Source organism: Bos indicus x Bos taurus, chromosome 18 (assembly GCF_003369695.1).
Source record: "Bos indicus x Bos taurus breed Angus x Brahman F1 hybrid chromosome 18, Bos_hybrid_MaternalHap_v2.0, whole genome shotgun sequence".
NCBI classification, from domain to species: domain Eukaryota; kingdom Metazoa; phylum Chordata; class Mammalia; order Artiodactyla; family Bovidae; genus Bos; species Bos indicus x Bos taurus.
In genome coordinates, this window is record NC_040093.1 from 18,238,733 (window position 1) to 18,354,636 (window position 115,904).

Sequence of the window (115,904 nt, forward strand, 5' to 3'; positions counted from 1 at the left end):
AAAGAGAGAGAATAAAGTGAGTATATTTAGTTGAGAAAGACAAAAAGTATTAACATGTAAGAATGAAAGAAAATGAAAATGACAACAAATTAGAACTGTTGGAGAACTCTGGTTTCCAAGGGCCTACAGAGTGAGACGTCTATTTGCATAAGACCTCCAGACACTCAGGTATGAAATTTGATGACCCTGGTGAGATACAGAACTGGAAACAGGAGACTGGTTGAAAATTCGTGCACAATTAATTGCTCTCTCCTTTTACTTTTTTCTCTAACCAAATATAATACACTAGTGGGAGGTTTGATCTCTGGATAAATTGACCTGGAGAGGATGTATACCTGCACAGAGAAAGATAAGACTGAGGCACAGACAGATGGAGTGAAAAACCATTCCCAGGACTTTGGGCCTCTCAGGATCTTCCCCATCCTGGCCCCAGACACCAGTAATGCAGGAGACTGGAGCTGTCCTCTGCTCTAAACTAAAAAGCAGAGAACAGAGCTCTGGCAGTCTCCTGGTGAAAAGGTTGGCTCTAAAGTCTACCAGTTGAGAAGTTTTACCTCACAACTGGAGGCCAGAATCGCTACACATTTCAGGAAAGTATTCAACGCAAAAGGGAGAGAACAATTCAAAAAATTTTTTTTAAAGTTTGATTTGGACATAGACAAAAATGGACAAGAAAACTTCAAACAAATCTGCTTTCTGAGAGATCAGAGATTATGTTGTATCTATAAGTAGGAATAGAAAGCAGTGAAGACAAGAAGTTAGACACAACTTATGAAAAAGATTTCTATCAAATACAAATTCCAGGAAGAGAACAAAAAAATCTAGAGAAGACTATCAAATAACAAACATATAAGAGACATCTGCAGAACTAGATCCTACAAACTGAAAGTGCTCACCTCTACTTAGCATAAAAGTGTTTAAAAAATCCACAACATAAATCATGAAAATTTAATACATCGGAAATATAAAAAGCAGTAAGTATTAGGAGATGAGCAGGAAGGAGGCATAAGATAATATACAAAGGAACAGAAAATAATTGGCATTAGACTTGACAACAGGAGTGACCAGGAAACTTTGAAGTGATGTTTCCAAATTCTGAATAATTGGCAAAGTGTGTAGAATAAAGCCATTTCAAACATGAAAGACTCAAATATTCATCTCTAAAACATGCATATTTTTTCTTTTTTCTCCTTTTGGCTGCATGGCAACCAGGGGTTGAAACCTGAATCCTCAGAAGCACAGTCTTAACCAGTGCAGCATTAGGGAATTCCTTCTAACACATGTACCTTAAGGAAGCTGTTGGAAAAGGAACTTGAGCAAAAATGAAAAGTTAGCAAAAATTAACTTAATTCTAGGAAATAGGAATCCAAATCAGGAAGACAATGACAGTAAGTTTCACAGTAAGTGTACAGTCTAGTTAGAGCCACAGAATGGAAACCTGAGAGATACCAACTGGATATTTGAACAACTTAAAAAAAGAAACCAATGGACACTTAACACATGCATTGGAACATCTCTAAAAACTAGCAACAGATACATAAAAAGCTAATTAAGTCCTTAAAAAAAAAAAATTATTTGGCCACACCGGGTCTTAGTTTAAACATGTGGGATGTAGTTCTTTGAGCAGGGATCAAACGCAGGACCCCTGCATTAAGAGCATGGAGTCTTTAGCCATGGGCCAGCAGGGAAGTCCCTAATTAAGTCCTTAATAGACAAAAATGTATCTAAAACTACACTGGTTTTGAATTTTTAAAAATTTACATAATTATATTGACATAACCAATAACTGAGATTTAACCATATTTGAAGATGGTCAAAAAGAAACAAGAAGTTTTTTCTCTTTAAATGAAGTATTCTTACATTGCACATTTTTATTGCTAATGTGAACAGGAAATATTGCTTGCCATTTCAGTAAATAACAAATACTGCCCATCATCAAACCATCTGCCATTGCAGTCATCCCTGACAGTGAGCCCTTAGGAGAATTCAGGATGGAGAAAAATAGAATACTGGCCCTAGCAGTTAAAATGCATATCAAGGGAATAATTTCAATGCACCCAGACTCTTGCATCTTTCTATACATAGAAAAGCGCTAAAATCAATAACTTGAGAAGTCTGGTTTTTGTGATTTGCAGAAATATTTTGATGTTTGACTATAGGGTTTTTTGGTTTTTTTTTTTTTTTTTCCCAGCAAAAACTCTTATACATCCTGGCTCCTCCCTTACCTCTTTGGGACAATTCCTCAGAGCTCTCTGAGAGGCAGTATCCTAGGCTATCAGTGTTATTTAATCGCTCAGTCATGTCTGACTCTTTGTGACCCCATGGACTATAGCCCGCTAGGCTCCTCTTTCCATGGGATTGCCCAGATAAGAATACTGGAGTGGGTTGCCATTTCCTTCTCTAGGGGATCTTCCTGACCCAGGGATTGAACCCAGGTCTCTAGTGTCTCCTGTATTGACAGGTGGATTCTTTACCACTGAGCCATCAGAGAATTCCCATTCTAGGCTATATTCCTCAATAATAAAATTCTCAACATTTTGGTTGTACATTTTTTTGGGGGGAGGGGCTTCCCTGATAGTTCTGTTGGTAAAGAATATGCCTGCAATGCAGGAGACCCTGGTTCAATTCCTGGGTCAGGAAGATCCACTGGAGAAGGGATAGGCTACCCACTCCAGTATTCTTGGGCTTCCCTTGTGGCTCAGCTGGTAAAGAATCTGCCTGCAATGCAGGAGACCTGGGTTCAATACTTGGGTTAGGAAGATCCCCAGGAGAAGGGAAAGACTACCCACTCCAGTATTCTGGCCTGGAGAATTCCATGGACTGTATCGTCCATGGAGTCGCAAAGAGGCGCACACGACTGAGCAACTTTCACTTCACTTCATTTTTTTTAGTTGAAACTAAAAGATATTTTTAACTACTAAAATGAGACTGATCTTTCTGAAATATTCAAAGAAATGTTTATTATCCAATGAAGACATTGAGTTTATCCAAGATTTCATCTAGGAGCAGGGGAAAAGACCCTCATCCATAGAGGAATACTATAAGTGCAATTATGGGAGAAAATAAAGTTCCTCTCTCTTTTGTTTTACAAAGTCCTATTAATTTCAACTTTCTGATTACACTGCCCACAAAAATAATGAATAAACAATCTATAATAGAAATTGAAAAGAATTTTGTTTGAGCCACACTGAAAACAATATCTTGGAAGACAGCTTCACAGATACCTTGGAGGAACTGCTCTAGAGAAGCATGGTTTTCAGCACAGTCTTGTATCTTGTCAACACAAAGAATACCAAACAAGTCAGGGATACATTCCTTCAAGGTTCAACAAAACAAAACAGATGAGCATGTTCACAGCGAGTGAGTAAGGCCTTGGCACCAAGGAAGGGAGTCTTATCGAAGGAGCTGATACATTGGCATCTCAAGAAGAGAGGCATTTAATCTTTATCTTTAAAATGGACATTCTTTACTTCTGGTCTTTGAACCTTTTCCCTTAATAACTGAAGCAGATGTGCAGTGTACATTTGATAGGCCACAGACAGCCTGTTTTAGTTAGCATAGAATTTGAGTTAAATCATGTACAAGCCAGAATGACTTCCCCATACCTCAATATGTGAAAATTTCTTTCAATATACTCCTACAATTCTGTCTCAGAAATAACGATAACCTTGCCTCTCCCTTTCCCGTGTTGCTTGTGCCTGTAATTATTCATCCAACTAGCATAGCTCCACATTCCTGAAGGCACACACTTTAGACACTGATCATCAAAAACTTAACATCTAGTAACACAAAGACCCACAACACACTGCTCCTAGAAAGCAAGAGCCAGAAGTATGGGCTTATCGAAACCATCCCCCAAATATAATAGGGCTACAAGAGGAGAAAAATCTTACCTCTAGCCATCTTAGGTTTGCACACAGGTCTCTTTCACAAAAAAGACTAACAGGACAAAAACAGTTTATTAACTTGTGTGTACCTGTCATATGGGAAAACCTTAACAAAAGCAATTCAAAGTGTGGCTTAAAACTCCATATTATGTGGTATCTTCAACAAAGAACATAAATTTATTGAGAAATGACAGGATAAAGAAAAGCAGTCTTGAGCTTCCAAGGGTGGCAAACTGTGGGAGGAAACTAATGGAGTAAAATTTATTTGCACATCCCTCTGGTGCTGTCTATGGGCTAAGAGTCTAGAGTTGTCTCCTGTAAAGGAGAATTTATATCCTGCCTTTAGGCAGAAATGGGTGAGGGTGGAGAGAGTTTTTCCTGCATTTGATGGTTCTAAATTGCCCTCAACTCAAAACTGTTTTTATGTCAAAAAGGCATACGTTGGAGTGACATACTATGGTTTACCTTCAAGGCACAGTCTTCACAGATACACACAGTCTCGGGCACTTCACAAGGAAGTAGCTGTATGGGAGCAAATTTTGCCACCCAAAAGATGTCTCTTTGGCATGAGGGTTAATTTAGATTGATTATATTTAAGAAAAAGAAGACTCAGGAAGTTTTTCTTTTTACATCTCCCTGCAGGAGGTGCAGAAGATGCCGGTTTGATTCCTGGGTCAGGAACATGCCCTGGAGTAGGAAATGGCAACCCACTCCAGTATTCTTGCCTGAAAAATTCCATGAACAGAGGAGCCTGGCAGGCTACAGTTTATGGAGTCTCAAAGAGTCGGATGCCACTGAGTATGCACACACGAGTTTAGATAAAGGGCTGTTTTCAGAATAGAGCAATCCAGAGATCTGCAAAGAACATGAGTTAAGTGAGGTGGGAAAACTCTTGGCAGGGCCTGGAGATGAGTCCACTACCTGTTCCATTGTCTCTGAGTAGCTCAGCAAACATTTGCTTACCAAACGTTTGCTTTTCCATCTCTGGCTGAATTGCCTTCCTCCTCTTTGAATTCCCAAACCACAACTACCAACATTCTCTTTTGTCTTTAGCTATTTTGGCAAGTAACTCAGTTTTCCTGGATCTCTCCCAAGTATACACGTTATTAAAGTTTTGTCTGATTTTATTCTGCTAACCTGTCTCATGTCAACTTAATTCTTAGATTGTAAGCAGATAGGGTAGTGGGTCACTGGGGAAAGAGAACCAGGAATGCTTTTCCTGACATATATGCGTATTTGTACTAAATTGCTTCAGTTGTGTCCAACTCTTTTTGACCCTATATAGACTGTAGCCCACCAGCCCCCTCTGTCCTTGGGATTCTCCAGGAAAGAATTCAGAGGAGCCATTTTGGCCCAGCCTTTTTTTTTTACTGTGTCGGGGCTTAGTCGTGACACATGGAGTTTTTGTTGGGGCATGCTTCTCTCTAGTTGTGGTATGGGGGCTCCAGAGTGTGCGGGCTCAGTAGTTGCTGCACATGGGTTTAGATGTTCTGTGGCATATGGGACATAAGTTCCCTGACCAGGGATGGAATTTATGTCCCCTGCTTTGGAAGGTGGATTCTCAACCACTGGACCACCAGGAAAGTCCCGGCCTAAGCCATTTTGTGATCTCCTTGCCGTTAAACAGACTCAGTAACAAATGATCTTAAGGGAACAAAGGAACGTAGGACCAGAGAAAAGGCAGGCAAACAATAGTGCAGTTGATAAAACAAAGCCCTATTTCCTCTTCAAGGGATATACAGAGTAACGTATCTCTGAGTTCTACAGAAACTAAGGCCCCACCACCTGAGGTGGAGGACAGAAAGATGATGTTGACTTTTTCAGACTTTAGTCAACTAAAGCTAGGATTCTAGAATTATCCCAGTTCAATGTTGAATTTTTCTCTGCTCAAGCCCCTTCATGAATATGCATGTACCCTTAACTTAAAACTTCCCCAATTTCTCTATTTGGGGAGACACCGCTTTGGGAAAGATCCCAGTGTTCTCCTTAAATGCTCCTTCTCCCAATCTTTGGCCTAGTTGTGTCTTTTGGTTCAACACCAAAAGAAGCAAACCCAGTTTTCAAGTAACAAGACCAGACAGAAGAACTTGGAAGCTTAAGAGGAAAATTCCCTCCTCTTCAACACTACCAGACACTCCTAAACCTGGTTTCACAGTGCAGCATAATAGCATGCGACCTGTTGTCAAATGCAAGTTCGTGCCCAACCCATAGTGAAGCCAAACAAATCAAGAGATTGGAACAGAGAATGGCTTACTGCAGGGTCAAGCAAGTAGCGGTCTCCCTGGTAGCTCAGCTGGTAAAGAATCTGCCTGCAATGCAGGAGACTCTGGTTCAATCCCTGGGTCAGGAAGATCCCTTGGAGAAGGGAAAGACTACCCACTCCAGTATTCTGGCCTAGAGAATTCCATAGTCTGTATAGTCTCCATGGGGTTGCAGAGTTGGATATGACTGAGTGACTTTCACTTTTCAAGCAAGTAGAACAGGCCGCTCGTCCTCCAAAGCCCCAAACTCCCTAATGGTTTTCCAGAAGTTTTTAAAGGCAAAATTTGAGGTGAAGGCTGTGGACTGTGTGACCTTCTTCTGATTGGTTAGTGGTGAGATTACAGGGTAGGGCTCCCGGACTTTTGTGCTCAGCCTCAAGTTGCCATCCTCCACCGGGTTGTGGGCCTTAGTTCCAGCAGAACTCAGATATATTGCTATGTATATTCCTCGAGGAAAAACTTTCACTGCTGCTCTGTTTGTACTGATCACTGTTGCTTGATCCCTTCTCTTCTGTTTCTACATTTCCCCACTTTTTTGATTAGCACCTGTTTGAATCTGCCCTTTGGAACTCTGAGAAGATGCTGGAGGCTAAAACCAGACAGCTTTTGTATCAAGGAGGGCCGCAGGGGGTCCTGCTTGGATTCCTTTCTCCCTGAGTCCATTTCACTCCAGCATCCACGGAGTGGCACACATCACATGAAACAATGCATGAAAACACAACTCCATCCACGATCACAAGGCAGCACAGAGGGCACCACACCAGTGTCAGTCCTTTGGCAAATGTCACAGAGACCACGCTTGGGGCACTGGATATAGCAATCAGGGTCACCCTTAAAAATTTAAGATCTGGACACTCTAGACCAACGGGGAATCCTGGCTCCAATCTCTTCGTACCCCTCCTCCCCAGCCCTCAACGTGCGTGGCCTCAAGAGCCTCCTCAGCTGCATTAAGAATCCCCGGTTGGAACACCTCCACCTCCACGAGGGACAGAGACAGAAACTTCCAGGAGCTTGGGCGCTGGGCTCTCGCGCCAGGGGCGGAGCTCCGGATCTGAGTTCTTTGCGGAGCCGAGAACCGAGTAAGAAAAGCTGGAATATACAGTTTCCCTGATTTGGGGACTACAATTCCAACAGGGGAGCAGCGGTGGATTCTGCTCGAGGGCACGAGTCACTCACAAGGTCACCTTTACAGGTGAGGAGTTGGCCTACGAGGGAACCCCGCTCTTCTTCCAGACCCCGCGGGCATCGTGCCCCAGCAGTCTTTCCGAGCGCTTCATGAGGAGCCGGGGCACGGCCCCCCAACACCCACCCAACCCCCTTCGCGCCTGCGCACTCGGGACCGAGAAGGCACTCTCCGGTATTCCGGCGCCACGGTCCTGAGCGCTGGGCGGTCCCGAGCGCTGGGCGGTCCCCCGAGTCTGGCGCAGCCCTAGGGCGGTAAGGCAGGCTCGGTGGTAGCCGCTGCTCTTCTGAAGAAAACAAGCGCGAGACGGGCCAGGTTCTGCGGACCAGATCGAGGTTGGATTCGGGGGCCTCAGGCCGGAGTGAGGGCTTTGCACTTGTGAGACTGGGCGGCGCGGGGTTAAGCTTGTGCGGCGGTAACTGGGCGCCGCCCCGGCCTGTTCCCGGCGGTCCTGCCCGTCGCCTTCCTCGCCTCGACCACCGAGGCCTGGCCGTAGAGGAAAGGCCTGAGAGGGAAACGGGTGGTGGAACCTCTGAATGAAAGTCCCCTGCAAGGCGCGGTGGCCGCCCGAGCGTGGGTGGCTGTGGTGTCTGAATTACAGCCGACCCAGAGCCGCGGACCTTCTCTCGTCTTTATCTTTCCATTGTGTTTGCAGATGGTGGGTAGCGACGGTCAAGGGGGCGTGGACGGTGGGTGTTGACCGCGTCCAGAAACGCCTGCGATGTAATCATCCGGGTTTGCTTCCCGAGCCCTGTCAGTCTCCAGAGGCCTGTGAAGTGAAGCGAATCGCTGCTGCGTCTCTAAAAGCCGCGTTCTTTGTGAGTTTCTGCTGCTTCTTTGTTTGCGTGAAATGCACTTGATTTTTGTGACACGAGATTGTTAAAATTTCCTTCTCTTGAAATGTCCTGCGTAAGAATAATCTACTTACTGATTTGGACTTTAGGATTTACCTACGTCCTGGCAGGGGACCCAGTTTATACATTTCCCTTTCTGTTGCTCACTTAATGCAGTTCTTCAGTTAGTTGTTCTCAGTCTCTGCAGGACCTCATGGACTGCAGCCTGCCAGGCTCCTCTGTCCTTGGAATTTTCCAGGCAAGAATAGTGAAGTGGGTTGCCATTTCCTACGCCAGGGGATCTTCCCGACCCAGGGATCGAACTCGTGTCTCTTGTCTTAGCAGGCAGATTATTTACCACTGAGCCACCTTAGTTAACCATGTTCTATAAATCCAGTTGCTCTGTGAGCACAGTTTATAATGATGGAAGTAGCCCTTTGGAAGTTACCGTTTATGTTTTCTTTTCAACTATGATTTGTTAAGTAGTGTTGGGTTTCAGTTCAGTTCAGTCGCTCAGTCCTTTCCGACTCTTTGCGACCCCATGGACTGCAGGCCAGGCCTCCCTGTCCATCACCAACTTCCGGAGTTTACTCAAACTCATGTCCATTGAATCAGTGATGCCACCAACCATCTCAGCCTCTGTCATCCCCTTCTCCTCCTGCCTTCAATCTTTCCCAACATCAGGGTCTTTTCAAATGAGTCAGCTCTTCGCATCAGGTGGCCAAAGTATTGGAGTTTCAGCTTCAACATCAGTCCTTCCAATGAATATTCAGGACTGATCTCCTTTAGGATGGACTGGTTGGATCTCTTTGCAGTCCAAGGGACTCTCAAGAGTCTTCTCCAACACCACAGTTCAAAAGCATCAATTCTTCGGCGCTCAGCTTTCTTTATCGTCCAACTCTCACATCCATACATGACCACTGGAAAAACCATAGCCTTGACTAGACGGACCTTTGTTGGCAAAGTAATGTCTCTGCTTTTTAATATGCTGTCTAGGTTGGTCATAACTTCTCTTCCAAGGAGTGTCTTTTAATTTCATGGCTATTAGATTGTGTTGGGTTTAGACAGCTCTAATTATTCCACAGTAGGAGTGGGGATTTTTTTTCCCATAGGGAATCCACGAGTGGAACTTTTTGGTACCAGCCTGATGTGGTTAGAGTTAGTTAGCATGAGTTTTATTTATTTTGGACAAATGAAAAATTGTTTAATGTATACAGCATAATGTTTTGATATATGTAAACATTATAGAACAGAATACCACACCGACTAATTAACCATTACCTCTCAAGGTTAACTATTTTGTGTATGTGACAAGAGTACTTAAGATACACTCTTGGCAAACTTCCAGTATGTAATACACTATTATTAGCTATAGTAACCATGTTGTGCATTAGGTCTTCAGAGCTTATTATCTTATAACTGAAATTTTGTAGCATGAGTTTGTTTTAGGTATGTCTTGGGGAGATCCCCTGGGGAAGGGAATGGCTACCCACTGCAGTATTCTTGCCTGGAGAATTCCATGGACAGAGGAACCTGGCAGAATACAGTCCGTGGGTGGAAAAAAATCAGGACTGAGCGACTAACACTTTCACTTTTTTGGGATAGAGGAGGAGAGATGTATGTAGTGGTTAAGAATTTTGAACCTAGATTGAGAGGTTTTTAATCCTGACCATCACTTAAATCTAAGTGAGTTTGGGCAGTTGAAAGAAAACTCTGTTGCAGTTTCTTCATATGTAAAATTGGAATTATAATAGTATATGCTTCACAGGGTTGTTTTGAAGGTTACCTGAATTAATATTGAAGGAGATCAGCCCTGGGATTTCTTTGGAAGGAATGATGCTAAAGCTGAAACTCCAGTACTTTGGCCACCTCATGCAAAGAGTTGACTCATTGGAAAAGACTCTGATGTTGGAAGGGATTGGGGGCAAGAGGAGAAGGGGACGAGAGAGGATGAGATGGCTGGATGGCATCACTGACTCGATGGACGTGAGTCTCAGTGAACTCTGAGAGTTGGTGATGGACAGGGAGGCCTGGCGTGCTGCGATTCATGGGGTCGCAAAGAGTTGGACACGACTGAGCGACTGATCTGATCTGAATTAATATCTGTTGAAGATCTTAAAACATTACCTAGCATAGTAGAATACTGCTTAATTATATTAGCGGTTACTGTTAGTGATGATTCTTAATCATTCCGTATCAACTTTCTTTATTCCCAAGCATAATGAAAATGTGAAGTTACTTATGATGAATGCAAGCAGAAAAATCAACAGCAAATGGACCAGAATAGGGATTCTTAACATGAAGTCTTTGGGTTCTGTTTATGGGTTTTCAGGACAAGGAAAAAATCAAAGATATATATAGATATAGATATATAGATATAGATATATTGTAAATATTTTTCAGTGGTTAATTTGGGAGGGGAATCTACTTACTTATAATTTCATGATATCAGAGTTGTATAAGACCCAACAAGATTGATTTTCACTGGTCTAGAATTAAAGTCTGGAATAAATAGGAATAATTTTGAGGATAATCTTAAAAAACTTGTGTCTAACAATGTGGAAATGTTAAGTAATTCCACTTCATCCATATGATGGAATGTTATGGGATAATAAACATTATAAAGTCATAAGAAAAAACCATATAATGTAATATTGGGAAGTATGTGTTGTTCTGAATAAAAATTTTTAAGAAATTGTTGTTACCTATGTATCTTGAACACTAAGGTAAGGAATAATAAGACGTTTTGCAAAATTTAGTAATTGGTTATTCAGGAGGAGTCAACTCAAATGACTGAGCGTTTGCTATGAAATAAGCATTTTTTTCTGCCTGCTGTGCATACTATCTCTTGATTTTTGGAAATGTTGTGAATCAGCATTGTGATCCTTCACAGAAGGGTTTCTGGGTGTTAATGAAATACAGTATTCAAGAACTGGTAAGAATTATTTTTTCAGTGACATTGATTTCCCTGTTGTTACCACTTATGCAGTTCTATGTAATCACAGTTTTCTTAATGACTACCTGTCTACCCAAATCATTAAAAAATTATTTTTAATGGGAATAGCTTTTTAAACATTTCAGATAATGTACTTAATGCAAGCTTGTGAAATATTTAGTAACTAAGGAAACTTAAAGAAGAAAATAAAAATTACAGTCCTCAGCAGGGCTTCCCAGTGGTAAAGAATCCACTTGCAATTCAGGAGACTTGCAGGAGACGCAGGTTCCATCCCTGGGTTGGGAAGATCCCCTGGAAGAGGAAATGGCAACCCACACCTGTATTTTTGCCTGGAAAAAATCCCATGGACAGAGGAGCCTGGTACACTATAGTCAATAGGATCACAAAGAGCTGGACTTGACTAAGCATACACACACATATTCGCAACATCCAGAAATAATCACTATTCATATTTAGAGCATATGTTCCCAAAAATATTTTTACAAGCATTTGTGGTTTTGTATATTTGTATATATGTATTTGTATATGCTTATTTAGTTTTATTTCTGAATAGGATAACATTAATTGAAAATTTAAAGGAAAACAAGACCTCTAATTCTTCGTTTAAGATAGGAATTCAGGGGTCTTCCCTGGGGGCTCAGTGGTAAGGAGTCTGCCTGCCAGTGCAGGAGACATTGGTTCGATCCCTGATCCAGGAAGATCTCACATGCTGTGGGGCAACTTATCCCATATACAACTATTAAGCCTGTGCTCTAGAGCCACGGAGCCCATGTACAGCTATTAAGCCTGTGCTGTAGAGCTGGGGAGCCACAACTACTGAGCCCACATGCCACAACTACTGAAGCCCGGGTACCCTAGAGCCTGTGCTCTGTAACGAGAGTAGCCCCCGCTCATAGCAATGATGACCCAGCACAGCCAAAAATAAATAAATAAAATTATAAAAAAAGAAACTCATTTTTTTTAAAAGGAAAAAAATTAATAAAAAAGAGGAATTCAGTATTGTTATGGATTTTGTAACATTTTTATGGATTTTATATATATTTTTTTTAAACTGTTTTTTTTTTTTTCTTTCAGTGTGTCTTGGATATTTTCCATTCTTTAAGTTTTTGAAAACTCAGCATTTAATGATTACTTTATTATTCTGTTTGTGGATGTTTTCTCAAGTATTTAAGAAATAAGTTTTTGGGGAGTGATGTTCAAAACTGCCTGAACAATTCCTTCAGCAGGCTTTCTAGGTCCTATTACTTAACCAACTTTTCACTTCAAGGTCATGTGGGATTTCAGAGGTAGGAACGTTGAGGAATATAGCATTGACTTCTGCCAACTAGGGATACAAGTGATAACTCTGAAGTATTTGGCTTTATTTCTGAAGGATTGTTAAAGTATGAAGTGGACAGTTCTGTTATTATATGCCAGATGCTTCATCCTCCTGATCCTTCATTTGAGTGAGAGTTTGAGAAATAAATTAATGATAATTACCTAGAAAATGAATCTTACAAAAAACAAAATCATTTTAAACTCAGAGAAGAAAGGCAAAATAATCTGATTATACTATATAGTTCAGTTGGTAATGGTATTTAAATGGTCATAGTCATAGAAACTGAATGTCTGTGTACCCTTTAATAGAACAAAATCACACTGGGGGAAAAAAAGCATATTGGAAGGATAGGGAGATGCAATTATGCACACATGAAGTGGGAGATGGGTGAGTAAAAGATAGCTAAAGTAGTAAATTAGCATGTGATTTGAATATATGGTATTTATATAACAAAAGAAATAGCTAAAAGAGGTGAAAATTGTTGCCTCTAGATTTGGAAGATAGGGGAAAGGGTAGCAGGGATGGAATCTTTGGGGCTTTTTGTGATATCCCTTGTAGAGCTGTTTTAAATTTATGTCCAGGTACAAGTGATACAAATTAAAGTTTTCTTTTCTTTTTTTTTTTAAAGATTAAAAATTTATTGATTAAAAAATTGAGACTCCTGGGAAGAACAAAATAAAGATCACGTGGGATACCATCCAGCAGAGGTAACACAATACAATCTTATTCCAAGTCCATTTTGACTTTTTTGGTCTCATTATAATCATTTTCCATGTATCATTTCATTCTTTTTACACCATACCACAAGTGTCCATTTCTCCAGTCTTAGTGATAAGTATCGGAGAAGGCCCTGGCACCCCACTCCAGTACTCTTGCCTGGAAAATCCCATGGACGGAGGAACCTGGTGGGCTACAGTCCATGGTGTCACTAGAAGTCGGACACGACTGAGCGACTTCACTTTCACTTTTCACTTTCATGCATTGGAGAAGGATATGGCAACCCACTCCAGTGTTCTTGCCTGGAGAATCCCAGAAATGGCGGAGCCTAGTGGGCTGCCGTCTATGGGGTCGCACAGAGTCAGACACGACTGAAGTGACTTAGCAGCAGCAGCAGTGATAAGTATTAGCAGTTTTTAAAATCTGCTAATCCAGTTCCTTTAAATGCAACTCCTTAGTTACTATTGAATTTTAACTAGTGGGTTATTTCATTATCCATACTCAGGTTTTACAAATTCACTTTTCCCCAGCCTGGGTACCAAGAGAATAGGATCGGTAAATGAGATCATGTAGACAGTATTGATGATTCCTAATAGGAAGGTGGTGAACAGTGAGCTCTGAGGATTCTGGGAAAGATAGTTCAGCCTTGAGGAAGAGATCCCAGTGTGCAAGTACAGTTTTGCCGTTATAAAGACTGCCAGGCATGGTCTGTGCAAGTGGTTCTCAAATTGTGGCATTTGGACCAGCAGCATCAGTATCAACGTGGAAATGTTTTCAAAATGCAATTTCTCAAGCCCAACCCTAGCTCCAGTAAATGCCAAACTTGAGGATCGAGGCCCTGCAAACTGTATTTTAATAAGCCTTTCAGATGATTCTGAGGCATACAAAGTTTGATTACTAAACCCGCCCATTATGATCACCTGGGGAAAGTTTAAAAATTTTGATTCCTGAGTCACAGCTCTCTTCTGCTAATTGAATCAGAATGTTTGGGGCATGGGAATCAGGCATCAGTATATTTTAAAGGTCTGCTAATGGACTTCCATGGTGATCCAGTGGCTAAGACTGTGTTCCCAATATAGGGGGCCTGGGTTCAATCCCTGATCAGGGAACTATAATAGAAGATCCCACATGCTGCAACTAAGAGTTTGCATACTGTAACTAAAGAATCCTGCATGCTTGCAATGAAGATCAAAGATCCCAGGTGCTACAGCTAAGACCTGGTGCAGTCAAATAAATAAAATGTTAAAAAAAGAAAAAATACACACAGTTCTCTTAAAAAAAAAAAAAAAAAAGATTTGCTGGATTCCAATGTGTGGCATAGTTTGGAAAATTCTTCTCTATAATATTTTCTGTCTTCAGGGTTGGGTAGGCAAGCCAGATTCCTGAGTCTGAGAAGGATATTCTGGTTTCGATGGTGTAGCCACTTCTTAGCTGGGAAAACTGGGAATGAGGGGAGATGGATCTCTGCTCAGGACAGGTCTGGGTAGCCTATTCTTGAGTCCAGATCAGCCTCACTGAGTTGGAGGACTGCCCAGAATCTCTCCTGCCAAAACAGCTGGAAATGTCCTTCTCTTCTGGAGAGTCTTCTCCATGTCTATCCTTGTGCAGTGATTTTCCTGTTTCGGGGAGGGCATGTATTTGTCTAAATTAGCTCTTACCTTTCATAACTTGGCTGTGTGTTGGGAGGGGTGATGGAGGGGTGTTGCATGTAAGAATGGAGAAGTCATGTGAGTTTTTAAAATTTGGGGTCTCTGGGATTTTGTTCTTATGGCTTCATATTCTTCCTCCAGTTTTTGGCTTCTGTCTGTGGACTCTGCTTCTTCAGTAAATGACCCTTGAGAAAAACTAAACATTTTCTTGCAACTCTGAAATCATGGCTCATGTAAGTTGGTATTTTTCTCTATTTGGAATGTTGTAATTTTTTTCAGGTTACGTGAACATTCTAATTAGTTGTCCTGAAACTTCCAAACAGATCCCCATCCAACAGCTTCTTCCTAGATGTTCCCATTCTAGTGAGGGATGGAGCCAGACAGCCTGGCCCTTCCTGTGTGCCCGTCTGTTATCCATCCATGTCCATGTGTGAATTGACCAAATTATTCAGTCTCCTGCGTGTTCAGTCTTTGTCTAGAGCAGCGATAAAGCAGAAATGAAGTCCCTTGAGGGAGACAACTGATACGAGAAACTCACAACTGGAGAACACTTTAGAGCTGCAGTATCCAATATTAAAAATAGAAAATTAGTGCCTTCTTAGCACAGTAGGTCTCATGTCAGTCTCATAAAAAGTGTAGAATAATATGCAAGGCACATAATCTTAAACATTTTAGTGTCACATTTTAAAAAGTAAAAATGAAATGCACAAGTAATTTTAGTGTTTTATTTAACCCAATATAGCAAAATATTATCATTTCAAAGTGTAACCAAAATAAGAATTATTGAGATATATTGCAATCTTTTTTTTTTGTAAAGTCTTCACTATCTGGTGTGTATTTTATAGCACATCTAAATTTGTATCAGCTACAGTTCAAATGCTCAGTAACCACATGTGTCTAAGATAGCATGTTAGACATTGCAGCTTTAGAAATTTTGTATAACTTAAATTGTAAATATAACTTAGCATATTTAAAAGTATAGAAATATCTAAATGTAATTATTAAGGCCAACATATCTATAAAATGGACTTTTTTGTAGTAAGTTTAAAATATTCAATAAAGGGTTTGTTATAATAAGGGAAAATGCTAATGATACATATAGTGATGAAACTGGATCTCTGTTTTAAAAAGTAGAGTTTGCATAAAATTAAAGAATTTTTTCCAGACTCAATTTTATTTCTTTTATTTTTTTAATTTTTTTAAAAATTTTATTTTTAAACTTTACAATATTGTATTAGTTTTGCCAAATATCGAAATGAATCCGCCACAGGTATACCCGCATTCCCCATCCTGAACCCTCCTCCCTCCTCCCTCCCCGTACCCTCCCTCTGGGTCGTCCCAGTGCACCAGCCCCACACATCCAGTACCGTGCACGAACCTGGACTGGCGACTCGTTTCATACATGATATTATACATGTTTCAATGCTATTCTCCCAAATCTCCCCACCCTCTCCCTCTCCCACAGAGTCCATAAGACTGATCTATACATCGGTGTCTCTTTTGCTGTCTCATACACAGGGTTATTGTTACCATCTTTCTAAATTCCATATATATGCGTTAGTATACTGTATTTATGTTTTTCCTTCTGGCTTACTTCACTCTGTATAATAGGCTCCAGTTTCATCCACCTCATTAGAACTGATTCAAATGTATTCTTTTTAATGGCTGAGTAATACTCCATTGTGTATATGTACCACAGCTTTCTTATCCATTCATCTGCTGATGGGCATCTAGGTTGCTTCCATGTCCTGGCTATTATAAACAGTGCTGCGATGAACATTGGGGTACATGTGTCTCTTTCCCTTCTGGTTTCCTCAGTGTGTATGCCCAGCAGTGGGATTGCTGGATCATAAGGCAGTTCTATTTCCAGTTTTTTAAGGAATCTCCACACTGTTCTCCATAGTGGCTGTACTAGTTTGCATTCCCACCAACAGTGTAAGAGGGTTCCCTTTTCTCCACACCCTCTCCAGCATTTATTGCTTGTAGACTTTTGGATCGCAGCCATTCTGACTGGCGTGAAATGGTACCTCATAGTGGTTTTGATTTGCATTTCTCTGATAATGAGTGATGTTGAGCATCTTTTCATGTGTTTGTTAGCCATCTGTATGTCTTCTTTGGAGAAATGTCTATTTAGTTCTTTGGCCCATTTTTTGATTGGGTCATTTATTTTTCTGGAGTTGAGCTGTAGGAGTTGCTTGTATATTTTTGAGATTAGTTGTTTGTCCGTTGCTTCATTTGCTATTATTTTCTCCCATTCTGAAGGCTGCCTTTTCACCTTGCTTTCTTGATACATACCCAGAAGTGGGATTACTGGATCATATGGTAGCTCTATTTTTAGTTTTTTAAGGAACTTCTTTACTGTTCTCCATAGTGGCTGCACCAATTTACATTTACACCAACAGTGTAGGAAGATTCCCTTTTCTCCACACCCTCTCCACATTTATTACTTGTAGACTTTGAGTGATAACCATTGTCCCTGGTGTGAAGCAATACCTTGTGATTTTGATTTGCATTTCTCTGATAATCAGTGATGTTGAGCATCTTTTCATGTGTCTCCTGGCCATGTGAATGTCTTCTTTGGAAAAATGTCTTTTTAGGTCTTCTGCCCATTTTTTTTTTTTGGTATTGAGTTGTATGAGTTCTTGGTATTTTTAGCGTATTGACCTCTTGTTGGTCACATCATTTGCAAATATTTTCTCCCATTCAGTAGGCTGTCTTTTCATTTTGTTTTCTTTTGTGCCCATCAATAGAAGATTGATGGTTTCCTTTACTGTGCAAAAGCTTTCAAGTTTGATTAGGTCCCATTTGTTTATTTTTGCTTTTATTTCTTTTGCTGTGGGAGACTGATCTAAGAAAATATTGCTACGATTTAGTGAAACTCTGATTAACTACCTGTGCATATCTGGAAGTAAAACTAGGTATACCACAGTATATAGGAAGCTTTGTCTATAGCAGTAGTAGGCAAAGTGCAGCTTGTGAGCCAGAGTCAACCCATGTCCTGTTTTTGCACAAGCTATGAGTTAATTATTTTCTGAAAGAATTACTTTAAAAAAGAAGGGAAAGGGAAGGATACGCAAATAGAGATAATATGTGGCTTATGGCCCTATACAGAAATAAGTAATTTTACAAATAAAGCATGGGTTTGTCATTTCAGGATTTGGTGATGTTCAGAGATGTGACTGTGGACTTTTCTCAGGAAGAGTGGGAATGCCTGAACTCAAATCAGAGGAATTTATACAGAGATGTGATATTAGAGAATTATAGCAACTTGGTGTCACTGGGTAAGTTTCAGTTCAGTTCAGTAGCTCAGTCGTGTCCGACTCTTTGCGACCCCATGAATCGCAGCACGCCAGGCCTCCCTGTCCATCACCAACTCCCGGAGTTCACTCAAACTCACGTCCATCGAGTCGGTGATGCCATCCAGCCATCTGTGTCAAATAATGTAGAACTTCACATGACTGAATTTCAGGGCTGGCTGTCTAAAAACTAGTCAACTATCTGCTTTGTAGTTTGAGAATAGGTGTCTTCAGCTGTTAAACTATTAAATAGCACTGTTAGCTTCCCCCATAAATCATTGACCTTTACATTTTCCTTTGCCTTTTCTATTATATAATTGCTTCTCTTTAATGACAGTTGGATATAAATTCTTAGACACTCAGAGCAAAACCATTTTCAAAGAAGTCTGTTTTCATATTGTTGTAGATGGTCTATTATCTATTAACTTACCTGCAGTGTGAGTAGGAAGACAGAGGTGTCTGGCTGTACATACCTATTGAAAAAGTTGACACAGTGTATATGATACTGGGTTAAATCAATAGTGTGTTGAAATTCAAGTGGACACATTCAATTTACTACAACAAACATACTATCTTTTTAATTTATTTAAACATTAACTTTTATGATTAATAGTTTAAAATATATGAACTTTGCATTTGACATTGGATGAATATATTGGCAAGAAACAAATTGTTTTCCTCCTAGCAAAATATTTAAATAAAAGCAAAAATAGTACCTAATGAACATGTATAGTGCTTAGTATGTACTAGGCACTCATCTAGGCACTTAAGTGACACCTCACAAAAATCTTATGGGTATACATTGCTGCCACTGCTAAGTCACTTCAGTTGTGTGTGTGTGTGTGACCCCATAGACAACAGCCCACCAGGCTCCTCTGTCCCTGGGATTCTCCAGGCAAGAATACTGGAGTGGGTTGCCATTTCCTTCTCCAATGCATGCATGCATGCTAAGTTGCTTCAGTCGTGTCTGACTGTGTGCGACCCTATGGACAGCAGCCCACTAGGCTCCTCTGTCCACAGGATTCTCTAGGCAATACTGGAATGGGTTGCCATTTCCTTCTCCAGGGTATACGTTATTATTTTATATATTTTAATATATTATTATTTACTTATGAGTATATATTATTACTTTTCCAACTGAAAAAACTGAGCCTGTAAGTGACTCAGGTGAGAGAGGCAGGATTTGAAGCCAGTGCTCTCAATGATTACTTTTAGAGACAAAGCCTGTATCAATTGGCAATTATAATAAGACAACATTCCTACCTCTCTGTTCTTGTGATCCTCAAGTAACTCTAATATGAATGTTTTTCAGTCCAATTACTCTTCTTTGTTCTGAAGCCTTGGTGAATTTTATACTTTCTTTATAATGTTCTATTGTTTTTTTTCAAGGAGGATGTTCCATTTCTAAGCCAGATGTAATTACTCTGTTAGAGCAAGGGAAAGAACCCTGGATGGTTGTGAGGGATGAGAAAAGAAGATGGAGACTAGGTGAGTAAGTGCTTATCAGGGGAGGGTAAGCTGCTGTGGCACAGCATATCCCTGCAGGTTGGGAAGAAACACACTCCTTAGTTGTTGATTATGAAGGAGAGACCTGACACCTGAGAAGAAAAGTTAGATCTCAGCATGGACAACCAAAGAAATTTCATCTCTACTTCCACTTATCTCTTCTTTTTACACTGTCCTGTTTCCTTCTCATTTCAATGGGGGAAAGCTTTCTTCCCCAGTGACCACCATTTTACTTGTATTTTGCATCTAATTTCTACTTAGATCATCTTTTGTATTTTGCCTCTTAGGTACATATTTCTTCATTGCCTTCTTTTCATGGTGTTTACATGAAGTGATTAAATATTGTTAAGAAGGGTGAGGAAGTAAGAATATGGGGAATTATGATGGGTTAATTGGGTAATTTAGATAGGGTAATTAAGGAAGAGGAACCAGTTGGCAGAGGCTCTTTAACCTGTAAAAGATGGAATCATTTAAGCATCTGTATACATAACTGAAATGTATTACAACCACATAAAATATACTTAATTCTGAAAATTCTTTTTCCCCCAAGATATAGTTATTTATTTATTTATTGGCTGTGCTGGGTCTTCATTGCTGCATGTGGATTTTCTTTAGTTGCAGTAAGTGGGAACTACTCTTCATTGCAGTGCATGGGCTTCTCATTGACCTGGCTTCTCATGTTGCAGAGCACGGACTCTAAGTAAGCGGGCTTTAGTAGTTGTGGCTTATGGGCTCTAGAGCACAGGCTCAGTGATTGTGGCACACAGGCTTAGTTGCTCCGTGGAGTGTGGGATTTTCTGAAACCAGGGATCAAACTCATGTCTCCTGGATTGGCAGGCAGATTCTTTACCCAGCTGAGCCACGAGGGAAGCCCATGTTTTTCTTAAAGTATTCAGTAAATAAATGAAGGATTGTAGACTTAGAATATTACCAGTTTGGAACCTCTAATAAGCTATTGGATCTAGACACTGAACATCACTGCTGATAACATCACAGAAATAGAGACAGTCAGATTGTATTTCTTCAAATGAAAGAATACAGTATCACCTATGAAGTGGGCCTAAGTCTGATGGAGCTTCTGAATTAGCCAGCCACTAATTTATTAGAGGAAGATAGAGGAACATGTTCTACTACATCTTGGGAATACAGTCAGAATATGAAAAATGCTACAGGGTCAAAGTGAAGAGGAACTAAAGAGCCTCTTGATGAAGGTGAAAGACGAGAGTGAAAAAACTGGCTTAAAACTCAATGTTCAAGAAAACTAAGATCAAATCCCATCACGTCACGGCAAATAGATGGGGAAACAATGGAAACAATGACAGACTTTTATTTTCTTGAGCTCCAAAATCACTGCTGATTGTAACTGCAGCCATGAAATTAAAAGATGCTTGCTCCTTGGAAGGAAAGCTATGACCAACCTAGACAGCATATAGAAAATAGAGACATTACTTTGCCAACAAAGGTCTGTCTAGTCAAAGCTGTTGTTTTTCCAGTAGTCATGGATGGATGTGAGAGTTGGACTATAAAGAAAGCTGAGGGCTGAAGAATTGATGCTTTTGAACTGTGGTGCTGGGGAAGACTCTTGAGAGTCCCTTGGACAGCAGGGAGATCCAACCAGTCAATCCTAAAGGAAATCAACCCTGAATATTCATTGGAAGGGCTGATGCTGAAGCTCCAGTACTTTGACCACCTGAGGCAAAGACCCAACTCATTGGAAAAGACCCTGATGCTGGGAAAGACTGAACGCAAGAGGAGAAGGAGGCAGAAGAGCATGAGATGGTTGACATGAGTTTCAGCAAACTCCGGGAGATGGTGAAGGACAGGGAAGCCTGGTGTGCTATAGTTCATGGGTTCGCAAAGAGTTGGACAGTTTAGCAACTGAACAACAACAATGACAAAGAGTTACTGTTCATTTTTTCAGGTTTGGGTAATGGTATTACAATTATTTTTTAAATCCTTTTAGAGATAAATCCTGAAGTGATTACAAAATATATTATGGGACTTGCTTCAGACAATGTGAGGAGACCAGTGGATAAGGGTCTGCATAGGTCAGTATTGGGCTTGGTTGATGTTGTTGAGGCTGGTCCATAGATAACTTGTACATTTAATATTACTCTTCTACTTTTGTGTATGTTAGAAATACTCTGTAATAAAATTTTGGTTTCTTTTAAAGTTAGTGGGAGATAAAAGGAAAAGAAAGTGAGACAGTGGTGAAAATAAACGTATGTAACACTAAAGAGGAATTTTGCCATAAAAGCAGACACATGGGGTACAGGGAAAGTATCTTAAGATGTGAGGTATTAGGACCTGTGTAAAGGCTGAAGAGAATGATTTCAAAGAGGAAAACTGATGGCATCAAGAGAGAGGGTGATTTCTGTAAGCAGTGACTTTCAGCAAATGAGTAGAAGTAGGAGCCAATTTATGAAGGAAAACCAATACATATGATAAGAATATGAACTTAAGTGGTTGGATAACGTGGTAAAGGGGAGAATATCATTTTTCTTTCCATTGCTTCTGATTCTTTGATGAAATTAGCAGAATGTGAAAATTATTTGGAATTCAGTATGGATTACTTAGTATTTAATCAGTTTTGACTTTCAGAAGTACAGTTCTGTGGTTATAAGGTTTTAACATTTACAGATCTCTGGATACATTACCCCTGGTGTTAATGTGACTAAAAGTGCTTCTGTCATAAATATTATACATTCATATCATCTTGTATCAGCAAAGTTATTGAAGACATCATCTCAGGAAACAAATTAACTTTATGACCAGGTAATTAGCTCCTTATTTTCTTTTTAATTAAAGTTGTTATCCTGCCAATGGAAATAACATTTCTCCTTTTACATTGCTCTAAGATGGGCTAATATTTTGCTTTTGCATCAGCATCATTTACTAGAATAAAGCCCTTTGATTCAATAGACTACAAACTAGTATTTGGTTTATTTTGAGTAGCTAAATATTTTGTATATGTCTTTTGATGTTTAGTTTGTCCTTTGTTTCAGTGCTGGGCCAATTTTTTCTTGATTTAATCACATGTATAGTGCATAGGCTATAATTTCCAGTTTCAATTTATTTAAAGTAGAACAAGAATCTAAAGATACTTGTAAAGCAATCTGTGTGCAGAGTCCTTCATGAATTTTTATGTTTCCCATCAATCTACTATTTTCTCACTGTCTACTCTGAAACAATGCAGTGTGCATCTATAGTCAGAACTAGCAAAGCACTGAACCTAGTTTTGATTGACTGAAATGGCTGTCTTTTAGTTTCTTGAAGGGGAAAGAACTGGCATAAATGAATTTGGGAAAAATAATGGCTGACTTTTTACAGAAGTTGTAAGATTACAGTTCAGTTGTTTATACGGTTGACCCTTGAACAACATGAGTTTAAACCGCATGGGTCCATTTATACATGGGTTAAAAAATAATAAATGTGTACTACAGTACTGTGGGCTTCCCGGGTGGTGCTAATGAAGAACCCACCTGCCAGTGTAGGTGGAAGAGATGTGGGTTTGATCCCTGGGTCAGAAAGATCCCCTGGAGGAGGGCATGGCAAACTATTCTAGTATTCTTGCCTGGAGAATCCAATAGACAGAAAAGCCTGGCAGGCTACAATCCATAGGGACACAAAGAGTTGGACATGACTGAAGTGACTTAGCATACACGCACAGTACTATATGATCTGAGGTTGGTCGAATCTGTGGATGGGGAACTGCGGGTATGGAGGGCCAACTGTAAAGTTATACACAGGTTTGCAATAGAGGGGTGGTATTGGCCCCTATTACCCCAATGTTCAAGGGTCAACTGTATTATAGTCTCCTAGATGTGAATATTCAGCATGCCGAAGTCTTAATGTGTCATGTCAGGCAGGGAAGCCATATAAATGTCTCAGTTATGACCTAGCAATCCCACTCTTAGACATATACCCTGAGGAAACTCACACTGAAAAAGACGCATGCACCCCAATGTTCATTGCAGCACTGTTTACAATAGCTAGAACATGGAAGCAACCTAAATGTCCACTGACAGATGATTGGATAAAGAAGTCGTGGTACGTATACACAATGGAATATTACACTCAGCCATAAAAAGGAACATATTTGAGTCAGTTCTAATGAGGTGGATGAACCTAGAGCCTATTATACAGAGTGAAGTAAGTCAGAAAGAGAAAGATAAATATCATGTACTAACACATATATATAGAATCTAGAAAGATGGTACTGATGAATTTATTTGCAAGACAGCAATAGAGAAACAGACATAGAGAACAGACTTATGGACACAGGGAGAGGGGAGGAGAGGGTGAGATGTATGGAGAGAGTAACATGGAAACTTATGTTACCATATGTAAAATAGATAGCCAATGGGAATTTGCTGTGTGTCTCAGGGAACTCAAATAGGGGCTCTGTATCAACCTAGAGGGGTGGGTGGGGTGGGGAGGGAGGTGGGAGGGAAGTTCAAGAGGGAGGGGAGGTATGTACACCTATGGGTAATTCATGTTGATGTTTGGTATAAAAGAAGAAAATTCTGTAAAGCAATTATTCTTCAATTTAAAAATAAATTAAGAAAAAGTCTCAGGTTCACTATATCCACACGGGGAATGTTTTGTTTGTTCTTTAAAACTTTCAAATTCTATAGGGTAAATATTGTAACTTCTGCTTTTTTTTCTTGTAAATGAGTAAATATGGACATTTTGCCCTCAGTGTGTTTATATTTTCATTTTGTGCATTGTCTGCTCACTTCCTTTATTCTCTTACTTTTTCCATTGTTCAATGTTTCTTATACCAGTTTGTATGGGCTTTTGTGCTGTATATACACTTTCTCATTTTTCTTACCAATGTTTGGGCCTTCAGTTTTTATTTTGACTCTTATTTTCCTTTAAATCATTGATTTTTAATTTGCAAGTAAATTCTATGAGATCACCATCTGTCATGCCTTTGTAGTTACCTAGTTATTTACTACTGTTATGACTAGCTAATTACTGTTAATTTTTTATATCATTTATAACTTATTTGCCTTAATGAGGTGTTAAATTTTTTTCCCAGTAATTTTTACAAAATTACATTAGTTTTACATTGCTTTCTTGAATAGGGAAGATAGACAGGGAGGGAAAGAGAGAAGGAAAAGGAAAGAGTAAGGGAAGGAAGGGAAGATGGTGGGGAGAGAGAGAGAAAGGAAAGAGAAAGAGGAAGGGAAGGAGGAAGGGACAGAGGGATGAGAGACAGAAAGAGGCAGAAAGATACTTAGATTTCATCAGAGTATCTTTTGTGACATTCACTTATTTGTCTCTGCTCACAAATTATCTACAGTATTTAAATCATTGTTGCCTTTTAACATCTTTTTATTATATCCTTTTAAAGTAAACTTTCTGAAATACATCCAAAAAACAGAAATCATAATACGCTGCTCACTGAATTTTTGCAAAGTAATTATACCCAGATAATCAGTATACTGATTCAGAAATAGTTTTAGTAGGATATCAGAAACTCCTCTTTAGGAGAAGGCAATGGCAACCCACTCTAGTACTCTCGCCTGGAAGATCCCATGGACGGAGGAGCCTGGTAGGCTGCACTCCGTGGGGTCGCAAAGAGTCGGACACGACTGAGCAACTTCCCTTTCAGTTTTCACTTTCATGCATTGGAGAAGGAAATGGCAACCCACTCCAGTGTTCTTGCCTGGAGAATCCCAGGGACGGGGGAGCCTGGTGGGCTGCCGTCTATGGGGTCGCACAGAGTCGGACTCGACTGAAGCGGCGGCAGCAGCAGCGGAAGCTCCTCTCTAGTTTTCTCCAGTCATTCCTCCCTATCAAAATTAACTACTAGCCTGACTTTTAATAAGTCCATAGATTAGTTTTAGTGTTTATGAGCTTTATAAAAATGGGATAATATAGTATATATTATTTTATGCCTGGCTTTGTTTGGTCACCCTTATGTTAGTGAGAATGATCCATATTGTTGTGTGTACTTGTAGATTATTCATTCTTATTGCTGTTACAGTTTGTTCTTATTATGTTGTATCTATATCTATATATATATATAACTTTTCTCAGTCATTCTTCTGTTAATGAATACTTGGATTCTTTCTAGTTCATGCATATGAAAAATAATGTTGATTTTTTTTTTAAAAATACATTTTTTGCTCAGAATTTTACCAGCATGTTACTATTTTATAAACCTGTTGCTATGACTGAAAAATCACTAATATACTTTCTAGACAGTAACTAAATGGCACTGGCTATGATGCCTTTAGGGAGAATATAGGAAAGGGTATGAAGAAACAAAATGGGCTGCATATTTGTAATATACTTGTGTATAGTTAATAAACTTGAAGATAAATAAGTAGAACCTTGCATTACCTTGGTTGGAAAAGTGAGGTTCATTTACAGCTATATAGACAGTGAGCTGAAGTGGAGATATCTGCACGTGAAAGTAAAGAGGCCACTGGAGTGATGAGCAGATGTAAAGGAATTTTTCCATTTCTGTATTTGATTGAGATAGCATTGGTGTGCTTTTGTCTCCCATCTCTGTGCTGCTGCTGCTGCTAAGTCACTTCAGTTGTGTCCAACTCTGTGCGACCCCAGAGACAGCAGCCCACCAGGTTCCCCCGTCCCTGGGACTCTCCAGGCAAGAACACTGGAGTGGGTTGCCATTTCCTTCTCCAGTGCATGAAAGTGAAAAGTGAAAGTGAAGTTGCTAAGTTGTGTCCGACTCTTCACGACCCAATGGAGTGCAGCCTACCAGGCTCCTCCGTCCATGGGGTTTTCCAGGCGAGAGTACTGGAGTGGGGTGCCATCGCCTTCTCCGTCCCATCTCTATATAAAGTGCTAAAAAAAGGTGTAAGATTGGAGGCAAGGCAACATATATATTTTTACTATTAACTAATTATGAAAACTTAATAATAAATAGTTTCTCTGTGCTATGGATTTGTTATTCAGTGATAAGTGAAAGAGTTTTTCTTCTCTTGGGAAATTGTTAAGGTAAGAGCACAGAATAAAAACTTGGAAAATTAATGAATATATCACAACAGAATTGAAAAAAGTGCTAAGAAGCAGGGGACAAATTATTGGGATAGAAAATGAAGGATATAAATTAGATGAAGTCAGAACAGATAGCTTTTCTGACTTTTATCATGATATCTGAAGGATGAAAAGAACCCAACCATGTGGAGAACCCATCAGCATTCCTGGGAGATTTAATAGCCAGTAAAAAGCTCTAAAAAATGGAAAGATTGTGACATATTTTAGTAGCTGAAAGGAGGCAAGTGTGACAGACATAGGGAGTAAAGGGGTCTACAGCTTGAAATGACATCTTTTGGTAAACAAAGGCTGTGTTATTCATAATAAAGTGTTTTTACTTTATTCTTACTAAAAAATAAATCATGAAAAAGTTTAGGTAGAGATCTCAGACTTTAATTTGCTTCTGAATTATCTGGTCTTAACTCATCATTTTCTTTATTCTTCTTAGCTTTTCTCAAGTTATATTATTTTTTTAAAGTACTTTTAAGCACATTTATTTCAACTGGACTTTATTTTCTTTTTTCCTATTATAAAGTTTTTATTTGCTTCTTTGTTTACTTTTTCTAGAAGAAAATAACATGTGTTTTATCTTCTTTTCTTTCAGATTTGGAATCCAGATATGACACTAAAAAGTTATTTCAAGTAAAGGATATTTGTGAAATGAGTTTCTCTCAGTGGGAGATAATGGAAAGAATTAGAAGTTGTGGCCTTGAAGACTCTTTTTTCAGGAAAGATTGTGAATATAAAAAGTTTGAGAGACAAGAGGGTCCTCACGAAGCATATTTCAGGCAAGTGAAAAAAACCACCTCTGAAAAAATGCCCAAGAACAGAAAACGCACATCTCTTACTCTGTATCCAAGAATTCACAGTAGAGAGAAGCCCTATGAATGTGGGGACTGCGGGAAGGCTTTTAGAGTACGCCAACAACTTACTTTCCATCAGAGAATTCATACGGGTGAGAAACCGTATGAATGTAAAGAATGTGGAAAAGCTTTTAGGCAGTGTGCTCACCTTAGTCGACATCAGAGAATTCATGCTTCTGACAAACTCCTTGAATGTAAAAGATGTGGAAAGATCTTTACATGTGGTGCAGATCTTCGTGTACACCAGAGAATTCATGTTGGTGAGAAGCCATATGACTGTAAGGAATGTGGGAAGGCCTTTAGGGTGCGAGGACAACTTAATCTCCATCAAAGGATTCATACTGGTGAGAAACCCTATGAATGTAAGGAATGTGGGAAGACCTTTAGACAATATGCACACCTTACTCGACATCAAAGACTTAATATTGCTGAGAAATGCTATGAATGCAAGGAATGTGGGCAAGCTTTTCTGTGTAGTACAGGCCTTCGAGTACATCACAAACTTCATACTGGTGAGAAACCTTATGACTGTAAGGAATGTGGGAAGGCCTTTAGAGTGCGGCAACAACTTACTCTTCATCAGAGAATTCATACTGGCGAGAAACCCTATGATTGTAAGGAATGTGGGAAGACCTTTAGTCGTGCCTATCATCTAACTCTCCATCAGAGAATTCATACTGGTGAGAAACCTTATGAATGTAAGGAATGTCAGAAGTTCTTTCGTCGTTACTCAGAACTTATTTCACATCAGGGTATTCATATTGGAGAGAAACCTTATGATTGTAAGGAATGTGGGAAGGCCTTTAGACTGTTCTCACAACTTACTCAACATCAGAGTATTCATTTTGGTGAAAAACCTTACAAGTGTAAGGAATGTGAGAAGAATTTTAGATTGCTCTCCCAACTTACTCAACATCAGAGCATTCATACTGGTGAGAAACCCTATGACTGTAAGGAATGTGGAAAGGCCTTTAGACTTCATTCGTCTCTTATCCAACATCAGAGAATTCATTCTGGTGAGAAACCATACAAATGTAAGGAATGTAAGAAGGCATTTAGGCAGCATTCACATCTTACTTACCATCAGCGAGTTCATAATGTCACTAAATAGTTATAAGAAAGCCACCCATTGTGAATTTTGCGTTAAGGAGCATTAGAAAATAAATTCTGGAGGAGAGGTGTTTGAATGTAGGAATCCCTTTTGCTTCATGCTCAAAGTTAAAACAAGAGGTTTTAAAAGAGTAGGTTAATTTAATGAATACATAGCAGTGTTTTATCACCACTCAAACCATGTTAAACTTTAGGAAATTCATAGAAAAAAACTCTTAAAGGAGTGAATGTGAAAAAGCTTTTGATCTTACTTATTACCACCTCTGTTCTTTCATCTGTACATAACAACCTTTGGAGGTTGCCAGGGCACCAACTCATTCTGGACATTGATAAACAGAAGGAAGGAGTAGTGATTTAGCCTGCATTTCCTGTATAAACTATAGCTCAAGGCAACTAAAGGTTGATGAGGTAAAATTCTTTATTAGAGAATTTTCAGGACATAATGAAATAATGGATCTAAGCACAGTTCTCAGTAGAAGTTTTAAGCCCTTTAGGTGAATGGTCTATATGAACTTCCCAGTGAATAGATCAGGTTGACAACATCTGACCCACTGATCAACTTTAATCTAATCAAAAATAGGACAAAACATTTTATGCCTCCTTGTATGATACAATCGGAGAAGGCAATGGCATCCCACTCCAGTACTTTTGCCTGGAAAATCCCATGGACGGAGGAGCCTGGTAGGCTGCAGTCCATGGGGTCGTGAAGAGTCGGACACGACTGAGCGACTTCACTTTCACTTTTCACTTTCATGCATTGGAGAAGGAAATGGCAACCCACTCCAGTGTTCTTGCCTGGAGAATCCCAGGGACGGGGGAGCCTGGTGGGCTGCCATCTATGGGGTCGTACAGAGTCGGACACGATTGAAGCGACTTAGCAGCAGTAGCAGCATGATACAATAAGACATACCATTGCCAAAAATATTGAACCTGAATCTAATTAAGCATCAAGACCTAACTCCCAGTTTAAAGAAAATTCAGGGAACAGAAGAACAAATTACATGATATAACAGGAAGCAGACCAATAAAATGTGGCTAATTCTATGAGAGTAATGACTCAAGCTTCTCACCCAATGAAATGGATTGAAAAAAGGGAGGTGAAACTCTGAGATGTTAATGAAGTCTTAAGAGATGTATCAATCAAATGCAATGAATGAGTGTTTTTCATTTAGATCACAGGTTGAACAAACAAAAGACATTTTTATGATAGTTGGGGAAATGGAACTATTGACAGTATTAGATAATATTAAGAAATTATGTTCTTGTTAGATGTGCTAATAGCATTGTGTTTATGTAAAAGTGTCTTAGAGATAAATTAGCAAGTTTATACACATAAAACCGTATGTGTAGAATTACTGTTAAAATGCTCATGCAAAAGAAAAGTAAGGATAGATAACTTGTTTAAGTCATGGTAAGATAAATCAGGTGCATGGTTTTTGCTTATTTTGTTTTTGCTATTTTCTCTATTTTTATGTATTTGAAATTTTCCATCATTTAAAAATCATAAAACATCTATGAAATTATAGCCAGCTTTAAGTGAATAGTATTTGTAAATGGCTACTTATCAGAACTTATGGATGTAGCTAAAGTTCTACACATAGGGATATTAAATGTACTATAAGGTATTTGGGAAATTAAGACTGAGGATCCAGATTTTCTCTGGTTCACCTAATGCTACATCTCTTGTAGTACCTATTCCCATAGTACTTCATATATTTCAGGAGTGAGTAAAAAGAGCAGTTGCAGCTATTTGTGTAATCAGTGGAATGGAACTGTATTATCTAATAAAGTAGATGCTAGCAGCATGTTGAGCACTTAAAACTGAGCTACTGAGAACTGGAATGGTGGTTAGTACAAATTAAAATGGTCTTAAGTGTAAAATACACATGAGGTTTTGAATACTTCATTCAAAAAAGAATTAACGTCGCAATTTCTCAGAGCATTTCTCTGCTGTAGTTGGGAAGCTGTGAAATTCAGTGGATTGAATTACTACATAATACAGAACCCAAATTTAAGTGTGTCTCTGCTGTCAAATACCATGTTAGTATACTGAGGTCTTCTTGGTTCTACCCTGAGTCATGCTGGACTTTTTTTTTTCCTCTTCATAAAATGTAGCCTGTATTTACAGCTGAGGCATTTTCTCAGACTGCTTTTGGCCTGTAGATGTTTTGGCATCCGAAGGCCTTTTTAAATTTTTATACTGTTTCCCATTAAGCTCAAGCTTGCAGCGCATCAAGTACAATTCTCTTTAAGATTGTTTAGGGTTCATTCAGTTAGACAAAAGATCAACAGGTTCTTCTCTGTATTGGGTTTCCTGTGAGGCTTTTGTGGGAAAATGACTTTAAAATTCTTAGAAGCCCTGCTCTTTCACAGAAAGGATGAAAGTTGGCTTTATCTTTACCCTGGAGTCATATTTTTATGACAGCACCACATACTTGATCATTCCTCCCCTCTCAAGCCCATTGTAATTTTGGGAACCCTTTGCTACCTGTAAACACTGTCATGAATCCTCTATACTTCCTTGAAATTCTACTTGAAATATGCACCAATTGATATAATGAATATAATGGTTTTTTTTTACTGTTAATATGATAGATTTTCAAATATTGATTAAACCTTGTATCACTGTAGTAAACTTCATTTGTCTGTAGTGTATACTTTAAATATATATATATGCACACACACACACATATATAGCTGGATTTGCTATGATTGCTATGATTTACTAATATTTTCTTGAGGATTTTTGTGTCTACATGAAGGATACTGGTCTATAATTTTGTTCTATTTTTCGTTTCATTTGGTATCAGGTTGATGGTGGCCTCACATAAGGAGTTTGGAAGTATTGCTTCCTTTTAATTTCTGGAAGAGAGAGTGTAGAGTTGGTGTTAATTAATCTTTGAATGGTATAATTTTCCAGTGAAACCATTTGGGCCTTGCAATGGACTGAATGTGTCTCCTCAAAATGTGTTGATATCTTAAGCCCCACTGGGATGGTATTGAGATGGGGCCTCTCAAGATAATTAGGTCATGAGGATAGAGGTGGCCTGCCGTCTATGGGGTCGCACAGAGTTGGTCATGACTGAAGCGACTTAGCAGCAGCAGCAAATGAGATTTGTGCTCTTAAAAAAGGGGCTCCAGTGAGTTCTCTCACCCTGTCTTGTCATGTGAGAATGACAGGACAAGAAGATGACAGTTTTCAATCTGGAAATGTTCACTAAAACAAAGTCACGAGAAGACAGACACCAAAACTATGCTAGCACGAAACTCAGACTTCGGCCTCCATGCTTGTGAGAAATAAATATGTTTATAAGCTACCTAGTCTGTGATTCTGTGTTATAGGAGCCCAAGCTAAATAGGACAAATTTGTACCAAAAATGGATGCTAATCTAACAAATATCTAAAAACATGGAAGCTGCTTTGGAACTGAACAGTGAGTGGATAAAAGCTGAAGAGCTGAAAATCATACATTTTGATATGTATGCAAAGAATAATGAATGAATGATAAGGGTAATTCTGGTGAAACCTGAGAAAAGAGGAGAGCTGAAATGAAAACCTGTCTTCTTGGAAAATAAATTATGAACAAAATGTTGGTGGAGATATGAATAGTAAAGACCACTCTGGTTCATTCTGAGGTGGAAATGAACATATTATTGGAAATGGGAGGAAGGATCATTCTTTTTATGGTGGCAAAAAACTTGGCTAAATTGTGTTTGTGTTCTAATGTTTTGCGGAAAGTAGAACTTCGAAGCAATGAAGTTGAAGATGTGGCTTTGCTCCTTCTGGCTGATGATAATGAAGTGCCAGAAAAGAGAAATGACTTAAAAGATGGAATTTCTGAAGCAGAACCTAAAGATTTGGAAAATTCTCAGCTGAATAAATAGTGTTAAAATACTGTGAAAATGAGGGCATAGATTGGGAAAGAATAGCATCTTGTAAGTTGGTTTGGAGACATTGGGAAGACCCTGATGATGCTAGGGGCATTGAACTCCTAAGTTTAGAGTCTGCTTTACCAGTGGAAGTGGCATCCCCACCCAGAGGCAACATTTCCACCTCCATTTGATGGGCTAGGCATTGCATTGCCTGAAAAGCATAATGACCTCCCCTGAGGCAGAGGCCACACGACTCTTCAGAAACTGTCCCTGCCACCCCTTTTTATTTCTGGGCCCATCACTAATAGACTCAAGTCCCAGCAGACTCCTAAAGGTGAAGTTCAAACTGTGACATGAGAGGAGGTATGCTACACTCAAAAAGAACTACTTGAGTTTTCTCATTTGTACAGACAGAAATCCAGGAAACAAGTATGGAATGGATATTAAGATGTGGAATAATGGTGGAAGGAAGATGATTGGAAATCTGGTGACAGTGAAATGTGGGAAAGAGAAGTGTGGATAGGCTTCTCTGGACAAAATATTTGAAGTTATTTGTGTCCTGTGTAATTGCTCACTAAAGGGTGACCTCAGCAGAGGATTTAATAATCAAGTGGATAGGATGGTCTGTTCTGTGGATAACAGTTCCTTTTCCCCATCACCCCCCTCATTATCATCCAATGGGCTTATGATGGCAGGGGATGGACATTATGCATGGGCTCAGCAACATGGACTTCCATTCAGCAGGGTCACCTGACTGGCCACTGCTGGGTGCTCATTCTGCCTGCAGAGAAAAACACCAAGTCCCTAACATAGCAGCATTCCCTATTGTTCAGTCACTAAACTGTGTCCGACTCTTTGTGACCCCATGAAATGCAGCACACTAGGCTTCCCAGTCCTTCACTGTCTCCTGGGGTTTGCTCAAACTCATGTCCATTGTCCATTGAGTCAGTGATGCCATCCAACTATCTCATCCTCTGTCACCGCCTTCTCCCCTTGCCCTCAATCTTTGCCAGCATCAGGTGGCCAAAGTATTAGAGCTTCAGCATCAGTCATTCCAATGATTATTGGAACTGGTCTGATCTCCTTGCTGTCTAAGGGACTCTCAAGAGTCTTCTCCCACACCACAGTTCAAAAGCATCAATTCTTTGGCACTCAGCCACCTTTATGGTCCATCTCATCACATCTCATACATGACTACTGTAAAAACCATAGCTTTGACTATATGGAACTTTGCTGGCAAAGTGATTCCTCTGCTTTTTAATATGCTGTCTAGGTTGTTCATAGCTTTCCTTCCAAGGAGTGAGCGTCTTTTAATTTCATGGCTGCAGTCACCGTCTGCAGTAATTTTGGAGCTCAAGGAAATAAAGTCTGTCACTGTTTCCACTTTTTCCCCATCTATTTGCCATGAACTGATGAGACTGGATGCATGAGCTTAGTTTTTTGAATGTTGAGTTTTAAGCCAGCTTTTTCACTCTCTTCTTTCACCCTCATCAAGAGGTTCTTTAGTTCCTCTTGAAACTATGAAAACCCATAAACAAAGGTAAATGTCATCGAGTTAAATAACATTCTACATGACTTTAGCATTTGCTTCACTTACCTACAAGTATTTAAGTTTACAGTGTCATTGTTTCTGATCTACATAAAGCTGAGTAGGAATGACCCAGAATTACCACATAACCGGCAATGTTTTCTGAGCTTTTATTATGTGCCAGGGGCTATTCTAAGGACTTTACACTATTAACTCATTAACCCTCATAACAATGCTACGAACTAGGTATTTTCCAGTTAAGAAACTGGCACAGCCACCTTGGAAGACAGGTTGGTGGTGGTTTTACAAAAGAAAACAGACTTTTTTTTTTTGGACTATGCTGTGTAGCATGCAGGATCTTAGTTCCCTGACCAGGGACCAAACCCAGGCCCCTGCAGTGGAAGCATGGAGTCGTAACCACTGGATGGCCAGGGAAGTCCAACATACTCTTTCTTATCATACAACCCAGCAATTAAGATCCTTAAGTAGATGAAAACTTATGTTTACACAAAAACCTGTACACAGATACAGAAGCTTTATTCAAAACTGTCAAAACTTGGAAGCAACCAAGATGGCTTTCAGTAGGTGAATGGATAAAGTGTGATACCTCCAGACAACAGACTATTCAGTTCAGTCGCTCAGTCATGTCCGACTTTTTGTGACCCCATGGACTGCAGCATGCCAGGCCTCCCTGTCCATCACCAACTCCTGGAGTTTACCCAAACTCATATCCATTGAGTCGGTGATGCCATCTAACCATCTCATGCTCTTTCGTCCCCTTCTCATGCCCTCAATCTTTCCCAGCATCAGGGTCTTTTCAAATGAGTCAGCTCTCTGCATCAGGTGGCCAAAGTATTGGAGTTTCAGCTTCAACATCAGTCCTTCCAATGAACACTCAGGACTGATCTCCTTCAGGATGGACTGGTTGGATCTCCTTGTAGTCCGAGGGACTCTCAAGAGTCTTCTCCAACGCCACAGTTCAAAAGCATCAATTCTTCGGCGCTCAGCCTTCTTCACAGTCCAACTCTCACATCCATACATGACCACAGGAAAAACCATAGCCTTGACTAGACAGACCTTTGTTGGCAAAGTAATGTCTCTGCTTTTGAATATGCTATCTAGGTTGGACATAACTTTCCTTCCAAGGAGTAAGCGTCTTTTAATTTCATGGCTGCAGTCACCATCTGCAGTGATTTTGGAGCCCCCCAAAATAAAGTCTGACACTGTTTCCACTGTTTCCCCATCTATTTCCCATGAAGTGATGGGACTGGATGCCATGATCTTCGTTTTCTAAATGTTGAGCTTTAAGCCCACTTTTTCACTCTCCACTTTCACTTTCATAAGAGGCTTTTGAGTTCCTCTTCACTTTCTGCCATAAGGGTGGTGTCATCTGCATATCTGAGGTTATTGATATTTCTCCCAGCAATCTTGATTCCAGCTTGTGTTTCTTACAGTACAGTGTTTCTTATGATGTACTCTGCATAGAAGTTAAATAAGCAGGGTGACAATATACAGCCTTGACATACTCCTTTTCCTATTTGGAACCAGTCTGTTGTTCCATGTCCAGTTCTAACTGTTGCTTCCTGACCTGCATATTCAGTGTTAAAAAGAAATAAGCTATCAAGCCATGATATCACATGCTGCTGCTGCTGCTGCTAAGTCGCTTCAGTCATGTCCGACTCTGTGCGACCCCATGGACTGCAGCCTACCAGGCTCCTCCGTCCATGGGATTTGCCAGGCAAGAGTACTGGAGTGGGTTCCCATTGCCTTCTCCGATAATACATGAAGGAGACTTAAATGCATAATACCAAGTGGAAGAAGTCAATCTGTGAAGATTACATAGTGTCTGATTACAACTATAGGACATTCTGCAGAAAAGCAAAGCTATAGACAGCAGAAAGATCAGTGGTTGTTAGGGGTGTGTGGAGATGAATAAGCAGAGCATAGAGAATTCTTCAGGTAATGAAAGTACTCTATGGGGACTTCCCTGGCAGTCCAGTGGTTGGGACTCCACACTGCCACTCCTTGGTTGGGGAATGAAGATCCTGCATGCAGTATGGTGTGGCCAAAAAATAATTTAAAAAAAAAAAAAAAAAAACTCTATGAGGTTGGAATGATGGATATATGTCACTATACATTTGTCCCAAACCACAGAATGTACAACAAGGTAAATTATGGCCTTTGGGTGAATCCTTGGTTTAAAAAACAATGTAGCACTCTGGGGGAGGTTTTTAATAATGAGGGAAGCTGTGTATGTACTGGGTGGGCAGTATGTGGGAAATCTCAGTATCTTCTTCTCAGTTTTATTGTAAACCTAAAACTTCTCTTAAAGCAGCTCACACACCTAGCAAGTGTTAGTGCTAGAATTTTTTTTTTTTTTTTTTTTTTTTTTTTTTAGTGCTAGAATTTTAACCCAGGTATTAGATCTATACTCTTACCCCTTATACCATCCTGCTCACACACCACACAAAAAGAAAGTCCGAAACAAAGTTATGCAGACAAACCAGAAATTAGACCTGGTCAGTACTACAAAACTCCTGTTAGGTGTTCTGATCTAGAGGTGTGGTGGTTTTCCCACCCTAGTTGAAACAGACCTCTCAGACCACTGACTGCATTCCTACTCTAACAGTTTCACAAAGCAAATCCGTGTCACTGATGGAAATGAGTCAAACCATCTCCTACCATATTTGCTTTTGATCACAAGCCTTTGTAGAAGATTAAGAATATCCAGTGTGTGATTCCAAGCAGGTATATTCTCTTAATAAGAGATTGTCTGAAATAATAGTCTGTAATCCTCCAGATTTGCTTTTCTACACCCAAAGAATGTGTAACAAAAAGCCAACAGGAAGAATTATTTACACAATGTAAATAATTAATTAGAAGGATTAATTATTAGGGTGCATTGGGGAATGGGATCTGTGCCTAGAACCTCTGACTTTCTCTGTGGAAGGAAGACTTAGGGGTAAATCAGTGAAAATGTTTCAAGGGGACACCAGCTGTTTCCATATACTGAAAAATGAAATGCATTTCATGGAACAAAGAGGAAGTACAAATTCACCTTCAATTTGATTTTTTCATGTACAGCAGCAATTCTCTCCTTCTCACATGCCTTCTGTGGGGAATGGCAGTCGCCAGGGAAAGAGGTGCATGAGACATCTAGTGTTTTTGAAGATGGGTCAAAATCCAGTCTCCACTACCATCCTGGTCCCTCAACTTTCAAAGACATACAAAGAAAGTAGAATACAAGATGTCTGGGTTCACAGCTCTGGATATGCAGTAGTTCTAACACTGCCGCTGGTCACCACTGAGGCTGGCCATTGCCTCAGTTTCTCCAGAAGGTAGGCTGGGACCTGGATCCCTCTACCAGAGTGCTTGCACCAGGACAAACATCTCCTTGAGCAACAGAATAACAAACTATAAGGGACTAAAAATAATTGCACATGTGCACAGTTGAGGCAATTATGAACAATAGGATACGAAACCAACTGCCATTTCTGAGGTACTGGAAGTAAAAGCACAGTCATGTGCATGAGCCCTGCACAGAGCACCACCAAGGGGCTGGAGAGCTAAGTTAGGCCTCCTGCCCACTAGTTGTGCCATGTCACTAATAACATAAACTTTGTACCTGTTTTTACAGTTTTTGCCTCCTTGAGAAATTCATTTTTCAACCCGGGCAAGGGACAGCCCAATCTTGCTTCTAGCCTCTAGCCCATGGTGGTCTAATGGCTAGAACTCCTGGTTTTCAGCCAGGCTCTGCAGATCCAATTCCTGGGTAGGGAACTAAGATGTTGCTTCAAGAACACAGTGGCGCCACTATGCTAGTTGATCACCATGCTGTCGATGGTTGTTTATCAAAGGGTCAGCAAGGGACGTGCTCCTCTACTGGTTTCCCTGGAAACTGATAAGCCCACCAACATCCATTCCTCCTCTAATAGGTAACTTCTCCTTCTCCCAGAGTGAACACTGCTCCGTAAGTCCTGCCTGCTGTCTGCCATACACAGCGGGGTATCAACCCAGGAACTTTGCCTCAGACTTGAAAGATTCCCTGTTCAATAAACCCTTGATGTTTCTACCACTGTCTCCTGACTCATTCTTACAACGCACTGCTGGGCAACTACAAATCTTGCAGACCTGGGCGGGGTCCAGCCTAACACGAGGCCAACCCAGCACCAACCCTAGGGGAAAACACTGAGCAGCGGAAGACTCTGATCCAAAACGTCCTAAACCCTCCGCTTCCAGGCGCAGTTGAATCTCCAGGGCGCCGCCTACCTTCTTCTGAACACAGTTCTCCGAGAAAAGGTGCAGCCGCGCGAGTTCCCATCTTAGCACATTCCAACAGAACAGGCCGAGGAGAACCACTCTTTCCCAGGGCTGTGACGCTGCGGCTCTAGGAAGCACCTGTTTCTGTCAGACGCCAGTCCCAAAGAGCGTAAGAGACCCACGAGACATAAGGAAATCGCAAAACACTGGAGAGGAACTCTTGAGTAACAGATCAGATAAGATCAGATCAGTCGCTCAGTCGTGTCCGACTCTTTTTGACCCCATGAATCGCAGCACGCCAGGCCTCCCTGTCCATCACCAACTCGCGGAGTTCACCGAGACTCACGTCCATCGAGTCAGTGATGCCATCCAGCCATCTCATCCTCTGTCGTCCCCTTCTCCTCTTGCCCCCAATCCCTCCCAGCATCAGAGTCTTTTCCAATGAGTCAACTCTTCGCATGAGGTGGCCAAAGTACTGGAGTTTCAGCTTTAGCATCATTCCTTCCAAAGAAATCCCAGGGCTGATCTCCTTCAGAATGGACTGGTTGGATCTCCTTGCAGTCCAAGGGACTCTCAAGAGTCTTCTCCAACACCACAGTTCAAAAGCATCAATTCTTCGGTGCTCAGCGTTCTTCACAGTCCAACTCTCACATCCATACATGACCACAGGAAAAACCATAGCCTTGACTAGACAGACCTTTGTTGGCAAAGTAATGTCTCTGCTTTTGAATATGCTATCTAGGTTGGTCATAACTTTCCTTCCAAGGAGTAAGCGTCTTTTAATTTCATGGCTGCAGTCACCATCTGCAGTGATTTTGGAGCCCAGAAAAATAAAGTTTGACACTGTTTCCCCATCTATTTCCCATGAAGTGATGGGACCAGATGCCATGATCTTCGTTTTCTAAATGTTGAGCTTTAAGCCCACTTTTTCACTCTCCACTTTCACTTTCATAAGAGGCTTTTGAGTTCCTCTTCACTTTCTGCCATAAGGGTGGTGTCATCTGCATATCTGAGGTGATTGATATTTCTCCCGGCAATCTTGATTCCAGCTTGTATTTCTTCCAGTCCAGTGTTTCTCATGATGTACTCTGCATAGAAGTTAAATAAGCAGGGTGACAATATACAGCCTTGACATACTCCTTTTCCTACTTGGAACCAGTCTGTTGTTCCATGTCCAGTTCTAACTGTTGCTTCCTGACCTGCATACAAATTTCTCAAGAGGCAGATCAGGTGGTCTGGTATTCCCATCTCTTGAATTTTCCAGTTTATTGTGATCCACACAGTCAAAGGCTTTGGCATAGTCAAGAAATCAGAAATAGATGTTTTTCTGGAACTCTCTTGCTTTTTCCATGATCCACCAGATGTTGGCAATTTGATCTCTGGTTCCTCTGCCTTTTCTAAAACCAGCTTAAACATCAGGAAGTTCACAGTTCACATATTGCTGAAGCCTGGCTTGGAGAATTTTGAGCATTACTTTACTAGCGTGTGAGATGAGTGCAATTGTGCGGTAGTTTGAGCATTCTTTGGCACTGCTTTTCTTTGGGATTGGAATGAAAACTGACCTTTTCCAGTCCTGTGGCCACTGCTGAGTTTTCCAAATGTGCTGGCATATTGAGTGCAGCACTTTCACAGCATCATCTTTCAGGATTTGGAATAGCTCAACTGGAATTCTATCACCTCCACTAGCTTTGTTTGTAGTGATGCTTTCTAAGCCCCACTTGACTTCACATTCCAGGATGTCTGGCTCTAGGTGAGTGATCACACCATCGTGATTATCTGGGTCGTGAAGATCTTTTTTGTACAATTCTTCTGTGTATTCTTGCCATCTCTTCTTAATATCTTCTGCTTCTGTTAGATCCGTACCATTTCTGTCCTTTATCGAGCCCATCTTTGCATGAAATGTTCCTTTAGTTGCGACTAATTCCCCTCTGGGACCCTACCGGAAGTGTCCACAGACCCTGGCTTTTTTTCATTGGTTCTGTGACCCGCCCCTTCCAGAGACTGCAGGGAATGCTAAACTAGCAGGCGCATAGAGGAGTCCGTGTTCTCACTGGATTCTTCAGGAGCAAGCGGTTGGGTTTGGAACTGGGTGGTAAAACTGTCAGGGGCAGGATCCCAGAGCGAGCTGGATGTCATTGTGCCTGAATGAGTACCTTATGTAGATGGGGTTGTTTCTGTGCGTGAGATTAATTTAATTAGCCAACTTAACATATATAGACATTATATTAGGAACAACATGTTGTCCTTATGCTTCCCAAAGTCTGGGAAGACCCACATGCCATCCATGGAGCAGCTAAGCCCTTGACCTAGAGCCCATTCTCCGCAACATGAGAAGCCACCATAGTGCACCTCAACTACAGAGTAGCTCCTGTTTTCTGCAACTAGAGAAAGCCTACATGCAGCAAGGAAGACCCAGTGCAGCCAAAAATAACTAAATAAATCATTAAAAAAAAAACAAAAGCACCTACCATAGCAAACAACACAAAAGTCCTCAACAAAATACTAACAAACTGAATCCAGTAACTTTTTAAAATTTTATACACCATGACCAAATGTGATTTATGCCAGGAATGTAAGGTTGGTTTAACATGCAAAAATGAATCAATATAATACATCATGGTAATAGAATGAAGGACAGAAAGCACATGGCACAAGAAAAATATTTAACAATATGCTTTATCCTTTCATGATAAAAACACTCAACAAACTCAGAATAGAGAAAAAACTTCTTCAAATAAGGGGCATCTATGAAAAATCACGACTGCTGCTGCAGCTAAGTCGCTTCATAATAAATGGAGAAAGACTGAATGTTTTCTCCTAAGTTATGTAGCATAGATACGTACAACAAAATGTGCGTGCTAAGTTTCCTTAGTCGTGTCCAACTCTTTGCAATCCCATGGACTCTAGCCCACCAGGCTTTCTGTACATGGGATTCTCCAGGCAAGAATATAGGCAAGAATACAGGAGTAGGTTGCCATTTCCTCCTCCAGAGGATCTTCCCGACCCCAGAATCACCTGCATTGGAGAAAATGCCATCTCAAAATCTTTATGATCACAGGATTTCTCAAAAGTGTAAATATTCTGGTGTTGAGCAAAGTCACAGTCATGACTAGTGGTGTTCCCATAATCTTTCCATTGATAGAGATTCTCATCATTGTGAGTTTTCTGTTCAGCAAAAAATGAATGGTGACTAAAGATCTGGCCACTTTCCTTACATTTATAGGGTTCTGCATCATTATGAATCTTGCTATGTCATGTTAGCTGTGAACCCAAGATTTCCCACAGACTTTACATACATAAGGTTCCTCACCAGTATGTATTCTCTGATGTCATGTAAGTTGTGAACTCCAGAGAAAGGCTTTTCCACACTCTTCACATTCATATGATCTCTTTCCAGTATGGATTTTCTGATGTCGATCAAGTTCTAAACCACAAAAAAAGTCTTTCCACATTCCTTACATTCATAGTTTCTCTCACCGGTATGAATTTTCTGACGTCAATTAAACTCTGAACCATGAAGAAAGGTCTTTCCACATTCCCTACATTCATAGGGTTTCCTTCCATTATGAATTTTCTCATGTTGAGCAAGGTATGAGGCCCATATAAAAGTCTTCCCACATTGCTTATATTCATGAGGCTTCCCACCAGTATGAATTCGCTGGTGTGAACTCCAGATATAGGCTTTCCCACATTTCTCACATTCAAAGGTTTCCTACCAACATGAATGTTCTGATGTTGAGCAAGATTTGAACCACGAATAAAGGCCTTTCCACATTCTTTACATTCATGAGATTTCTCACTGGTATGAATTCTCTGATGTTGAATTAAGTGTGAGCCAAAAGCAATAGCTTTCCCACACTCCTCACATTCATAAGGTTTTTCACCAGAGTGAATTCTCTGATGTTTAGTAAGATGTGATCGCTGACTAAAGGCCTTTCCACATTCATTACATTCATAGAGGTTTTCACCAGTATGAATTCTCTGATGTCTAGTAAGGTCTGAGCCACAACTAAAGGCCTTCCCACATTTCTTACATTCATAATATTTCTCACCAGTATGAATACATTTATGGACACTAAACTGTGAATGAAATCTAAAGGTCTTCCCACATTCTTTACATTTAAAAGGTTTTTCACCAGTATGAATTCGCCTATGACTGGTAAGACTTGAACACAAACTGAAAGCCTTCCCACATTCTTTACAGTCACATGTTTTCTTAGCAGTATAAACTGATATTGAGTGTTCTGAATCAAGATAAAAGGTCTTCTCACATTTCTTATCTTCACAAAATTTTTCACCAGTGTGAATTAACTGATGTTGAATACAGTCTGAGTCATAACAAAAGGCTTTCCTACACTTTTTAAATTCATTCAGTTTCTTTCTTGTATTAAATCTCAGATGAAGATTAAAAGCTGTGTTCTGGTTAAAAGTGGGACTTTTTTCTTTACAATTGAGTATAACTTGCTTCAAACATTCTTCCTGATTTTCCTGTTGTCTTTCAAACTGACCTTTGCTTTGCCAATCACCTCTAAAGCATAAACATTCAGGGCTATGTTTTTTTACAAATTTCCATTATTTCCCACTGAGGTATTTCTCTGTCAAAAATGCCATTTTTTGGTGATAACTTCTTGGTCTGACACCTGGATTGCATGTCTGAAAGATAAGAAGATAAATTCATACTGTTTTTCTGTTCAGAAAGAATTAAGGTTTTCAATGTAGATATAGGAATAAATCCTGAAATAAATACAGCATATGAAATGTGAATGGCTTAACAAATTCATAAATTTTGGACAATTTGAAAAAAGGGAAAGAAATAAATAGAAATTTAAAAGAACTAAAAAAGCCAAGGCAGGTGATTAGATATACAAATTTTGTTCAGATCAAATTCATCTGAGGAGTTCAACAATAAAAATAGATTGTTCAGGTACTACACCAATCATGGGATATCAATTTAAAGACGTAAGACTACTTTACCCAGTATGGTATAATCAACATTTAGCACGTTAGGCATTAAAAAAATAATTCTGTTAAAAAAAATATATACTACAGGTCAAAGAAGGGCAAAGGGAGCCAAAGGATGGAGTAATGGATAATACCAAAAAAATCAGGAACCAGGAAGCACAATTGGGATGATGTGATAACAACATAGTGATAATACACCTCATTGTCCAATCCCTTTCATCTCTACTGAAATGAGTACACATAATTCTATATCACTTTCTGTACAGGTAAGAGCAAACAAAAGCATATCTATGCTAGTTCAGAGAAATGGAAAATCACACCTACCTACTCATTTGTCTTTGCACATTTAAATACTTCGCCTTGCTCATTTTCTCCACTGGGCTTAGCCAAGTCATATTTTGTCAGATGATCCCAACCAAGGTGTTTCTGTTTATTTCTTGAGTTTATAGCACTGCTCTTCCATTTGATTTTATGCCTCAAGCATAAAATGCTTAATGACCTTTACCAAACCTCCACGGGATATCAAACTTACTGGTAAAATATTTTAGAAGAACAAAGCAAGAAAATACTACAACTATTACTAGGTGAATGCTGAAGGGCTTATCCAATTTCTATTATTGAAATTGTACTGGTATTAGCATTTGGCTTTGTTGTTGTTCAGTATCACAGTCATATTGGACTCTTTGCAATTCCATGTCTTAGCCACTCAGTCGTGTCCGACTCCCTGAGACCCCATGGACTGTAGCAATCCCGGCTCCTCTGTCCTCCACTATCTCCTGGAGTTTGCTCAAACTTATGTCCATTAAGTTGATGATGCTATCCAACCATCTCATCCTCTGCTGCCCCCTTCTTCTTTTGCTTTCAATCTCTGCCAGCATCAGGGTCATTGACTTAGAGACTGATAGAACACACAACATCTCTCAAGACTAAAGTAATAGAGATTGGTATCTAGGGTTGGTCTACAGGGGGTGTCCTAAACATCTCTCATGCTGACTTATAACTCAAGGATCACAACCTAGGAATGTGGGTAAGAGAGAGGCAGACCTACACAGGAACTACAGATCAGTTTCAAATTATCCCAGTGCCCAAGGAGGGCAATCAATTGACGTAACAACAAAAATGTTTCAGAACTTTGCAGCATAAAAGTTCTCTATAAAGGAAGATAACCTAGTCATTAGTTTCACATTTTGCAGATAAGTGTGGCACAAAATTAAAATAACCATACAACATGAATGCAGAAACTATAGAAACAACAGAGAGCAGAAACGGATCTATAGGGATTCTAAATATTGGAGTTATGAGACAGAGTTTAAAAATAACTACGTTCAAGCTTCCTTGGTGGTCCAGCAGTTAAGAAACTGCCTGCCAATGCAGGAGACACAGGTTCAATCCCTGATCCAGGAAGATCCCACATGCCGCAGAGCAACTACATCCACGCACCACAACTACTGAGCCTGTGCTGTAGAGCCTGGGAATCACAACTATTAGCCCACAAGCCACAACTACTGAAACCTGCACCCTAGAACCTGTGACCCACAATAAGAGAAGCCACCACAATGAGGAGCCTGTGCACTGCAACGAAGAGTAGACCCTGCTCACTACAACTAGTGAAAAGGCCATGCAGCAGTGAAGATTCAGCACAGCCAAAAATAAATAAATTAATTAATTAAATTTAAAGAAACACATCAATTTAGGTTCAGAAATTTAGAAGTGTTAGTCACTCAGGGATGTCCAACTCTTTGTGACCCCATGGACTATAGCCCACCAGCTCCTCTGTCCATGGAATTCTCCAGGCAAGAATACTGGAGTGGGCTGCTCTTCCCTTCTCCAGGGTACCTTCCTGACCCACAGATTGAACCTGGGTCTTCTGCATTGCAGGCAGATTCTTTACCAACTGAGCCACTACATGACTCCAATAAGGAATTAAATTTCCTTCCGTGATATTTTAAATAAAAAAGAAGCTTCAAGAGTAAATTATTTCAATTTGATGCTTGCCTATAATAGAAAATTCACCAATTACCATCCTCTTGCCAAATATACCCCTTGCTTCCTTTTGACAGGCAGGACTGGCTTTTTACGACACTGTATTCTCTGCTTATTGTCTTTCATTAGCCCTAACCTCTCTCTTGCCATTTCCTCTTCACTGTAACCAGAAATCATAACAAAGCAGCCTATGAGGCCTTAATATACAGACTGCTTTGCAGAAGTTAATGAAATTGTTCCAGTCATAGAAAAGAATACCACATTTCTTAATTGATTACAGATTCTCTGTTAACCCTTCTTAACCTAAAATGAAATTAGAAAAATTAATAAACGTTGCTTAAAAGAAAGAATTAATTAATGAAGGAAATGTAGCAGTAAGCAAAAACTATGCAAAATAAAAGAAATTCAAGAGGTAACAGGTAAAATGAAAAATAGAGTCAAAATTTTTTTTTTAGTGAGTGAAGAAATTTACAAATATCTAAATGGGGGGGGCCAGAGAAATGGGAAGAAACAGACCCTAAACCATTGACCACTGGAGAAAAACAATGGCACCTACCTTTCTGTAACGTGAAGGAAAAATGAGAGCACGGAAATGGAGTGGTATTTGGAGGTGAAGAGAAGATTCATTTGGAACTTCACATGGAAAAGGTTACTTTTATTTCTAGGTTTCAGGCCTTTATCCACAGGCTTTTGGCCTCTGAGAAGGAAACTCTAGGCCAATATTATAGAGATGCTGCTGCCTCACTAAACATTTGGGCTGTTATCTGCAGTGATGGCCTCCTTGTTCAGCCCTCACTCACCTGGGCAAGTCTCATCCTTCAAAGCCATCCAGGGCTCTCTTCCCTTCTCCAGTAAAGAGAATACTTCTGGCTGATAAATGCAAAGTCCTGGTCAAAAAATAAGAAATAGGAAATTACCACCTGGTAAGTGTTTCCTAAGTCCCTTAGTTACTAGGATGGGCGAGAAAAAGGCATAAAGGATGGGGAAGATGGAGGTTCCCAAAGATGATGACTTACTGTGAAATGTACAAAGCACACACCATTTCCCCAGAAATATCTCCCCTGAGATACTCGAAAGACAATCCAAAAATTCACAATGTAGAAATCAGGGATTTCTGGGGTGAAATTCTGAAGCTTACCCAGCAAGACCAGGTTGCTGTAGTTCTCCAGCATCACATCTCTGTACAGATGTCTCTGTTCTAAGTCCAGGCACTCCCATTCCTCTTGAGAGAAGTCTGCAGCTGAACATCATCAGCTGCTGAAATGACAAACCCAAATATCAATGGTGAAGTAAATCTTTTAGATAGGCAGGGAAAAGATGGAAAAGGGCACTGCAGGAAGAGGTATACACATTCAGCAAAAACTGGACTTGGCTGCCTCTAGGGTAGAGGGGGAAACAACAGGGAAATTAGTGTCCCTGAAGCCAAGTGCCTATATGCGCTTAAAATCTCCTGTTGTCAGTCACAACAATGTTCTGACCTTCCTGTAACAAACAGCAAGACAACTGGATGGTAGCCCAGAAAAACAGGTATCATATGAGTTCTTGTTGTTGATACCACCAAGAGGCTACACTAGCCTGGAATAATTAACTTCAAATTTATTGTATGAGAGAAGTGTTGTTTTTTTTTTCTTTCACCTTCTTTTATTTGAATTTTCTATTAGTTGAATTTGAAAGGATTCTTAAGAGATTATACTCCCTAACTGAATTCCATGTTCTGTGGAGCATGTATAAAATCTCTAGGCTATCAGCTAAGTAGCTGACTACCTTCACTTCTTCTTCTTAATGATATTAACCTCTCATTGGTTTCTTGGCAAGATCCCACATCTCTCTGAACTCAACCTCTTCTTATATATCCTCTATCTAAAAGCATGACAAAGTGCCACTACTAAAATGAATACCAACTAACACTGACTCTATCTTTCCTAAATGAAACACCCCATCATACAGGGTAAATAAAAGCTTTCATATAGTGTGTCCTTTTTAGTCACTCAATTCCACTTTGATGAACCACAGTTGTTGTCTTTTAACATTTTATTTTACATTGGAGTACAGTCAATTAACAATGTTGTGATAGTTTCAGGTACACAGCAGAATGACTCAGGAGCCACAGTTTGATCTTTAAAAGTCTCTACTATTTCCTTTAAGGGAATATATTTCTCCTCCTTCAGTGCTCTGTCAAAATATTAGGATACAAGAGGTATTGAATGCCATGTTGGAGAGAAGAGGGACATACAGAGAAGGCACTAAACTGTTTCACAAATACCACTTACCATGTTGAATAGTGAGTCAGGTAAGCAGTTTAAGAATAAGGAATAAAAATATTCACATGATGTAGTATAAATGGTTATCTTATTATAATTGTGCGTGCGTGCTAAGTCACTTCAGTCATGTCTGACCCCAGGGACTTTAGTTTTCCAGGCTCCTCTGTCTGTGGAAGTCTCCAGGCAAGGATACTGGAGTGGGTAGCTATTCCCATCTCCAGGGGATTTTCCTGACCCAGGGACTGAACCTAGGTCTCCTGCATTGCAGGCAGATTCTTTACCATCTGAGCCAGCAGGGAAACTCTATATTATTACTATAAATAGTTGTATTTTTGGAGAGAAGCAATTCCAACTCACATGGGCCATAACTTAAAATTCCAAGAGTCACTCAGTCTTCTGGATTTCTCATGTAGTTGAAGCAGTTTTGAAAAAGTGGAGCTAGAGGGAAGGAATCCTAAGAGGTCAGGCTTTCCTCAGAGCTTTCAAATGGACGAAGAATACCATTTTATTCCCTGAAGGAAGGTCAGAGGGAATCTGCAGAAATTCTGACCCTACCCAAAACCCAAGACACTAAACTACATCAGGATGAAGTTTCAGTCCAATCAGTTATGATAAATCATGACAAGGATCAGAATATTCAGAATATGAGATAAGGACATTCTGACTTGCTCTGAATAGCCCCTTTAACAAAAAGGACCCCAAGTTAGACATCCCCCAGGGGGAATTTTCCAATCTGGGAGCCCCGTGAGTTTGCCCAGGGCCTTCCTGTGTATCCCTGTAGGACAGTGGCCTTTTATCTCCCCCATGTCCAACCAAAGTATATAAAACTTACTGACTCATTTTCATCTAAAGCACTCTCATGACAAAACTAAGGGCAATGATAAACAAAATGAAAAGACAACCTACAGAATGGGAAAAATATTTGCAAACAATGCAATCAACATGGGACTGATCTCCAAAATATATAAACAGCTCAATATCAAAAACCCAGTCAAAAAATGGGTAGAGGATCTAAAGAGACATTTTCTCAAAGAAGACTTAAGAAATATTCATTCTTATGAGGAGTAGACCACGCTGAATTAGAGTTTCTGTAAGCAGAAATGCTATGAAAAGGAAGTGACTGATGGTGCAGGTAGTAAAAAGAGGCATGGAGATGACAGAGGGATTCAAGGTGGAAAAATTCAAAATACATAGGCTGTATTCTTTTATTTTTTAAGCAGCTTGCTGCTGCTGCTGCTAAGTCGCTTCAGTCATGTCCGACTCTGTGCGACCCCAGAGACGGCAGCCCACCAGGCTTCCCCGTCCCTGGGATTCTCCAGGCAAGAACACTGGAGTGGGTTGCCATTTCCTTCTCCAGTGCACGAAAGTGAAAAGTGAAAGTGAAGTCGCTCAGCCGTGTCTGACTCTTCGCAACCCCATGGACTGCAGCCTACCAGGCTCTTCCGTCCATGGGATTTTCCAGGCTAGAGTACTGGAGTGGGTTGCCAGCTTAACTGATATAAAATCCATATACCCTACAATTAACGCATTTAAAGTAAGCAGTTCAGTGGTTTTTTGTTTTTTTTTTTAGCAAAGTAACATATGTGCAACCACTGCAAGTCAATTTCAGAATATTTTCATCACCTCAAAAAGAAATCCTGTGTCCTTCAGCTGTTACATTAGTTTATTTTTGGATGCTCAGATAACCTTGCATATGTGGGATATATTCCACTCAATCATGTTGTATAATTCATTTTATACATTGCTGAATTTGGTTTATTAGTATTTTGTTGAGGATTTTGTATCATATTTATACGAGATACGCTTTGCTTGATTTTGGAATCAGGGTAATGCTAGCTTCATTGAACTGGGAGCTTGATGATATGTTTTAATTTCAGCAAAAAAGACACTGTGGAACTCAGAGCTGATAGTAGGAATCTTCCTGAACCAGGTTAGGTCGTAAACAGCAAAGAAGGCCTGACTATTCAGAGGGGCTAGCTTTTAAAGAAACTATTTCCTACTGCAGAAACAGAGGAAGGAACTCTTGAGCAGAACCTCTGCCCCATTCATCTTTTCATAGGAAAGTGCCAGTGCCAAATATACCAAAAAAAAAAAAAACCTCACATTCCAAAAACAAAATTAGAAACACTGTGTCCAAAAATATAGTTAGATAAAAGTTTGAAGAGTGCTCCAATTCCCTATGTATAAAGAAAACTCACTAAAAATTTCAGAGAAGATTAAAATTATTACCCAACATTTCAATATGAATTATAAGAATTTATGGTACAATCACAGCTCAGAAACAAAACTACATGCACTAATGGTACAATGATTTCAGGAAAGAGGAGGAAGTGAGAGGCAGACCACATATAAAAGCTAGTAGAATTCAAGAATGAAAGAGAATCTTAGGCAAAACCACTTCAGACTTGAAAAATAAACTACAAAGAGCAAAAGGTATGACAAATACTACAGAAAGTGCAGCATGGAACAAGAGATACGAACATTAGCAAATGGAACAAAATGAAACAGAAACAACTATAGAAAGAAAAAAATAAAAGAGTGGTTCAACTTGCAGAGCCACATGTAAATCAAGGCAGTTAGAACACACCCCTACACCACACACAAAATAAATCGAAAATGGCTTAAAGACTTAAATATAAGACAAGACAACATAAAACTCCTAGAAGAAAACATAGGCAAAACATGCTCTGACATAAAGCATACCAATGTTTTCTTAGGTCAGTCCCCCAAGACAATAGAAACAAAAGCAAAAATAAACAAATGAGACCTAATCAAACTTATGTTTTTGCACAGCAAGGAAACCATAAACAAAACAAAAAGACAACCTACAGACTGGGAGAAAGTATTTGCAAATGATGCAACCAACAAAGGCTTAAATTCCAAAATATACAAACAGCTCATACAATTCAATAACAACAACAAAGAAAACCAATCCAATCGAAAAATGGGCAGATGATCTAAATGACATTTCTTCAAAGAAGACACAGGCACATGAAAAGATGCTCATCATCACTAATTAATTAGAGATGCAAATCAAAACTATAATGAGGTATCACCTCACATCTGCCAGGATGCACGTGCGCATGCTCAGTCGCTTCAGACTCTTTGTGACCCCATGGACTATAGCCCACCAGGCTCCCCTGTCCTTGGGATTTTCCAAGCAAGAACATTAGAGTGGGTTGCCATTTCCTTCTTCAGGGCATCTTCCTGATGCTGGGATTGAACTTACGTCTCCAGTGTCTCCTGCACTGGCAGGCAGATTCTTTACCACTGAGCCACCTGGGAAGCCCCCTAGTAGGAATAGCCACAAATAATAAATCCTGGAGAGGGTGTGGAGAAAGAAAATCCCTTTTACGCTCTTGGTGGGAATGTAAATTGGTGCAGCCACTATGGAAAACAGAATGGAAATTCCTCAAAGAACTAAAAATAGAGTTGCCATATGATCCTGCAATCCCGATCCAGGGCATATATCCAAACAGAATTATAATTTGCAAAGATACATATCCCTGCCCCCCATTCATAGCTGCACTATTTACAATTGCCAAGACATGGAAAAAAACGCAAGTGTCCATCAACAGATGAATAGATGAAGAAGATGTGGTACATATACATATACAATGGAATCCGACCCAGCCATTTCAAGAATGAAAAAATGCCATTTGCAAAGACATGGATGGACCTAGACATTATCATACTAAGGGAAGTAAGTCAGAAATAGAAAGACAAATACTATATGGTATCACTATATGTGGAATCTAAAATATGACACAAAAGAATGTATCTAACAAAACAGAAACAGACTCACAGACATAAAGAATAGGCTTGTAGTTGCCAAGGGGGGGTGTGGGGGAGGGTAGGAGAGAATTGGGAGTTTGGGATTAGCAGATGTAAACTATTATATATATAGGATGGATGAACAAGGACCTACTGCATAGCAGAGGGAACTATATTCAATATCCGATGATATGCCATGATGGGAAAGAATGTGAAAAAGAATATATGTATAACTGAGTCACTTTGCTGTACAGCAGAAATTAACACAGCACTGGAAATCATCTACACTTTAATCAAATTAATTAAAAAAAAGAGAAGTGATCCAACTTGCAACTAAGCAGAGCCTCTAGAGATGGAATACAAATCAAAGGAGAGAATTAAGATTTCTTAACATGGTACAGAGAGCACAAACCACAAAGGGAAAAAATAATTCAGATTATATGTTTTTCAGACTATATTTTAAAAAGTAATTTCTCAGAAAAGGAGTGAAAATGGACTGGGAGATATTATTTGCAATACACACAGCTGATGAGGATTCATATCCAAACTACAGAACCCCAAATAAAGAACTCCTAAGAATTAACAGTAAAAAGGCAGACAAGCTCCCCAAAACTTGAACAGACACTCCACAAAGGAAGGCCAAAGGACTTAAACAGGCATTTGCCAAACGAAGATATCCTTTGGGAAGGATATGGTCAAGAGACATTAAAACAAAAGCACTCAACTTCATTAGTCATAAGTTAAGAAAACCACAATGCAATACCACTCTGCATATATATCCACCATATTGGCAAAAATTTTACAGTCTGACAATACCACGTGTTAATGAGAAAGTGAAGCAACTGAAACTTGCATAAACTGTTGATTGGAGTACTGATTTTGTGCATTTTGGAAAACGGACTGTATCTGCTTAAGCAGATTCATGTACCCTATGATCCAGCAAGTTTCTCTAGAAATATACCTAAGAAACAAATACATATGAACAGAAAATGACAAGAGGAAGAATGCTTCTAGCATCATTATTCATGAAAGTCCAAATCTGGAAACAGGCCAAATGTCAACCAACTGTATAACAACTGTTGAATGGACAAATATAGTTGGTATATTCATGCGCTGGAATACCAGTGCATTTAGCAAGGCAAACAGTAAGCTAAATTTACATGAAACAATATGAATGAATCTCACAAACATAATGTTGAACAAAGAAGTCAACACAAAAGGCTCTATACTGTATGACTCCACGTATATATATGTTCAAAAACAGACAAAACTGATGTATGGTGGTTACTTTGGGGAATCTACTGACTGAACAGGAGCACAACAGGGGCTTCTGGAATGCCGGCAATGGTTTATTTCTTGATCTGCATGCTTATTACATGGGTGTTCCCTTTGTGGTGATTCAAGGTGTACCATTTTGGTTTTATTGGTTGTTTGCATCACTGTGTATACACTTGTCTATATATATGATAAACTTCAATAAAAGATTTACTTTATAAATTATGAAGAAATATATACAAGGCAAATGCAAACAAACAAAATAACCAAGGGCTATGATCTTGAGGATGCTAAAATACTAAAGTTTACAATTCACAATAAACATATAATAATTATGAATATATATCAACTAATAGTGGAACTTTCATAAAGCAGAAGTTACAGGTTGATGCAAGATAAAATTTCACTGATAATTAATTTCATTGATAATTCATGTTAAAATGAATTTTAATATATTTTTCTCAATTTAAGATAAATCAAGTGCAAAACATACCTATAGACTGACCATATATTAGATCACAAATAAAAATTCATTAAATTTCAATATCATAATGCAGCAAAGCAATACAAGAGTGGGCCTATGTGCTTTACCTAAAGTCCTTAATTTTATCAATAAACGTTGAGTTCCTCTCATGACACATGGTTCAAACCCTTCCATGACGCTGAGTCTAAGAAACTATACCACTGTATTAGTTTTCTACTGCTGCTACTGCTGCTGCTGCTGCTAAGTCACTTCAGTTGTGTCCGACTCTGTGCGACCCCAGAGATGGGAGCCCACCAGGCTGCCCCGTCCCCAGGATTCTCCAGGCAAGAATGCTGGAGTTGGTTGCCATTTCTTTCTCCAATGTATGAAAGCGAAAAGTGAAAGTGAAGTCGCTCAGTCGTGTCCAACATTTAGCAACCCCATGGACTGCAGCCAACCAGGCTTCTCTGCCCATGGGATTTGCCAGGCAAGAGTACTGGAGTGAGTTGCCATTGCCTTCTCCAAGTTTTCTACTACTGAGTAACAAACAATCATAAATGCAGTGGCTTAAAACAATAAAAATTAATCACCCTACAGTTAGATAGAAGTCTGCCATGGTTCTCACTCGGCTAAGTAAGAAGAGCAAGGTGTTGGCAAGGCTGTGTTCTTTTCTACAGGCTCTAGGGGAGAATTAATTTCCTTAAGTTTTCCAGTTCCTAGAGGCCACCAACACTCCTGGGCTTGAGGCTAACTTCCTTGATCTAACCAGCAACTTTGTATCTCTCTAACCATTCTTCTGTGATCACATCTCCCTGCAACTCAAATTCAGCTGGAAAAAGTCCACTGACTTTAAGGATCCAAGTGATTAGTTTGGGCCCAAAGAGATAGTCTAGGATAATCTCCCCACTTCAAAATCCTTAATTTAATCCCACTTGCACAGTTCCTTTTGCCTTGTAATTAACATATTCATAGGTGCCCAGGGTCTGGACAGGGACATCTTTGCAGGGACATTATTCTGCCTACTCCAACCATTCTTAAATGTTCTATCCTTGACTTTCCTCTTTTCAAGGGAATACTCAAAAGTCCACCTCATTCTACCCCAATACTACCTCTCCAACACAGCTGTGAATCCAATCAGAATAAGCATCACTATCCCCTGTACCCATGTTTATGCCCATCATATTGTAATAAGCCCTAGGCTCCTTGGTGATCTCTCTTTACAGATATTATATTCCCCATCAGTTGGACGTCCCATTTTCTCATCCCTCAATTCCTGAGACTTTCCAGTATGCCCTCTGGAATTCAGAGTAACAAACCCCTCTTTTATCTTCAACCACTTCCCTGAACAATCCTTTCACCTTTCTGGGTCTAAGAGAAACGTGGCTTTCTCCAGAGGACTCCTGTAGCCCTCTCAATGTTTTCCACCCGCAACAGCCTCTTGCCACTGGGTCTTTAAGTGGGGCAGGTGTTCTCCTTGCTCTTATTACTTTCAGACTTTCTTCTCCACAAACGCTCTACCTTTGAATTTCATGCCAAGAGACCATATTTAACTCCCATAACAGCCATACTGTTGTTGACATCTACCAAATACAGGGTATTTCTTTCCCTTTGTTTTTTCAAAACTTGAGCTCATGGCTTACCCTGTACAATGCTATTTGTTCAGTTGCTAATTGTGATTTGTTGTTCAGTGGATTCTTTTGCCACCCCAGGGCCTGCAGCCCGCCTCTTCTGTCCACGGGATTTTTCAGGCTAGAATACTGAAGTGGGTTACCATTTTCTTCTCCGGGGATCTTCCCAACCCAGGGATCCATCTCGTGTCTCGTGCATTGGCAAGAGGATTGTTTACCACTGAGCTACCCAGGGGAGCCCACAGACTACTACCCTTCTTTTATTCTTGCAATTTCAGGACACCTACAGATGAGCCTGGCTTACTCCTTACCGGTACAACCACTTTTCCTTCTCTCATGGCTCAGTCCCGCTACCATACTGATAGGTTGTTATTTCTCCCTCCCCAGCTGCTGTTCCATTTCTTTACTCATATTTACAGAAAAACTCTTCGAATATGTGGTCTACAGTCTCCCATTCCTCTAGCCTCATTTTACCTTATCCTACTCCAATCCAAGCAGCCCCCACAGAAACTACTTCCCACACCTTCACGAAAGACTGTGAAGGTGACTAAATGCAATGCTGAATTCCTTGTCTCTGGCCCCACAGCTGCTGCCACATTTACCACCTTTACACACACGTTCACGACTTGGTGATACAGTCACAATCATACATGTGCACAGTCACATCTAAAAGGTCCATTACAATCACATACAGCTCTCATCCCCATCGCACTATACACACACATCCATCCACGGTACCCATACCTTGCTCCTGCACCAATTTCACACAAGCACCCAAGGTTCGCTGCCAGGATCCCTCGAGCGCGCGGATACACACACGCAACTTCCCACCATCGTCCCTCCCACATCCCATTGCTGGTAAAGCCTCAAACTCTGAAAACTTTAGTCCCTCACTGCCCTCCCCCGCGGCCTGGGCCTCTCAGGGTTCACTCCGCTCCCAGGTCTTAGACTCACCCGACTTTAAGGTTCCCTCAAGCTGTGGATATTCCTCAGGGACTCGCGGGCTATCCCTCCTATGGTCCTGAACCAGCGAGGGTGCGGACAGAATGTTGCCTCCGGTATGGTGGACACTGGGAAATGTAGTCCGGAGCCTGGACAAACTTTTAAAAGCCCAGAGGTCTCAAATCACAGACCTTGGTCTTGGATCTTATCCCTTCGCTCTGCAGAGACCATCGGCCTCACATTGCCTCATATCTGTGGCAAAGCGTCAACCAGTTCCAGGCCGCGTCTAGAACACAAGTTTCAACCTAGGACTCCACGCAGCTCTTTCTCCACAAACTGGTACCCTTCTGTGGAAACTAGGACAAGAAGCCCAAGCCATCTTTCGACAGAAAGCAGCCGTGAACGCGAAGCCCCCTGGGAAATGTAGTCCAGAGCTGTGGACACACTTCTGGAAGGAGGGTGTAATTCTCATCACAAGCTCACCTCCTGGGCATCTGACACACTGGTTGGCAGAAAGGTCCTGAGTCTCCGCCTGGACGGGAGGACACTTCTTATCCCACAATCCCTGAGGGTTGGATGAAGGGGAGGACTTATGGGGCACCACTGGAAAAGGTCAGTTTTCATTCCAATCCCAAAGAAAAGTGAAAATGAAGTCGCTCAGTCGTGTCCAACTCTTGTGACCCTATGGCCTGTAGCCTACCAGGCTTCTCGGTCCATGGGATTTTCCAGGCAAGAATACTGGAGTGGGTTACCATTTCCTTCTCCAGGAGATCTTCCTGACCCAGGGATTGAACCCAGGTCTCCCACATTGTAGGAATGTGCTTTACTGTCTGAGCCACCAGGGAAGGCAATGTCAAAGAGTGCTCAAACTACCACACAATTGCACTCATCTCACACGCTAGTAAAGTAATGCTCAAAATTCTCCAAGCCAGGCTTCAGCAGTTTATGAACTGTGAAATTCCAGATGTTCAAGCTGGTTTTAGAAAAGGCAGAGGAACCAGAGATCAAATTGCCAACATCTGGTGGATCATGGAAAAAGCAAGAGAGTTCCAGAAAAACATCTATTTCTGCTTTCTTGACTATGCCAAAGCCTTTGTGTGAATCACAATAAACTGGAAAATTCTGAAAGAGGTGGGAATACCAGACCACCTGATCTGCTTCATAAGAAACCTATATGCAGGTCAGGAAGCAACAGTTAGAACTGGACATGGAACAACAGACTGGTTCCAAATAGGAAACGGAGTATGTCAAGGCTGTATATTGCCACCCTACTTATTTAACTTATATGCAGAATACATCATGAGAAATGCTGGGCTGGATGAAGCACAAGCTGGAATCAAGATTGCCAGCAGAAATATCAATAACCTCAGATATGCAGATGACACCACCCTAATGGCAGAAAGTGAAGAGGAACTAAAAAGCCTCTTGATGAAAGTGAAAGAGGAGAGTGAAAAAGTTGGCTTAAAGCTCAACATTCAGAAAACTAAGATCATGGCATCTGGTCCCATCACTTCATGGGAAATAGATGGGGAAACAGTAGAAACAGTGGCTGACTTTATTTTGGGGGGCTCCAAAATCACTGCAGATGGTGACTGCAGCCATGAAATTAAAAGACACTTACTCCTTGGAAGGAAAGTTATGATGAACCTAGATAGCATATTAAAAAGCAGAGATATTACTTTGCCAACAAAAGTCCATCTAGTCAAGGCTATGGTTTTTCCTGTGGTCATGTATGGATGTGAGAGTTGGACTGTGAAGAAAGCTGAACACCAAAGAATTGATGCTTTTGAACTGTGGTGTTGGAGAAGACTCTTGAGAGGCCCTTGGATTGCAAGGAGAGCCAACCAGTCCATTCTAAAGGAGACCAGTCCTGGGTGTTCACTGGAAGGACTGATGCTGAGGCTGAAATGCCAATACTTTGGCCACCTCATGAGAAGAGTTGACTCACTGGAAAAGACCCTGATGCTGGGAGGGATTGGGGGCAGGAGGAGAAGCGGACAACAGAGGATGAGATGGCTGGATGGCATCACGGACTCGATGGACATGAGTTTGGGTGAACTCCGGGAGTTGGTGATGGACAGGAAGGCCTGGCATGCTGCGATTCATGGGGTTGCAAATAGTCGGACACGACTGAGCGACTGAACTGAACTGAACTGAACTGGGGCAAGGGGGGGAGGAGTGTCCCCTGTCTGAGAAGACATGGGAGCACCTCCTCCAGTATCCTTCACAACAGCAAACACTTACCTTGTTACAATTACACTTAAAGTGGTTTAAATTAATTTTCATGGTTACATTAGTATTTTATAAATATTATTCATGTCTGAGCTATTATTTTTGCTGAAAATAATACTTGCCAGCTGTTTTTCACTTGCATCCTTTTTTATGAGATTATCATTTATTTTTTTATTTTTAATTGGAGGTTAATTCCTCCACAATGTTGTTGGTTTGTGCTGTACAACATGAATCAGCCGTAAGTATGCATGTGTCCCCTCCCTCTTGAACTGTGCTTATCACTTAGATGTATGTCCAAACTTTCTGATGGAGGAGTAATTCTTTCAATATTTTCAAAATCATCAGGTAATCTTTAAATATTTTAATTGTGAAATCGAAAATACCTGAAGAAAAGTACATAGAATGTGTAAGTTCAGGGTAACGTCATACAAGTGGAGAATCTTGGTATGTTGGTAACCTTGTTGGTATCTCAAGGAGAAATGCCCACCCCCTCTGATCATTTCTGATCCCAAGACACCAACTGACCACTGTCTTGTTAATATAATAATACCTTTCAAAGATAACACTTATCTTTGAAATTTACATAAATACAATGAAACTGTATGAATTTGCTTAGTTGTTAAAACTCCTAACTAGATTAACTCAAAACTCCACACTAAAGGCTTTACAGAAGGAAATATATGCCAATTCAGGTATAAAAATTATTTTCCTCAGTTTCTATGGCGTTGCCAGACTCCAAGATTAACCCTCCCTCCAAGGTTCAAGGATTCACTGGGAGAACTCCAGCAAAACAATACAAAGCAAAATCAGCAAAAAGAAAAGGTGCACTGGGCCAACTTCAGGAAAAACCAGCCCCATGTTTCCAAGGGGATCCTTTCCCAGTGGAGTCACAAAGGCCATTAATTCCCCAGGAAGGAGTTGTAACAGTACATGTGAAATGGTAACAACCAGGGGAGCTCCTTAGAAACTCAGTATCTAGTATTTTCATTGGGGCCTGGCTGCGTAGGCAGGCTCTGCCTGGCACATAGCAGAATTTCAGACTCTCAGAAGGAAAGCAAGTATTTAGCATAAATTATATTGTTTGAACAAACATTGTAGACATACTGAGCCATTCTTATCAATTAGGATAATGGTAATCTTCTCAAAATCTTAAGTTCTAGTTGTAAATCAAGAGCCAAACTTCAATCAGGCCTTTAAAGGATAAGTTTTCTCAACTCTGCTATGTTAACCTTTTCCTGCATACTACTGTCCTAAACAAATGGCTTTCAACAACATCAAAAAAACTACAAAGTATGTAAAAAGCCAAGAAAAAGCAAAGCATTCCCAAAACACAAGGCAAAAATCAGGAATACTTCAGGTGTTCTTAGGTTGTTGCTGCTTAACTTCAGTCTCTGCCTCTTTCCTCATATGGCCTTTTTCTATGTCTTCTCATCTTCTGTTTATTGTAAGTGGATTTAAGTCACATCCAGATAATCCAGGATAATCTCACCTAGATATCCTTATCTTAATTACATTTGTAAAGACCCCCCCCCCATTTTTTTTCCCAAATGAGGTCACATTCACAGGTCTTGGGAGTTAGGATGTGGACGTATCTCTAGGATGCCACCACTTAATCCCAAAAAACCTGTTACTATATTTAGTTTTATCTTAATAGATTTCCATAGAATTCTCATCTTGCCTTACTGATCTCAGAGGTTTAGCAGAGCAAAGACCAATGACCTACCCACTAAAACTTATTCATTCTAGTTTTATCTTAGTAAATGACAATTCTGGCTTCTTGATCTAAACATATGTGGGTTGGCCTAGGTTCCTCTTTTTCTCTCATTTCCCGCATCAAATCTATTACCCAATCTATTTAGCTCTATCTTCAAAATGTATCTAGAATCCAACTAGTTCTCATAACTACCACTGCTATCACCCTAGACTGAGTCACCATTATCTCTTATCTGGATTATTCCACCAGCCCATTGGCTAGGTTCCCTGCTTCTTTTTTTTGTCCCCCTACACCCTACTCTCTACTCAGCACTCCAAATGATTTCTTTTAAATATAAGATCATGTCACTCTTCTGTTCAAAACCCACTATTGCTTTTACATCTCACCAAGACTAACCAAACTTCATAAAATATTCTCCATAATCAGTCTTCTCATTAGCTGTTTCACCTCATTTACTATCTCCACTTTGTCACACTGTCCTAGTTGCTGCTCACTAATATACCAGGCTTATGACTTGTTGTTCATCACTCAGTCGTGTCCGACTCTTTGCAACCCCATGAACAGCAGCAGTCTGTCAGGCTTCCCTGTCCTTCACTATCTCCCGAAGTTTGCTCAAATGTCCATTGAGAGGCTTATGTTTAACCCACAGCATTTATGTTTAGTTGTTTTCTCTGCTTAGTGCTCTTTATCCAAATATCTTCAAATGTCACTACTTCTGTTTTTGATTAAATATCTCCATTTGAAGAGGAAATGAGGCTGAGAGGATTCAGATTTTTCCACTATCTCAGCCACCCATACAGTGACCCACAATCATGTGATCTCTCTCTCTCTCACACACACACACACACACACACACACACACACACACACACACACACTTACTCCCAACCACACAAGCCCACAATATGACCCTCAATCCTCACAAAACCACTCATAATCTTGATGCTACCTCTCCCTCACCGCATGCAGTCTCTCTTTCATTCAACTAACCCCTAAATGTAGTCACACTCGCAATCTCATCATGGTCTTACACTGGGACCCTCCTTTGCCCACTCTCTCATGTGTCTGGACTTGTGAATTTCTCCCCTTTAAACTCCCGAGGCTGCTTTGGTCCCAGACACTCATGTTGCACATTGTGGAACCCACATTATGGGTTCTCTCTTCTGGCTCCCTAACACGTTCCTCAGCAGCTTGTCTCAAGGGCATCTGAGCGCTCCCAGATCAAAGCGTAACCCTGAGCAGCCTCCTGTGCATTTAGCTGAGGCCAGGCCCCGCCTCAGAGCCTAGGGAACGCAGTTTACCTTGGCCGAGTCCGTCCCGCCGTTGGCGAAGTCCTGGACTACATTTCCCGGGACGCCATGGGGTCACTATGCTGCAGGGTGACTGCCAAAACCTGCGAGAGCCGCAACAGAAACTTGAGGCTGGGCTGTGTCAAAGAAAAGTTGCACCAAACAAGTTAAACACATAAGGAAAACGTTATTAAAGACTATTGCAATAAGGAAGAGAGATTTACCTCAACTTGGTATATAACAGTCGCTCGGGGTTTATAGCCAGTGGGCAGGGTGATGGAGTCAGTGGAGTCAGCTTGACTAAAGTGTGCTCATGGAATCCTTGTCAGCTGAGACTCGCGGAAGCCTCAGGCGCGCTGTCAGGTCCAGGTTCCTCGCCACGGGGAGGTCAGGATGAATTGGAGATAGCTTTTAGCAGCCTCTCTCTCTCTCTCTCACACTCTCCCTCTGTCTGGACTACATCTCCCAGAGGCCTCTAGGCTTGGTGCTCCCTCCCGCGAGAAGCAGACCTTCTCCTGAGGAGTGGGCGGGTTTTTCTGGCGGGTAGGGGCAAACAGCCTCTGGGTGCTGTGGGAGCTGCTGGGCTCTTCTATTTGTTTCAAGTACGGTGGAGCGGCGCTGACCAGACAGACCTGAGGAATCGTAAGTGAGATGGGTTGGAGCTGGGCGTGTCTGGAACCTCCGGCCTCTACGGGAGCCAGCCAGCTGGAAAGGGGAGATTGTGAGGAGTGTGTGTCTTATTGTGATTGTGTCTCTGTGTCTGTGTGACCCTGTACCAAACTGTAAAGGCGGGGAGGCGGGCTTGATTTGCAGTTATAATGGTGCGTGTGTGATGGAGTTTAACTTTGTGACCGGGTGTGGCACTGTTTGTGACTGTGAAGTTCTTTGACTGCGGTTGCAAAGCTGTGTATCCACTTTGTGTGTGTGTGTGTGTGTGTTTCTGAACATTTGCTGAGCGGTGGGCGTTGGGTGGCTTAACTGAGATTTCTGTTTCCCCTTGGGGGTGTGTTTGTGATATTGTTGGTGGGTAGGGTGCGTCTGAATTTGTTGTCACTGTGTCCCCATGATGGGTGTCAATGGGAATGTGAGTACCTGGGGGTGCCTTTGACTGCGATCGTGACTGACTGTTCCCAGAGTGTGTATGATTGAGTGGCCCTCTGGGGTGCCTGAGTGCCCCGTGGTATGAGTGAGTTTCTATGATTATGTATCCATATAGCACTGTAGGTGTGGGGCGCCTTTGTCTTTGTGACTCCAGAGCTCTGTTCCCAGGAGTTGGAGCCCAGGGGCAGAGTCTGTCCAGAACTGCAAATGACCCTGCGCTTCTGTCATGCTGGTATTGAGCAGGACGCTAATATCTGTAGATGGTAGATTGACTTGGACTCACAGAAGAACCTGATTTTTCCTGACTCCTTTCTCCCTCCCCAGCTCTGCTCTACTTGCACAGTCTTCCAGAATGGAGTAAAGAATGCCTGTTGACCACCCACAAGGCACCTGCGAGGTAGCTTATCTTTTCCCCTTGTTTCCCGAAATTCTCTTTTCTTTGTCAAGATATGACTTGCTTTCCTTCTCTTGAAAATTTCTTGCCTGTCAGGTGACCTGATCCATGGAATTTTTTTCCTTTGAGAAATGTGATTTGCTCTAAACCCCAGTCCACACACATGACTTTCTCTTCCTAATTTGCCAAATGATTTAATTTTTCTTTAAGCTGTCTTAAAAAACCTTTTTTATTATAAAAGTGAAATTATCTTTAATTACAAACATACAGCTATCCTCAATGAAGAAAATTAAATTTCCAGTTAAAACCAAAGCTACCTTTTTGATAGTTTCTCCCTAGTATCTTTTATGTACACATATAAAATGTGGTTTTAAAAATGGAATTTATTCAGTATTTACCATTTGTAGTATACATTTTAACATAAAATTATATTTAAGTATTGAGAGGGTAACAGGTAGGAAGGCTAGGGTCCCCCAAGCGGAGGAAATAGACTGCAAATGTCAGACTTTTTTTTCCTTCTCTATACAAAATTCAAAGGATGTTTCTTTTAAAATTCTGTGTTGCCATGACACCTGTTTCCACCTGAACTTAACTTTTCTCAAACCTTGAGCTAACCAATGTGTTTTTATTATGGAAATGTTTTTCTTAAGCTATGTTAATGAACTATGTATTTACCTTAGACTCTGTCTTTTTTCAAGTTGGTTCCACCTAAGACTCAGAACCGATAGTGGCTTAACAAACCAGTATGTTTTACTCATGGACATGTTCTCTTAAGCTATGTTAATGAGACTATGTATTTGCTTGGAAACCTGCCTTTCTTCAAGATTCATGTCAATCATTTTATGGCCCAGGATGACTCACCCTTCAACAAACATTTAGGGAGCACCCACTCTATCTCGGAGAAGGCAATGGCACCCCACTCCAGTACTCTTGCCTGGAAAATCCCATGGATGGAAGAGCCTGGTGAGCTGCAGTCCATGGGGTCGCTAAGAGTCAGACATGACTGAGCAACTTCCCTTTCACTTTTCACTTTCATGCATTGGAGAAGGAAATGGCAACCCACTCCAGTGTTCTTGCCTGGAGAATCCCAGGGACAGGGGAGCTTGGTGGGCTGCCGTCTATGGGGTCGCGTAGAGTCGGACATGACTGAAGTGACTTAGCAGCAGTAGCAGCAGCAGGGTAGGGATTCAATTTCATTTTATCCCCCAAGTGGGTATCCAGTTGCTCCAGTATCATTTATTGAAAAGTTCATCTTTTTTACACTAAGCTGCAGTGCCATTATAGTTACAGAGGTGGTGCTACTGGTAAAGAACCTGCCTGCCAATGCAGGAGACATAAGGTTCTATCCTTGGGTTGGGAAGATCCTCTGGAAGAGGGTATGGGAACTCACTCCAGTACTTTTTGCCTGGAGAATCCCATGGACAAAGGAGCCTGGTGGGCTACAGTCCATAGGGTCACAAAGAGTAGGACATGACTGAAGCGACTTAGCACACATTATGGCGACTTTTTATTTTGTTCTATTGCTCTGTTTGTCTCCCCTCACAACAATACTATGCTATTAAGATAGCTGTTAAGTATTCATTGTGACTTTGGAATAATATTTGGAGCATATCCTCTTACCTTCTTGTTCCTTAAGAATATCTTGACTGTTTGTGTTCTTTTCATATCCATATAAATTTTTGATATAGCTTGGTTCTACTCAAACATCTTTTGAATTTGATTGGATTGCATTGTATCTATAATCATGTGAGTATAAATTTGAGAAATCTTCTAATAATAACACTAACCTCTCAATTGATATTATGTCTTCTACATGTTTTTCAGCAAGGTCTTGCTTATCTCCTAAAATAATATTTCTTGGCAAATAGGAAGAATTTAATCCATTGTAGATAGTATTTCCTTTCTGCATTGACTGCCAGGAATTTGAGCTCTTCACACGTGATCAATTATAGCACATCTTAGCCTGAGATTTGATATTGAGTACCTATGATATATGACCTTTGTGTATGATTTATTTTTTTCTTTTATTCTTAGCCTCCTCAAATACATTTTTGAAGTGAGGGATGTAAAAAGGAGATATAGACTTAGAATCAGCTATGTATTGTTTAATAATTTTATTTTAATAACATTCAGGTCCAATCAAGTCTGTTGTGCATGGTTCCTTTTACTGTTCTCCCTATGTTATATTTCTTTTTTAAATACCCTTTCCACTTTTCTTTCCCAATCTCCTCAAAACCTGCCCCCCTCCACAACTATTCTCCATCAGTTAATTTCTGCCTTTGCCTCTTTGCCATCTATTTTCAATATCACTTTAGTTTAAATATAGACTACATCAGAAAAAAGAAACAAACCATCCCTAGGGTTTTTTCTTTACTTACACTAGTCTCTGTAACATGGTGTAAAAATTATGGGCTCTAGTGTCAAATGTGGTCTCTAATCTCAGCTACACCACCTGTGAGCTGTTTAACCTGTGAATGAGAGGTTCTCATTCTCAACGTTGAGAATGAAAGGTGTGTAAAACACTTGGTTGTCGTTCAGTTGCTAAGTCGTATCTGACTTTTTGCGGCCCCATGGACTGCAGCATGCCAGGCTTCCCTGTCTTCACCATCTCCCAGAGCTTGCTCAAACTCATGTCCATTGAGTCAGTGATGCCGCTGGTACACTTGGTACACATCAGAAATTCAGTAAATATTAGCTTCCCTTTCCTTGATTTCCCATTCTTGGGATCTCTAAATCAATTATGGTATAAAGTGGTTGCCCAAAAGTCTTTGCGTAGGTCTTGAAGGATTTTTTTTTTATTGTTGAGGTTTAATCAACATATAACATTATATTTGTTTCCGGTGTACAACATAATGATTCAATATTTGTATATACAGTTGACCCTTAACGTGGGGGTTAGGAGCACTGACTCTGCATTAAAAAATCTTCATATAACTTATAGTTGGTCCTCCATATCCATGGTTCCTTTGTATCTGCATTCTCAGATTTAATCCACCACCGATCCTGTTCAGTTCAATTCTGTTGCTTAGTCGTGTCTGACTCTTTGCAACACCATGGACTGCAGCACGCCAGGCCTCCCTGTCCTTCACCAACTCCCAGAGTTTACTCAAACTCATGTCCATCGAGTTGGTGATGCCATCCAACCATCTCATCCTCTGTTGTCTCCTTCTCCTACCGCCTTCAATCTTTCCCAGCATCAAGGTCTTTTCCAATGAGTCAGTTCTTCGCATCAGGTGGCCAAAGTATTGGAGTTTCAGCTTCAGCATCAGTCCTTCCAATGAATATTCAGGACTGATTTCCTTTAGGATGGACTGGTTGGCTCTCCTTGCAGTCCAAGGGACTCTGATCCTGTAGCACTGTAGTATTTACTACTGAAAAAAACACCACATATAAGTGGAACTAGTCAGTTCAGACCCATGCTATTCAAGGGTCAACTGTATTATAAAGTGATCACCACAGTAAATCTAATATCCATCAGTATACAAAGTATAAAAATTGTGTTTTCTTATGACTTTTAAGATTTTCTCTCTTAGCAATTTTCAAATGTGCAATACAGTATTATTAACTATATACCATGCTATACATTGTATCACCAAGACTTATTTCATAACTGGAACTTTGTACCTTTTGACTTCCTTTACCCATTCCACTCCCGACCCCATCTCTGGCAACCAACAGTGTGTTCTCTATATCTATGAACTTGGTTTTTGTTTATTTGTTTAAATTCTACATATAAGTGAGCTCATACAGTATTTTTCTTTCTCAGTCCTCCTTACTTCACTTAGCATAATAGTGATACATTACGTTGTGTATTGCCTACTTGTTAAACTATTTAAATAGTTTGTATTATCAATTTGAATTTTTTTTTTAATGTATTTATCTGGCTACGTTGGGTCTCAGTTGCAGCATGCAGGTCTTCACGGCATCATGCAGGATCTTTCCTTGCAGCACACAGACTCTCCAGTTACAGCTCGTGGTGTCCAGTTGTGGTGTGTGGGCTCAGTCGTCCAGCAGTTGCAGCACATGGGCTCTTTAGTTGTGGCGTATGGGCTCCAGAGCACTTGGTAGTTGCGGCATGTGAGATCTTAGTTCCCCGACCAGGGATTGAATCCAAGTCCCGTGCACTACAAGGTGGAATCTTAACCACTGGACCACCAGGGAAGTCCCTGTCTATTTGAATTTTTAAAATTTATGTCTTTGTGCTTTACTTGTGCCATGTTTTGATCACTTCTTTTCTTTTAAATCTTTGAATACCTGCTCAAATATATCAGTATTCTGAAGATAGCTGTATTCGCTATTCCTTTCATTACAAAAAAATATTACAACAAATTTGAAAACTACAGAGAAGCACAAACAAGTAACAGAAGTTATCTGTAATCCTGTCAATTAAAGACAACTGCTGTCAACACTTAGAATTGTTTTCTAAATGTGATCAGACTCTGGCTACTGACTTGTAACCCATCTTTATCATGCCAAAATACAATGTGAACAACTGTCCATGTTGTTATACATTTATCTTTACCATGAGTTGTAATGGCTTCATCATGTTACCATTTTACCCAGCGCCCTTTTTTAAACATGGTTTGCTTACAAATTATTGCCATTATAAGCAATGAGCAGCTCTTAGGCTGAATGCTAGTGTTTTCCTTTCTAAATTTTATTTTTAGTTAAATTATAATTATATATATAACTAATAATTTTGCTATAAAAAATTTTGTGTTATGAAGGGGTTCATATCCATGTAACTACAATCCCAAATCCTAGGAACCTACCCAGGCTCATCACTGCAAATGGTGACTGCAGCCATAAAATTAAAAGATTCTTGCTCCTTGGAAGAAAAGCTATGACCAACCTATACAATGTATTAAAAAGCAGAGACATTAGCCAACAAAAGTCCGTCTAGTCAAAGCTATGGTTTTTTCAGTAGTCATGTATGGATGTGAGAGTTGGACTATAAAGGAAGCTGAGCGCCGAAGCATCGATGCTTTTGAACTGTGGGTGTTGGAGAAGATGCTTGAGAGTCCCTTGGACTGCAAGGAGATCCAACCAGTCAATCTTAAAGGAAATCAGTCCTGAATATTCATTTGAAGGACTGATTCTGAAGCTGAAACTCCCAATACTTAGGCCACTTGATGTGAAGAGCTGACTCACTGGAAAAGACCCTGATGCTGGGAAAGATTGAAGTCAGGAGCAGAAGGGGACAACAGAGGATGAGATGGTTGGATGGCATCACCAACTCCATGCACATGAGTTTGAGTAAACTCTGGGAGTTGGTGATGGACAGGAAAGCCTGGCGTGCTGCAGCCCATGGGGTCACAAAGAGTCAGACAATGACTGAGAGACTTAACTGAGGTATCTACCTGAAGTACCCAAAGGTAGCCACTGTTATCAATTAATTATTTATCCTATTAAAAATGCATATACATGGGTAATTCCTTTGTGGTCCAGTCATTAGGACTCTAAACTTCCTAACCACTGCAGGGCATCTAGGTTGATCCCTGGTTGAGGAACTAAGATCCCACATGCCTCGAGGCATGTCCCCCCAAAAACTGCATACACATGTAAATGTGTATGTGGTACTGTTTTTCATTGAAAAATATTTCTGTATAAAAAGAATTATAAGTACATCCTGCAAAATGTGGAAAGTAACTGCATTATAAGATTGGTCCAAGGATTGAGTTGGTTCATGTAAAACCCTTAAAAACAGGGCCTAACCACTTACTTGGTGTCATTTAGTAGTTAGGAAACCTATGACAAACCTAGACAGCATATTAAAAAGAGACATCACTTTGCCAACAAAGGTCCATAAAGTCAAAGCTATGGTTTTTCCAGTAGTCATGTACGGATATGAGAGTTAGACCATAAAGTAGGCTGAGTGCCAAAGAACTGATGTTTTCGAACAGTGGTGCTAAAGAAGACTCATGAGAGTTCCTTGGATTGGACTGCAAGTAGATCAAACCAGTCAATCCTTAAGGACATCAACCCTGAATATTCATTGAAAGGACAGATGCTGAAGCTGAAATTCCAGTACTCTGGCCACCTGATGTGAAGAGCTGACTCATTGGTAAAGACCCTGATGTTGGAAAAGAGTGAAGGCAACAGGATAAGGGGGCAGCAGAGGATGAGATGGCTAGATAGCATCATCAACTCAATGGACATGAATCTGAGCAAACTCCAGGAGGTAGTGGAAGACAGAGGAGCCTGGATTGCTACAGTCCATGGGGTCACTAAGAGTCAGACAAAACTTAACAACTAAACAACAACAGTTACTGTTACTGTTCTGAAGCTTACTTTTTTATTCTTTGTGGAGAATTGTTCGTTTAAGTATAGCGCTCACTTAAATTACTTCATGTAAGGCCAAATTTTATAGTACTGTGGTATGTTTAATGATTTTATGGTTTTTATTTTATTTTATTTTGATTTTATGGTTTTTAGAGATTTAGATTTTATATAGTTAAATCACTGTGGCAAACATTGCTCCAGTGAACTTCTATGTACATGTCTTCTCTAAGGTATATACTAATAGTGAAATTATGGAGATAAAAAATACACATACTTTGTGTGTGCTCTGTGTGCTCAGTTGCTCAGTTGTGTCTGACTCTTTGCGACCCCATGGACTGCAGCCCTCCAGGTTCCTCTGTCCATGGGGATTCTCCAGGCAAGAATACTGGAGTGGGTTGCCATGCCCTTCTCCAGGGGATCTTCCCAACCCAGGGATCGAACCTAGGTCTCCCACATTGCAGGCAGATTCTTTACTGACTGAACCACCAGGGAAGCCCATACTTTAGCCCAGGGAACACATACTTTAGACTTCAGTAAACATTTCTAAGTTAAACTTCACAGTGGCTTATTCACTTCACAGTATACCCAACTCTCTTTGTCAGCCCTGTTTTTCTACTGCCCTTTAGGTTACTTTTGGCTCCATAAGGCAGAAAGATACAATTGCAACAAATAGAATAGAGGGTTAATTATTTCATTTAATTTAAGCTGGTTATTCTTAACTTTTGTTACTCCTGTCTGGGTCCCACCTCTAGCAATTCTGGTTTAACTGGTTTGGGATAGAGCTTGGAAATCATCAATTTTAAAAGATCAGCAGGTGGAGAAGGAAATAGCAACTCACTCCAGTGTTCTTGTCTGGGAAATCCCACGGACAGAGGAGCCTGACGGGCTATGGTCCATGGAGTTGCAAGAGTCAGACACGACTTAGAGACTAAACCACCACCACAGCAGAAACCAGCAAACCCACACACTGTAAAGCAATTATCCTCCAATTATCCAATAAAAAAAATAAAGATCACCAGGGACTTCCATGGTGGTCCAGTGGTTAAGAATCTGCTTTCTAGTGCAGGAGACAGGTTCGATCTCTGGTCTGGGAAGATCCTGTATGCCATGGAGCAACTAAGCCTATGCCCACAACTACTGAGCCTGCACTCTAGGACCCACAAGCTGCAGCTGCTGAGCTGTTGTGCTGCAGCTACTGAAGCCCACTTGACTAGAGCCTCTGCTGCACAACGAGGGAAGCCCCTGCAGTGAGAAGCCTATGCATTGCACTAGAGAGTAGCCCTTGCTCAGCCAACTACGGAAAGCTGGCACACAGCAACAAAGACCCAGTGCAGCCAAAAAATAAATTAAAAATTTTTTAAAATAAAAGATCATCAGATAATCTAGTGTGCTGTCACAGTTGACAATGACTCAAGCTCATACAAGATGACTAGACAAACATTAAGATTTAATTGGTCTGGAGTGGGGTTCAAGTTTTAGAACATTTTTTTTAAAGCTATCCAATTGATTCTAATAGCAATCAGAATTCATAACCACTGGCTTAGACAAGGTATGATTCATTTTCTGGAGCTGATGGAAAAAAATTCTTGTAGCAAAGTAGGACAGGGATGATGTTGAAGGAGGCAATCAGTAATATCTGTCATACCTATACTCTTGCCAGCAGTAAACATTATGAAACTATCATTGTTTGGTCCTTTTAATGGTGTTTTGGAACAATACCTAAAGGAAATGGCATACATATATGTTTAATCAGCAGTCTTCATATTCTTTTCAAAAGCAAGGTTTGAGTTTTCTGAATCTTATGTATTTTAACATTTTTATATTCTGTTTTTATCTTCATTAATTTTTTCCTGCCTTTTTTTTTTAGTTTCTTGCAGTGCTGAATTCAAATCAGTTTTTAAAAAAGGAGTTGAATGTTATTAAATTTTCTTTTGAGGGGGGTAGTTTTCCTGTGTCCAGGTTTTTTATATGTATTACTCTCCTTTTCATTTTATTTTTAGGTATTTTATATTTCTATTTAGGCTCACATTTAACATGAGAATTACTTAGGACTGTGCCTTACTTTGTTTTGGGTAACTTTTAAATTTTGATTAATTTAAATTTTTATTCAAATTGCAGAAAAGTTACAAGAATAATACAAAGTATTCTTGGGTACTCTTTGCTCAGGATCACCAGTAGTTTACATTTTATTCCATTTGTATTATCATTCCTGTTGCATTTGCAGTTGTTCTCTGTCTCTATATATGCATGCATGCACACTCACAAATACACAATACACACATTTTATCTGAACTATTTAAGAATAAGTTGTAGAATTTGCCCCTTTACCCTTAAACACTTCACTGTGTTGTTTCCTAGGGACAAGAGTATTCTTTTACATAACCACAATATAGTCACTAAAATCAGAGATTTTAACAACAGTGCATTATAGTCAATATACAAATTTTTTTGCTAGTCCCAATAATATTCTTTGTAGCAGCTCATCCTACCCTCATCCCTCACCTTTTCTCCCTGATTCACTGACCAGGATCACACATTGAATTTACTTATCATGTCTCTCTCTAATCTTTAACCTGGAAGATTAAAGATGTCTGCATTTCATGATGTAGACATTTTTGAAGAGGATAGGCCATTTATTTTTTAAAATGTCACTTAGTTAGGATTTGTCTTATGGCTCCTCATAATTAACTTTCAGGTTATGAATTTTGTGGCAGGAATACCCCAAAAGTGATTGTATCCATCTCAGGACATCATAGAAGGGAGTATGTGATATTGACTTGTCCCATATTAACTTTGATGGCTGGTTACGGTGGTATCTACTATGTGTCTTCACTGTAAAGGCAGTAGTTGTCTCTTTGTAATTAACAGCTAATTAATTTATAATTAATAGCAGAGAGATATGTTGAAACTATGTAAATACCTCATCACCAAACTTTTACCCACAACTTTTAGCATCCATTTGATGTGTGGGATCCTTTATCCATTATTGTCTGGATCCTTTATTACTATGATGTTTTCAAGATGGTAGAATTTTAAAATCTCCATGATTTTGTCTGTATTAATTAGTTGGTATTCGACTGTGAAGGAGAGCATTCCCTTATCACTCACTTATTTGTTCATTTGTTATATCAGTATGTATTTGTAGATTTTCATTTATTCAGTGTGTTATATGATGCATTACCATTTATTTTGATACTCAAGTTATCCCAGATTTGGTCAATGGGAGTCTATTCAGGCTGGCTTCTGTGTACTTTTGATTTTCCCCATGATTCTTTGAGCATTTCCTCTCTTTCTGGCCCAAGATGTTACAGGATTATTTCTAATTACTCTCCTGGCTCCAGCCTGAAGTAAATAATTTCTCTAAACAGCCTGGTTTCTTGCTGTAAAGAATATTTAGAAACCAAGATCTGGGTGATAGGACTACAGTATTCAGTCTGGTCTTAATCCTGTTCCAGATTTGTATCTCCCTTCGCCAGTAGTTAAAAACCTGACTCTCATTATCCTCTTTATATTTACTAATTTTGTTCAATTCTATAATATAATAAAAATAGATTTCCTAACCTATACTATAGTAACTATCAAACCTACTAAGTGGAGCTCAGTATTTGTTTATAGTTCTCTTTGTCTTCAGAATAAGGGTACATAGTTAAAATACTGTGTTCAAATTTATTTGAATTCATTTCTTAATCCCCTCCTTCAGTGTGGCTGTGTTATGCATTTGAAATACTTTTAGGTTCATTTGTTGCTGTTTGTAATCTGTTTGATTTTTAAAATTAATTTTAACCCATTCTTGTTGATTTGATTATATGAACATGATTCCAGTTAGAGCAGTATCACTCTGCTTCTATGACCCTTGCTTTAGTGAATATTATGTGCTCAATTGTGTCCCCTCTTCCCTAATTCATATGTTGAAGCTCTAACTCCCCAGTGAGGACTGCATGCGTGTATGCTAAGTCACTTCAGTCGTATCTGACCTTTTGCAACCCTATGGACTGTAGCCCACCAGGCTCCTCTGTACATGGGATTTTCCAGGCAAGAATGCTAGAGTACGTTGCCATGCCCCCCTCCAGGGGATCTTCCCAACCTAGGAATCGAACCCATGTCTCTTACATCTCCTGCATTGGCAGCCTGGTTGTTTACCACTGTGCCACCTGAGAAGCCCCAAGACATATTTAGACCTAGTCTAAACAAGCTTGTTGTTTGAGTAATGCAGAAAAAGACTGGAGCTGAAATATTTTTACCTCTGGGAACTTGAGTTATTTGTTTGTTCAAGGTCTTAATTGATGTCTCTGAATCGTTTTCCAGTCACTTTTAGGTCTTCCAAAATGATAGCTACCAAACAAGGTAGCATTATTTTATACAACTGTGTAAATATATTATATGTGATTTCAGAGTCATTTCAATAACCATTGCTGTTCAGAGAACTCATCTATCTGCATCCTTCTTGTAATTTCCCACAAGTATCCCATTATCTCCTATCTTATCATTCCTTTTCTGTGACTTTAGAACTAAACTCTCAATTACTCTGCTGTGGCCTTTGCAAGTCCCCTTTTTTGTTCTCCCAAGATTAACCTCATAGACTTCCTAAGTAAACATGGATTTTATCAAATGGCATAAACAAACTATATTCTAACCACAAAAGAATCTTCCCTCTTTATTGCTAATTCCAGACTTATTCAGTTCATTAATCTTTCATCAAGATGCTGCTATATCTAGAGTAACTTTCTCTTCTATCTCCTTCAGGGATGCAATTTATGACCATCTATCCTAGAATTTTCATTCCTAGTATAGTTACTTAACGCTCTAAACAACCCTAAGAAATGAGTTAAATGACAATTATGCTCTTTTTAAAATGTATATGGCACTAGTTTTATCCTCTAATAAAATTGGGATGGGACCTGGACATATTTATAATTATTGAGCTTCCTACTTCTTTAGGGTGTTTTTATCTAAATCACTAGTTAGGAATGATTGACTTAATCTGTATTCCTAAATAAGTCTCTCACCTTGTAGTGTTTCTTCTCATTCTGTTTCCTTATCTGTTTGTCAAAATGTCCAATCATAAAGGAGAACTGTATAAGCCACTTACTTTTTATGAAAATGAGTTTAAGTCTTTTCATATCTATCAGAAAAGTTTAATTCTCCCAGAACACACACCAAAAAAGTGAATGTTTTTATATTTTCTTTCAGACTGTGAATCAAAGTTGAGACCAAGAATTATTTCTGAAAAAGGATATTTATGGAATAGAATCATCCTGGTGGGAGATAATGGAAAGACTTATAAAAAACAGCATTGCATACTCACGTTTCAGAGGTGACTGGGAATGTAAAAGCCAGTTTGAGAGAAAACAGGAATCTCAGGAAGGACATTTAAGTCAAATGATATTTACTCCTGAAGACATGCCCACTTTCAATACCCAGCATCAGAGAATTCATACTGATGAGAAACTCCTTGAATGTAAGGAATGTGGGAAGGATTTTAGTTTTGTATCAGTCCTTATTCGACATCAGCGAATTCATACTGGTGAGAAACCTTATGAATGTAAAGAATGTGGCAAGGCCTTTGGTAGTGGTGCAAATCTTGCTTACCATCAAAGAATTCATACTGGTGAAAAACCTTATGAATGTAATGAATGTGGGAAGGCCTTTGGTAGTGGCTCAAACCTTACTCACCATCAGCGAATTCACACTGGTGAGAAACCATATGAATGTAAGGAATGTGGAAAAGCCTTTAGTTTTGGATCAGGCCTTATTCGACATCAGATAATTCACAGTGGTGAAAAGCCTTATGAGTGTAAGGTATGTGGGAAGTCCTTTAGTTTTGAATCAGCCCTTACTCGGCATCACAGAATCCACACAGGTGAGAAACCTTATGAATGTAAGGATTGTGGAAAAGCCTTTGGCAGTGGTTCCAACCTTACTCAGCATCGAAGAGTTCACACTGGTGAGAAACCTTATGAATGTAAAGGATGTGGAATGGCGTTTAGTAGTGGTTCAGCCCTTACTCGGCATCAGAGAATTCATACGGGTGAGAAACCATATATATGTAATGAATGTGGGAAAGCATTTAGTTTTGGGTCAGCCCTTACTCGACATCAAAGAATTCACACTGGTGAGAAACCTTATGTGTGTAAGGAATGTGGGAAGGCTTTCAATAGTGGCTCAGATCTCACTCAACATCAGAGAATTCACACTGGTGAGAAACCTTATGAGTGTAAGGAATGTGAGAAAGCCTTTAGAAGTGGTTCAAAACTTATTCAGCATCAAAGAATGCACACTGGTGAGAAACCCTATGAGTGTAAGGAATGTGGGAAGGCCTTTAGTAGTGGTTCAGACCTCACTCAACATCAGAGAATTCATACTGGTGAGAAACCTTATGAATGTAAGGAATGTGGGAAGGCTTTCGCTAGTGGCTCAAAACTTATCCAACACCAGCTAATTCACACTGGTGAAAAACCCTATGAATGTAGAGAATGTAGAAAGTCCTTTAGTAGTGGCTCAGCTCTTAATCGACACCAGAGAATACACACTGGTCAGAAACCCTATGAATGTAAGGAATGTGAGAAGACTTTTGGTACTGGCTCAACCCTTACTCAGCACCAGAGAATGCATACTGCTGAGAAGCTGTATGAATGTAAGGCATGTGGGAAAGCTTTGGGGAGGGGTTCAGAAATTCAGCAACATAAGAAAAATCATGCTGGTGAGAAGCTCTGTGAATTGGAAACTCCATAACGTTGGAATTATATAGTTAAGCATACAAGAAGAAAATTCATACTAGTGAGAATCCCCACAAATGTAATTAAAGTACATATACCTTACTTTACCAGTTAGTCAGTCTGAGAAAATTCATACATAAAAAAAATTTTTTTAAACCAATCTGAATAAAATAGGAGATTTTTATCTAAATTCATTCCTTCACCATTTTCAGAAAATTCACACTTGTTAATATTAAAAATTGAAAAATCTTTTATTGTATGTTGCCTTTATTTTAAACATTGAAATTTATTCAGGGGCTAACCTTGCTACTTTCTTTTTAATGTTCTTATTTTTGTGTGTATTATACAGAATTACTGATCCATTTCAAAATTATTTTAAATTATTATTGAGGGTCTAAATTTACCCTTTTTCTCTCTCCCCCATTTCTCATACTAATATCATTTATCCAATAACCATATCTATTTTTATATTTTTGTTGTTTGATAGTATATTTTTATACATATAAAGCTTAAATATCACTTCAGTATTTGTTTTCAAATTTGCATATCTGTGTTTGTATCTGTTTTTCACCCTGTTTGTGTTAAGTTATGGTTACTTTTACATATCCTTTAATGTCTTATAGATGTGTACTTTTTGTTTTGGAAGGTTTTATTTTTCTTTATAAACTTTATACTGTTCTTTTTGCAGAACAATTTTCCTACATAAAAATGTAAATATGAGTTAAAAATAGATATAGTTATCTGTAATCTTACCAGTCATAGATAATCACTGTCAAATTTTTGAAACAAATCCTTTAAGATTATACCTGGCATTGCTTTTGGAAGAAATGTGATCATGCTATAACCAGCTTTTAATACTCTTTCTCTGTAAATATATTGTTACAATTCCACTGGCATTAAAGTATTTACCTGTTTTTACCAAACCCTTATTTTTGTCAAATACAGAAAAACTTTTTCATCATAAAGAGTTACTTTGTTGGCCCCTTTTGAATGTGTCTGCTTTATTTGTTGTTCATTTTAAAAGATAATGTGTGGGTCTCCTCTGCTTTACATGATTTATACATCATCCGTAAAATCTTACTTCCCTTTGGCTAACATCCCTGAACTTGGTTACTTCCCCAGCATTAACTAACTTGCTTATTCTTCCAGATCCTTTTATGTGCATATGTGATGTGTTTACGGTACTGTGGGCATAATTAGTGTGGTTCTGAAGCAAATTATGGGGATTCTACAATGTGCCTATCACATAATAAATACTTGGTTAATTTAGCCATCATCATTGTTATCTTCTCAGTCTTTGTTATTTATGGCAAAAGTTTTAACTGTGATCTCTACCTTACTCAACATCAAAGACATTATGAGGAAAAGACATTTATGTAAGTGAACATAGGAAAACTTTGATCAACATGTATCCCTTATTGAACAAGAATAATTTATCTTAATGGAGAATAAAGAATGTAAATTTAAGAAGGCAAAAATAAATCATAAAACTTTAAAAAATAGGATAGCTCTTTCATAAAAATCTGAACACTGAAAAATAACATTAGCCTCATAGTGGCATAAGATGCCCACAAGTAAACTTGGCATATATCCACAACAAATTGCCTCTGAGGTTGCTGTGGGATCCAGCACTATAGGCCAGTGGACTTGAGAGGAGTCTCACCCACCTGTGTATATCATGTAATAGGCAGATAGTTCTTGGTATATGGGCTGTTGAACCAGCAGGAGTCTATAAACTGGCCCCAGTCCTTCTTGGCTGCACTTAAGGTAAACCTGGAGAGTGCTGACTTCAGCAGACACCCACAGGTGAGAGATACTTTGTAGATGTTCAGATTTCCTGAGGAGAGATTACAGCACTCTGTTGAAGAAATAGGGAAGGGAAAAGGGAAAAAACAAACAAACAAACAAAAACCTTTGACTGCACTGGAAAGACTAAGATGAACTTTGCCAGCACTCAGGGCTTTATCTAAACAGAGCAAGGGAAGCAATTGCTGGTGTGTGCATGGGCAGCACATTGGAGACAGCTCAGACCTCTGTAGCTGACATGGGCCCCCTTGCAGGGCCCCCCTGCTCCAGGGCCCCCAGCCTGAAGCGAGGGGCATGGTTCATAAAACAGAACTAGCTTGGGTCTGACCCTCAGGACTTCTGCTCCAACAACCTGGGATCAAATTCTGCCCCGAGTAGGGCAGTGACAGCTCTTGAGCAGAGGACACCTCACTCCTGACCCCAGCTCTAGCCCCTCCATCTCCAACCCCACCTCCTACCAAAGTGATAACTGTCAGCACACCCTAAAGAAAAATATTACTTGTGTCCATGATAAATCCAACTCTCCAAAGGCATTGGGTACCTGCAGAGTCTCTAGGGGTACTCATGTAAGAACATCTCTTCAAGGCTGCAATAGGTAACTTTCATCTATATTTATAGAGGCAGAGAAAGTTAAGCAAAATGAAGTCAGAGGGACTGATTTCAATTGAAAAAGCAAGAGATGCATTCCTATACACTAACAACAAAAGATCAGAGAGATTAAGGGAACAGTCCCGTTTACCGTCACATCGAAAAGAATAAAACAATGTAGGAGGAAACCTACCTAAGGAGGTAAAAGACCTATACTCAGAAAACTAAGATATTGATGAAAGAAGTCAAAGATGACAAGAATAGATGGAGAGATATACCATGTTCTTGGATTGAAAGAATGACTATTATGAAAATGACTCTGCTATCCAAAGCAATCTACAGATTCAATGCAGTCCCCAACAAATTACCAAGGGCATTCTTCACAGAATTAAAAGAAATTTAACATTTTCCATGGAAACACAAAAGACTCCAAATAGTGAAAGCAGTCTTAAGAATAACAGAGCTGGAGGAAGCAGGCTCCTTGGCTTCAGACTATACTACAAAGCTACGGTGATCAAACAGTATAGTACTGGCACAAAAACAAAAATATAGATCAATGGAACTGGATAGCAAGCCCAGAGATAAACCTATACATCTGTGGCCACCTAATCTATGACAATGAAAGCAAGAATATATAATGGAGGAAAGTTGTTGTTTAGTCACTAAGTTGTGTTTAACTCTTTGAGATCCCATGGACTGTGGCACTCCAGGCTCCTCTGTTTTCCACTATCTCCTAGAGTTTGCTCAAATTCACGTCCATTGAGTCAGAGATGCTATCTAACCATCTCATCCTCTGACACCCCCTTCTCCTTTTGCCTTCAATCCTTCCCAGCATCAGACAGTCTCTTCTATAAGTGGTGCTGGGGAAACTGGACAGCTACATGTAAAAGAATGAAATGAAAACACTCCCTAACACCATGAGAGAGTAACAGGCAGGAAAGGTAGGGGTCTCCAACCGGAGGAAATAGGCTGCAAGTGTCAGACATTTTTTCTCTCTCTCTTAAGCAGCAGGAGGAAACAAACTACAAGTATCAGATCATTTCCCTTCTCTATACAAATTTAAAAGGAGTTTCTTTTAAAATTCTTTGTTGCCATGATGACACCTGGTTCCACCTGAACTTAACTTTTCTCAAACCTTGATCTAACCAATGTGTTTTTCTTATGGAAATGTTTTTCTTAAGCTTTGTTAATGAACTATGTATTTACCCTAGACTCTATCTTTCTTCAAGTCCCTTCACCTAAGACTCAGAACAGTACTTGACAAACCAGTATGTTTTACTCATGGAAATGTTCTCTTAAGCTATGTTAATGAGACTATGTATTTGCTTGGAAACCTGCCTTTCTTCAAGATTCATGCCAATCATTTTATGGCCCGGGATGACTCACCTTGTGCCAATGTTATCTCAAAATGTATGTTGTGGGTGAGGGACATGGTGCCGCTCTCTGAGTTTTGAGACATTTCTTTTCTCTAATTAGCAGCCTGCTACTGGCTATATAACTTCCTGCCAAAGACTAGCAGGGGGGCAATCTTCCTGCCCCCTTCTGATGTCTACAACAGAAGCTTTCTCCCTCTCTTTTATACTTTAATAAAACTTTGTCACTCAAAAGCTCTGAGCCATCAAGCCTCATGACTGGCCCCGGATTGAATTCCTCTCCTCCAGAGGCCAAGAATCTGAAATGAAGGCAACAGCTCAGCAACAACCTTTCATCTTGGGAGCTTGTCCAAGTAGGATGTCCAAAGATACCTGGAGTAACAGGCAAGTTTGGCCTTGGAGTAAAAAATGAAGCAGGGCAAAGGCTAACAGAGTTTTGCCAAGAGAACGCACTAGTCATACAAACCAGTGCAAGCACCCTTTTCCAACAATACAAGAGATAACCCTACACATTCATATCACCAAATGGTCAATACCGAAATCAGATTGATTACATTCTTTGCAACTGAAGATGGAAAGGCTCTATTATATCAGTTCAGTTCAGTCACTCAGTCATGTCTGACTCTTTGCAACCCCATGGACTGCAGCACGCCAGGCCTCCCTGTCCATCACCAACTCCCGGAGTTTACTCAAACTCATGTCCATTGAGTCAATGATGCCATCCAACCATCTCATCCTCTGTTATCCCCTTCTCCTCCTGCCTTCAATCTTTCCCAACATCAGGGTCTTTGCAAATAAGTCAGCTCTTCACATCAGGTGGCCAAAGTATTGGAGTTTCAGCTTCAACATCAGTCCTTCCAGTGAACACTCAGGACTGATCTCCTTTAGGATGGACGGGTTGGATCTCCTTGCAGTCCAAGACTCTCAAGAGTCTTCTCCAACAGCACAGTTCAAAAGCATCCATTCTTTGGCACTCAGCTTTCTTTATAGTCCAACGCTCACATCCATACATGACTACTGGAAAAACCACAGCCTTGACTAGATGGACCTTTGCTGGCAAAGTAATGTCTCTGCTTTTGTATATACTCTCTAGGTTGGTCATAACTTTCTTTCCAAGAAGTAAGCATCTTTTAATTTCATGACTGGAGTCACCATCTGCAGTGATTTTGGAGTCCCCCAAAATAAAGTCTGCCACTGTTTCCCCATCTATTTCTCATGAAGTGATGGGACCAGATGCCATGATCTTCGTTTTCTGAATGTTGAGCTTTAAGCCAACTTTTTCACTCTCCTCTTTCACTTTCATCAAGAGGCTTTTTAGTTCTTCACTTTCTGCCATAAGGGTGGTGTCATCTGCATATCTGAAGTTGTTGCTATTTTTTCTGGAAATCTTGATTCCAGCTTGTGCTATATCCAGCCCAGCATTTTGCATGATGTACTCTGCATGTAAGTTAAATAAGCAGGGTGACAATATACAGCCTTGACATACTCCTTTCCTGATTTGGAACCAGTCTGTTGTTCCATGTCCAGTTCTAACTGTTGCTTCCTGACCTGCACATAGGTTTCTCAAGAGGCAGGTCAGGTGGTCTGGTATTTCTGTCTCTTTCAGAATTGTCCACAGTTTGTTCTGATCCACACAGTCAAAGGGTTTGGCATTGTCAATAAAGAAGAAGTAGATGTTTTTCTGGAACTCTCTTGCTTCTTCAATGGTCCAGTGGATATTGGCAATTTGATCTCTGGTTCCTCTGCCCTTTCTAAAACCAGCTTGAACATCTGGAATTTCACGGTTCACATACTGTTGAAGCCTGGCTTGGAAAATTTTGAGCATTACTTTGCTAGCATGTGAGATGAGTGTGATTGTGCAGTAGTTTGAACATTCTGCTGCCAAATGTTTGAACATTTGGCACTGCCTTTCCTTGGGATTGGAATGAAAACTGACCTTTTCCAGTCCTGGGGCCACTGTTGAGTTTTCCAGATTTGCTGGCATATTGAGTGCAGCACTTTCACAGCATCATCTTTTAGGATTTGAAATAGCTCAACTGGAATTCCATCACCTCCACTAGTTTTGTTCATAGTGATGCTTCCTAATGCCCACTTGACTTTGCATTCCAGGATGTTTGGCTCTAGGTGAGTGATCACCTAGAGCATTGTAGTTATCTGGGTCATGAAGATCTTTTTTGTATCATCATTCCATGTATTCTTGCCACCTCTTCTTAATATCTTCTGCTTCTGTTAGGTCCATAGAATTTCTGTCCTTTATTGTGCTCATCTTTGCATGAAATGTTCCCTTGGTATCTCTAATTTTCTTGAAGAGATCTCTAGTCTTTCCCATTCTGTTGTCTTCCTCTATTTCTTTGCATTGATCTCTGAGGAAGAGTTTCTTATCTCTCCTTGCTAGTCTTTGGAATTCTGCATTCAAGTGGGTATATCTTTCCTTTTCTCCTTTGCCTTTAGCTTCTCTTCTTTTCTCAACCATTTTTAAGGCCTTGTCAGACAAACATTTTGCCTTTTTGCATTTCTTTTCTTGGGGATGGTCTTGATCAATGCCTCCTGTACACTGTCATGAACCTCCAACCATAGTTATTCAGGCACTCTGTCTATCAGATCTAATCCCTTGAATCTATTTGTCACTTCCACTGTATAATCATAAGGGATTTGATTTAAGCAAAAACAAGACCTGGAGCTGTCTGTGGCTCAGATCATCAGTTTCTTATAGCAAAATTCAGTCTTAAACTAAAGTAAGTAGGGAAAATCACTAGGCCATTCAGCTATGACCTAAATCAAATCCCTTATGATTATACAGTGAGGTGACAAATAGATTCAAGGGATTAGATCTGGTAGTTAGAGTGCCTGAAAACTATGGACAGAGGTTCATAACAGTCTACAGGAGGCAGTGAACAAAACCATCCAAAAAGGAAAAGAAATGCAAGAAAATTCACCCAGCTCTACTCTAATGATTTGGGCACTTTTTTTGCATATTATGTTCAAAAAGTATTTAAACACTTAAAAAAAAATCATAAAAACTTTCTCAGGCAGGGGAAGGAGAAGGTGGGACGAATTGAGAGAGTAGCATTGAAACATACACATTACCCATATGTAAAATTAGATAACCAGTGAAATTTGCTTAGGATGGCAGGGAGCTCAACCTGGTGTTCTGTGACAACCCAAACAGGGAAGATGGGGAGGGGGTGGGGTAAGGAGAGTTAAGAAGAAGGGGACATATATATACTTAGGGTTTATTTGTGTTGATGTATGGAAGAAACCCACACAATATTATAAAGCAATTATCCTCCAATTAAAAAAACAAAAACAACAACAAAAAAAACTGTCTCAGGAACAGCTACACAACCACCAACCCCCCTCCACCCAAGGTCACAAAATGAAGCAAATGCACTCACACCAGCAGTGAAGGGTCTCTCTTCTCATGCCCTCCTACAACAGGCCAGGCTGCGGTTAGTGCCTGGGGATTCCTCTCCTTCAGTTTCCTCAGAATCTGCTCTCTCTTCCCCTCCACCTGCCAGGACCTTCGGACTCTAGTTCTCCTTGGCGGCACCCATCGCAGCCCAGCCCAAGCTGGGACTGAGAACAGGACGATGCCACTGTGCCCTCTGGGGCTCTTAGTTCTAGGGCTCAGTCTCTCAGTCAAGTCCGACTCTTTGCGACCCCATGGACTGTGGCACGCCAGGCTTCCCTGTCCATCACCAATTCCCGGAGCTGGGGCTCTTAAACACACTACAAGTCCCAGAAGTCCCCATGGCGGAAATAAGCTTCCCTCCAGAATGCCCGTGGAGGGTCCTCTTCACAGTCTGAACTACAGTCGAGCGGAGTGATTCTCCCCCACCCTCCTCCACCCCGGAAGTCAACGGAGGGCCTGATACCCTTGCAGGATTACGGTACCGAGGAGGGCTCGAAGAGGGCTCAGGATTGCAGGTTCTCTTTGATCTTTCGGTGTTGGACTACATTTTCCAGAAACCTGCGGATGTTACGTCACTTCCTACCAAGTTTTCAGCGCTGCTGTATTTAAACCAGTTGAGCGGCCCTGCGGCGTGAGGAGGGCGGAGTGTGAAACTGCCTTGTCCGCTAGGACCCTGCAGGACGCCGGGGAAGCTGAAGGTGAGGCGCTGGCTGAGCCGCGGTGCAGAGACAGGCCGTGTCCAGAGTCTCAGGCCTTAGCGCGCCAGTGTGTGTGTGTGTGTGTGTGTGTGTGTGTGTGTGTGTGTGTGTAACGTGATGTGCCTATGAGAGTGCATGATTTTGTGTGTGAACACTTGCGAGAGTGGTAATTGTGTCTTCAGCCATCAATGAGGTTGTGTGACGTTGCGCGAATGACCGGGTAAAGAAATTGTCTTCAAGTCAGAGACTTTTGGGAGCTCCAAAATCACTGCAGATGGTGACTGCAGCCATGAAATTAAAAGATGCTTACTTCTTAGAAGGAAAGTTATGACCAATCTAGATAGTATATAAAAAAGCAGAGACATTACTTTGCCAACAAAGGTCCGTCTAGTCAAGGCTGTGGTTTTTCCGGTAGTCATGTATGGATGTGAGAGTTGAACTATAAAGAAAGCTGAGTGCCAAAGAATGGATGCTTTTGAACTGTGCTGTTGGAGAAGACTCTTGAGAGTCTCTTGGACAGCAAGGAGATCCAACCAGTCCATCCTAAAGGAAATCAGTCCTGAATATTTATTGGAAGGACTGATGTTGAAGCTGAAACTCCAGTACTTTGGCCACCTGATGTGAAGAGCTGACTCATTTGCAAAGACCCTGATGTTGGGAAAGATTGAAGGCAGGAGAAGGGGATAACAGAGGATGAGATGGTTGGATGGCATCACCGACTCAATGGACATGGGTTTGAGTAAACTCCGGGAGTTGGTGATGGACAGGGAGGCCTGGCGTGCTGCAGTCCATGGGGTTGCAAAGATTCAGACATGACTGAGTGACTGAACTGAACTGAACAGTGCAAATAACTTAAAAAAATTTTGAGGTTTCTTTGAATCTGGGTTCAGATAAGACCCATGTTTTGTGATTCATTTATAACTCTCCTAATAAAGTCTTTTTTAGAAACCATGATTTCTTATTCTCATTCTTTGTCTGTCTCTACTTGCAATGTATTTGTTGAAGAAACTGGGTAATTTGTTCCGTATAGTTTCCCACTGTATCGTTAACATGTCTTTCTGTATTTCCTGTAGATTAAGAGGCTTAACCTAGCAGCACTAATTTGAATTTCCTGGAAGGGATCAGAAAGAGAGCTCAGATTAATTTTCAACCCCTTATAATCCAAATATTGGGGAAGGTTTCTTGGGGAGGGAAAGTTAGGCTGAAATGGATCACATACTAGCTGGACAGATGCTTCTCCCATGGGACAGTTAACAAGTCTGAAGAGAGTATGTGCCCTCTATCTGACTTCCAGCCCTGATGAAATGACAGCAGTATTGAAAAATCCATAAAGATAGAGGGAGACTTTATTATTAAAAGAGCTCATATGTGATGTCTTCATGTGTGTGGAGAGTGAGACATATTCCCCTCTATATATAGAAAATAGTGATAAGGAACTTTCCTAAAGTTTCTTTGAGGTGTGGGTCAGCCAATGGGCCTTAAATTAGAGAGATTAAGGCTTGGGGTAAGAGAAAGACACATGTAGGTGGTCCTTTTACACACTACCATTTAAAAGGGAGCTGTTTAAAGAGACCATTATGTCTCTTAATTAAACCAGCTGCCTGGGACCTATTGGGAAATGAAAGTTCCTTTGAATGCCTTTCCCAGGGGCCCAGCATGGTGTATTATGAGAAGTTAAATGTGTGCCTTGGTCACTGTCAGTAATGTCTGGAACTCAGAAGGAAATCAGGATTGTCCTGGAAGGGCCTTGTATATCCAGGGATGTGTGACTTTGATTTATGTTTCAGTATCTGTAAGATAAGAGATTCCCAGATTTCTTTACACTTAAAGGGGAAACTCTTAAGCAGTGGCCCAAGAGTTTGTGAAAATATGCAGATAGAACCATTTGTTGGCCAGGACATTTGTGCAAAGATGACCTCGTGAAGTTTGACCACTTGTTCTGCCCCTTGGGTCCTGTCCTTTATGGGGAACATCCTAGTTAAGGGATGGAAAGCAGCCACATTCCACTGACCTCCATCACTTGTGATGGTGGTGGTGCTGTCCAGAAAGTCTGAACTCCCATTGTTGTCTACTCAGTTAATCCCAGGCGGATTCCTAGTCAAGGACTCTGGGGGAGGGGTGACTTCCTCTAGCACCATCACATCCAGCAAGGGACTAGGGATAGGGAAGACCAGTCTCTCCTGTAGATGGAATATTCTAGAGGGCCAGAATTTGGCTACACCTACAGGGTGTATCAAGGAGGCCTCAGTACTTGCGCTGAGCTTGTGAGAGTGCTGCTTCCACGATCCAAGGCATAATGGGCATCTCGGTTCAGAGATTCCCAGGCTTAGGGTCTTTGAAAGCCTTTACTTCCAAGAGATCTTAGCATCTAGCCAGCACTAGTCACTTAATGATGTACGTTTAGTCACTCTAATGATGTACAGCATAGGGCCAAAGGAGGCAGTTTCTTGCATCATTAGCCTGTAGGTGGACACCATAGTTGGTTCAGAGGCATGAGAGGTTGCTGCGGCCTCTACAAAGAGGCAGTCTCTGAGGCCACTAACAGGAAGTGACTGCTGATTTTAATTTGAAGAGATTGTGGAGCCTTTTGTTGGATGAATTCCTTTTCACGGTGGGATGGTTTGTAAGTAACAGCATCAGTGAGATTAAAATTTGTCAGTAAGGAGATATGTTGCTTCCAGACCCGAAGAAGACTTGACTTTATGGGCCCTGAGAGATTCCACAGCAGGTTATGGACAGTGTCTGGGATAGAGCTGTCCAGTCTTACCAATACTTTTCAGGAATTTCACCACAGTGTCAGGGCTTTACATTACGCATGATGCAATAGCCTATGACTCTTTTTGTAAGCTCTTTTGTGAGTATTTTTATGTCTTTAATGAGCATGTTAAATGAATGTCCATTTATGGAGGAGGTCATCCATATAATGTCATACCTGGGCTTGTGGAAGAAGGTGGATGTAGTTAAGATTACAATGGCAAGGCGACTGAGGTATCCGTGGGTAGCCCAGCAAAGCTATATTGTGTTAGACCTTGAGAAGAGAAGTATAAAAGGAGGGTGTTTAGCCAACTTCCTGTGAAGAGGAATTGGGAGTTTTTAGCCATAACATCAGTGTTGAGTCAAGATAGCACTTCTGAAATATTTATCACAGGCTCATTGTACCTCACGCCACACACAAAAATTTATTCCAAATGCACCATCAGCCTAAATGTAAGAGTATAAGCAGCCAAAAGGGAAAAAATACATAAATTGGACTTCCTCAAAATTAAAAACTTACCAGCTTCAAAGGAAACAAAGTGAAAATATAGCCCACAATGCATGTACACTAGGTCACTACGGTTGTGTCCGACTCTTTGCAACCCTGCTAGGCTGCTCTGTTCATTGGATTCTCCAGGCAAGAATACTAGAGTGGGTTGCTATTCCCTTCTGCAGGAGATCTTCCTGACCCAGGGATCCAACCCCCGTCTCTTATGTCTCCTGCATTGGCAGGCAGGTTCTTTACCATTAGTGCCACCTGGGAAGCTCCAGGTGTATAGCCTACAATTGCTATTGCTAAGTCACTCCAGTCGTGTCCGACTCTGTGTGACCCCATAGACGGCAGCCCACCAGGCTTCCCCATCCCTGGGATTCTCCAGGCAAAAACACTGGAGTGGGTTGCCATTTCCTTCTCCAGTGCATGAAAGTGAAAAGTGAAAGTGAAGTCGTTCAGTCATATTCGACCCTCAGCAACCCCATGGACTGCAGCCTTCCAGGCTCCTCCATCCATGGGATTTTCCAGGCAAGAGAACTGGAGTGGGGTGCCATTGCCTTCTCCGATAGCCTACAAAGTAGGATCCAAAATTTGAAAATTACATGTTCAAGAAGGAATTGGATTTTTTAGAGTGTGTGAGGAATTATTACAACTCAACAATAAAAACACAAATATCCAGTTTGTTTTTTTTTTCTTTGGCCGAGTCATGCTGGATGCCTGATCTTGGCTCCCCCACCAGGGATTGAATCTGTTCCTTCTATGGTGAAAGCACAAAGTCTTAACCACTGCATCACTAGGGAAGTCCCCAGGCAGTTTTCTGTTAAAGGATGTTCCCCACTTCCACACCCAAGGGCCCGGGTTTCAGTCCCTGGTTGGGGACCTAAGATCCTACAAGCCACATGACCAAAATAAATAAGTACAATTAAAAATACAGGTCAAGATGGAGGGGATATATGTATACTTATGGTTGACTCACATTGTTGTATGGCAGAAACCAACACAACATTGTAAAGCAATTATCCTTCAATTAAAAAAAAAAAAAGAATGCTTTGGGTTTGTTCCTTGGTTAGTGGATGAGTCTAGTGTGACTTCATGTGGCCTGGATGAAACTTTGGACTCAAAATACTTCTTGCACCTGGAACATGAGAACAAGTCAGGGAGGCACTCTCTGGTATGTAGTGTGTTGGAACTGGGGAAGAAACACAGATCTTAGTTGTATGAAGTGTTTGTTCCAGGATTTGGCCTACATGGATATAGTGCACTTCTAGGCCTGAGGGCCCCATCAGTACCCTTGAAGCAGGCATGACTTGGGTATGTTTTGGATCAGGGCCCCCTAGTCTGAAAAGGTGAACCACTCAGGACAGGTCAGAGAACCCTAAGAACATCATAGGAATTGGGTACTGCTTTAGCATAAATTAATTCAATATCTGTGTTTTTTGGTATTGAAGAAGGCAATTGATTTTTTAGATTTCTGTAAATCTCAGTATGTGTATTGGGGCATGGAAGGGACCAGGTGCCATGAAAAGGGAAGGAAATATTTATCTTAACTTAGTCATTTAGAAGCAAGCCTGTTCTCATGGTTCCTTTTACTTCCTTGACTCTGTCTTCTCAGGACTCTGCAGTTTTCCACAAGAAGAAGCCAGAGGAGAACTAATAATTTGCCATTCTAAGCCATGCCCCATGTGAGTTGATGTTTTTTCTTCCCTTCATCAAATAGTCTTGTTTTCTAGGATATGAATGCTCAATATTCTTACCTCCAGATTTTCTGCCTTACTAAGCCCCAGCCCTCTCTTCTCTAGCCATATTTGGGATCCATTCTGCAAATCAGGAAACGTATTAAGGAAAAAGTAGAACCTCTCCTGTCACTGTGGTTTGAGATGGGACTACATATGCAAAATTCAGTCTGTGTCATTGACTCTATTTTCTGGATGATTAGGATAGAAATTGCTGTTTATCTCAGAATGTGGTGAGATCTTTGGTCTGTGAGGCTTTTAAGATTGACATATGATCAAATGCAGGACTGATAACAAAGAGAGTATCATGTCGGTGAATATCTCAGAGGTGAATACCAGTGACAAGGTCCGTTTTGAATCTGAATAACATGTATAAGTCAAGGACCATGTCTATGTGAGTTTAGGTCATCTTTCATTGGCTTTCTGTTGCTCAGAATAAGTGATGTGTACAATGAGCAATGATGAGAGGTAACAGACCCAGAGATTTAGGTTGTTGAGGATTTTAGAAACAGAGCTGACATTAGAAAAGGAATACAAACTAAATACCAAAAAATACAAAAATGATTGCAGGGAATTCCCTGGTGGTCCAGTGGTTAGAACTCTGCACTTTCACTGCTGAGGGCTGGGGTTCAGTCTCTGGTAGGGCACTAAGATCCCGTTAGCTGTACATTGCATGGGGTGGGAGGAGGGAAAGGAAGGAAAAGAAAATGATTACAAGGCTTCCATTGTGGTCCAGTGGTTGGGAAGCCACCTTACAATACAGGGAACACTGGTTCATGCCCTGGTCTGGGAAGATTCCCACATACCACAGGGCAATTAAGCCCATGCACCGCAACTTCTGAGCCTGAGCTCTGGAACCCGCGAGCCACAACTACTGAGCCCATGTTTGGGAACTACTGAAGCCCACCTGACTAGAGCCTGTACTCTGCAACAAGAGAAGCCACCACAATGAGAAGCCCACACACCGCAAGGGAGAGTAGCTCCCATTCTCCACAACTAGAGAAAGCCTGAGTGCAGCAACAAAAGTCCAGTGTAGCCAAAAATAAAGTGTTTTTTAAAAAGGAAAGACAATTATTACAATCATAATATGATATATTATATCATATGCTGCTGCTGCTCAGTCACTTTAGTCATGTCCGACTCTGTGTGACCCCATAGACGGCAGCCCACCAGGCTTCCCAGTCCCTGAGATTCTCCAGGCAAGAACACTGGAGTGGGTTGCCATTTCCTTCTCCAGTGCATAAAAGTGAAAAGTGAAAGTGAAGTTGCTCAGTCATGTCCGACCCTCAGCGACCCCATGGACTGCAGCCTACCAGGCTCCTCCGTCCATGGGATTTTCCAGACAGGAGTACATATACCTTGTAAAAATGATGACTATGAAAGGATTTGCCAGGACAAGGGAGAAAATTATTGCTAAGTTATTCTGAGACTTAAGTTGGAAATAAACCCTTAAATTATATAGAAATCTTATTTTCTAAGATAAATATTTTAAAAGATATTTGGATGGGCCTATCAGGTTTGTTTTTCTTTTTTCTCCCTTCCTTCTTCCATCCTCTCCTTCTTCCATCCCTTCCATCCTTTCTCTTACTTAGTTTCAATTCTTTAAAGGGAAGAGGGGAGGAAGGAACCTGCAACCTATTTGGGAATTTGCATGTGTTACCTGCTTACATAGGCTTTTTACGTAGTGCTTGTGGTAAAGGACCCACCTAACAAATGCAGGAGACGTAAGAGATGCGGGTTCGAGCCCTGAGTTGGGAAAACCCCCGGAGGAGAGCATGGCAACCCACTCCGGTATTCTTGCCTGGAGAATCCCATGAATAGAGGAGCCCAGTGGGCTACAGTACATAGGGTTGTAGTGAATCAGATATGACTGAAGTGACTGAGCACTCATGCATGGGCTTGCACAGAGTATTTCATTTAATCAGAGAGCTCTACTCACCTGGCTTTTGTTCATTCCTATTACTGTTTATGAGAAGCTATAACAGTAATAGGAATGTTTAGAAACTATGTAGGTGCTCTACATTTATCACATAATTTCCTTTCCATTACTTAACCTTATTGCAAACTTTTTTCTCTTTTGGCCACTTTATGTAATACTTTTCTTCTCTCATTACTTCTAGAAAATATTTTTTTGTTTTACCATTAACACTGGGTTTGTCATCTTAGAGGTTAGTATTGTTCAAGGATGTGGCCATGGACTTCTCACAGGAGGAATGGGCATACCTGGATTTGGAACAGAAGGATCTGTACAGAGATGTGATGCTGGAGAACTACAGCAACCTGATCTCACTGGGTAAGCTTGTCTGCTCCTAATAATTCAACCTGTCTTTGTGAAATTTAGAAAAGTTTCCAAGTGCCTAGCTGCATTTCAGGCCTCTAGTCCCAAATAAATTTTTTGTGCTTTATAGACTTAGAAATGGACAGCTCCATTGGGCATCTGTATCTTTTGTATTCTTCATAGATCCTTCGTCTTAATCTTTCTACAATTGACCTTGTTACTTGCTGAACAACGTGCTCCATTTTAAGCAGAGTGTAACCATATCCATTCCTACTTATAAACAGGAGTTTCCATTTCTAAGCCAGATGTGCTCTCCTTATTGGAGCAAGGGAAAGAGCCTTGGAAGGTTGTACAGGATGTGACAAGAGATCTGAGCCCAGGTGAGTAGTTGATGATCTGCCAAAGGGAGGCCATTGTTAAAATTGCTTAATTTTAACTATTTTTGGCCAGTTGCTTAATTGGCCACATCTTTGAGTTATTAGCTTAAAAGTTCTCAAAGACCCAACTAATGCCTTTTCCTCCTAGGCCTGTGAAGTAAAAATCCTGAGCCCAGGAGGACAAAACTGTTTACCTAAGGAATCAGTTCAGTTCAGTTCAGTCACTCAGTTGTGTCTGACTCTTTGCGACCCCGTGAATAGCAGCACGCCAGGCCTCCCTGTCCATCACCAACTCCCGGAGTTCACTCAGGCTCACGTCCATCGAGTCAGGGATGCCATCCAGCCATCTCATCCTCTGTTGTCCCCTTCTCCTCCTGCCCCCAATCCCTCCCAGCATCAGAGTCTTTTCCAATGAGTCAACTCTTCGCATGAGGTGGCCAAAGTACTGGAGTTTCAGCTTTAGCATCATTCCTTCCAAAGAAATCCCAGGGCTGATCTCCTTCAGAATGGACTGGTTGGATCTCCTTGTAGTCCGAGGGACTCTCAAGAGTCTTATCCAACACCACAGTTCAAAAGCGTCAATTCTTTGGCACTCAGCCTTCTTCACAGTCCAACTCTCACATCCATACATGACCACTGGAAAAACCATAGCCTTGACTAGATGGACCTTTGTTGGCAAAGTAATGTCTCTGCTTTTGAATATGCTATCTAGGTTGGTCATAACTTTCCTTCCAAGGAGTAAGCGTCTTTTAATTTCATGGCTGCAGTCACCATCTGCAGTGATTTTGGAGCTCAAAAAAATAAAGTCTGACACTGTTTCCACTGTTTCCCCATCTATTTCCCATAAAGTGATGGGACCAGATGCCATGATCTTCGTTTTCTGAATGTTGAGTTTTAAGCCAACTTTTTCACTCTCTTTCACCTTCATCAAGAGGCTTTTTAGTTCCTCTTCACTTTCTGCCATAAGGGTGGTGTCATCTGCATATCTGAGGTTATTGATATTTCTCCCAGCAATCTTGATTCCAGCTTGTGCTTCTTCCAGCCCAGAATTTCTCATGATGTACTCTGCATATAAGTTAAATAAGCAGAGTGATACCCTAAGGTAATTTTAGGCTTACAGAAAAACTGAACAAAGCCCAGAGAGTTCCCACATGCCCCCTTTCCAGTTTTGTTCCATTTACCACTTTCCTGATTTTCTTTCATTTTCTCCTGTATTTTCAAACAAGAGATTGCCTTCCTTTTCCAATAGTAATCATTTTACTTTTTTATATTTCTGATCCAGTGACACCTGTATGAGAGTCTATCCCGCAAATATTTTTAAATACTCTCTGTGTTCTAAGTATTGAGAATGTAGCAGTAAACAAGAAAAATTCTCTATCCCCATTGATACAGCAGAAGAAATATAATAGTAGCAAATAAAAACATACAAAGAATGATGATTTTTATGAAGCAAAACAAAAAGCAGAGAAAAATCACGAAGTAATGGAGTGGGTGTTCTTTTAGAGAGATTGGTTAAGGATGACTCTCTGAGATGCTCACATTTGAGGGGAGATATGAATAAAGTACATTCAGAAAACGAAGATCATGGCATCCGGTCCCATCACATCATGGGAAATAGATGGGGAAACAGTGGAAACAGTATCAGACTTTATTTTTTTGAGTTCCAAAATCACTACAGATGGTGACTGCAGCCATGAAATTAAAAGACGCTTACTCCTTGGAAGAAAAGTTATGACCAACCTAGATAGCATATTGAAAAGCAGACACATTACTTTGCCAACAAAGGTTTGTCTAGTCAAGGCTATAGTTTTTCCTGTGGTCATGTATGGATGTGAGAGTTGGACTGTGAAGAAAGCTGAGCGCCGAAGAATTGATGCTTTTGAACTGTGGTGTTGGAGAAGACTCTTGAGAGTCCCTTGGACTGCAAGGAGATCCAACCAGTCCATTCTGAAGGAGATCAGCCCTGGGATTTCTTTGGAAGGAATGATGCTAAAGCTGAAACTCCAGTACTTTGGCCACCTCATGCCAAGAGTTGACTCATTGGAAAAGACTCTGATGCTGGGAGGGATTGGGGGCAAGAGGAGAAGGGGACAACAGAGGATGAGATGGCTGGATGGCATCACTGATTCGATGGACGTGAGTCTGAGTGAACTCCGGGAGTTGGTGATGACAGGGAGGCCTGGCGTGCTGCGATTCATGGGGTCGCAAAGAGTGGGACACAACTGAGGGACTGAACTGAACTGAAAGTAAGCCATGCAAATTCTAGGATAAGAGCAGTTTTTTATTTTGTTTAGTTTTCTGGGTTTTGTTTGTTTTCTGGCCATACCTTGAGACTTGTGGGATCTTGGTTCCCCAGGGTCTGAACACAGGCCCCTGGCAGTGAAAGTGCAGAGTCCTAACTCCAGGACTGCCATGAAATTCCCAAGAAGACTAGTTTAAGGCAGAGAGACTAGTAATAGTAGAGGAAGTCAGAGGTAGGAATGAGTTTGATGCTTTTGAGGATCAACAGATAAGCAAGTGTGGCTAAGGTGAGTTAGGGAGAACAGAAATAAAGTAATGTATCAATATAGATTCATCAGTTTTAACTAACGTACTGAACCAATACAAAATATTAAGTTATTACTAATAAGGGAAACTGGAGGGGCAAAGAAAGGGGGTATGTGGGAACTCTCCGGGCTTTGTTCGGTTTTTCTGTAAGCCTAAAACTACTCTAAGAAATAAAGTCTTAATTTAAAAACAAAAGATAAACTATAGCATGAGTTCATACCAATTCAATTCTAATCTAAATTATAGGCTTTTTATTTAACCCTTTTAAAAATCTTAACAGCTGCATCTATTTTCTTTCATGCCAAGAGTCCCAGTTACCATGGACACTAAGAATAGTGGGATTAGAATATCACATGATTACCTACTCTATCCCACATTATACAGGAAGCCTCTAAAATAAAATCTACACTACCAGTAATAATATGATTACTCAAAACAATTTGAGATAATGTTTTGCCTGTTTTCTATTCCCTTCATAGGGTATATCTCACAGTCAAATTGCTATGTTTTGAAGTTATGTGAAGTAGTTTCCTTGTATGGTTATGCTACCAATTGTAAATATGGGTTTTATTTTTTGTTGCTGTTTTGAATTTTTAAGCTATGCTTTCTTGTAATTTAATTTTATTTTACAATTATGCAATATAATTATGTACTACCAAAGTCAAATGTCCAAAACAGATTATATTCAAAGAAATCTGACTTCTATCCCTGACTTCTTCACATTTCCCACCCTGTAACTATGGGGTTTACTCCTCCCGCCTTTTTAAAATAAGTAAATGTGTATTTTACATTTATACTTCTTCCACTTTCTCTCCTTCCTAAGATAAAAAGACCATAGCTAAAAAAAAAAAAACAAAGAGCATAACTATACATACTTTTGTTGACATTTCTTTTACAATTAACAGTGTATTTCAATCAGCACTCCATATTAATATGAAGAGATATTCCTTTTTAACTGCTTCATAGTATTCCATGATGTGGCTATACCATGAATTATTTCAATCAGCCACCTAGTGATCGACAACTGGGCTATTTTACTCTTTTTATGTAACAAATTATGCTTTAATAAAGACTTTATGCATCAGAGTTCTTTTGTTAGTGCAATAAAAAATTTTTTTAAATTATTTTTTGTTTTTTGGCCATGCTATGCAGCATGCAGGATCTTGGTCCCCTGACCAGCATTTGAACCTGTGCCCCTGCAGTGAAAGTGCAGTCATAATCACTGGACTGCCAAGGAAGTCCTGCTAGTGCAATTTTGAGATAGATTTAACATAAGTATAGATATCTTTACTTATCTATTTTTTCCCAGCTTGTCATTTTACTTTCCTTAATGTATTTTTGACATGCTAGCCTTTTTTTTTTTTAACTCTAATGTGGTCTTTTTTTTTTTTTTATCAAGTTATGGTTTGGAAAAATTTCCCCATTCCTCAGTTATAGAAAAGTCTCCTAAGTTTTATTCTAGTTATTTGTATGTTTTCATTTTTGTAAGGACATCTGTCCCATTTGGAATATATCCTACATAATGTCTAAGATACTGATGCAATTTCAACTTTTTTTTTTTTAATGTTTATCTTTATGCTGTGTGGTGGGCTTTTTTGTTGTTTTTATTTTAAGGGAGAAGGAAAGTTTAATTCTATGCAGCAAGTTAGAACCCTGGGCTTCCCAGGTAGCACAGTGGTTAGGAATCTGCCTGCCAGTGCAGGAGATGCAAGAGACACAGGGTTCAATGCCTGGGTTGGGAAGATTCCTTGGAGTAGGAAATGGCAACCCACTCCAGTGTTCTTGCCTGGAAAATTCCATGGACAGAGGAACTTGATGGGCTACAGTCTATGGGGCTGTAAATAGTCAGAAATGATTGAGCATGCACAAGTAGAACCCTGGGGATCTTTCTCAGATCAGTGTTGCCTATGTTTATCCTTATGTTTATTGCTTTCATTTATTAAGAAAGAGTCTATCTCTTCCCAACTGATTTTAGCTGTTACCTTTATTGTAGGTTAAATTTACACTTATAATTGTGTCTATTTCTGGATTTTTCTTTTCTGTTCCATTAACTCAGCAGTGGCCACAGGACTGGAAAAGGTCAGTTTTCATTCCAATCCCAAAGAAAGGCAATGCCAAAGAATGCTCAAACTATTGCACAATTGCACTCATCTCACACGCTAGTAAAGTAATGCTCAAAATTCTCCAAGCCAGGCTTTAGCAATATGTGAACCGTGAACTTCCTGATGTTCAAGCTGGTTTTCGAAAAGGCAGAGGAATCAGAGATCAAATTGCCAACATCCGCTGGATCATGGAAAAAGCAAGAGAGTTCCAGAAAAGCATCTATTTCTGCTTTATTGACTGTGCCAAAGCCTTTGACTGTGTGGATCACAATAAACTGTGGAAAATTCTTCAAGAGATGGGAATACCAGACCACCTGATCTGCCTCTTGAGAAATTTGTATGCAGGTCAGGAAGCAACAGTTAGAACTGGACATGGAACAACAGACTGGTTCCAAATAGGAAAAGGAGTATGTCAAGGCTGTATATTGTCACCCTGTTTGTTTAACTTATATGCAGAGTACATCATGAGAAATGCTGGACTGGAAGAAACACAAGCTGGAATCAAGATTGCTGGCAGAAATATCAATAACCTCGGATATGCAGATGACACCACCCTTATGGCAGAAACTGAAGAGGAACTAAAAAGCCTCTTGATGAAAGTGAAAATGGAGAGTGAAAAGGTTGGCTTAAAGCTCAACATTCAGAAAACTAAGATCATGGCATCTGGTTTCACCACTTCATGGGAAATAGATGGGGAAACAGTGGAAACAGTGTCAGACTTTATTTTTCTGGGCTCCAAAATCACTACAGATGGTGACTGCAGCCATGAAATTAAAAGACACTTACTCCTTGGAAGGAAAGTTATGACCAACCTAGATAGCATATTCAAAAGTAGAGACATTAGTTTGCCAACAAAGGTTTGTCTAGTCAAGGCTATAGTTTTTCCTGTGGTCATGTATGGATGTGAGAGTTGGACTGTGATGAAGGCTGAGCACCGAAGAATTGATGCTTTTGAACTGTGGTGTTGGAGAAGACTCTTGAGAGTCCCTTGGACTGCAAGGAGATCCAACCAGTCCATTCTGAAGGAGATCAGCCCTGGGATTTCTTTGGAAGGAATGATGCTAAAGCTGAAACTCCAGTACTTAGGCCACCTCATGCGAAGAGTTGACTCATTGGAAAAGTCTCTGATGCTGGGAGGGATTGGGGGCAAGAGGAGAAGGGGACAACAGAGGATGAGATGGCTGGATGGCATCCCTGACTCGATGGACATGAGTCTGAGTGAACTCCGGGAGTTGGTGATGGACAGGGAGGCCTGGCGTGCTGCGATTCGTGGAGTCGCAAAGAGTCGGACACGACTGAGTGACTGATCTGCTCTGATTGGTTCCATTGACATTTTATGATATTCAGTTTGAGTTGGCTGTTTATAACCATAGAAATTTCATTTTTCCAGGAATCTGAAAATAACTTTTGTTTACTTGTTATCTTATAGACTGGGAATCCAGGTGTGAAACCAAGAAGCTACCATCAACAAAATAAATTTATGAACTAGAAGCATCTCAATGGGAAATAATAGAAGAACTTACAAGCCATAAGTATGAGTACAAAAGTTTTCAAAATGATAGGGAATGCGGAGACCAGTTTGAAAGCCAACTAGGAAATAAAGAGGTTTCTAGACAACTAGTAATCTATGAAGAAATGGCTAATTTTAGTCGGACTATATCCTTTACATTACAACAGAGATTTCATTCATCTGAAAAATTCGATGAATATAAAGCATGCAGAAAATATTTTATCCTTGGCTTTCACCAAACTGAACATCAGAAAAATCATTCTGATAAAAAATTCTATGAATGTAAATAATGTGGAATGGCCTTTATTAAGGACTCACAACTTACTTACCATCAGAGAGTTCACGTTCCTAAGAAACTCTATGAATGTAAGGAATGTGGAAAAGCCTTCATTTGTGCTTTGCAACTTATTTATCATCAAAGAATTCATACTGGAGAGAAACTTTATGAATGTAAAGATTGTCAAAAAGCCTTTATTTGTGCCTCACAACTTACTTATCATCAAAGAATTCACACTGGTGGAAGACCCTATGAATGTAATGAATGTGAGAAGGCCTTTTGTGGCTTGCAACTTACCATCAAAGAGTTCATACTGGTGAGAAACCCTATCAGTGTAAGGAATGTGGAAAAGCCTTTAATCGTGGCTCCCTCCTTACTCGACATCAAAAGATTCACATTGGTGAAAAACCCTTTGAATGTAAAGAATGTGCAAAGACTTTTATTTGTGACTCAGAACTTACTCAGCATGAGAGAATTCACACTGGTAAGAAACCCTATGAGTGTAAGGAATGTGTAAAGTCCTTTATTCGTGGTTCACAGCTTACTCACCATCAGAGAATTCATACTGGTGAAAAGCTGTATGTGTGTAAAGAATGTAGAATGGCCTTTACACAGAGTTCACATCTTTCTCAACATCAGAGACTTCATACTGGTGAGAAACCCTACATATGTAATGAATGTGGAAAGTCCTTTATTCGTGGCTTTCAACTTACTGAACATCAGAGAATTCATACTGGTGAGAAACTGTGTGTGTAATGAATGTGGGAGAGCCTTTCGTTATGGTTCACAGCTTTCTCCACATTATAGATTTCATACTGGTGAAAAGCTTTATAAATGTAAAGATTGTGAGATATTTTTTATCCTTGGTTCACAACTTACTGAACATCAAAGGATCCATACAGGTAAGAAGCCACATGAATGTAAGCAGTGTGGAAAGGCCTTTAACTATGACTCACAGCTTATTCGACATCAGAGGACTCATACTGGTGAGAAACTGTATGAATGTGAAAAATGTGGGAAATCATTTATTTGTGGTTCACACCTTACTGAACATCAAAGAACTCACACTGGTGAAAAACCCTTCGAAGGTAAGGAATGTGGGAAAACCTTTATTCGTGGCTCACATCTTACTCAGCATCAGAGAATTCATACTGGTGAAAAACCCTATGAATGTAAAGAATGTGGAAAGGTCTTTGCTTATGGCTCACAACTGTCTCAACATCAGAAAATTCATACAGGTGAGAATCCCTAGGAATGTAAGCTGTGTGGGAAGATCTTTATTTTGTGCCTCGCAACTAAAGCTACATCAGATTTTTCATACTGGAAACCATATGAATGTAAGGAATGTGGTAAGACTTTTATTTATAGCTCACAGCTAACTTACTATCAGAGAGTTCATACTGCTGAGAAACATACAAATGTAACTAATGTGGGAAGGCCTTTAACTGTGTATCACAACTTAACATCAGAGAATTCATTCTGGCGGGAAGCCTTATAAATGTAATGCATATGGTAAGGACTTTAGATGTCATTCACACCTTACTCAACATCAGAAACCTAATAATGGAGAAAGACTGTGTGAAAAATTAATTTAGTAAATCCTTTCCATGCTTATCCATAACATTTGACTTTGGAGTATCAGAAAATTCAAATTATGAATATGAGTATCCTTTTTTATATAAACTCATGACTAACTTACCTTCAGAGAATTCATAGTTTAAAAAGGCTAGATTAATATAGGTACAGAATTACTTTCCATCATATTTCAATCTTTGCTAGACAATGATTCATATGAGAGCTCAATCCTAAAAGGTAGGGTTCTCTCATTCAGCATCATTCTCTTGTTCAGCATCATTTGAGCTCCACCTGTCTGGGTGTTTCTTTGGGAAAGTTACTTAACCCCTGTTTGTTTTAGTTTCCTCCTTACTAATACATTGATATCACAAATTTCATCATGGTTTTCTGCAGTTTAAAGGAGTAAATACATATAGAGCCTATAGAAATGTGTACTACATAGTTAATGCTTAGTAAATGTTACCTTTTATTGTAAAGATTACTTTTATTTTGTGTTTTAATCATATTACAGAATTCAAAAGAGAAGGAGACTTTACAAATACAGTGAGAGTGAAGTGTTAGTTATTCAGTAATATATGACTCTTTGCAACCCCATGGACGATAGCTTTCCAGGCTCCTCAGTCCATGGAATTCTCCAGGCATGAATACTGGAGTGGGTTGCCATTCCCTTCTCTGGGGGACCTTCCTAACACAGGGATCAAACCCAGATCTCCCACATTGCAGGCAGATACTTTACCATCAGGGCCACCAGAGACAAATACAGTACACAGGTAAATCTTTCATCACTTTTACTAAGTGTCAGATAATCATTTTGGAATAAAACATTTTAGTATAATTAATGTGCAATTATACTTCGTTCTGAATCAAAATTCTTACTAAAAGGGAACCCTAAGGGGAGAAAAAATATTTTGCTCTTAAAAATAAAGCTGCTTTTGAACATTTTTGTATAAGTTTTTGCATGAACTTAAATTTCCATTTCTCTGGTATAAACATTTAAGAGAGTGGGTTTAAATGAATGCTTCTCTTACAAGAAATGGACAAATCATTTTCCAAAGTGGCTTTTCCGTTTTATATTTCCATCAGGAACATGAGTGACCCAGTTTTTCTCTGTAGCTCTATCAGCATTTGACTTTTTCACTTTTTATCTTAGTCATTCTGATAGGTGTATAGTGATAATCTCTTTGTGGTTGTAATTTCCATTTCCCTAGTGGCTCATGATGATGTGCTTTTTTGCCATCTCTACCCATTGTGGTGATATGACTTTGTCTTTTACTCCTTCATTTTTTAGTTGAATATTAAAAAAAAAAACTGTTGGGATTGTGAGCATGCTTTCTTTATTCTAGATGATACTAGTCCTTTGTTAAATACGTAGTTTGCAAAAAATTTTCCCAGTGCATACCTTATCTTTTCATCCTTTTAGCAAGGTCTTTTGAAGAGCAAAAGTTTTTAATTTTGAAAGGTCTGGCTTATTACTTTTTACTTTTAGGGATCTTGGTTTTGGTGTCAAATCTAAGGACTCCTTGTCTAGCTCCAGATCTCAGAGATCTTCTTTTATGTTTTCCTAAAGTTTTCATGGTTTTATGTTTTGCAGTTAAGTGATACATTTTGAGTTAATATTTGCATATATTATAAGCTTTAGCTTCATATTCTTGTTTGTTTTGGCTTATGGGTGTCCAGTTGTGTAGTGGGAATTCCTAATAATGTACTTTCAAAGCCTTGAGAAATTTGAGAAATCACAGAAACAGCACCTGGAAACACAGCATATATTAAGAAACTGTGTTAATGATTATCTTTCATGTTTTTCTTAAGAATAATCGCCTTGTTACAAACCCCAAGGTCAGACCCAGAAGGGATTATGACTGGGATCATGAAAGCATGGACCTTGGAACACTGGGTTGGCACCAGGCATGATTGCTGCCTAAGCACTTGCCAACTGTTCCCAAGACTAGCCCAGAAGGGAATGGCCTGGAGTAAAAACAAGGAGATCTGGACTATGTCAGTGTAGTCCATGACATTTAGAAGTATGTGATTAACACAGTGTTTGTCTTGAGAAAGATAAGATCTGAGAAAGTCTTGTAGTCTGCAATTAGGAATAAAAGCTGGATTCAAAGTGGACTCTGCACCACCTCAGTCCAATAGAGGCTGCAGGGACCCCTGACCCATTGCACCAGATTTCGTGTTCTGTCTTCATTCTCATCACTCGCTCCCAGACCATTAGGACAACAATTGGCACCCAGCATGGGGCTGGAGCGAAAGATTGCTACCAGAGAAAGAAACTACAGTGATGCAGAACCTGGGACAGTTGAGAGGCCTCTGAAAATTCCCACTGGTAAGTCCTTCAGGCATTTAATCAGGGTTAAAATGGGAAAGCTGGGAGTGCAGAACACTGTCACCCGCATACTTGTTTATTAAGACAGCTCTTGAAGGCGGGAGGAGCTTCTGTTAGTGAAGAGTGATTATTAGAATTGTTGTAAGAGTGGATAAATATTGCTGCTGGTTCCCATCAATAAGGACCTTAGATTTGAAAGTCTGGGAAAAGGTTGGAGCCAAGTTAAAGAACATGCAAAAGGAACTCTGCTCCCTGTTTCTATTTGGAGTATGTGGGTGTTAATTAAGTCAGTACTAGAACCTTTGCAGACTTCTGATTCTTTTGATCAAGGTGATGATGACTCTTGAAAAACCTCAAAGTCCAGAATATGTGGAGTCTGAGGGAAATGGCAAGTCATCTGCAAAACCTTGCTCCCTCAGCTCCCAAGGAGGATGATGAGGGATTTTTTTCCTCTGCCTCCTTCCCCTTGTCCTCCACCACCCACCTGCTTTTGCAGGGAACGTCTTCAGTGCAGAGTCTATGCCCACTCCTCATCTTTCATCCATACAGAAAGGAATTTTGCCAGCACAATGGGAAGGAGATTTGAAGTCTTTTTGTACTGCCATTCCCGTGACTATTCATGGGAGCTCCTGGTGTCGATCCTAACAACCCTAATGGAGTCTACGAGGTTATTTATGAACCTTTTCCTTTTAAAATCCTAAAGGAATTAAAACAAGCAGTGCAAAATTATGGTGTAAATCCTCCATAATTGGGAATAGTTAAGGGTGTGGCAGAGGGCAATTGCCTCATATCAGCAGATTGGTTGACATTAGCAAAAACACTGTTAGCCCCAGGGAATTTCTTCAATTTAGAACTTGGTGGCAGGATCATGCTGAGACTCTGGCTACACATAATCAGACTCATAGTATGCCTATTTCGTTGTAACAACTTATGGGGATAGGTCCACAGGGGAGAGTGCAAGATCAAATACTTATGAATGATCAAGCCATAGAACAATTGTGAAGGTGTTGCTTGAGGGCCTGGGAAAAAATAGAGTCAAAAAGCCAGACTTCTGTTTCCTTTCAAAAAATTCTTCAGGGGTCTAAGGAGCCCTATACTGAATTTATTACCTGATTACAAGAGGCAATCCAATGGCAAGTCACAAATGAGAGGTGGCAGATGTCATATTATGGCTTATGATAATGCTAACACTGATTGCAAGAAAGTAATGAACCCTTTTAAAGGAATTGCTAGTTTGAATGATTATGTTAAGCTATGCCAGGGAATGGGAACCAAATCCTTTAAAGCTGATTTATTAGCTCAGGCTATCACTGGATTATGACTTTCTAAACTCCCCCAGCACTTGTTTTAATTGTGGGAAACCTGGACATACAAGAGTTGACTGTAAGTTCAAAAAGGGAACTTTCAAAAAGGCAATTCACAAAAGGGGAATGTCCCTGGCCTCTGCCCAGAATGTAAAAAAGGAAATCACTGGGCAAATCAATGGCATTCTAAATTTCATAAGGATGGCTCCCCACTTTCGGGAAATGGCCTCTGGGGCAAGTTCCCAGCCCTGACAAACAAGGGAGCCTATTCTGTTCAGACTCCACAAATGTCTCCCAACTACTCCCGCCAGCAACAACAGTCAGAATTACCATGTCATGTCATGGAATTATCCCCAGCAACCCAAGGAAACACAGCCCTTGATATAAGTAGTAGTCAGGATCTTATTGTTACTCCCGGAGAGACACCAACTATTATTTCAACAGGAATATTTGGACCACTTCCACAGGGGACAGTTGCATTATTATTAGGAAGATCAGGACTGACTTCAGGGAGTTCAAATTCATACCGGAGTTATAGACAATGATGTTGAAGGAGAATTGAAGGTTATGGTCTCTATCACTCATCCCTGGAAGGTTTCTAAAGGGGATAGGATTGCTCAGCTTTTAATTCTACCTTATGTGGGTATAGGACATTCAAACAAAAAGCGGGGCTCTGGGGGATTTGGAAGCATAGGCCAGGCTGTTACTTTTCTCACTGAAAAGATTTTGGAATCCAGACCCACTTGTCAAGTCAATGTAAGTGACAAAAACTTTCAAGGTTTAATAGATACCGGAGCTGATGTTTCTATCATCTGCTCTCAACATTGGGCTAAAGCATGGCCAACTAGGCCTGCTCCAATATCTATTGTAGGTCTGGGACAGGCACAAAGACTAAAAGCGCTATGGTATTGTCTTGTTCAGGGCCTGATAAACAACCAGCTACTATCTAACGTTATATTGCTGATATACCTATCAATCTATGGGGTTGTGATCTTTTGGAACAATGGCATGCTGAGATACATATTCCTCCAAATCAATATAGCGAGGTCAGTCGCCAAGTTATGTTCAATCAAGGTTATATACCAGGATTGGGACTGGGCAAAAATCAACAAGGAAGAATTTACCCTTTGGCTGCTCAAGATTTTAAGCTTCCCCCTTTTCACTAGTGGCCACTGCTCATATTAATCTTCCTTCACCTACACCCTCACCTATACCTCTTAATTGGAAAACTGATCAACCTGTGTGGATAGAGCAGTGACCCCTAAAACAAGAAAAATTGGAAGATTTACATGAATTAATCAATGAACAACTTAACAAGGGACATATTATTGAATCCTTTTTCCTTTGGAATTCTCCAGTGTTCATTATACAAAAGAAATCTGGTAAATGGAGAATGCTTACTGATCTGAGAACTGTTAATGCTGTTATTGTTCTAATGGGTACTTTACAGCCTGGCCTACCTAATCCTAGTATGATTCCAAAAAATTGGCATTTGTTTGTTATTGACCTCAAAGATTGTTTTTTCACTATTGCTTTATACCCTGATGATCAATCTAGATTTGTCTTTTTAGTCCCTTCCATTAATTTAAAAGAGCCACATAAAAGATTTCAATGGAGTGTATTACCTCAAGGTATGCTTAACAGTCCCACTATTTGTCAAAATTTTGTAGCCAAGGCTTTATACCCAGTGCCACAGCAATTCCCTCATGCATATATCATTCATTATATGGATGATATACTATGTGCCTTACCTGAAATTGATAACCTGCAGGAATATTTTTTAAAGCTAAAGGAATGCTTGGAATGTGCTGGCTTGTATATAGCTCCTGATCAATTTCAATACACGGAACCTTTTCAGTACTTAGGAAATACAGTCACCTGTACTACAATCAAACCACAAAAGGTACAAGTATGCAGAGACTCAATTAAAATTCTAAGTGACTTACAAAAATTATTAGGAGATATTAATTGGATTTGACCTAACTTAGGGATTCCAACCTATTCTTTATCCCATTTATTCTATTAAGAGGAAATCCAGAGCTTAATGGCTCCTGACAGCTAACTCCTGAGGCTGAGAAAGAACTACCAATTATAGAACAAGCTGTACAAAACTGCCAAATAGACAGAATAGACCCTTTAGAGCCTTTCCAGTTGTTTGTCTTTCCTACCCCTCATTCCCCTACTGGGTTGATTATGCAAACTCCTTTAACACTTGGATATTCTTAGGTAATTCACAAACAAAATCTGTTACCCCTTATTTAGATGTGATAGCCAGTATAATTCTAAAAGGAAGAGAGTGTGTTCAACGACTTACTGGACAGGATCCCTGCCTTATTTGCACTACACTAACCTGCAAAGAATTAAAACATTCTCTTCAAAATTCATTATCTTGGCAACTAGCTTTAGCTGACTATGTTGGACAAATTGACAACCACTATCCTGATTTGCCTATCTTGCAGTTTTTAAAACAAACAAGATGGATTTTGCCTAGAATTACTAGTGTCAACCCTGTTCCGTCCACTCCTCTCATTTTTACAGATGGCACCAGCCGAGGAAAAGCAGGATATACAGGCGCATTTATGCTAGTTATTGAAACACCTGAATATTCTGCACAACAAGCAAATTCTGGCTGTTATGCACGCATTACAAAATATTCCCCTAGCAGTTAATATGGAGAAGGTAATGGCACCCCACTCTAGTACTCTTGCCTGGAAAATCCCATGGACGGAGGAGCCTGGTAGGCTGCAGTCCATGGGGTCGCTAAGAGTCGGGAACGACAGAGCGACTTCACTTTCACTTTTCACTTTCATGCATTGGAGAAGGAAATGGCAACCCACTTCATTCTTGCCTGGAGAGTCCCAGGCAAGAGTCCCAGAGGAGCCTAGTGGGCTGCCGTCTTGGGGTTGCACAGAGTCAGACACGACTGAAGTGACTTAGCAGCAGCAGCAGCAGTTAATATCTTATCTGATTTTCAATACTCTGTACATGTCACTAAACATATAGAAACAGCAACTATTAAGGATACTATCCCATCCGCATTGTATACACTGTTTACAAATTTACAACAGATGATTAGACACTGACAGTTTCCATTCTACATTACTCATATTTGGGCTAGTACTAATTTACCAGGGCCTTTACCAGAAAGAAATGCTCAAGCCGATGCCCTTTTATTCCAATCTTTACAGAGGCATCAGCCTTTTATGACCTGACACATCGTAATTCAAAATGTTTAAAAACCAAGTTTCTTATCACTTTGGCTTAAATTTAACATTGTGCAGACTTGTCCTAAGTGTCAGATGGTTGTGATAACCACCTCTCCAACAGAAGCCGGGGGAGTTAATCCCTGTGACCTGAAGCCACATCAGATCTGGCAGATGAACATAACTCACATTCCATCCTCTGGAAAGCTTGCTTATGTGTATGTCATGGTTGATACTAACTCGAAATTTATCTGGGCAACCGTTTGCTCTGGAGAATCTACAAGACATGTTATTTCACATCTGTGTAGCTACTTTGCTACTATGGGCCTGTCACAAAATATAAAAACAAACAATGGCCTGGCTTAGACTAGTTCTGCTTTTAGGGATTTTTTAAGGCTTGGTCTATAAAATATCATACAGGAATCCCCTATAATCCCCAAGGACAAGCTATTGTAGAATGAGCTATAATATATCTTAAAGAAATGTTACAAAAACAAAAAGGGGGAGATGGAATGTCACTTCCCCCACAGCAGAAGTTATATAAAGCATTATTCACTCTAAATTTTTTGCTTCAAGATAATGATTTCACTGCAGAAGAATGACATTTTACAAAGGAACAAAAAGAAATTCACCCCAAACCACCTGTTTGATGGTATGATCCAGTAACGCACACATGGCATAGGGGAGTCTGATAACCTGGGGAAGGGATTTCACTTGTGTTTCGCCAGGTGATTCAGAAACACCTGTTTGGATTCCCTCGCATCATCTGAAACCATATCATGAGTGAACTCCCACAGAAGGATGCTTCACATAGGACATAGAGCCCCCCCCGTAATGAGTTTCAAGGATCTGAGTCTGAAACAAACATAACGATTCCCCTCCCATCGACAAATTGGAACAAGATCCCCACTTGGGGACAGATTAAAAGATTAACACAGAATTCAGAGGAGATCTTAGAAAATAAAGGGAAAGCTGTCACTCCTAACAATCTGGCTGTTGCCACGTTTGCTCTTAGCACCACCACAGTGAGTATACCCTTAGCAACAGCTGAATCTAAAAATTATACTTATTAGGCATACACACCTAACCCCCCATTACTAAAACCCATTGGCTGGGGGGATTCTATGATCCCCATTTATATTAATGATTCTTCCTGGATACCAGGACCTGAAGATACACACCTTCCTCTTTCTAAACAAGAGGAAGGGGCTCCCTTCAATGTTACTTATAGGTATGAATCCTGGCCAATTTGTGTAGGCTACAGGATGTCTTAAATTATCTATGCAAGCCTGGCTGACCACTAATTCTTTAAATAGCAACTATACTAAGGTTCAGTTACATCTTCTCTCTGGTCTGAGTTTTGCTTATAACAACTCAGAACCCAATAATGACACCAAATCAGACAGACCTTGATGCAAGCATCACAAGCTGTGGACCGAAAAACAAGATTATATTAGTGGGATAATTGCCACAGGACTGAGGGAGTAATTTTGATTAAGGGTTCCTATGGAATTATATGGGACTGGTCCTCTAAGGAGTCAGTGAGTCAGTCGATCAGTCGCTCAGTTGTGTCAGACTCTTTGCGACCGCAGCGCACCAGGCCTGCCTGTCCATCACCAACTCCCAAAGTTTACCTAAGCTCATGTCCATTGAGTCAGTTATGCCATCCAATCATCTCATCCTCTGTTGTTCCCTTCTCCTCCTGCCTTCAGTCTTTCCCAGCATCAGGGTCTTTTCAAATGAGTCAGTTCTTCACATCAGGTGGCCAAAGTATTGGAGTTTCAGCTTCAACATCAGTCCTTCCAGTGAACACTCAGGACTGATCTCCTTTAGGATGGACGGGTTGGATCTCCTTGCAGTCCAAGGGACTCTCAAGAGTCTTCTCCAACAGCACAGTTCAAAAGCATCAGTTCTTCAGTGCTCAGCTTTCTTTCTTTTTTTTTAAATATTAGAAACAGTCTTTATTTGGGTCTGCCAAAAAACAGGGACATCTGCTATCACAAAAATAATTCACATTATTTTGCAGTTCTTGCAACATGCAATAAATCAAGAGGGAAAAAAGGTGTTAAAATCAGAAAGATAGAAAAATTGCCATATTTTATGTCCATCAGCAGATGAATGGATAAGAAAGCTGTGGTACATATACACAATGGAGTATTACTCAGCCATTAAAAAGAATACATTTGAATCAGTTCTAATGAGGTGGATGAAACTGGAGCCTATTATACAGAGTGAAGTAAGCCAGAAAGAAAAACACCAATACAGTATACTAACGCATATATATGGAATTTAGAAAGATGGTAACAATAACCCTGTGTACGAGACAGCAAAAGAGACACTGATGTATAGAACAGTCTTTTGGACTCTGGGGGAGAGGGAGAGGGTGGGATGATTTGGGAGAATGGCATTGGAACATGTATAACATCATATATGAAATGAGTCGCCAGTCCAGGTTTGATGCACGATACTGGATGCTTGGGGCTGGTGCACTGGGACGACCCAGAGGGATGGTATGGGGAGGGAGGAGGAAGGAGGGTTCAGGATGGGGAACACACGTATACCTGTGGCAGATTCATTTTGATATATGGCAAAATCAGCTTTCTTTATAGTCCAACTCTCACATCCACACATGACTACTGGAAAAACCATAGCCTTGACTAGACAGACCTTTGTTGGTAAAGTAATGTCTCTGCTTTTTAATACCCTTAAGGGGTATGCCGTCTCTAACTGCTCTCATCAAAATCAGTTCTGCAGTCCTCACAAAAGGCTGCGTTGGCAGATGCATAGAGTCTTTGACCATACTAATATTACCACTGATTCAGATCATCCAATTATATGGCATGGTAATGGAACATCACCTCCCTTCCCACAGGTGGATCAAGGAAGAGGGCAAGGAGAAACTTGGAAATGGGCTTTAAGTCTTAAAAAATTACAAATTTGGGATGGACATTATTCCAATAAAACTATTCATTGACATTTAATACCAGTACAAACTGGACAGTTTATATTCAGGTTTTCATGAGAGATCCTTATGTACTCTTGAAAGAAACAATTTCTATCAATGAAAGTGTACAAGAACTTTCTTGCCAGGATTGCAAATTATATACTTGCTTAAATTCTTCACTTTATAACTCTAATCATGCATTTGTTATAATAAAAAGGAGATTGGGAATATGGCTTCCAGTAAATCAAACCAGACCTTGGGAAGACTCCCCTGAAACACATGCTCTTTTAAAGGTTATAAAGAAAGTACTACAATGTTCCAAAAGGTTTATTGAACTCTTTACAACAGCTATTGTGGGAATTATTGCTCTATCCATGACCACAGCAGTAGCTAGGATGGCACTGCATGAAACTATACAACCAACTACATTTGTACAGCAGTGGCACCAAAATGCAGGTTCTGCCTGGGGAAATCAAACCCACATAGACCAAGAAATTAATGAACGATTGATTTAGAAAATGCAGTTCTCCTACTAGAGGACGAAGTACAAAATTTAAAATTACAAATTCATCTTAAGTGTGATTGGAATATCTCTTCATTTTGTGTCACACCTCATAAGTATAATCAAAGTGCATATACTTGGTATCAATTACCTAAACATTCGACCAATTACAGGCTACTATTTCTAATATGCAGAATGCTCACTTATAATTACTCCCAGAAACTGACTTATTTGAAGAAATTGAGGAAAGCTTACATGAACTTAATCCCATGATGTGGATTAAAACTTTAGGAGGAGGATTGCTTGGTACTATATCAGGATGTATATTTTTAACTGTTTGGTGTCTAGTCCTCAGATGCATGAGAGAAACCATCTGAGAATTGATGAAGAAAGAAGTTGCTTGGATGGCATATCTACTCCTGCAGAAACAAAAAGGGGAAGATGTAGTGGGAATTCCTAATAATGTACTTTCACAGCCTTGAGAAATTTCACAGAAACAGCACCTGGAAACACAGCATGTTAGAAACTGTGTTAATGATTATCTTTCATGTTTTAAGAATAATCACCTTGTTATAAACCCCAAGGCCAGACCCAGAAGGGAGTATGACTGGGTTCATGAAAGCGTGGACCTTGGAACATCAGTTTGGCACCAGGCATGAACGCTGATTGTTCCTAAGACTAGCCCAGAAGGGAACGGCCTGGGGTAAACACAAGGAGATCTGGACAATGTCAGTGTGGTCCATGACATTTAGGCGTACCTGATTAACACAGCACGTGTCTTGAGAAAGATAAGATCTGAGAAAGTCTTGTAGTCTGCGATTAGAAATAAAAGCTGGACTCAGAGTGGACTCTGCACCTCAGTCTAATAGAGGCTGCAGGTCCCCTGACCCATTGCACCAGATTTCGTGTTCTGTCTTCATTCTCATCGCTTGCTCCCGGACCATTAGGACTACCCAGTTGTTCTAGCACTATTTGTTATATAAAGGCTATCTTTATTGAATTGATTTTGTGCCTTTATGTTTGTTTTATGTCTACTTCTGGATTGTCTATTCCTTTCTCTTGATCTATATGCCAATCCCTCTGCCAATACCACCCTGTCTTGTTTATTGTCATTCTATAGGATAACAATATTGGGTAGAGTGGCTCATCCTTATCCCACTTTACCTTTTTAAAATTGACTGAACTATTCTAGGTCTTTTCATATAAATTCTAGAATAAACTAACCTATATCTACCAAAAAAAAAAAAAAAGCTTGTTGAGTTTTAATAGAATTTCAATTTGGGGATAATTGATGTTGTTCACTGTCTGAGTCTTCCAATCCATGAACATGTCTCTCCATTTTTAGGTCTTTATTGTGGGTTTAATTGTGTTCCCCAAAATATTCAAATCTTAACTCTCAGTACCAGTGAATGCAACCTTATTTGAAAATAGAGACTTTGCAGATACAATCAAATTAAGGTGCAATTGTATTGGATTAGAGTAGGCACAACTCTAATGACCAGTATTCTTATAATAGGGAAGTGTGACCACAAACACATAGGGAAAGCCATGTGGAATGAAAGGCAAGGTTGGAATGATGCATCTATAAGCCAAGGAACACCTTGGATTACTAATACCTATCAGAAGCTGAAAGGGGCAAGAAAGAATCATCCCCCAGTGTTTTTAGAGAAAGCATGGCCCTGCCAATACCTTGATTTTAGACTATGAAAATAAAGTTTAGTTGTTTTAAACTAAATTTGTGGTAATTTGTTATGGAGCCCTAGGAAACTAATATAGTCATTGATTTCTCTTATTAGGATTTGCAATTTTGGGCATACACATCTCATACATGATTTATCAGTGTATAAGTGTTTCATTTTCTTTGGAAAAGTTATAAATGGTGTTTTTGTTTTTACCTATTCATCGCTAGTACATACAAATTGTGTGTGTACATATACATATATACAAATCAATATACAAATTATTAATATAATTAGTTCTACAGCAAAGTCATAGATTATAATATCAATATAATTTGTATATGGATTACAAATAATTTGTATATTGATCTTGTAATCTATGATCTTGCTGCAGAACTCATTAATTAGTTCTTAAAAGCTTGTTTAAAAAAAAAAAAAAGCTTGTTTTTTTAGTACATTCCTTGGAATTTTCTACATAGACAAATCATGTTGGCTATAAGTGGGGACAGTTTTTTTTCTTCTAGTCTATATGCCTTTTTTCTTTTCTTGCCTTATTTTGGTGGCTATTACTTCCAGTGCTATGTTGAGTAAAAAGTGGTGCAAGCATATGAGGAAACATTCAATCTTTCACCATTAAGTATTATGTTAGCTATAGGTTTTGTGTAAGTGCTCTTTTTTAAATAGAAGGAATTCCCCTCTGTTCCTAACTTCCTGAGGTACTAAGTTTTTTTTAATCATGATTGGATGTTGGATATTATCAAATGCTTTTTCTGCAGCAATTGAACTTTTTCTAAGGTAGTTAATCATAGTATTTTTCCTCTTCAACCTGTTAATATGGTGGATTACATTTATTTCTTAAAATGCCAAACCTGTCTTGTATACCTATAGTAAATCCCACTCAGTCATGTTGTATAACTTCCTTGCTGTATTTGATTTGCTAACATTTTGTTGATGATTTTTGTGTCAAAAATTATGACTTTTTTCCCCTAGTCTTTGTCTCATTTGGGAATCAGTATAATAATGGCCTCATAAAATGAGTTGGGAAGTGTTCCTTATATTTTCTGGAAGAAGTTGTGTAAAATTTGTGTTCACTCTTCAAATGTTTTTGAAAAACTTCCAGTGGAGACAACCTGGGCCCAAGGATTTCTTTTGGGGGAGCTTTATGATACAAATTCAATTTCTTTAATGGTTATTTGGGATAAGTTTCATTTTAGTTGAGATTTAGTAGCCTGTGGGGTTTTGTCTTTGTTTTGGGGAGTGTTTGTTTTGTTTTTTCCCTGCCACAGGGTTTGCAAGGTCTGCTTCCTAACCAGCAATTGAATCTAGGCCATGGCAGTGAAAGCACCAAATCCTAGCCAGTAGACCTCTTCCTTAGTAGTTTGTGTGTTTTGAGAAATTGAGTACAATTAGTTCTACACTTGAAATTTTTCAACACCACTCCCCTAATAAAAATTTTGAAGTTCATTGTGTGAGGCTGGTAGCATAGCCGTAGTTTCAAAGTCAAACAGGAGCAGATAATAATAGATTTTTGCTGTAAATGATAATAAATACTCTAGGTTAAAATATAAATAACATCTAACATACAATTAAAAGAATACAAAGGAATACCACTTTCCAGAATGTCTTAAGATTTAACTTTTCTAGATTAATTCCAGAGTTTAGGAATTATCTTTCTAAGAAATGTTTATGATGGAAAATTGACTTGACACAGTCTCAAGTCATTTTCGTTATCTTAATGTGTGGTTTTGGAATATGATACATTTTTCAAGCTTCTTTGAGGGTGACCCAAATAAAGAAATACATTTTACATGTTATTTCCAGTATGAAAAAAAATTTAATTAATATTTCAAATAATACTGTTTCTTGGAGAAGTTCATTGAAACCACATTTGACTGAATGCTTAATACTTGGCTTAAGACAAATGCACACAAAAACAATTCTGGTATACAAAAAATCTGAGAAATTTTTTCTTTTTTTGATAGATTTTTTAAAATGATTTCAAAGTTTTTTTCATCATGAAATTTGAGGGTTTTTTTCCTTGAGGTAGGAACTCTATTTTCTTTTTAGATATAATTGACATAAGTGCTATTTTAGTTTCAGGTGTATGACGTGTTTATTCAATACTTGCATATATTTCAAAATGATCACCAAAGTAAGTCTAGTTAACATCTGTCACTAGATGGAGAAATTGTGGGAAAAGGGAACCCTCCTATACTATTGATGGGATGTAAATTGGTGCAGCCACTAGAGAGAACAGTATGGTGGGTTGTTAAAAAGAACTAAAAACAGAGCTACCATATGATTCAGCAATCCCATTCCTGGGCACATATCCCAAGAAAGCTCTAATTCAAAAGGATACATGCACCCCAATGTTTATAGCGGAAATGTTTACAATAACCAAGACATGAAAGCAACCTAAATGTTCACTGACAGATGAATACATAAAGAAGAGGTGGTACATGTATACAATGGAATACAACTCAGCCATAAAGAGAGATGACAATGCCATTTGCAGCAACATTGATGGATCCAAAAATTATCATCATAAGTAGGTCAGAAAGAGAAAGACAAATACTATGTGATATCTCTTATACATGGAATCTGAAATATGATACAAATGATATACAAACCAAACAGACTCAGAGAGAACAGATTTGTGGTTACCGAGGGGGAGGGGGATAGAGGAAGATGGAGTGGGAGTTTGGGATTAGCAGATGCAAACTATTATATAGAGTGGATAAACAAAATGGTCCTTCTGTATAGCAAAGAGAACTGTATTAAATATCCTGTAAAAGGGAATTATCCGGCACTCCAGTGGTTAGGATTCCATGCTTCTGCTGCAGGGGCACAGGTTTGAGTCCTGGTCGTGGAACCAAGATATGGCAAGCTGCACGGTGCAGCCAAAAAATTAACAATATCCAGTAATAAACCATAATGGAAAAGAATATGAGAAAGAATATATGTAGACATATAATTAGGGCTTCCCTGGTGGTTCAGATGGTAAAGAATCTGCCTGTGATGCAGGAGACCCGGGTTTGATCCCTGGGTCAGGAGTATTCCCTGGAGAAGGGAATGGCTACCCACTCCAGTATTCTTGTCGGGAAATCCCATGGATAGAGGATCCCAGCAGGCTATTGGAGAAGGCAATGGCACCCCATTCCAGTACTCTTGCCTGGAAAATCCCATGGACGGAGGAGCCTGGTAGGCTGCAGTCCATGGGGTCGCTGAGGGTCGGACACGACTGAGCGGCTTCACTTTCACTTTTCACTTTCACGCACTGGAGAAGGAAATGGCAACCCACTCCAGTGTTCTTGCCTGAAGAACCCCAGGGACGGGGGAGCTGTCATGTTTTGGGCTGCCATCTATGGGGTCGCACAGAGTTGGACACGACTGAAGTGACTTAGCAGAAGCAGCGGCAGGCTATAGTCCATGGGGTCACACAGAGTTGGGCACGATTGAGCAACTAACAAGAAAGAAAGATACATATAACTGAATCACTATTGTACAGCAGAAATCAACACAATTTTTTAAATCAACTATACTTAAAACTTTTTTTAAAAAGCATAAAGATTAATTGCCTAATTATCCAACTTAAAATGTGGGGGAGAAAATGGCAATAAACCAAAAGAAAGTACAAACAAGGGAATAATAAAGATAAGACTAAAAAATAAACCTATATACTGGAGAAGATTAACAAGGTCCCAAATAGGTCTTTGTGTTATCATATACCAAAAACTATGTCAATCAAGAAATCAATCCTGAATATTCATTAGAAGGACTGATGCTGAAGCTGAAGCTCCAATACTTTAGCCACCTGATGTGAAGAGCTGACTCATTAGAAAAGACCCTGATGCTGGGAAAGATTGAAGGCAGGAGGAGAAGGGGACGACAGAGGATGAGATGGTTGGATGGCATCACTGACTCAATGGACATGAGTTTGAGCAAACTCCAAGAGATGCTGAAGGACAGGTAAGCCTGGTATATTGCAGTCCATGGGGGTCACAAAGAGTTGGACACGACTGAGTGACTGAACAACAACAATCAAGATCATGTACATATTACAGGAAATAATAAATTAATCAACAGATTGAATAAAGACCCTCCCCCATCAGTTCCATATATATACGTTAATCTAATTTATGACTGTCAATAAGAAGGGAAATGATGGCCTTTTCATGTTCTGGAACAACTGGTGTACACACACATAAATTATACTCTTTTATCTTTCAGAAACAGATTGATTCCAAAAGATTTTATAACAACCAAAAATGTGGAAGACAAAACAATAAACCTTTAAGAAGATAATGTAGGAGACTAAATTTAAGACCTTGGTGTAAGATACTGATTTCTTGAAACACAAAAAAAGAACAAGTCTTAACATTTTTTTTCATAAATCTGACATTAGAGAACTTCTACTTATTGAAAGATTCCCTAGAGAATGAAAAGACAAGCTTTCAACATATATGACTAACACAAGATAAACATCCAGAATATTTTTAATAAAATTCTGTAAGACAATTTAAGAAAAAAATGAGCACATAACTTTAATATGCATTTCATATTAGACAAATGGCCAGTAAATATTTCCAGATAAAACCTTAACCTTAATTAGAGAAATGCAAAGTAAAACCAAAATGAGATTTCATCTCATATCCATCTACCAGATTGATCTAAACTTAAAATTCTGACAATTTCAAATGTTAGTAAGGAATAAAAGTTGAAAAATCTCCTTTGGAAAATACTGCATTGTCTAGTAGAGGTGATAATATTTGCATGTTCCAAATACCCTATGTTCAGTGATACAACAATCATAATATACATCCTAGAACAAAGGCCGGCAAACTATATCCACCCCCCTCCCCAGCTAAATCCTGCCACTGCCTGTTTCTGTAAATAAAGTTTTATTGGAACACAGTTACACTCATTCATTTTTATACATATAATTTTTATTTATTTATTTTTGGATGTGCTGGGTCTTCATTGCTGTGCAGGCTTTTCTCTAGTTGTGGTGAGCAGGGGCTGCTCTCTAGCTGCGGTGCACAGGCTTCTCATGGAGTGGCTTCTCTTGCGGAGCACAGGCTCTAGGGTGCACAGGCTTAATTAACTGCTGCACATGGGCTCAGTAGTTGTCCTTTATTGTGCTCATCTTTG

General features: G+C 39.9%; 2 protein-coding genes and 2 pseudogenes across 6 annotated transcripts; 3 read left to right on the forward strand and 1 right to left on the reverse strand.

Moving 5' to 3' along the window:
• Positions 1-7,494: 7,494 nt before the first annotated feature.
• Positions 7,495-31,228, forward strand: LOC113875657 (zinc finger protein 30 homolog). 5 transcript variants are annotated; one of them, XM_027514268.1, is made up of 7 exons: positions 7,495-7,666; positions 7,987-8,149; positions 13,067-13,145; positions 14,946-15,037; positions 17,959-18,085; positions 19,490-19,588; positions 27,225-31,228. In XM_027514268.1, the coding sequence occupies exons 4-7, from the start codon at positions 15,029-15,031 to the stop codon at positions 28,592-28,594; spliced, it is 1,605 nt and encodes a 534-aa protein (XP_027370069.1). In that variant the 5' UTR covers positions 7,495-7,666; positions 7,987-8,149; positions 13,067-13,145; positions 14,946-15,028; the 3' UTR covers positions 28,595-31,228. The 5 variants fall into 5 exon arrangements, with proteins under 5 accessions (XP_027370069.1, XP_027370068.1, XP_027370070.1 ...); XM_027514267.1 differs by lacking the exons at positions 7,495-7,666; positions 7,987-8,149; positions 13,067-13,145; positions 14,946-15,037 and having other exon boundaries at positions 17,419-18,085; XM_027514270.1 differs by lacking the exons at positions 7,495-7,666; positions 7,987-8,149; positions 13,067-13,145; positions 14,946-15,037; positions 17,959-18,085 and adding an exon at positions 22,247-22,381 and having other exon boundaries at positions 19,500-19,588.
• Positions 31,229-40,773: 9,545 nt separating this feature from the next.
• On the reverse strand, positions 40,774-55,452 carry LOC113875319 (annotated as a pseudogene).
• A 5,865-nt stretch (positions 55,453-61,317) lies between these two features.
• Positions 61,318-76,260, forward strand: LOC113875667 (zinc finger protein 345). The gene is made up of 3 exons (XM_027514316.1): positions 61,318-61,418; positions 62,202-62,274; positions 73,744-76,260. The coding sequence occupies exon 3, from the start codon at positions 73,822-73,824 to the stop codon at positions 75,283-75,285; it is 1,464 nt and encodes a 487-aa protein (XP_027370117.1). The 5' UTR covers positions 61,318-61,418; positions 62,202-62,274; positions 73,744-73,821; the 3' UTR covers positions 75,286-76,260.
• Positions 62,202-99,421, forward strand: LOC113875647 (annotated as a pseudogene).
• Positions 99,422-115,904: the final 16,483 nt, after the last annotated feature.

Coding starts and splice junctions, on each gene's coding strand:
- LOC113875657 (XM_027514267.1), top strand. CDS start 17,941: ATGGGTTTGTCATTTCAGGATTTGGTGATGTTCAGAGATGTGACTGTG. Junction 18,086..19,489: donor TAGCAACTTGGTGTCACTGG/GTAAGTTTCAGT, acceptor TTTTTTTTCAAG/GAGGATGTTCCATTTCTAAG. Junction 19,589..27,224: donor GAAAAGAAGATGGAGACTAG/GTGAGTAAGTGC, acceptor CTTTTCTTTCAG/ATTTGGAATCCAGATATGAC.
- LOC113875667 (XM_027514316.1), top strand. CDS start 73,822: ATGGAAAGACTTATAAAAAACAGCATTGCATACTCACGTTTCAGAGGT.